A 109406-nucleotide genomic window follows, 5' to 3' on the forward strand; every position below is an offset into this window, starting at 1 on the left:
TAAAGACTTTACTAACTTCTGTTGCTGTCATTAATGAAAAAATACTTCTTACTACCTTGGTGATCTCATACTTTACCATAGCTATCATCAAGATTAGTTTTATCCAATTCAAAATATGAATTTATTCTTTTTATTAAACCATTTAAGTTGTAATGATTTCTTAGATTGTATCATAGCTTTAGCAAAATTAATATGTGGATTACAGATGGCATTATAAATGAGTATTATTATCTGAGGATTGTATAGTACCAAAACATCTAAAAGATTTGGGCTGCGCGAGGAGATTTGCTGCGCTGTGGAGCTGCTTACATGTAATAGTTATATCTCGTTCAAATTGTTCATCAACACGGTCATCTCTGCTGGTATTTTCGTCGCTATTAATTCAGTGGGCATGAGCAGTGGGTGTTCTAATTGCATCGCCATGCAGGTCCTTATTGTCCAAAATGCTCAAATGAAATGCAGCATGACATTTGTTGGCTGCCAGCAAAGCCTTGACGCGAAATACTAAAGTCTCAAGTGTTTCACGTAGAATGGGTATATAACTTATAATGGCAGTGTTCTTCATTGTTTTGGAGTGACAGCAGAGATTGTGCAGGAACTTGGTAACATTCTGCAGCTCGTGCAGAAATTTGGTGAGACGTTCGGGACTTCTGCGTACTATAGTTTCCAATATGGTGAGGCCATGTTGCAGCAGCAGCTTTAAATATAACTGTGAGTGCTTTAAAAACAAAGCAAAGTTACGCGGCTGCTCGACTTTTTTTACCACCTCCAGCAGACCATTAAGCAAGCGTATTGTAGACTCCCAGAGCTCAAAGCGATCAGCGGCAAGATCAATTCTTTGCTCGCTGCTAAGCGTAGTAATAAGTATTTCACACAAGCCACGAAATAGCAAAGGAAAGTTGGCTCTAGAAACGTAAATTTGTTATTAAATGAACTCTATTGGTGAGCTTTGCTTACTTTTTAATGTTGGGAAACGAATCCAAGCTCTTGTCCTTTGTGTTTAGCATTACGCACTCTTCGCTTAGACCACGCAATATGTCACGCTGCCGTTCGATGCTAGAGTCCTTGAGAAAACCTTTGACCAGCTCATCCAAATGCAAGTTGCACTGCGCGCCTTTCTCCAGGCAGCCAGTATAATGATACCACTTGCGTCGCAGCATTTTGGTGCAGAATTTACCTAAAGAAAACAATAAACAGCATGAGAAAGCAATGCGAGCTTAGCTGCTTACGTATATCCTCCGCCTGCTGACTGCTGCGCTGGACGGACTTCGTAGTCGAGTTGCTTAACTTGCGCAAGCTGCATAGCAAACGATATAGTTGAACAGCTGTGCTAAGAGTTAGCACTGATTTCTCGTACTGCAGAAAATATTGAAAAGCTTGAGCGGCCAGATTAGTTGCTGATGGTCTAGCCTGTGTGCTCTGCTCAGCAGTTAACAGCACGGCGCGCAGTGATGCTGTAAGATTAATAAAAGTTTAGAGTAAATCAAAGCGTAGCTGATTTTACTTACATTGCAATAGCTCCGCTTGAGTTTTGTCACTCCACTCGCTCCAGGAAAAGTATAAGGCAAACAAATGAATGCATAGACCAAAGCAGGTCTTAACATAATTAATACGATCTTTAAACAAATCCAAATTGCTATGCAAATTATTGACTTTTTCCAATTGTTCATTTATATGTGCCGCGAGTACGTTTAGATGCTTATTCAGCGCTTCCAAAACATTAAACAAGTCGGACATAAAGTACTCCGGCTTGACCACATGCGATCTCAAGGACTCGGCTTCGTTTAGGTTTTGCTCGCCTTTGACTACTGTGCTTAGTTTATGCACCAGATCGGTTAGTATAAAACGCAGCTCCATTAATCCCAAATGCGTGCCCAATTGCTCTGGATCCAGTGGATATTGAGCTGTAAATGGTTCTTCCTTGAGCAGCGCTATAATGCCCACATCCAGCGGTCTATAGCGTTCCAGCGTTCCATATAGCTGCTCAAAATCAATTTTAGTTTTGACAGGCGTCTTGCAGGCGCTCAATTTGATGCTTATATCACCAATTTTAGTTTTATTAATGCTCGATTCGTCTCTCGTAGAGTCATTATGAGTTACTTTAGTTTTGCCTGCCTTTGGCTTTGCACGCGAGCCGTGCTGTACGCTTGTCTGACAGTTCTTTAGGAATTGACATGGCGGTGGCACAAAGCCAATGGGAGCATGTGCCAGCAGTGGCTTCATTCTTTGCTCTACACTTAGCAAATCGGCCAGACGATACAACACACGTTTGCGCGTCGCTTTGCAAGCCTGCGTGGAAAATGCGCCAATGTTGGCACGCATCCAGTTGACGGTATGAAAATAAATGTGTAATATTTTCTTTTGCAGCTCCTCATCATAATTATCAAATATGCTTAAATAGTTGTCATCATCAAAGAATTCGGGCAGTATAATAGCGCAGCCCAGCAAGGCATTAATTTGCTCCAGACTGTGCTGCCAGCGTTGATTGCTAAGCACGCTAACCAGATTGAACAAAGGCGTTAGCTCATAAATTGTATTACAGGCACTGCAAGCATAGAAAAAGGAGCTTAAACAAAACATAAAGCAATAATAAAGTATTATAACTAACCTGCCAGTCGGTGTCAACAGCGTGCCCGATATGTTAATGCCAATATTTAATATTTCGTACTCTGAATTGTCCTTTGTATCTTCCAGTTCATTGATGTTCTTCTGAAACTTTAGCTGTATGCCCCTGCAAGTATTTTTAAATAATATATAAAGCTAATTTAACAAACTCGTTAGACTCACCTTACTGCTCTAAGCTCCTGCTCACTTACAAAACTATCCAGAAAACGCGAGCTCATTAGCTCTGTCATCCATATAAGAAACTTGTTGTCGAGCGTATAATTTGATTCAGTGTTGTAACTACGCACAGCTAGAACGCTGGCCAGCTCATCATAGAATAACGCCATCAGTTCAGGTGAGCTGCCAATAGCTGACTGCGTTAGCACTGTAATTATTATATTAATATTTATGTAACTACCAATATTTGCTGCTACTTACTGATCAGATTGGCTGCATGCTTGCTGCGTCCTTCAGGCAGCGTGGCAATGTTATCAATGCTTGTGTCCAAGTCAACAAGTTCGTTGGCTTTGCTTTCAATTCTGGCCACAGCGTCGATCAGCTGCACGCCTCCAATAATGCCTTGCTTCTTTATATATTCACTGCGATTGATTTGTTGCTTCTTTACAATCATTTCAATTTGTTCTTGCAGCTGTGTGCATTCTGGCAGCTTGGGATCTGGATATGCCACACGACTTAGCAAATCCATAGCCAAGCGTGTTTGTGGCAATGTGAAATCACTTAAACGATCTAGTAATGGCAGCAACAGCGTCGCACAGTTTTGAACATGCTTCGAATTTTTCAGTTGCAGCTCACGCAGCAAAGTTAAAGCCATGCTGGTCACATGCTGCGCAGACTTGTCAAACGTTAACTCCAACAGTTTCTTTAGAATGTTCTTCTGTATGGAGTTGCCAATTTTAAAGAGTATGCTGCAAAGAAAAGAAAATGACTTGATTACAAACTAAAATTGCAGCAGCAACCAACTCACCTATAGGCTAATTTGGCAAAATCAGAAACAATTTGATTCTTTTCGCGTACAAAGTCTTGTAGTATATGCATCAAAGTGCTTATATGCTTTTCCAAAATATGCGGAAATTGTGAGCGCACTTCATCCAATATATCTACAGTTATATGCTCCAGCTTGATGCGGCGGCGCAGCTAGAAGAGTAATGAAAATTGCTGCATCAATTGCAAAAGTTGATTTACTTGTAGCTTACCAGATTCTCAATATACAGCGTATTGTCCTCATTTATATGTATAAGCAGCAACAGCATTATAAAATCGAATGAGCTGTAATTAATGTTTTGTAAGTTATTTAAGCCTAATTGTCAAGCGACTTAGACATACTTGAATTCAGTAGCTGGCAAAGCAGCTAGAACACGTTGCCACATTTGATAAAAACGCTTTGAACGTGTTAGGCCTTGATGCAAGAAGCTAAAAAGCTCCAATTGTAATTCCTTATCATTGGCAGCAGGTGTAAAAATGTGTCCTGGCTCCTCGCTCTGCGATCTATAATGCCAATTGAATATCTCGCGCAGTGTAGAGACCAGCTATAAGTATAATTAATGTAAATTAGTGTTGACTTTAAAATAAGCTATTTATATTATACCTCTCGCACGACTTCATCAGTATCCTGATTGAGACAATTAAGCAGCAGGCGAATAAGATGCGGCAGTATCTATTAAATTAATAGTATTAAGAAATTTGTAAGTCAACTAGTTTATATATATTTACCACATTGGAGCAGCTGCTATCATTTTTAATAAACTCTATAATACGCGCACGTAGTTTGCTTTCAGATTTGGAGCTGAGCGTCAAATTGCTCAACATTTGAACTGTGTTTATTTGAAACAGCTCCTTGCTGCTAGCATAATTTATACTAAAATAAAGGTAGAAAGGTTATGTAATGCTTTGAGTACAATATATTAATTAAAACTTACATGAGCAGCTCGACAAAGTCATCATGTTTCCTGGCATCCAGCACAAATTCAGCGCTATTGATTATATCTAATTTGGCTGACTCTGAAGCATTATTAAATATACGTTCAATATGAGCATAGATTTGTTCACTATGTGATAATGTCAAGTATCTCAGCTGCTCTAGCATTAGTGGAAGCAAGGATAGACCACCAGAAGCACTAAGCGCATCCTCCAATAAGGAAATCTCTTCGATTTTTTTAAAGAGCACGTCCAGGCATGGCTCGCGAAGAAAGTCAATCATAAGAAAGTTAATAAACATGCTATTTTGCGATTGATAGGCCTGATTTTCATCCGCAATGTCAATGGTGCAGCCACTTAGCAGCTTATGTGCTATCTTGGACTTGGGCGCAAGCGCATTATTCAAGCCATTCTTAAAGGTTTCTATGTTTTCTGGATATTTCGGTGAGCGCACAAGTATGTCACGCAGCTTAGACACAATTGCAATATGATCACAGCACAATACAAATGTATCTGGCTGATCCAATTGTACTCCAGCATTCACCAGCACCATCTCAAAGAAACTATTTGGCTGCCTTGCGCTGTTGATCTTTGATGACGACTGTGTCCGGCCAAGTGTTGCAGCTATTGCTATGCTGTGCTGCGACAGAAAACGCAGCGCCTGCTCCTGTGATGCTGGTATCTTCTCCTCCTCGCTTTCATTGGTTGCCATTGGTTGTATAGAAGCATCTATCTTTTCGCCAGGCGCCAAACGCTACAATACAAATATGTGTGCAATTGCTTGTACTCTGCGTAATAAATTTAAAAACTATTTACTCACAGGTATTTTAATCGATGCATTTTCGTCAATAGCATTAAGCGGCTGTGCCTTTTTCTTTAACTTGCGATACATTGTAAATAATTAGCAAAAACCAAAACGGCGGGATCGTGATTCTTTCAAAATATTTTGCTTTTACTTTTTTGGGATGACACAGAGTTGATTTAGGCTAGAGATGTTCCTGTATAAAACTTGTAAGGCAATACGAGTATGATGCTTTTAAATAAAAAATTTAGTTTATAATATACCTGTGTAAACAAATTTTTATATTATAAATGTCTCAATTCATTATTTGAATAAAATTAAAATTATAGCATAGCTATTTGCAGCCTGGTGGCAACCTCAAAATAAGTTCCATTGAACTACTCGTCAAACTGAACGAATGAACTACGTCCACGATTACGCTTAACTTAACGAAGCAGTTATTTTTAAACATAAATAGCTTAAACAATGAGCACAAACTACAAAAATGTTGTGATTTTTCTTGACAACCGTGATTGACGTTAATATATCTGAGAAGCATTAAAAAAACACAAATCTAATCATGAAAAACTTTATTGATTATATTTGCTAAGTCTATTATTGCACGAGTAATTTGTTAATTTTCATTAATTAAATGTGAACGATTTAACGCAAAGCATTTATGCTCTCTATGTAAATTTGATATAAATGTTCAAGTGCAAATATTGCCTTTAACTTGATGTATGATGATATACGTGAGTCCAATGGAAAATTTCCCTTAATACTAACAATATTTTAATGTATATGTATATAAACAAATATGTAAATTTAAAGCCATTTTTACGAGTCGAATAATAAACTTGCTCAGCTTGCTAATTGTCAACTTATGTTAATGGTTTAAAACGGCATATGTGACTTTTAAAATTCTAAAAAACTGTATGTTTTTATCTATATGGTATGGTTTTTCAACAGGAAGTACAAAATGCTAAGTAATTATGTCAGAAATTGACTTAAGTATGCGTGCAGAGGTTAAGAAGAAATTGCTTTTACTTAATCTAGAGAAAAATCACTACTTTGGCTTTGGATAATATTGCTATTAGTTAATATAGAAGGCTCCCACGATGCCTTTTTCTTTTTGGATCACATCAATATGCAGTCAATTATGGATAATATACTCTTCCATGCATTTTCATAAATTGATGATTCGTTGCGTAGCCAGAAGTTTCAGACTATTGTTTTTTCGCCCGTCTACGCTTAAATCCAGTCATTTGCTTCAATAGCTGCGAGTTCTCATCGTCCATATCCAAATGAGGCTCCCAAAGGCGTAGACGCTTGGGTATGTATATCAATCCCAGTAGCGTAATAGCTGGCGAATAAGGTTAGCTAATTAGTAAGAGTAAAAGTATATATAGTAAACTGTATACTTACTGTTCAAAACGCAGGGAAAGATAACATAGAAATTCAAAGTGCTCGAACGAAAGTAGAGAGTTTCCGTAACATAGAAGACCATAGTGAGGGCTAATGAGCAGCCACCCATGCTTACAACGCTATTTGGAAATAAGGTCATTTTCAAATATATATAAATACACAAATAAATTTGTATGGGTATATATGCTTACGGTCGATAGTGTATATAGAGCGTGCAATGGACGAGGGCGATGGCTTTAAGAAGACAGTACATTCCAATAATGCGCGATATAGTATAGTCCCCTGTAAGTTTATAAATAAATTATAAATAATACTTTTAAAGTTCGTGTGTTTCGTGTGTACCTTCAATAAATTGCGTATCACTATGATCGCCTAGAAAACTGCGACGTTCGATGTAGCTGCGGAAAGCAGTGCCCAGATCCATAAAGGCAACAAACGCTATCCAGCCACGGAATGCATAGAGCAAACGCTCGCGGGGCCGAGAAGATGTCATGGCAGCCCTGCAAGTGAGGCAGTAAAATATGCCGGCCGGCTTTTAATTGAAAAGTGCATGCCATAAGAGTTCATGTACGCTTACGCCCAAGCCAGCCCCCACCCACACGCTCCGTAAAGTGCTTTTGCTTGCTTTCCGGGGTGGTAAGGGGGCTTGTCGGGTAAAATCGATATGTGTCCAGCTAGCGTGGAAAACACCGTATTATTTATGCAAGGGCAAATATTTATAAGCTGCACGCAAGCACGTGCTACTAGGAACCGGTCCCGGCTAATTCTATTTATTTGAAGTCAACAATGTCACCCAGGGCAACGGAATTCCTAGTCAAGGCTCTAGAGCATGCAAATTCATAATTATAAACTAGCTGCATTTTTACAGTTGTACATGCTTGCGCTACTTATCTATATTTATCAATTACTTTATGCTTTGTCTATTCGCTTACATTTTAAATAGTTGTAATCACACGGCGTATGCTTGATATGCTTAAATTCACTTCACTTTTATTTATTGCCTTTGGCTACTGGCATATTTTCTTTTATTTTATCAACACATTCTACTTTGCGCTTGGCTATGCTTTGCGCTTCTGTTTGCTGCGACGATTCGCCACAGTTTGACTAAACAGAAGCTTTTTTATGCCACACAGAAGCTTTTATAACCCCAACGGTCAGCTGTTTGTGCTTGTACCGTAAGTTGTAGCCACTTTGGCAATACGATTAGTATATATATTAAACAGTTTTTTTTTTTATTATAAAAAAGGTATAAAAAGTTTAGTTTTAGTTGCAATTAATTTCATTTAATTCTTGCCAATAGTTGCTTCAGTCTTGCGGTATTCAGCATAGTCCACAAAGCCATCGTTATTCATATCCATAGATTTGAGCACGTAGTCTATAGTCTCCTCCAGAGCGCTGTCAGTATAAACAAAGCCACCTTTCTTATGATCATCCTCGTGTTTCTCTGTGCTGTCGGGCGCCTTCTCATCAGCTGTAATAATATTAAAGAAAAAAATTATTTATTTTTTTATATTAATGTTTTATAAAATGTATGTACATATAAGACACAAGACAATTGTTTTATTTTTTTATGAGTTTTATTTACTTAAAAACAGTTCACTTATAATGAATCGAACGCGTCTAAAAAAGTTATTTTCAATTTCTCATAATTTAAGTAATTCTTCCGATTTTTTACTTCCAGCTCTTCTTGTATTAGTTTCGCATTTAATTTAGTTCATGCAATCAGTCTGAATTCTTTCTTTTTGTTGTTGTTGCTGCTTGTAAGTGGCGCTTAAAAATAACTAAACAAAATTATGAAAGAGTTTTACAAAAATAGCTTCAAAAAACTTAGAGATTCGTTTTGTGCTATTCGAATGCATAGGGAGATTTAAATTTTAAATTACAATTTGTTCAAAGTAGTTGCCCGATTGGAATGCTTGCAGCATTTTCAAAAGAAGAGTTCGTTTAGGGAATGCAAATACATTGCAAACTACGCTGGAGTCGCTGGCGCCTTAATTTCAAAAACAAAGAGTACAATGTTGTGAGGCTAAGTTTGTAACAATTAAACTGTGAACTAATGCGCTGGCTGTTGTTGTGTTGGCTGCTGTTGTTGTTGCTGCTGCTGCTTTTCGGCAGCCTTCTGTTGTGCCTTTATGAACTCGGGATAGTCTATGAAACCGTCTTTCGAGGTATCATCCATTTGCAATATGGGATCGATTAGCGCAACGAGCTCCTCATCTGAGAACACTTTCTCCTCAACATGCGGCTTCTCGCCGTTGTGCTGCTCTTTGCTGCCTTGTTCTGGGTTTTGTTGCATTTGTTGTTGTTAAATAGTTTATTATGCGAGAGATGGTTTAGATGATTTTAGCCATAACCACAGACACACACCAAACATAGCAGGAATCAGTCAAAATGTTTATATGCAAATAAAAGTAAAACAATACGCATGAGTTAAATAAATCATATTGAATGCCAAATGACCAAGGACAAGACACAATGTAAACTGTTAACTATGCTTACCGTGCCAATGAATGAGAGATTTGATCAATTCGCAGCCATCCAGCTTATTGTTATTGTCCGAATCGTGCATTTTGAAATAATGAAATTGTAGTTCAGCCTCTGACATTTTACTCGTATCGATTGGCACTTGCATATGCTCTTGGATATGACTGTAAGTTAAACAAAATGACAATTAATTAACAGACAAATAGATAAGAATATCTGATAAGATTATTTGCTGAACATTTAATACTGTTTAAGTCCGCTTTGATTAATTGCGTGGGTCTGATGAGTTTATGGCTGTCGTGGCAACTTACGCGCGTTCTTGCTGAATATTGCCCGTGTTCAAAACCTGTTGTGGCTGTCCATGATGATGGCCAGCAGCTTGCTGCGGGTGATGACCCTGTGGCACATGCTGCTGCTGCGGCACATGCGCTTGGGGTGGATGCATCTGCTGCGGCGGCTGCTGCTGTTGTACAGGAACTTGCTGGTATTGCACTTGTTGTTGCTGTTGCACCGGCACTTGTTCATATTGCTATTAATTATGAAGAGACTTAGTATTCCTGCCAAGACCTTGTCGTCATTACTTACATATTGTTGTGGCGGTACACCGGGTGCTCCATGAACCTGTTGCTGATACTGTGGCGGTGGGGGCTGATGGTGCTGCTGTTGTGCATGCTGCGGTACTTGTTGCTAAAATTTCATAAATTAAATTTACTACAAACGCAATTGACAGCTGCTATAGTTACTCACATAATGCTGGGGATTTACGCCGGGTGCTACACGCTGGGCGCTGGTATAGCCCACAAGGACAAGCAGCAGCGCTGCTGTGAAACCTGTCAGTTGCATTTAGATAGAGAAGCCTTTGCCTGCTTGCGAGGATTTCGAATTTTGTGGCCACAATCACCACGTAGCTAGCTTAACACACACGTACACAAAATGCTCTGCTTCTTTATCTTTTGACAGTTACTTTTGTTGTTTTTGGTTTTTATCAACGCAGAGATGACATTGTGCCGGTTGCCAAGTGACAGCTGATACACACAGGTATACCTTTGACTTAGTGGCAACGCTGTCAACAGACAACCTGTTTGAGTTTTTTCTTTGGTTTATTTATTATTTTCATTTTATTTAATTTGATCAAACTGCAATTCCAATAAAATGGTATGTTTTCAAATATACACTAAACAACACACTTTGGTATATGTATAGCCAAATCTAATTGAATTTGTCAATGCACAAACACTTTCCACTTGACCTGCCCCCATTAAGTAGTTGTTTTTATGCTAATTAGGCAATTTGTTTTCACACAACTTTCTTTTTTAAATTCTAGGCTCGTTATTTTAAAGAACAGGATATTGATGGTAAGTACATTTGTAAATATTCGATGATTTCATACAACAAAATTCTTATCTGCTTTATAGAGTTCCGCGAGTGCTTTTATCTATTTGCGCGTTCAGGCCAAATTAACAACTTGGACGAACTAACTGTACGTATACAATATCTGTGTGAACATACAAGAGCTTAATTATTTTTTAATGAAGGTTATTATGCGTTCATTGGGATTGTCACCCACCATACAAGAACTTGTTTCGTATTTGAAGCAAAAGAATGGCAAAATGAGCTTTGCTGATTTCCTGGACATCATGCATCAGCACTCTTCGGTGGAGAATTTGCCGGACGAGGTGATTGCCGCCTTTAAGGCTGCTGATCCTCATAACAAGGGCACTATATCAGCCAGGCAGCTGCGTAATTTATTACAGAACTGGGGAGAGGGTCTATCTGTGCGTGAGGTGGACAACATTTTCCGGGAGGCGAATGTTAATAACAATAACAGCACAGTGCGTTACGCAGACTTTGTCAAAATAGCCTGTGCACCAGTTCCTGATTATTATTAGATTCCGCACATATGCATTCCAGTAATTTATTTCAAATTAAAACTAGCACCGCTTGCGCACAATGCAAAATAAAGTTCACCATTTGATTAAGAAGAGCTGTTGATTTTTTATTAAAAATGCAAAAACTTTTCAGTATAGCATTGAAAAGGTCATTGGCCGAATCTAGTTGGCAATGGTAACCTCAACCTCTACACCGGGCTCGATGTTGATCGACGTGATCTTCTTGACGATCTCAGATGGAGAGTGCAAATCGATGATGCGCTTGTGGATTCTCATCTGTAATAAAGAAATGTATTGTTCAGCAAAGCGTTTTCTATTAAAGTCTTCAATCCAAAACAGATTCGTTTTTAATTTGTAGAATTCGGAGAGCCAAATTGTGAGGAATACCAACAAAGTGGACTATGAGAATACGTTTAATCTGGGCAAATCGGTTGATACTGTGCAACAGCAGAAAATATATGTTGCACGATATCAGATCTGTCCACCATAACAATCTGAATGTATTTCTTGACGATAACTAACCTGGAAACGATCCCATGTCTTGGAACCCTCACCGCAAGGAGTCTTACGGGTGGTGATGCGGAGAGTCTTGGTTGGCATGCGCACGGGGCCCTGTAAACAAACATATGTATATTAGTCACAGCACTTTTATATGGATAAAGTATCTTGTAGCTTGAATCATATAAAATCTTAACACTGTTTAGATCAGCGAGAAGATTATGTCCAATTAAAGCAATTTCATCTAGCATTTATTAATGACTAGGCTAAGCGGCAAGCGGCACACGAAGCCTCCAGGTAAATGCATATTTCAAGAGCACGTGTCAATTTCATACCTTGACACGCAGATTCTGGTTCTTGGCACCGTTGATCAGGTCACGGCACACATTCTCCAAGGAGCGGACGTTCCTGGAGGTCAGGGTGATACGGATGCGGTGCACAGATGCAGAATCGCCGCCATGGGGCTTCTCAATGTCCTTGGGAGCAGCAGCCTGCAGATATCAACAAACACATATTATTAGAGTGAGGTTATGTTTGCAGATGTACACGTGCAAAAATATTTTTTACGTAAGTCTTCAATTGCACATTGCACAAACATAGCTTAGGCTGTTTTGCCAATGAATATTTACCATTATTAGCAATTTATCTGGTCGAGATATTCAAATCTTTTTATTTTGAGCAGCGCTGAACCAGTTACTTTGCTGGTTTAGAAAAAAAGAGAGGGGATGAGAAAAAAACCGATTATAGATGGACAAACAGCGATGTCGTTGCTTGTAAAATTTCGGAACTATCGATGTTTGGTGCTGCCAACTGTCTATTATAGCAGAATAAGCCAGCCAAAACAGCTAGATTTCGGAATAAATAGCAAAATAAAATAGCTGTTACTTTTTAACAACTATTATTTTCTTTAAATTAAATGTAAGTGCGATAAAAAGCATAATTACATCATCCATTGGGCAATCCGTACACATAGAAAACCACAGCTTACGCTTTCATAGCTCCTTTGGGCTAATTGATTGACAAAGCTATCGAGCGTTGTGCAACTAATTTAAAATAGTACAATTCTTAAACGTTATATTTTTATTTAAGATTTTCTTCGCCAAGGCGACTGGACAGCCAATAACTGATAAATTGATTCAATTTGAAATTATACAAGTGTAAGCACAATATTGTATTTAAATACGTATTAAAATAGCGTTAATTAGTTATTGTACATGAACAATTTTTTTTTATCAAGCATACAAAAGTTTTTCAACTGCACTTGACGGTTCTTAAAAACTAAGTACGCCTCAACAAAATCATAATATATGAGAGTGCAGTTTATGTTGAAAATTATAAAATGATGACAATCATACTATTAAATAAAACCTAAATAAGCAATATGCTAAAAGTTTGTGTCCAAATTTGTTGTGTAGATTACATAAGTCGGAATATTACTTTATGGTTAGATAGTTTAAACGCGCCACATCCAGGACTACTAGATTAGCTCAATTACAGCGTGCTGTCTCACATCGAGTTTGTTTGTTTTTGTGTGTATGGCTAGGCTAATGTACATTAATAATAGACTCGCGTCCCTTGCCAACGCCAACCCAGCGCACAGGTACGCTCAAATGGCTCTCCATAAAGCGGACGTAGCTTTGTGCATTCTCGGGCAACTCCTTAAAGCAGCGTATGTGCTCGGTGGACGTTTGCCAGCCGGGCAGTACTGCGTACTCGACCTCAATGTCAGCTAGCTCGCTAATTGTGCCAGGGAAATGATCCAGCTTCTCGCCATTGCTACGCTTGTAGCCAATACCCACTTTGATCTCAGGGAAGGTATCCAAAATATCCAGCTTTGTTAAGCAAATGCAAGTGTAGCCATTGACCAGCGAAGTATACTTCAGCAGAGAAAGATCCAGCCAGCCACAACGGCGCTTGCGCTTGGTGGTGACGCCGATCTCAAAGCCGCGCGTCTGCAGCAGCTCACCAACTTCCTGTTAAACAAACGAAGGTATTAACAGCTGACTTGAAGGCTCTAATGCAATATGCTAGGCGTGACTTACGTTCAACTGCTCCGTGGGGAATGGACCATCGCCCACGCGCGTCGTGTACGCCTTGACCACGCCAATCACCTCGCCAATTGTCTGTGGCGGCAAGCCCAGACCAGTCAGCACGCCACCAATGCTGCAATTGCTGCTCGTCACATATGGATATGTGCCAAAGTCAATATCCAGCATAGCTGCATTCGCTCCCTCCACCAGAATGGTTTTGCCATTGCGCAACGCCGTATGCAAAAAGCAAATGGTATCCTTGACGTAAGGACGCAGCTTCTCCACATAATCCTTATAGCGTGCCAGCTCTGCATCAACATCAACCTTGATATTTGGGAACAAACGCAAATGGGTGTTCACAATCGATGTAAATCTGTATAGAAGTTGAATGGTTAGTGCACAATTTGAAAAATATAAAGTATAAGCTCACTTCTCTTTAAAAATGTTAAAGTCGCCAAGCAGCTCGCCCACGCGAATGCCGTTACGTGTGGCCTTGCTGGAGTAGGCCGGACCAATGCCCTTCTTGGTGGTGCCCAAGGACTTGCCGCCCTTTTCCGCCTCCTGCATGCCATCCACCAGCTGATGGAAGTCAAACACCAGATGCGCACGATCCGAGATGATCAAACGATGTTCCAGCTGCTGCAGTCCCTTGGCCTCGTTCTTGAGCACCTCATCGAACAGCGAAGGCAAATGTATGACAACGCCATTGCCTATAAAGCGTAGGTACAAACAGTTAATAAGTTTTCTTTACAATTTATAGTTGCTGCTGCTTAAATTAAATTCCAACTCTCAGCTGCAATTTGTACAATTCAATTCAGATATACATATGTTGTACTTGGTACTGAGCTGAACACAATAGCAACAATTTCTCAGTTTAGTCAGATGATCTCATCAGCAACGTGCTTAACTATTTACACTGCATCAATGTTGTTTACACTACAATTTTCTACAGTAAATGTGTGTACCTGTGTGTGTGTGTGTGTGTGTGACTTACACTGCAACTAGGCTCTGGGCTCTTGACAAATTTAAAAGCTTATCAAAAAAGCTGGCAATAAAGGCACGTGTTGAGTGGTCTTACATTTTATCTCAAAAGTATGAGGCATAATATATGTAGATGTATATGTAACGGCTAAAGTGAATCAACTTTTAGAATAAATTAAAGTCTGGTTCGTTTTAGAAAACAAGAAACTCAAGATATCAATACAATATATAGCACAAATTTCTATTTTACTTTGTCTAGTCTGGGCAAACGCAACTCAATTGACAATTACATTTGTATAAGCCCTAGATAATTGCATAATTAACTGTTCATTTGTCAAATATAACATTTTGAGCTTATAAAAGCCAAACATGCGATTCGAAAGCGAAACTTTTTGTTTTTACTGCTGCATAACAATAATAAGTTAATTGTTTAATTAGAATAATTTGGCATATGTACAAGTGTGTGTGTATTTTATCCATAGCTACACACACACATAAAAAGTTTGTTTATACTTCGCTCGTGCTGTAACTGTGTGTGTGTGTGTTTGTTTTTGATTATCTCATAAATTAGTCTTGTGACTAGCGATGACAGGCGACATGCGCCTTGTTGTGACAAGCTCCAACTAGTGGGCAGAACATCGATTAAACTTCAAGCAGTTAAATCAGTGAAATTCGCATGCCTTGAGGCGCGACCTTGTCATGTTGCATCAATAGCAACAAGAATGCCAATTAAGTCTAGTAAAGCAAATGTGCGGCTGTTGACGTCAACATATATACACATGTGTATATATACAGGAATCTTATCTACAAATTTCTATTTTCCAACCGAAATAGAAAAGCCTTTATCGTGGGCATATGTCAAAGCCAAATTGAGCACCAACTGACCGCAAGAGCCAATGTCAATGATGCACTAAAACTTGCCAACAAAATTCCCATTCATACCAGACTATACACATACATATATGTATATACATTATTTAGCTACATTCTACGCCTAATTTGACTTTGCAATAAAAACGAAGCAAAAACTATAAACAAAATAACAAAAACAATTTCTAGCTAACAATACATTCAAAATACAAAATACATATAGTAAATAGCATTTAAAACGAACACAAACATGATATTTGTATACACTATATGCTGTATTTTTCAAAATACGAAAAAAAAGAAACTGAGTGTTTAAAAATATAAACAGAGGATAGAAAAACAAAGTAAAATGCTTACTTTCTATGAAAAACATTCATTTCATTTGATATACAAAAACATTTCTTTTGCATTTTTGCTTGCACTGCCTCTTGATCTTGCCTTGTAGTAATATCCATTATTCCTAGCTGAGATCAGTTCCACTTACCGATGACCGAAATGCATTTCTCATTAACTACGCCGCTGGGCAAAAGATGGAAATCGAATTCGGTGCCATTGGCGACCACCGTGTGTCCAGCGTTATTGCCGCCCTGCAGAAAATAGAGAAAAGCTTAGTATTATATATATGCTATATAGTATATAAGATTACATACGTAGTAGCTACATATGTAGCGCGCACATAACAAAATAAAATGAAAAAAATTAGCAAGTTTGTTTTTGTTTATTAAAACTTGTGTGTGATAAATAAATAAATAATTTTTCATACACTGCGTATTAAATAACAAATGTCAGACACAATGTAGCAAATACACATACATACATGTATCTGTATGTATACAAACTATATCTTTTTTCTTCGTATCAAAGCAGATTAGACATAGCGAAAACGTAATTTGTTTTTATACTATTCGTTGATTTTGGCAACTGTACAAAACATTATTTTTGACATTTCTTATTTGTTATATTCAAGTAAAAATGTAGAGCAAGACAAGATGCTGGAACATTTGTCAGCTTAGCTACTAAAAACTGATAAGTTACTATTACTATTTTAGTTTAGTTTAGTCGCATTCATTTGCGCAATATGTACATACATATAAACAATGTTACATACATACATACATAGTTGGGGAGGCGTGTGCTTTTGACTGTGACTCAGATAATAGAACCACACACACACACACACATGCAGATAATCTAGTATCAAAAGCGTTGGGTACATTACATAAGAATTCAGCACAATGTTGATAACAATTTTGTGTTTTTTTTTATTATTCTGATTGCAAAAAGTGAAACAACATTGTTAGTTGTGGAAGCTCAAGCATTGAACAAAGTTCGGTGCATTGAACTGCTGTCTGTATGAATAATGCTATTAAACGGCATTCAACAAGTTGTTGCAAAAGTAACGGTCAGTTATGAAATTGCGTATTTTTGTACTTTAGACTGCGTGTTCTAAAAACAAATCTCAGCTCAATTGTTTAAGCACTGTATGTGTGTGTGTATGCATATAAAGCAGCTTTTGTTTTGCTTTGAATAATGCGCGGGACATTCGCAAGGGTCCAAAAGATTATGTAAACGTCAGCGTATCGCCAAGCAGGCAGTTTGTTTGTCTGTAAGCCCCCATACACATGTGTGTTTGTATATTTTTCATAGAATAGCGCAACTAACGTTAGAGAGAGTGACGAATTTTGCTGAGGCAGCAGCACTGTTGGCAGACATTCTGACTGAGCGCATGTACATACATAATACATACATCTCTATGTAAAAAGTGTACATACATACACACATACATACATAACCACGCGGCGGCCTACTACGAAAATAATGAAGAAGCAGAAGCATGCGGCCGCCAAGCGCGGCGATAATAGCTGAATCAAAAGAAAAATACAAAAAATAAACTGTATCTACTTGTGAATTGCGCAGATGCTGCTTTAGCAAGTGGACACTGTACTGGCACTGGTAGCTAAAATATGTGACTGTATTAGGCGTCAACGAACCTGCCGCCTTGTTATGCACACATGTGTGTATGTCCTTGACACAAGGATAACACTATCCATGCGCTTTGCGCGGCGCTTATCAGCTGTCGTCACGGTTTGATTTTCACTTTGTCATTTATGGATTGAAAGCTCACCTGACACCTGCAGACAATGTCCACCTCAGAGGCCAGCATGTCCACAACTTTGCCCTTGCCTTCATCGCCCCATTGGGCACCCAGGACAACATCCACCTTGGACTTGTACATATTAGTACGTCCTTGATGCAGCTGCTCGTAGAGATTGCCGTTTACAGCACTTGTCGCCGACATTTCGTCTTATTAAAAGAAAACTCTCGACACCGACAACCGGACTCAATCTGGCGCTGACAACGGAACACGAGGCTATAATGAAAAACAAAAAATAAAAAAAGACCCGCGACGGCAAAACAAATGTGCGAGCGAGATGCAAGTAACGTACAGTAATAATCAGTGTTGCGAACTTTTCAGTGTCAGACAAAGCTAGAAAATGTTCCAAACAGCCAAAAAAAGCTATTAAATTATTTCGTTATTTTTGTTAAATAGATGCTAATAGGCAGTTTAATAACACTTTATATTTTCATTTATAGTTATATCAAAGAAAAAGTTGATTTGCTCAAGGATTTTCTGAAAGCTAATAGAAATATTTCAATTTAGATTGTTCTTCACTCGCTATGCTAAAATTTTCTTGCTTTTGGCAACACTGGTGCAAATAACAAACACAGTATCATCCACTAAAATATTTGAGCGCATGAAAATAAATAAAAAATTTGTTTAAATGACGGAAAGTACGGAAAATTGTCATTTGTAAGTACGCTGAATGCTCAATGGTGTTCAAAAGATAATTAAAAATACTTTTACTTGTAGCTGTCATGAGGTACAATTTAAATACACGTGCCCTAAGTGTAATGCGCTCTACTGCAGTGTCCTGTGCTATAAATCCCAGGAACATCTCAAGTGCTCCGAGGAGTTCTACAAAGCATGTATACAGGATCAGCTGGCTAGTGCGACAACAACGCCAGAGTCGCAGCAGGATATGCGTAAGATATACGATATACTGAAGCGTATGCGAGAAGCTGATGCTGGCTTCAATCCGGAGGACTTCGATGCAGATGGCCTAGATAATCCCTTAGACTCAGATGATGAGGGACAGCTGCCACAAGGAGTTGATGAACATGAGGAGGAGGAGGTAGAGTTCGGGGATGCTACAGAACAAGCAGACGAGGAAGAACAGCTGGTGGATATAGCGGATCGCTTGAAGGGCATCGATATAAACGATGCAGATGAGGTTTGGAGTCGTTTAACCGAAGAGGAACGCCAGGAGTTTCAGAAGCTCATTGCTAATGGTGACATAATGAAACTTATGCCAGACTACAAGCCCTGGTGGAGTAAACCTAAGGATTCCAAAATTGTTGTCATAACGAAGGAGCCAGAAGATAAAAACATCCCTGAAATAAGCCAGAATATACCAAACTTTAACGACATACGCAAGAAGACGCCATCACCCTGCCTTCACTTTAATCTATGGAACATACTCAGCGCCTATTCCTGCATAGTGCGTTTCTTTGCTGGCGAGCAGCACACAAATGCAAGTGAAGCTGTCGCACATTTGGTTAATTTGAGTAGTACGCTCAAGTATGGGACCAACTTTGAGGACGCTGAGGATGCCATAATCTCTGTGCAAATGGAAGCATGCACTACAGGCAATGGACCTGCTGGTGCCGCAACAGTGGGCAGTGCAGGTGCAGGCATGAACTTCCTAGTGGAGAGCAAAGAGCAGCTGCAGCAGGATGCACGCCAGTTAATGTCCACAAGGCATAACAAACTGGCCGCCTTGAGTGATGTCCTGCAATTGCTGCAACAAGCTAAGGCTTTAAGCAAACGTCAAAACTCCGGGGAAGCAGAATTCCAAAAGCTTTTTGCACTAGCCTCTGGCAGCGTTGAAATAAATAGGACTAAGCTGACGCAGTTTATAAAAAAAATTGAGTTTATGCAGTCGTATGTGTCAAGGGAAGAGGTCCTTTGACTTTTCTATCAAATAAATGAAATAGTCGGTTTAAGAACAAATTTTAAAGCGTTTAAATTTTTATGTTTATTATGTGAATGTTCGGAATGGAATTACATGCAAAGGCCATAAATGCTTGCTTACGTATACTGCTTAATACCTGTGAAAAAACTGCGGTTGCTATAAGACATGCCCAACATGTAAGTTAAAAGCAAATAAAAAAAAAATTCAAATAAATTAATTTTTAAACTATCGTAAAGTATCTGTGACTCGTTACACTCGTTGTAACTGCTTTTTGTGTTGGAGCTGTGGATATTTTTAAGATATCGTCATAGATATATCGCATCGCAAAATAATGATATCGATACTTTGATATTTTGTTATAATTATCAACAACCCTACTGAACAACACACACGCAAGCTGTAGTGCTTTTTACGGCTATTTTGTTTTTTTTGGTATGTCTAATATAATCAACAATGCAAACGTTTGTCGCGTGTCCATAACATAGAATATTAAAAGGTGCTAAATCACTTTGTGTGGCAGCTAAAAGACGTTCAGTAATATAAGACGGCCTAGTATAACATGTACATGAATGTTTCTGGGTGCGGATTTGTAGCGGAATTTTGAATGCGTGTATGTGTAATACGCTGTTACACTTGTATATGTGCATTCAACGGTGTGTGTGTGTGAAATGTTCTTCTTCGTTGAACTGCTAAATTAGTGCAAAAAAAAGGAAACAATTTGTGTACGTGCTTGTGTGGGTGTGTTTTTGCGTTGGGCGCACATTAAAGATTTAAACAAAATTATTACTTGATATAGAAGTGTGCTAAAACACTTATGTAAGCTGCTACAGGTGCAAATAAACGTAAAAATTCAATCTTGTACTCAGATAAACGAGTTTCGGGCGTTTAAACGTATATTGCTTATCTATTTGAACTGTTGTGCTCCAAAGTGTGTATATGTGAATATCTATGTATGTGTGATAGTTGCCTTGCGTCTACTACCTTTAAGTTGTGGTTGTTGTTGTTGCGCCTGCTTATCTATAAAGACAAATATGCGAACTATGCGTCAACCTGTTTGTTAACTTTCTGTTTAAAATTTCTACTTCAATGCTGCGACGGGCGTCGCTGACCACGACCATGTTAACAGCAGCAGCAACAACACATCTGCAAGTGCAACGACAGTAATCAAAAAAAAAAAAAAAGATTAATAAATAACTTGAGTGTAAAAAATCAAAGTCGCATAACTTGTACAATGCTAAATAAGTAGTTATGACTATATGACTGCATGTAGCTAAATTTAAACAAAACGCCAATGGAAATAAAACACCGTAAGCAATGCGGGACGTGAGTCGAGCGTGTGTGTGTGTGTATAATGATGATGACGATGTCAATTCGAAGCTCAAACGCCAGTTGATGATTGTCACTGAACTCAACTCACCACAGAGCACGCTCTCTACAGCAAAAACAGCAACAATAACTAATACAAGTGCGCCCTCTGAGTTCCTGATTAAAACCCCCAAATAGCGTAACGAACAAATGCCGGCATTCAATTAGCGAGCGTAACTGTGTAGCTCCATTGATAACAAGAGTCTGTGTCCATATGAATTTGTGTGCGTGTGTGTGTGCGGGTGGAAACCTTTGATTTGTTTACGAACAGCTGATGGCTAGCCTGCGAAACTCCACTGAAAAACAAAGATATTGCGTCAAAAGTGATCACTTCTAATATTATAAACTGATTAATTATTTTATGCAGTTTCGTCATTGCTTATTGTTAGCTTTGCATACCAATTGGCCATTACTCAGTCGCATTGATTGCCTCATCAAGTAACTAACTGATTCAAAATTGTGTTTATTCAATTTGTTAGGAAATGTCCCACCACAGCGATGATCAGCTTCTGCAGGCTGGAAGTGATTCCTTTTGGGAGCCTGGCAATTATAAGCGCACTACCAAACGCATTGAAGATAGCTACAAGTGAGTATTTATTTGTTTTTGTTATTTTGTTGGGGGTCAATGCCAGCAATTAGGCACAAAAACCGGTTCTCTGAAAAATAAATAATTCACACACTCTCTCTCTCACTCTCTCTTAGACTCTGCAATGAACTACAGCAACTGATACAGGAGCGTGCTGATATTGAGAAGGGATATGCAAAAAGTTTGCGCACCTGGTCAAAGAAATGGGGTGAACTCATTGAGAAAGGTAAGCCCAAAAAAAAAGAAGACACAACTACATACATATGTATGTGTGCCTGCGTATGTCTGCGTGTAACCGTGTTATTTGTTTACACATTCATTCACGCCTGTCCAGCGGCTCAGTGGAGCAGCAACAACAACAACAAGAGCTCATGAGCGATGAGCCGCTGCTGGCGTCACTGCTCCAATGCTCATTGGCTGCTGCTCACTGTTCTTCTTATTTGCCATATATTGTGTGTACATTATTTTGCGCATTGTTGTTTCCACTATTGCGCGATAAGTGGCTTAAGCTATTAATGTGCCTTTTTGTTTGCTCTTTTGCTTTACTAACGTCTCTTTACCTGCACACTGACCTCAAATTGCAAATACCTGCAAGCAAGCAATTAATGATTAACCTAAATGAATTGTTTTAAGTAAACATTTTATCACTTTTAGTATAGTTTTAGTATGCCAAATTAATTTCCCAGCTTTAGCTATTTCCTAGCAGTTACCACTGTGCGTGTCAATTTGAAATGTAATCGAGTACAAATTGTAAGCAATGCTCTGCCCACTGCTGCGTTGTTGTTGTTGTTGCTGTCGCTGTCGTTGGGGCCAGCGACACCGCCTTTGCTCTCTCGCTGTCCACTTTCACATTAGGCACAACGGATCTGAGCAATTGCCAATAGCAGCGACAGCGACAGCGCAGCGGCTTCTTCAGCCTGACAATTTCGATGGAATTTGCCCAGTTTCGATCTCTCCTCTCTTCGCTCTTCTCTCTCTCTCCAGCTCTTGCGCTTACAGCTCAGAAATGGTTTCAAAAATCAATGCGACGAGTAAAATAGAACGTGTTTATTTTCTGTGCTAAGTGTCTCAATTTGTAGTTTAATGTACATTTCTATGCATGTGTGTGTCTGTGGGTGTGTGTGTGTGTGGGGTGCCAATTGAAAATAGTTGTGGCCCGTTAGGCAAATGGTCAAACAAGTTTTGTAAATTCCTAATTTGCCATTATTAGGTAGGTGTAGCTAAACTTTTTTATTACAGTTTGGCTCTTTATTGTTAACCAAAAAAAATTTGAAAACACACTCATGTATACACACAATAAACGGCATTGAAGCTGATTAGATAAAGCAGCGACATACCGATGACATCAGCAGCGATTTTCAAATTGTTTATTAATGACACATGAAAAGATTTAATTGCAGTTGATAATAATTGATTTACCTTTACTCATTCCCACACAGGACCCGAATATGGCACCACAGAGGCGGCGTGGAAGGGTGTGCTTACCGAATCGGAGCGATTATCGGATGTGCATATGAAGATCAAGGATAATCTATGCAACGATGTTAATACGCAAATAAAAACCTGGCAAAAGGATAACTACCATCATACGCTTATGCAGATCAAGGAACGCAAAGATATGGAGGATTTGTTCAAGAAGGCGCAAAAGCCTTGGGCCAAGCTGCTGGCCAAAGTGGAAAAGGCCAAGGCTGATTATCATGCGGCCTGCAAAACGGAACGCAGCGCCACCAATCAAGAGCGTAACGCCAATGCGGACAGCTCGCTGTCACCAGATCAGGTTAGCTAACGACATTTTTATGGCTTTACATACGATGTATATATATATTAACGTTTTATATTGCAGGTAAAGAAGATGCATGATCGTGTGCAAAAGACCAAAGATCAAGTGCAAAAGTGTCGTGAAAAGTATGAGCAGAGCATTGGCGAAATAACCAAATATAATTCAGTTTATATTGAGGATATGACATCTGTATTTGAAAAGTGCCAAACTATGGAAAAGACGCGGCTACAGTTCTTTAAAGAAGTGCTCTTCAATGTGCACGCCTGCTTGGATCCAACCAAAGTGCAAAAGTGAGTAACTATATAAACAGTAATTAGCCATGTCTATAACTTTGTTTGTATTCTGTGCAGCCTACCGCAAATCTATGAAGAATTCTATCATACAATCAACAATGCGGACCATCAAAAGGATCTGAAGTGGTGGTCCAACAATCATGGCATTAATATGGCAATGAACTGGCCAGCATTTGTGGTAACTCCTAAAATGACAGCTTAGTTGTTGAACTTATAATCACATGCTTAACTACTTAACAGGAATACACAGAGGAATTCCGTGACATTGCCAAGGGCAACAAATCGAAGGAAGCGCTGCCGGCTGCGCCCATAACGCTTATCAATCAGCGACCTGTAGCTGAAGATGTGCATGTAATTGATTTTAAGCTGCGCTCATAAACTTCATTAATTAATTGTCTTTTCTGATACACAGGAATATCCTTCGACGAATAGTTTAAAGAAGAACGCAAGCGCCAATAGTAGAGCAAGCGGCAAGAGCAGTCAGCTTGAACAGGCAACAAGTCAAACATCTGCCACAACAGTCGAAGCCAGATCAACGGTGTCGTCGTCGACAACAGCAGCCAGTGCTGCTGCGGCAGCAACAGCAACAACAGCAGCAGCAGCAGCAACAGCGGCAGCAAATCGCAACTCGAGCGTAACGTAAGTTAAAATTGTCATAAGCTATTGAATAACAACAAGCTGTTTGTTGCTGCTTAGTCGACTCATTTTCATTGAACTAATTGATTTCAATTTGCATATTGCAGCAATGGCAACGGCAAAGCCGAAGCAAACCCCTTTGACGAGGAGGAGGAGTGGGATGAGGCTGACAATGTGCTGGTCGACAATGGTGAGCCGGGTGTGCCAGTTAAGGCCTTATACGACTACGATGGCGCTGAAAGCGATGAGCTTACGTTTAAACAAGGTATAAAAAACAACAACAACAACTATAAGCTGTAACTTTATTGAAACTAATCGCGCTGCTTTGACTTTGACAGGTGATGTTTTTGAAAAGCTCGAGGATGAGGATGAACAAGGCTGGTGCAAGGGTCGCATGAATGGACGCGTCGGTTTATATCCAGCAAATTATGTGGAGCCTGTGCACTCATAAGCGTATTGAACTATTGTCATATGCTATACATATTGATATAACATTAGCATGGAGAGCATGATAGAATATTGTACTACGCATACAGTAACAGCAGTCGTTGATGAAATTATTAACATATATGTATTAGAAATTGTTATGAGCAATGAGCGCAGACACCATCAGATGAGTTGAGATGTTGGTGTGTGTCGAAAACTTTTTATATTAGGCATTTTGAATTTGTAATTGTATTTTGTGTGGCAAACCAACCTACCTACATACACTACCAACACAACAATTTACAAGAAGAAGAAACAACAAAAATCAGCTCACCTACAGTAAACTTTTGAAATGAACATAAGTAGTAAAGTAAAAGAATATATATTATATATAAAACTTAGTTGAAACGTCAAGCAGAACAATAAATGTAACTGTCAAATGTATGAATTAATGAAGTATGTATTTACACATACATGCATGCATATATATATACACACATACGAATGTATTATGCTATAGCTAAACTAAAATGATTTTTTGTTTGTTTTCCCTCTCGTTGCGAGAGCGCGCATTTTTTATAGCACTGACTGGCTAATAAAAGAATTTTATTTTATCCAGCCAGTCACCGAATTGTGGAACACCCTTAAGCAAATTTGTACGTAGTATTTCAATGAACATTTTCTATTATTTATGTGTGTGTGTATACTTGTGTTATAAAAAGTATACGTATATTATTGTATATGTACATTTTTAAATGACTTAAATTATTGAAATAAAAATACGAATACAAAAACCCCCGGAAATAAATTGGTTTTCTTATTGCACTGACTTGGAAACTAACCAAAGAGAGTTGTGTGCTTGCTAATTTGTTTTTTAATTTATTTAGCAATGTTTACAACGAATAAGCTGCGAAGTTGCTTTAGCGTTGACGTTGGCAGCTAAATACTCTATCTGACTATTGTTGAGACATAAATCTTCAACGAGTTCAAAGCTCAGCCTGCACTAAGTTTCATTGTTTGTTGCTGCACAACCACGACATACCCCTAAGCATTAGCAAATGTGCAAGTGTATAAATAGTTGTGTATGTCACCAAGCCGGACTTGTACAACTCTGATTGTTATATAAACTGCAGGCTTATTTATGAGCTCGCAAGAGTGCTGGCTAGTGATAAAGTCCCATTACTACAATGAGCAGTGATAAGAAACTTTGAAGGCGAGCCCAATTTTATGCATATCGTTTAGAACAATGAGAGTAGCTCCAGTCGCAAGCCGCAGTTTAATTCCAGACGGCGCAGTAATTAGACCTAATATTACATTATATATATTGTAGAGCTAGAGCTATGTACACACTCTTACAACCTGAAAGATTGGGTGAAAATCCGCCCGTGTATAGATTACTCAAAGTGTTTATATTCTTTGCCATATTCATGCTAATTATGTGTTATAATACGCCAGATTTATTCAAGTCCAAAATAGTTACAGTACAAATTAATAATGCGCATCCCAGAGCTTACAAAAGTATTAACAAATTATTAAAGCAAAGTGCAACCAGCGTAGCAATTTGGGAACGCACAACTCCACAGCGTAATTATGAAAGTTGATATTGAACTCTACTTGCACTAAAAGTATCTTTAACTAAATATTGTAGCTGCTGCCAAAGTGTTGCCGCATTATTATGTATTTTCCTCACAATGTCGCATGCCGGCGGTTAATCCTTATACAAAGGATGTGCTCAAGATTTATAAGAAGAAGTCTTACACAAGCTGCGATAAGAGCAAAAGCTTCATAGCTGTCGTCTATGATAGGAGCACGCAAAACTACAGCCTCCATATCAGTGAGAGAAACCTAAAGTGTTGCTACAAGCAAATTAAACGCACTGGGAGCGGCAATAAAGCGGATGAGGAATATAAGTAAGCAAAAGATACTACACTGAAAAATATATTCAATGATCTGCGACAATTTCAAAAAACTACATTTAAGCTCAGTCAGCAGTACAATTTTTGAACGTTAGTCTGCTTAAAATAAAATGGCAGCCTAGCCACGAGTCTTTATAACCCACTCGTCCGATCAGTTCCAAGTCTTCTTCGAGTTGTCTATAACCCACTTTTCTGCTCAGTTTTAAATCCTTTTTAGGTAGTATATAAATCATTATATAAAAGTGCATTAACATATTGATCACTTACACTTTAATTCACAGACTGCTGCCTTGTAAGGAGTTTCCACAGGACTTTGTAGTCCCACGACAAGTGGATGCTATACTAACCGAATGTCGTCGCTCCAAATCCAGAGCCATTGTACAACGAGATGCTTTTAGTTTTGTGCAAGCCAACAGAGTTGTAAATAAAACTGTGCCCAAGCCAAGCAAACGCAGACCCAATGTGCTGCTCTGGGGCATGGACTCCATATCCCGCATGAACTTTGAACGCACCATGCCCATAATGCACAAGTATCTAAAGGATAAGCAGTGGTTTGAGCTGCAGGGCTACAATAAGGTAAGAAAGCATTGGCAAGTTAGTTACAAAAATAATTTATATGCTTTGCTAGATGGCAGACAATACGTTTCCCAATTTAATGGCGCTGCTGACTGGTTTCAATTACTCACGCTCGGAGGATGTTTGCAATCCTTACAAAGTGGGCGCGCTAGATAGCTGTCCGCTGTTATGGAAGGATTATAAGCGTCAAGGTTATATGACTGCCTATGCCGAAGACTGGGGACGCTTCTCTACGTTTAACTACAAGAAGCGTGGATTTCTGAAGCCACCTACGGACTTTTATGCGCATCCGCATGTACTGGCCATAGAGCATGAGCTAAAAATAGTTATAGACACGGGCATACCTTACTGCGTTGGACGCAGACATTATGCCGAATATATTTACGATATGGCGCTGCAGTTTACTGAAGTCTATAAGAATCATTCCACGTTTGGCATGTTCTGGGCAAATTCATTTAGCCACAATAATTTTGCGCTGCCTTCGTCTATGGATAGCAAGATACTGGAGTATATGCAGAAGCTGAATCAAACGGGCACCTTTGACAGCAGCATTGTTATATTCTTTAGTGATCATGGCATGCGCTTTGGACCCTTGCGCAGATTAGAAAGTGGCTTTCTGGAAGAGCGCATGCCCATCATGTACATATGGCTGCCGCTTTGGTTTAGAGCAGAGTATCCAGAATTTGTGCGTGCCCTGAAATTAAATAGAAATCGCTTAACTTCACCTTATGACATACATGCCACATTAAGACACATTTTAGATTTGGAGCAGCCGCTGGCGCAGTTACCTAGACCCGAGGGCTGTCCTGCTTGTCATAGCGTCTTTTATGAAATAACCAAAGAGCGTGATTGTCCCATGGCTGGCATTGATGGCCACTGGTGCACTTGTCTGCACTTTGAGCGGCTGCCAAACGACGACAGCACCTCAAAGATAATTGCAGGACAGCTTGTAGCAGCTATAAATGACTATATAGTGCAACGTAATCTAACAGATATTTGCCACACACTAAATCTAACAAATATTGAGCTAGTGCAGCGCACTAAAAAATTCGGCACACAAAAGTCTGAGGTTTATCTTATACGCTACGAAACGGCGCCGTTTAATTCAATATTTGAAGCTTCGACTGACTGGAGTCCCACAAGTCGAAAGATCTCTATAAATGTGCCAGACATAAGTCGCTTAGATCCATATAGCCAGCTCTCCATGTGTGTTGAGGGTAATGTAGATAAAAAGTTTTGCATTTGCAATGATGTCGAAGAAGTTTCGGCGGGTACGCTGCTATAAGAAATTATATAGATTTAAGATTTTTTATTTTTATATGCCAATTAAATATAGTAATATATTTTATAGACTAAGCTTAGTTAAATTAGTGCACATTAAAATTACAAATATGATAGTCTATAAATAAAGTAAACATACTTAAAATTTCTTTACATAGCGTTAGTTGTATATAAAACAAATTAAATATCAATGCATGTTAATTGCAGATTCCAAATCCAGCACAGCCACTGAGCAAGTTCTACCTGAACTAATTGCAATTTCAATGCCTAACCCAATATGAAAAGTATTGGCCAAGTGTACAAAAGATGCTGTAGGCATCTGCATCTGCGAAACTCCACAAAATAAAAGATTGCCATTAGCTGGTTGTCCAGTCTGTCAGCAATAACTGTAACCCCTATCTTATATCTCGTAGGTACGATCTTATCATAGCTATTGCTTCCGAAAACAATTAAATCGCTTTTGTTGACAATGCCATAACATTTGTTGTTGCTTTTCGTTATTGACAGCTGAAGACCGCAATAATTTGTTGATAAGCTACAACAATTAGGCGTTTTAAACATAAGTAATTATGATAAGTAATCTACATTCATTTCAAGTTTATTTTCTAGTGTGTTTTCATTTCAAGATTGTCCTAATGTTTAATTTAATTGATTTGTTTAAAGCATTTTCAACAGTTCAAGTTCATTTTAATTCAAAATTTTCCAGTTTATAATGCTACGCTTAGATCATTAAATTACTTGATTAAAAGTGGGACGTTGTCTGCGCCCACTTCTAGCTTTATTTCTGTTTAACAAACAGCTTATTTATTCAGCATTGTAATTGTTTATTAAATGCACTGCGCTCAGCTTTTAACATATGTCTAATTCTTTTCTATACTTTCATTTAATATTGTAATTGATACTTTCTGCAAACTCGTTCAGCCCAAATGCAATTTGTGATGGCAACAACAATTACGAGGCAATCAAAACATATTAAAATTTGAGGCTCAACTTGTATTCCCATTGAAAAATGGGCGCAGCATATGAGTTGATGAAAGGGGAGTTAAATGCTTTGTGGTTACACACACACATACATATATATGTATATACGAAAGCAATTGAGATTTAGTTGCCCAGATATAGCGCATTCAAATCGTTTGGAGTATCTCTTTGCTTCAGCAAACAAACAAGAGCTCTCCTCGGTGTGTGTCAACTTCAATTACTTGCGCCTGGGCTAATCACAGGCTGATAAGGGTAGTTTACCTGATAGGCTGTGGCTCTGGCTCGGGCAACGCCTATTAAGCGCCTCGCTGAGTTTCATCTGTAAGCCAAAATGGCCGGCAGGCTGTCTGAGCTCGGCACATCCTTAAATAGGCTGAGGCTGCGCAGAGCTCGCAACAGTTGCCATTTGAACTCAAACGTGCAAGGATCTAACAATATGAGTGACTTTAGCATCGACTATATACTCAATCGTGCCGGGAATAAATACGTGGGCACCAATGCATCCGTCGGGATTTTACAACGCTTACGTCTCAATCTGGCGTTTCATCCTTATGCTCCGCCTACTGCCAAGCAGTCTTCGCCGCCGGCGCCGTCTTTGGCTGAGGATCATCAGCTGCCCTTGTATGACTGGCTGCAATATACGCGCTATCATCCGCCCAAGCTGCCGCGTGCTTTGCGCCAAGGACCTGCTAAGCGCACGCCAGGACGACTGCCACGCATTCCTTTTACTCCCGCACAGCTGCAGGCGCTTGAAAGAGCCTACAAGGACTCCAACTATTTGAGCGCTGAGGATGCAAATAAACTAGCCGAATCCTTGGAGTTGACCAACACCCGAGTTAAGATTTGGTTTCAAAATCGACGCGCGCGCGAGCGAAGAGAGAAGCGTGAAAAGGACGAAAGCTGTGACTCAACCTTCTCATCAAATGCATCCAGCCCAGAGCCGGAGGAAATGTTGGTTATTGTTTAAAATACAATTTGTTGTATTTCACTTTGGTCGTTACTGTGTAACTTGTGATTTGCGCCTGAACTATAGATTTATGTTTATTTTAGTTTTATTTTAAATGTACATATACTATTACTTAGCATAAGAAACCAAGACAATATTTAGCATAAATAAAACCATTTATTAAAATATTATTAAAAGAAATCTATATTTGTTTTATTTCAAACAAAGTAACTTTGGAACTACTTAGCAGATCTCTCTGTAGGATTTTGTAGATATGAGTTTACTAGCATCAATGTAAATTTTAAAAATTATGAACAGAAGCATTTTATTTTTAGTATTTGTTAAGCTTCTTTTCAACAAATATAGCAAATGCTTTCACGTTTATATATCAATAATCAAAGCTTTGTTTGTTTCATGATGGGATTTAAATTATAACCTTATTCAAAAAGTTTAGAGATTGCACGATTATTTTAAAAAGTAATATGCACTTTTTATGTTTGGTTGTTGTTAAAATTTGTTTCTTAATGCAAAAATTGTTTGGAGATTCACATTTTGTCCCAGAAAAATTATTTATTGCTAATTTTTCAAGCAAGCTTCCTTTGGGCAAAATGCATGAATGAATTATGCCCTGATTCTAAATGCAATTATATTACGCAAATAAAAATGTTTGTTCCCATAACAAGTTGAGTAATTTGAGCTCACAGGTATTAGTTTCATAGGAAGAATCGCTGGTTTAATTCTCCTGCCGCAAACAAGATCAAACAACTGTCTCAATCATATGCAAACACTATGGCATAAATATGGGAAGCAAAGGAGCATCAATGAAAATGTGGAAATTCGCGTGCCGGAAAAAAAAACAGCAGCAACCTATGTTGGGAAAACAAAAAAAGGTGGAAGACCTAAGCCGATTTGGTAACTGTTGCTGTTTTTATGGTCAAGTATAATTTGTTTTTCCGCTGCCTTTTGTATGCAAACAACGAAAATATCAAATTACAAAAGCAGCCGACGGGATGGAGGCAAGAGCGGCGTTTGGAAAATTCAGGAGTCCGGATACTTTTTGCAAATGCAAAAGATGATTATAATTTTAACATTGCGGCATTGGAACTGACAAATGAGTTTACGCAAATCCTTGCAATGGTCGCAATACCTAATCTGAGGCTAATCCGATCATATAAGTGTTTGCGAATGGGCCAAGGTTATACCAAAATATATCTAGAATGAACTTGTTATTTACCTAACCACCCATGTTTCTGAAACGGAAGTAAATGCAAGGACATTCATTAGTACTCTAATATAACAAATATGTAGTATGTTAGTTAAACTTTTGAGATTCTATGTTGAAGAAAAAATCTTAGTACCACTTAAGCTACTCATTAGTTGCAGATAATTCGTGTAAATTTGTCAAATCGGCTTATGATTTGCATTCAATGGACGAATGTTTATGTTACTAATCTAGTCCTGTTTGACAAACAATGCGGCAATATTTATTCTAATGGCGTAGAATAACACAGCCATGCGCCGCTTTCTTTCCTAAATGTCCTTTTTCAGACCCATTTTCCAAAATTGTTAAAGTCCGCACATTACTTATGTGGGTCAGATCGGGCGCGCTCGGCTAGACCTCAAGGATTAACCTAATTCCTATTCTTGCCTGGACTAAGGTGGCGTCAGTCTGACTGGCCTTTTTTGCAAATGCAGACATGCTCAGGCTTTTTTGCTTATATCTTTTTACATTGCATATTCGCAAATTAAAACTATCTTCATGTTTTTCTGCAATTAAACATAACTTCAAAGGCATAAATTGAAAAAGTTATTATTGCGCCAAGCTATTTGCTAACACAGGTTCGAAGCTTGGCTAAAGCAGTAGTAATGTGCTTATCTCGCTCACGCTAGCATGAAATTCTGCAACACTGCCTATATCGATACATCGATTTATTTTTAGCTATGCGATTTGACAACTCTGTTTTCTTTCTTTTCGATAGATCCGCATAAAAGTGACAAGGTACGCAAAATTATTTTGCTAAAATAATGAAATTTTAAATGCTTTTTGCTATAAAAATGTGATATATAGTTAGTGTGAGACATTAACAATGTCATACGCATCAAATGCAATATATAACACGGCTAAAACTTGTGAAATGCAATGCCCGAGTTCTACACGTGTTTTTTCCAATACGACAGGCGTACGGCTGTGAATGACAATTTTTACATTGTGTTGTTAAATTTTCAGAGCACATCAATATGCAGCTTTTCGTACGTGGCTTGGAAACAATTGAGGCTTTGGAGGTGTCCCAGGATGCCACCATCGCTGGCGTCAAGGTAAGCGTACCACAACAAAACTTCCCCCTAACCTCATTTTATTAATGACTCGCCCGCCCAGAACCAACTGGCTCAGCTGCATGGCTTCGACACTGAGGAGTTCAGCCTGAACTGCGAGGGTGCAACGCTGACCAATGAGACGCCCGTGACCGCACTGAGCTCTTTCGAGCTTGACATCACCATTCCCATGATTGGTGGTAAAGTGCACGGTTCTTTGGCGCGTGCCGGTAAGGTCAAGGGCCAGACCCCCAAGGTTGAGAAGCAGGAGAAGAAGAAGAAGAAGACCGGCCGTGCAAAGCGCAGGATTCAGTACAACCGCCGCTTTGTCAACATTGTGCAAGGCTTTGGTCGCCGTCGTGGCCCCAACGCCAACTCGGCGTAAGATGGAGAATAAACACAGTTGATGAACAGAAGTCGCGATCTTTTTAATTCAAAATGATGTTCATATAGTAATTTCCAACCATTAAACAACTTATTTTACAAATTTCAAGTTGTAATAACGACGCCTTCCGTGTGTTCTCAATTGGCAAAGACGATGCGCTTGCTCTCTTTCTTTACAACAACAAAACTGTGGTACCAGAACTCAATGCAGGCCACGCAAACGGCCACTACAATGCCCAGGATTAACACCATAAAACAGCCCTGCATATCATCCATGTTGACCTTGTGATTTTGTATCTGCCGCTGCACATTTTTGCCATTACATTTGTCCATCGAGGGCAGATTGGTCTTGTGCCAGCGATCAATGAAGCCCATGCGAAACATGCGTCCTATGTGTAGATTAATCAAATGCAAGTAGGCGCTGCGCATGGGCACAATCAAGGCAATCTGCTCATCCACAAAGTCTTCCTTGCCCAGCGCAAATCTGCATTCCTTATCCAGCTCAAAGTGCTGCTGCACAATCAACTGCAAATTAATGCGCCAATCAATGTTGATGCGCTGGCCATGCTTAACCGCGGCTACATTCTCGCTCTGCGTGCTGTTGTATATCAAAGCTTGCTCCATGAAACGCTTGAAATCATTGCGGCTGGTGGTTTCAGTATATTTCTCAAAGAAGGTGCCATTGCGCAAGCCGTACTGTGTGACTTCCTTGTGGCTAAACAGTTGGCTAAGATAGTCAATGCCTGGTTGGAACTTGGGAAATGTAAGAAAAGCGACCAGATTACCGCAGTAGGTGGTCACCAGCACTATGACAACTATCCACCAGAAGCCCACAACCAATCTGCCGCTGTCCGCGCGTGGCAGATACATGCCACCTGCAATAAAGTAAGCATTACTATAGGTAACTGTGCTGCAGGCCGAACCCACCTTGCTGCAGCAGCGCGCCATAGATGTACCAAAAGCAGCCTTTAATGGTGCAGAGTCCACGTATTTGCAGCTCTTGCAAAGGCACCAAGCGATTTACAACATAAAGCATTGGCGCAGTTAGAGTTATAATGCCAAAGAGACAGCCCCAGGTTTCTAGAGTAAATGGCGCCGTAAACAGGTAAATGCGACTAACCTCATCCGGTTGGCGCAGGATGAATGTGTACTTCTGTACGCTTATGGGCTGCGTATAGTTGAAAGGCTTCTTGTGCGGCTCATCCACAGTGGCAGCTACGGCGGCCATAAAAAATTTGCTATTTTGCACTAGCTCAACTATGCGATAGGGTATGCGGTAGGTCAATGACCCGACTAACTCATCCTATTATAAATAACAATTACTTACTAACTGTTTGCGCTTTGAGCTGCAACTTACGCTCTCATTTAAGTTTTGGTTGTTGTAATTCTCGAACTCTGGACTCGTAACATCATGCAGATTGTAGGAAAAGTTCAAAGCGCGACTGAGTTCCTTTAATATTTCCATAACAATGCCCTTGTGCTCTGTTATTTCGCCACGACTGTTTTTGGTTATAATTTGCCAAGGCGGATTCTGCGAGCAATTTGAACCAATATATATAATGCTTATATTGCTGATTCAAAGACTCACATGCGCGGTGGCAATATCCATGGTAATATTACGAAAATGATGCTCTATATGCGGAAAGGTAAGCTCATGGCAATTGAAACCCAGCAAAGGACTCCAGTAACCGATATTAACAAACTCAAAGTTGCGATTGTTTGAATCGCGCACAGGATCTATTGTAGTATGTAAAACTAAAAGCGTTTAAATAATTAACAAGTTTTTAAATTACCTTTGCGAAACATTTCATTCTCTTGACTCTTGCCCCAGGTAATGGCCGTTTCAATGCGCCAGCGTGAGCAGCTGGCGCATTTGCTGTTTGTTTTGAGGTAATCCTATAAAGCAGCAAGCTCACATAAGCCGTACTATTTATTAAGTATACGCACCTTTATATACTGCAGTATCTCATCTTGTTTCTCCTGCTTGGTAAAGCGTATAGATTCCCATTCTTCATCAGAAATTTCGCCATAAATGGACAGCTCTTCAGTTATCATGCGTGATAGCGATGTTACCAGCGCCATGGAAATCTCAGCTATGGTGCAGTTAAGCGTATCCGCACAATGTGGTATTGTTTCATTTAAGGCAAATGCTATGTTTGCGCCTTCATCGAGGTTCATTGTTACCGCATTGGCATCAAAATCACGACGCACTTCTTCCAGCACAAAGAATATCCATTGATTGTTTACATGAAACATGCTCATAGTCTCTGCTATTTCAATAATATCTTCATGAAACTTGGAAACGACTAAAAACTGCTGACGCTTTAGTTCATGTTTGGTAGGAGCAAATTGAGCTAAAGCATCGCGCAGAGCTTTGCGCTTTTGTTGGCCACGCTGCTTTTCATCAATCGCGTAGAGAATCAGCGAGATTGGTGGTATGTGATTCGTAGTGCTCTCATGTACGATGGACTTGATGAGCATGGGATTATTTTCAACTGCAAGAGCATTTAGTAGATACAGTTATACAATGTTACAAATACTTACGTATGGACTGATCTACGAAAGCTACAACAGACTTCCAGTTTAATATGCCTTGCACCTTAGCATCAAGCAGAAGCTGAGGAAACTCATCGCCTTGGGATACCATGGGAATCTACAAAAAATATTTATAGCTTGAAATTTAGCTTAGACTTAGCTGTGCCTAGCTTACCATTAAAGCCCTGTTTAGTGGCAAGCGTGGGCAATCCGCATCGGTTATAGCTATGAGCAGCACAGAAGTTTCCTGTGTGCTCTTATAAAAGTTCCAGGTGCTTTCACAGTCGGTAACAGTTATGGCCGCCAAGAAGTCTAAAGAGTGAACATTAAGCAGCTGCAACGAAACTTTACTATACTTAAGTTCTTACCCTTTTTTAAACGCACTGGATTCCAGTTAAAGTAGCGCACATTAATGCCGCCGTTTTTTAAATTCTCGCGTACAATATCGCTCAAGATCTTTTCAAAATGCGCCATTATATTCTGCCCATGCATGGCCATATATTCATGATCCACAACCACAGCTTGTAAATTGTAAATTATAATATTTATACATATATATGTATTAATTATTGCTCACCCAGTGAAGCATTTGCGCTTAGAAACGATGAAAAGTCATTGGCACTAACAGCAGCTAGCATATGACCAAGAACTAAACAAAGCCCAAGCTTTAACATCATGTTGCCGGCGTCGTTAAAAGCAAACTGAAAAGTGAAAGCTACTAAAACAGCAGTTTACCTTTTTAGATTCTTATTTGGAGTACAAAACATAAACCCAATTAAATGCGAGGCAATTGAGCTGCGCGCATTGTGAGCACATGAAATATTCAAGGAGTCAGGAGCCTCACCCTGATTGACAGTTTGCGGTTAGGCGTTGACAGCCGACGTCAAAATAACGTGCAGGTGTTTCGATTTATAGAAAAGACCCTTAAAAATTATTGTGTTTGCGGTGTTAACTTCGTTTATTTAATTATATTTATGAAATTGTTCATCAAAATTGCGTGTAAGTTAATTACATTTTACAATCTTATATATCTAAATAGATAAAGGGGTTTGCGAACAGTAAAATGGTTCTGGGGGGCTCTAAAGCTAGAAATTATTACAAATCACTGGGAGCTATTTGCTTAAATACTATGAGCATTAGTTCCAAGGTTTATCTATAAAAATTTTAAACTGTTTATGTAAATTGTTGTTATTGTTTATAATCCCTTCTATTGTATATATATGTAACTATAATTTAGCTAAGTAATGCTTAAGACTAAAGTACAATTCCCAAAATGCTGTCAAGTATATAACTATATAAATGCATACGATTTCGATTGTTAGAAGTACAGAGTGTACTATATATAATATGAAACTGTATTAAGCATAATACCTGTGCATTATATATCAATAAGTATATATAGATTACATATTAGTTAAATAGCTTTCTTGAAATTTACTGTCTGTCTGTCTAATGCTAAATATGACTTCATATAATACTGTGCATTATTTGCTATTGGTGTTACCTTGTCTATTACAACAGATTTGATTGTTTCCCTATTATTTGCCAAAAATGTGGTATGCTCCGTTTTGCAGTAAAGTCTGCTTTTAATTCATCTTTTTGATTCAATGGTCTCTTGACCGCTATTAGACCCATTCATCCTGGGTTTACAATTTTCCTCATTCATTGAGTATTGCACTCAGACGCTCCTCCACAGCGACTTTGCGTGATTTCCACACAAACTCGCACACAGCTATAACACAGGCCACGCCCATGCCGCCCATGAGCACCACAAACACGCCACCCACATTGGCCAGGCCCAGCTCATTGGCAGCTGAAGATGATTTTGAGGTTTCCACACGACACTTGCCGCCGCCGCGTTTCTCCTTCCACCATTTGGTTTTCAGTATGTGCAGCTTACCTTCCTCCTAAAGCAAGAAAATGGTTTAAATTGACAGCATGAGAATTTAAATTAAAGATATACCTGCAGCTTTAATATGACGCTGTTGATGGCAGTGCGATAAGGTGAATCTAAAAATATTAATTTAAGTTAAGCATACATTACTGATATTATAGCAGTTTACTTGGAGGCGTGGCTATCCCATAGCTCTTTGTATCCAGCATGCCGCCCACTTGGGTAAGCTCACAGTTGCGCTCCGTAACATATTCAATCGAAGTGGATTCCATGAGAAAAGCATAAGAGCCTGAAAAGCATAAAAGTGCGTCTAGGTTAACTGCTAAATGGAGTGGACTGCTTACCTTTGCCCTTGGCTACGCGATCGACACCCTCGCCATTGCTTGCTGTAAATACAGAAGGACGCGCTGATTCCATAAAGGACCACATGCGCTGATATGTTGAGATTTTAGAGTCCTGCAAATGAACAAAGGTATTAATAATATTGCTAAGCACTTTAGTTAGCTAACGCACTCTGAAGAAAGCTGCAGTGCTGCCACCTTTAAGTGCGCCATATTTAATTCTAGTTTGCTTGGCCAAATCCTCAGCACTCTCAATGGGTGAGTCCATGCGTTCGACAGTTAGAAATGCAGCCAAGTTGGCAGTATAAGATGAGATCATAATTAAAGTAAAGAACCACCAAATGCCAGCGACCATGCGCGTGGAGAGTGCTCTGAAATTTATGTATGTTTAGTATATTAAGTTCCAACTAAAGTAAAACATAGTTACTTGGGTAAAAAGTCGCAGCCTTGTTGCATAAGCGAACCAATGGCAAACCACATGCAGTTGAGCAAAGTAAACTGACTTTCAACCTTTTCGCCATGTGCATCCGTATAAGCTGGCCATTCATAAGGCGTAAATCTATAAATAGACTATCAATATAAATTGTTTTTACAATTTGAGCATAACAAACTTGGCTAAGATGAACAGCAGCACGGATACACCAAGATAAGCAGTAGCCATATAAATCCAAACGTCCAGCGAAAGCGGCGACAGAAAAGAGAACAAGTTGGGCGGCTGCTTTATGGGCTTGCGATACAGTATGGATACGCCCAGATTCATAAAGGGCGTAGTAAAGTCCACAGCCTGTTCACGCTCAAAGGTGATAGTTAGATCAGCTATGGCCAGATCAGCGCGTTGCTCCAGCAGCTCACGTATCATGCCATTCCATTCACTAAGCAGTTTAAAATATACAATTAAATTTTAATAATAATTAAGTAATTTAATTTCGTTACCCTGTCATTTTGTTAAGACTGCCATAGCTGCCATCAGGCACAAGCTGAATTTTATAATTGAAGCCCAAAGATTTGGAAATTTCGTGTATAAGATCAACGGCATAGCCTTCAAACTGATCATTGCCGGTTAGCGGCATAGCTGACTCCTTGCGCATGCAGTAGGGATTGCTCTGAGAAGTAAAATAAACAACATTAGCTGCCTTAATCCTCTATTATGAATACTCACCAATATAGTTGTCACAACTAAAGTTTTATTTTTCAAATTGGCTTCAATTTCCTGCTGCTTTTGACTGAAAGTGCGCGTAAAGTTAATGCCCTCGGGCAGCGTAGAGTTCCAGGTGCCAATTTTGCGTATGCCCGCTGGTGTTAGCTCCACAATGTCCAGCATAAAGTCAGTGCGAAAGCCTTGATGATCAAACTTGATGACATTGGTTAGACCTTTCATTTCAACAATCTTCATATAGTTAATCAAACTGAAGCCATGCTGCCAAGTGCTTTGACCATCACAGCTGATGGGATGTATGTCAATCTGTTGTGATGTATCCAAGTCATGCAGCGCCTTGGCAAACAAATGCACTGCATCATACATAAGCGCAGTCTCCGAGCGTATAGTGGTTAGATTAGCAGAACGCAGCAGTCCCTTCTCATCAATGCTCCACTGACGCACTACATCCGACACCACTTTATCATTAATCAAACGAAAGCCTGTTATATTGGTGCCGCCATAGCGAAACTCATCCAGATTAACCGTATGTAGATCAAGTGAAGTAACCAAGTAGCTATGATAGTCGCTCATCATGCCGATCTGCTGAGCCTGCTTAAGCACCTCATGTATGCGCTCCGTGGAACAGTCCAGCACAATGTGCGCCTCCGCCGAGTTCTTAATCTGCTTGAGCAGCGGCCTGTTGACAAGCATAAGGAATAATGTACAAGTGTCTGTGCTAGTAATGCAAACTTACCTGTAATCCCCGCCATCGCTAAGCTGACGCACTGTTATGGGAAACGGTGTCATGCCATGAGCCTTGAGCAGCTCTTGCAGCCGCACTATGCCATCGTTGTTCTCATAGATAATGGTGAACGTCTTCCAGCCCCAGTGGCGCACAATATCCACATAAGCCTAAATTTAAATAGACAAAAGTCAACAGTCGCACAGTAACAGACAAACAAAGGCGCACTTACCTTGGAAAGCGTATTAGGATGCGGATAAAGATTCACCAGGCAGCTCTCGCGTCGCAGTCGGTAGTCCCAGCGATTCTCCAAGTGGGGTATCTAAATAAAAGTTTAGGTACAGTTTCGACATTTGTGCTAAAGCGATTGCCCAATTTATTTACCTCCATATTGTCGCATATGCTCTGCACATGGCTCGCAGTGTGGGAGGATTGTGGTCCAAATATGGCGGCCACACCAATGTTGAGCAAGCCGCAGACTGTAAATAAAACACAAGCACAGTATTAATAGCAGCTAACAAAATTGCAAAACTTTTAGTGCATAAATTGTAAAATGTGCTGGCAAACTTTGTGAATTGATTTTCATGCAATGTGCTCCCAATCCTTGCTAGCTTATCTCTAGCCCTATGACTATGCTGCGAAACGAGTCCAAGTAGCGTTAACAGACTGAAGTATGCTTGCCACACATGCAGCAGTTGCAATGTTGCAACTGCACTTTGCAACAAACATAATTTGATTTCGCCTTTTTGGCTTCTCGCATTCATTCCCTCATCGAATTACTACTGTGTGGCACGTGTGGCAACTTTCAGCCGCAGCCTGCATTTATCTACCTTTTGTACTATTTGGGTGGGTGGTGTGTAAACCACACACAGTGGCAATCGCATTCCCTAGGCTTACGTTAAAATTGCACTCTCTTGTATCTGTGTGTGTGTGTGGGTGTCCGTGTGCGTCCTTTTGCAGCTTGTTAGTTTCGTGCTTAAACGTATTTTACTTTGGCTTTCCATAATGTGGCACGAGTCCCAAAAGTCTTACGACTTTTCTGTCTCATTTATCACAATCTTGGACATTCGAGTTCGTTTTACGATGCTGCCGAGTTTCAAATTAAAGCTTGCACATAAAAGAAGCCACTGCTCTCAACAAAATAATATAAAAACGCATCTAAGCATTTTTAAGCATTAAATATTTAGACGTTACTTTTATGTTTTCTTCATATATGCATTGCAGATTTCTCACAACAGATTTGAACAGCAACAAAATGTATAATGAAGGCGATAAATAAGCTGAATAAATCATAACGGTATTATGCTGAATAAAAAATGCGACAGGTGTAATGTCAACTGTAAGTACTTACCCCTTTTGCCGGCATGGAAACTGTCAAAAGGCGAAATGCGTTCAATTTGCGCCATTAACTTGGAGCGTGGCAAAATGGAGCGGTCGGTATTGATGCGTTCAACAGCTTGGCGGAATGCCAGCTCCTGATTGTCGTCCGATGGATGAAAGAGACCACCTGCAATGACAAATCAAATTATTGTTACTTACAGGTAAATAAGTATTTGTTTTTGTAATAAGCTCGGATGCTGGCGCACGCAGCAAAACAAACAAACCACACACACACACTGACAATGTGCTTCATCATATTGACATGTATTCGTATACACACACAGACACTAGCAAACAAACTTTTTATATTTATGTTGATGAGCGCAAAAATCGATACAAGATGAAACACAAGAAAAGCTGCTGAGCATGTCTTCAAGTAAATTTTCCTTTAATATGCCTTAAAATTCATTTAACAGAAATTCTCAACTGTTTTCAAAACTCACCAATTTTTATTATGTCGGGTAACGCCTGTGTAAACGCTACTTGCAGCATCAGAAGCAACAGTAGCTGCAGCCTATTGTACTGTCTTTTATGCATTTTGTTTGTGTTTGTTTAGCACACCAATTAATTTATTTGTATTTAATTTCCAAGCGTTCACTGATAACACAGCACAGCATCTACTATTGTTTGTTTTTAAACGCACATTTTACAAACAATCTTTTCCGCTTTCCCTTTATGTACCGCAATGTGGGCTGCTCGAGATGAAACTGAGCATGGACCACTGATTTTTCGCTCTTTTAAATGCAAAGGGTGGCTGGGTGGTTGGTTGGTTGGTTGATTTTCGAAAAGCCGGGTCCAGCTTTTAAATAGCTAAAAATATATCGTTTGGCGCCTTCGAAAGCGAGGCGATATATTGTTTATTGTGGTGGACAGCAATATGTGTCCGTGGTGGCTGGTCGATAAAGCGGGATTTATTGTTTGCGGCAGCATTTGTACAAAGTGTCACACACAAAATCTGTTTTTATTTTTATAAACAATTTAATTGTATTTATACGTTTCAACTGCAAAATGCCACGTGCAGTAAAGTCAAAAGCTGCGCCGGCTAGAAAGCCCAAGGGCAAGCTGTATGCCATGCCAGAGAAGCTAAAGGAGGGCACTGTACTAACGGATCTAGCCAAAGGGCAATGGCGTATTGGTCCCTCCATAGGCATAGGAGGCTTTGGTGAAATCTATGCAGCCTGTCGCAATGGCGAAAAAAACTATGATGCTGTGATTAAATGCGTAGGTAGCTGCCTAACTCGAAATGTTTATTTTAATGACAGCATTTTGTTTAACAGGAGCCGCATGTAAATGGCCCACTTTTTGTCGAGATGCATTTCTATCTGCGAAATGCGAAATTAGAGGATATTAACCAGTACAAGCACCAGCGCGGCATCAAAACACTGGGAATGCCTCATATGCTGGCCCATGGCTCTGTTGACATAAATGAGCAGAAGCATAGGTTTGTAGTTATGCCGCGTTATGGCAGCGATATATCCAAATTCGTTGAACAGAATGGCAAGCGTTTACCCGAAGCCACTGCCTATCGACTGGCCATACAAATGCTGGATGCATATGAATTTATTCATAACAAGGGCTACGTTCATGCGGATCTCAAGGCAGCCAACATCTTGCTCGGTTTGGGGAAAGGCGGCGGCGCGCAGGCGTACTTGGTGGATTTTGGTTTGGCTTCACATTATATTACAGGCGTCTTTAAACCTGATCCGAAGAAAATGCACAATGGCACCATTGAGTACACATCGCGTGATGCACATCAGGGCGTGGCAACACGGCGTGCAGATTTGGAAATCTTGGGCTATAATCTTATCGAATGGTTAGGCGTGGAGTTGCCTTGGGTTAAGGACAAGCTGCTTACAGTGCCGGCCAAGGTGCAAAAAGCTAAGGAAGCGTTTATGACGGATGTAAGCGCTGCATTAAAACCACTTTTTCCCAAGGGCGTACCAGCAGCCATAGCTGATTTTATAAAGTATGTTGCCAAGCTGGCACATAATGAAGCTCCAGATTACGACAAATGTCGCTGTTACTTTCTCAATGCGCTTAAGCAAATGAAAGTGGCGAACAGCGGTGATTTGGACTTCAAGCTCAAGGCTACCAGCAACAACAATAATAACAGTTCACCTGCCAAGAAAGCAACTCCGCGTGGCAGGGCCAAAACTAATAAACTGTTGAAAGCTGATTCATCAGCGGATGATATCATTATGTCTAGCGAAGACGAGAAGGAGGATGAAGCATTTAAACCAAGCAGAAAGTTATCTGCACGAGCAGTTGCTCAAAGTAGAATTTCACCACGCCTAAATGGTGCGAAAGCTGTTGCTTCGCCCAAAAAACGTGTTGCCCCTGCAACGCCAACGCCAAAGGCAGCAAGTCCCAACAAACGAGCAAGGCTGGAGCCTGATTTAACACCCAAGACACATGGCAGCAGTGCTAAATTGAATAGTCCAGCGCTGTCGCTACGTGCTGCCAGGTCCGGCAAGACCACCATCAATAACGATCTCACTCCACAAGCGCGTCCCCACAAAACCTACGAATTTAATGTTGAACTGGATGTTAGCTTGGATGCAAATGTTATTGTAAATGTCAGGCGCAAGAAGAAAGGTTCAAGCGATAATAAAAATGGCACACCAAGCAACAAAACAACATCAGCAAGTAGCGTTAGAACACCCAATGCTGAAACGCCAACCAGGAACGTTAATGTGCGCAAAGTGGCTAGTGGAAAGTCTGGTAGCTCGCCAGGCTCAGGATCAACGCGTAGTCCTCGAACACCTGCTGTTACCGTGCGCAAGTACAGGCATTAATTTTCTAATTTACTACACACATACATTCGTACATATACCTTTGTTAGTTTACAACACTCATTAAAAAAATAATAAATTATACATTGATGTTTTTTTTTTGATATAAAAATGTGTGTATTGAAAGTTGTTTATGTATAATAGAGTAAGTTGCAGTTTTATTTGGAGCGACGTTTGCTGCCACTGCTGCTTTCATGATGTTTCGAGCTGCTTTTGCTGCTACTCGACTTGGCATGGGAGCTGCGTCTTGAGGAACTGCTGCTGTGCTTCTCGTGTGCACTAACGGCGCTTGGCGGTGCCACAGATTTGCTGGCGCGCTCCTCTTTGTGTGCCTTGCTTGATGCTGAGGATGACTTGTGTCCATGCTTGCTGCTGCTGCTCACGCTTGTCGAACTGGCGGGCTCGGGTTTGTAAAATGGCGAAGAGGAATTGGAGGATGTAGATGAACGTGAAGAGGGCACCGGGACTGCCGCTTTGGTCTTGGTGGCCGGCGGCACAGGCACTGGTTCGTCGGGTATGATAACAGTGGGCAGGGGAACAGTGGCACGACTCGTGGAAGGCTTGCTGCAACAGGCATCGCATTGCCAGATTTGTGATTGTTGCTCATCGGCAGCTTCCTCGTTGGATATAGGCGGCTTGTGGCACTCTTGATGATACAATGCGCCGCATTTGGAGCATTCAATCAGTCGATTGTTGGCTGTAATTACCATGCCGCCACAAACACAGCAATTCAAGTCGCCAAAGTCTCCAGTGTCCGTATTAAGCACAGTGCTCATGGTAAGCGCAGCGCCGCTGCCGTCATCCGAGTCGGCAATGGTGTCTGGCGAATCGGAAGGCACTTTCTCTGGTGAGTTGGTCAGATTGATAATCTCATCGCTGGCCAGCGTTTGTGCAGGCTGCGGTTGCGGTGTAGCGCGTCCTGGAAAGTTGGACTCATCATCCAGCATGCGCTGTGTCATGTTCTTTGACAAAATCTTTTCCGGCCCATAGCGCACCTTTAGCATTTCATCCAGCAACAGGCGTAGCTCAGCCGCAGAGCTCGGATTGCTGGAATGCAATAGTTTCACTGATTTCTTCAATATTGGATCCACTTCTTGGGTAGCAGCAGCTACCGCAACAATATTAGCAGCCATTTGCATAAATAAATACAATATACAATATTTCAAAATGCAAACAAGACGCAACTATCGCACATCGCTAACTAAAACAGCTGATCGGAGCAGGGCTGCATAACAAAAATATACAGTGCTTCTTCTTCTTAAAAGCTGTTGCTGTATTTAGCATTTTGCCCACTCAGCGCAGCGATATCGTGTAAAATTGATTTAAAAACATATTTTCAAAGTACAGTAAAGGTCTCACGAGTGTGAATAACGTAAAGTTGGTTTCTTGCATTACAATGAGTCAGCGCTTGCGGTGTTTGAGTGTTTAATCGTTAGCTGCGTTAAGATAAGAGCGCATGTCTTTTGAAAAATCGAAACGGGCAAAGAGACTTGGCCGGGTCCAAATAAACAATAAACATTAGGCAAAACCAGTCAACGAGCACAGGTGATAAGCGCAAAGCGAATTTTGCAGTCAATGCGCAAAAGTGTTAATCATCGTTAGCTATTAACTGCTAATAAAACAAACAAATAAAGTTATTATATGCATACGGACGCAAAAATGCGAAATTCAAGTAAATGGAGTATTTGTGGCGCCACAACGTCAGCTATATGTCTCATTTTGCTGTTGCTTGTGTGCAATGTGCAGGCTGGAGATGACGCAAATCAGCTGGTGAGTGCAGAAAGTGGTTGCCGCACGAAAAGAAAAATTGGCGGTGGGAGTGGGAGCTGGGGCAGTGGGTTATTATTATTGTTATTGTTTGTAAGCGCTAACAGCGTTTGGCTAACAGCCCTGCGTACTGCGCACTTGTTGCCATTTTAAAAGCTGTTATAAGATAATGGCCAAAAATATAATTTCTTTTGTATATGTATACAACTCTTTGTTGTTTGGCTTCCCGCTTGTTAATGTCTAACAGTGCGCTTAACAGCGCACTTGCCGTTACTTTTTCAAATATGCATGTTTTGCTTACTGATTACAGCGACTGACGTCACAGAATTGTGCGCTAACAGAGCCAGTGTATGGCAATAAGTTTGATTTTGCTGGACTACGCTCGGACTTGGCGCATGTCCTTCATGGGATTTACGAGGATGTGTTTGAATTCAACGTGTGCGGCAACTTAAGCCACACCTGCCATGGCCAGAGCAATGTAGCCGCTTGCCTCAAGCGCAATGGCAAGGAATTTGTATTAGGTAAGCGTTGCTGGGACTTAATGAACTTAATTAAACACTTTTTATGCTTTAGGTCGCCAAGAAGAACTGGTATACGATAATGGGCAAATGTACTTTCATTATACAAACGGCGAAACTTGTGAAAATGGCACCAACAAGGATCAAAAATTTGAGCTAATTGTAAAACTTTCCTGTGACTATACCTTGGATGAGAAGCCAATGCGTGTTATAGCTTACAGCGTAAGCAGATTTATAATAATTATAAACTGTAAACTAATTAGCATTGTTGCTTGCAGTCAGACATTTGTGTATTTTACATTGAGTATGAAACGCAATTGGCCTGTTTGCCCATACCGCCCAAGCTGGAGTCCAATAGCTGCAGCGTGCGCTTTTCGGATGCAGGCGACACTTTTGATTTAATGCCACTCAGCGATGATAACCATATAGTTCCCGATCGTGCAGGCAGCAATTTCATTATAAACATCTGCAAGCCAGTGCTCTATGGTAAAAATGCCATGTGCCCACCTGGCAGCAGCATTTGCCGTCGATTGCAGAATCAAAACGATATAAAGCAGCGGTAGGCATAACAATATTGTAAAAATTACTTTTATTTTAACGAAATGCTTTGCTGTAGTTATCTAAATGTGGGCAATGTGCAGACCAAACCTGTATTTGAGGATGGCAAGCTTTTAATGCGTCACGAGTCCTCGACGCCTTGTGAGCACAATGCGAGCGTCAACTATACAAGTGTTATTAACTTTTACTGCGACAAGTATGTGACGGTAAGTCAGCAATTATAGCTTAGCTTACAAATTGCTAATTGGCGTTTAATATTTTAGAATACACATCCTTCGTACATGGGTCTGGACTCTACTGGCTGCACCTATCAGTTTAATCTATTCACACCGCTGGCCTGCCAGAATATAAAACCTTGCACTGCAATTGTGACTGGCGAAGAGCAGTAAGTGCCCTGCTGTATATATAGAATAATAGCTATAGCATAAACTGCATTTGTTATGTTACAGTCTGGATCTGAGTCCACTTAGCAGCCTTGCGCCCCGCAAATTGACCAAGGGTGGTAAAAATTATACGTTGGCTGTATGTGCTGGAGCTGGTGCGCCCTGCCTGACGAATGGCGGTAAGTCATTTTCTCATTTGTACACTGAAATATAAATGAAGATTTTAAGTGCAGTCAGTTGTAGTCGTCAGGCAGGCAGGCGAAGCCTTCGTTGCCTGCGCCGCTGCGTAATTAAAATTTTATATACAAACCACTCAAGTGTGCGAAAAAGCTGCTGGTGTTAAAGTATAAAGGATAAACAAAAGTTACTTTAAACTTAAAGCAAGGCCAGTCATTTTTTAATTACAACGCTGCTGCTGGGCCATGTTTATTATTTGCGCATGTTAAACGCTCATGATTTATATTTTGCGTTGTGGTCATCATCAACAAATTTACATAGTAATGCGGGCAAATATGTTCAAATATATATATAACCCTCATGATGAGAGTAACGCTCAAACAGCGGCACAGCTGAAAGCCAGCGCTATATAAATATATGCTGCAAATTGAAATTGAAAATAGTTTTGATTGCACGCACAACGAAGTTGGGTTACTCTAAACATTTAGAAAATAGTTAATAATACTACATAGCTCATAAGCTATGAATCTGCAGCACCTTGCGCTTATGTTGTTAACTGGGCTTTGTTTGCAGCTCATACCAAAGGCAGTTAAAATTCTACGAACTTCTTTGTCTCAGTGTATGCCTGTTGGCATAGCAAACGTGCCTGCATATGTATGCATATTACAAAGCAACACACACACACACACACATGCATATGTGGGACAGTCATGTGGCTGCAGTTTTATTTGACTGCAGACGCATATCCGTTTGGCGCGCATCCTTTTTAGCCTGGTTGACTGCTCGCGGCGCATGATAAAAGTGACATAGAAAAGAGCGTCGAGCAGAGGGGGTTGGGGCGGGGTAGGTAGAAATCATGACCACCGCTGTGCCTAAACAAATAAATAAGCTCACTTGCTTTTGGCAACTGGCATTGCTATATACACGCAACAGCAGACAACAGGCAAAAGCATTTGCCGCTGGGGCATAAACTAGAGTTAGGTGTGCGGGGCAGGGCTGGGGCCTGGTAGTACACAAAAATTTCATTTGTTAAGCAAATAGCAGACACGGGACACGCCGTGAACAACGCATGCATTTGTGAGGATGCAAGTTGCGCCTATGCGAGGAGTCGCCACAGCGTCTGCCTGCCACTGACAGGCGCCATATTGGTGACTGTTGCCAACGACAACTGCAACGCACATACGTGAGCTGCATGTTTATTATTTACTTAAAGTTTTTGCGAGCCGTTGCTTATCAAAATTATTTATGGCATTTTATTGCTCATCTCTTGTGCAGGGTAAACTGTTGGGCAGGCTTGAAAAATCTACGCAAAGCAATTTAAAAATTCCATACACAGCATCCGCTTGTTGTAACTTCTATTGCTGCTGCTGCTGCTGCATTGTTTTTTGTTGTTTTGTTGTCTGCTCCACACGCAGAGTTTGCTTTTATTGAATTCCACATTTGCCAAGCTCTGACTGTAAGTTATGGCTGCTCATAAAATGTTGTTAATTGCATAGGCAGCCGCACAGTTGCAGTTGAATTCGCATAGAGAAAACAAAGCGCGTTTATTTTAGTCATTTTCTAATGCATCATTTGCTTTAATATATAACTGATGGCTGTCAATTCTAATGCCAATTGCAGACAATTTGCACATGATTTGCTCGATAGAAACGATTTGTGCTGGCCAACGTTGCGTATGCGTAACAATATATATGTGTGTGTGTTATAAATTTTGTGCAAATTACCTTTGCCTGCAGCAGTAAAGCAGCAGTTCAAAGCTAGTATAAAATAATATGCCAGCTGGACAATGGCAATGGAATAACAACAATTTAAACCCTTTTTTCTCAGCTGTGTGTGTGTGTGTGTTTATTTGCCAAAGGCATTTGCTACGTTGTTTCAATGTTTATAATTTTCAATTTCTGCTTTTGCACAATTTTGTATTTTAGCTCGTTTTTTTTGTATATGCGCAAGCGAGATTGCTGTTGTGGCAAATTCAATTTAGTGCCACGCCCCTTGCGCCTGACACTTGCCGGCAGCTGTTGTTGGCCAGCCAAGCAGCAGCAGCAGCAGCTACTAAATCGTTTAGATTTGTTTTTTTTTCCTTGCTGGTTAGCCTGGCCAGCTTGTAGTCCGTTTTCTTGGCGCTTTCTTGACTGTTTTTCTATTGAAATTCAATTTGTTAGAGTTACGTTACGTTATTTTTTTTGCTTGCACGCTGTCAATTTTTATGCTTGTAACACAAATAACATATCCATGTATATATATAAGCTATCAACACTACAGTCCTTGGCCCTTGTTATAGTTAACCCTTTTATGCAATTTAAACAATTTGCGCAATTTATTGTTTATTTTTTTTAGCCTTGTCTTGTGGTCAGGCACACACACACACATGCACACAGACACAACGAATTTAGATTGCATTGAAATTGAATTTGTGCTTGTTTTTGTGGCACACTCACTCACTCTCTGTACTTGCAACGGTGTGTGGCAACAGATCAATCTCGTTGGCTAATCTCGGCACGGAAATGATTTTCACCCCACAGCCTTACAGCTGTGGTCTCTGTTCGGTTCAATTGCATGTTTCCGCCACACTCACACACGTATATACACACACACCTGCACACCTAGCTAGTCGCACAAGTATTGTCATGCAACAACTGAATTGTCATTTATCAATTTAGTTGGCAGTCGATTTCTTTTCGATACGAAAAAGCCACTTCAATAAAGCTTTGCTTTCCCACTGCTTCTTCTTCTACTCTCTGCTTCTTCTTTTTTTTTTTGGTATGTTTGTAAGCTGACTTTTGTTGCCATGTGGAGCGGCGTGTGTGTTTGCATGTGTGTGCGGCGTTTAATCAAAAAAAAAGTGAGTTTATGCATGCAGCCAGTCTGCTGTGGCATCTGCAATAAAGCACAAATGAAAAGGAGACACAGCTAAAGCAAAAAACAAGCAATAGTGTCAGTCAACTGTAGTTAGAAGTTGTGCTTGGAGCGAGTGAAATTACCATATTCTAGTCAAATTACAAACACACAATGCACTCGATGGCATTCAGTTTAATTCTAGATTAAACTTGTGCATATCGGGTGTAGCGCATATAAATAAAGTGATTTGTGTGACATAATTACAGTTGAGCCAAGCACACATACACACTCAATTAAGCAATAATTATGATTTATTATAGAAGCGATCAACTGACATGTTGCAGGTTCAACTGACACATGCCAAATGAATTGATGCGCATTGCTCATTTGTTCAAAGTGCAAAGTGCCTTTGATCTAAGTAGTTCAGCTGAACGCAAGAGCAAGAGAGAGCGCGCGCTAAGCTGTTGAGCGTAGGCGGCTTGCCTTGTGTTCAGCCTGCGCAATTGTGAGAGTTACAGTTATGTGAGACAAATTTGCTGTAGAGCGTAAGCGGCTTGAGTTAAAGTAGCCTGCGCAACTGAGAGAATTACAGTGGTGAGAGACAAATTTGCTGTTGAGCTGTTGAGCGTATGCGGCTTGGCTTGAGTTAAGGTAGCCTGCGCAATTGTGAGAGTTACAAATTTGCTGTTGAGCTGCTGAGTTAAGTTGGCCTGCGCTACTGTGAGAGTTACAGTTATTTGAGACAATTTTGCTTTGTGTAGTGCTGCACTCAGCAGTTTTCATTTGCGTTTGCGTGTCTACGTGACGAACGGTGTGTAACAAGTTTTTATTTAATATGCGTGTCAGGTTGTGTTTAAGTTTGCATAATATAAACTCTAATTAATATACATATGTATTAATATATGCGTGGAGTGTGCATATTTTATTTACAAAAATTAGTAATGTGCTCTTGTGATTTAAGAAAAGTTAGAGAATGTATTAATTTACATACATACATATGCATTATGCTAAAAGCTAAGCTTAACGCATACAGTTAACAATTAATTAGTGCAATGCAGTTAAGTGTACTAAACAATAATTATGAATTGCATATGATATTCATTGATATTCAATTTGTAGGCATGTGTGAAGCAGCAGCAACGTATGTGTGTGTGTGCAATATTTAGGCAAGAAACTTGCCGACTTGATACAGTTACTTTTTCGCTTTATCAGCAATTTAGTCAGTCGGCATACGAAAGGCAGCAAAGCAAATGAGTGAAGTTGGCGTGAGCTACAGTGAGAGAGTTACAGTTACGAGAACAAAAATTGAGCGACTTTGCTTTCGTTTGCGTAGCCACGAAATTTGCATTTTTACACAAATTGAGTGGTATTAATTTAAATTTACAACGTGCATAACTTATTTGTGCAAATTTAAAGGTTAAATAAAATTATTGTGACTTATATTAATTGCTAAACTCTTTTGTATATTTGCAGGTGCCTGCTATGAGGAGAATGGACAGTCAATTAATTTGGGCGACTTTAATACGCATTTGCGTTTCAATCAAAGCGGCGCGCCTTATTTGTTGTACGAGAACGGCGCCAAGTGCAATGGCAACAGACTGTGGTCAACTAAAATTGAATTTGTTTGCGCCAACAACCACACCAAGGACATTACGGCCGACAATGCGGTGCATGTAATCGAGGATGCCAACTGCCAGCTCATAATACAATATCAGACCAAGTACGCTTGCCAGCAGCAGATCGATTGCCGGCAAAAGGTTTACAATGAGGATTCCATAGAGGAGCTGTTCGATTTGACGCCGTTGATTAATGCCAAAGACAATTACGAGGCACGAGTGGAGCTGCCGGCTGAGCAGCTGAAAGAGCTGCCCAAAGCGACAAAGGTATAGAGAGAGAGAGAGAGACCAGAGCACTAGAATCCACTAATTTGCCAGGCGCTTTTGTAATGCTGCTTTGTTCTCTCTTTTGTTGCAGTTCTTTTTGAATGTGTGTCGTCCATTAGTGCCGAAATACCAATTAGGCTGTGCTGGCGGCTCAAGTGCTTGCATGGCCAAAATGTCGGCGAACGGAGCGCCCGAGGAGGAGCATGTAAGTACCTTGGCAAAAGCGGCTTAAGCGCTTAAGCTCGGAGTGTGTGTGTGTGTGTGTGTGTGTGTGTGTGTGTGATTTTGCACGTAATTGGCGTCAATTTGGTGCTCGCAACTGAACTCTCCAAGCCACATGTGTATATACAAATGTGTGTCTCTGCTTTTATTATGGCTACGTCAAGTCATTTGGGCAAATGCTCCAAAAATTGTGGCGCCAATTCATGCATTAAATATGCAGCAAATTCAATTGCTAAGCTCACAACTTGAACTGAACTGGCGTCTGGCTGACCAGTGGATTGGGTTACTTCATTAAGCCTCAAACACAGGCCGAGTAGAGCTCCCAAGCTGTCTGCTGCTGCTGCTGCTGCTGACAGCTGGCAGAGCTGGCAGAGCCTGCATAGAGTTTAGTGTCTAATGCCAGACAGACAGACAGACAGACAGACGAGACTCTCTGGCTGGACGCTTAAATGCTTAAGCACACAAAAGTAGCTACTGAAATGAGATTTGCGCTTCATGTGCAACCAAATGTTGAAAGAACATTAAACTGCTGCTGCTGCTGCTAAACGACAATGATAATTGCAAATTATTCAATTCGTACGCTCTCGCTTTAAGAGTTGCTTGTGCCACTCTGGGGCTGGGGCTGGGGCAATCATTGCCTGCAACAATGAATAACTGTCATATGCCTGCGGCTTAGCCTGCCAAGGATTGGGGGCTTGGCTGGGCATGCAAAACTTTTATCACATGCACAACAAATTTCCCGAAGCGCTAAAGCTGTTTGAAAAAATAAACACGTACGCGTTGGAAAATTACAGCGAACACAATATATATTTTGGTTGGTCTGGCGGGCTCGTAAGGCGAGGCCAGTGAACGTAATAAAATATAACACATAGCGTAACGTAAGCGCCAACGTAACGTATGCCGCGTCTGCGCTGCGTAGTGGGGACAGGAAGGAAATGCCAAAATGCGGCTACATATGAATAAATGTATGTGTGTGCGTGTGTGTGTGTGTGTGTAAAAGCAGCTTTTAGCGGCCAACAGTCATGAGTGTGTGGCTTGCTACCCCCAAAAAAAAAAAATTCAATGCATGCAACGTGCCCCCGCCTCGAGCAACGTGCGCTCTGCACAACATTTCCTGCTGCCATTGGATATATAAGGGATTGGGGATGGGGTAGGGGGGATTGAGTGCCGTCGGCTTTTGTTTGCATGCCACTGGCAGTGGCCTAGAAATAACATCGCCTCTGCAAGCAATACTATATATATTTTTCTAAAAATTTATATTGCTTTATTTGTTAAACACACATAGAAAGAGAGAGAGAGAGAGAGCAAGCGAAGAAGAAGAGTCTGTGGAGTCTGTAGCTGCTGCTGTTGACATTTGTGCCACGTTTTGCATTTTGAAAATGCTTCGTTTTCAGCGCATTTCGTGTGCGGAAACGGAAATGTGCTTTGCTAGCTGCTGCTGCTGCCGCCGCCTGACGCGCACTTGAACCAGCCTCCAGCTCCAGTCATTGACAGTTGTCGCATGTCACTTTAGCTGCTGCAACTCCGACTGCTGCTGATTTGCACATATTTTAATGTCTGAATGCTAAGCGTTAGCTATCTCTTAGCCATATCCTTGTCGCTGCTGAGCCATGACTTGTGTCAGCAGCAGCAGCTCCTCCTATCGGCAATCGCATTGCGGCAGCTCTCATTGTCAACAAATTTGACTGCATGCCACACACGCAACCTCGAGAGCAGACATTCCAACTGTTAATTTAAACTGCACGTTTATTATGTTTATTACACAATTGAGAGCTGAGAGTGTGTGAGGCAGACTAAGCGACTAGCTGCTTGGCCTTTGTGTCGCCACAGGACATTTCTACACTTGTCCAATTGTCCAGTTCTCATGCTTTGTCTGCTTTGGGGAACTTCCAACTTACAAGAAACGCTGAACTTGCAGAAATCTTTATTGCTTTTCAACTTAAGCTTACGCTTCTTTTTGTTTCTCTGCTAGCAATGAGCGTTTCGTGCTACACTGCAAGAAATAGTTTTGATATATTCAATGCAATTTTATACAATATTTATAGTTTTGCCGCTGTGCAGTCTACAGCTGCTACTTACTTTATTTTGTTGCTTGACTTAATGCTCTGCAACTTGTTACTGTTTTCACGTATCGAGTGCTGCTGGCTGAGACTTTTCAATTAGTAGAAGCTGCAACTGTCATTTGGCTTAAGACAAGCAGCTGGCATTTCCTGTTGCTCAGCACAGTTTGTTGCTTTTGCTTTAACAAACAATTAAGTTACTTTTTTCGTTTGCTTTTGCTTTCAAAAAACTTTGTTAACAAACAAATATATTTATATATAAACAGTGAGAGAGAGAGAGAGAGAGAGTGAACTCTTGCGCTCGCTTGCACAAATGCGATAAGAAAGTTTTTCAATAAATTTTGGTAGCCAAGTTACTCAAAACTTGCCACATGCCCAACTCTCTTGTACGCCCAGAGCTTAAACTAGAGTCGATAAGCTGGCGCCACCCGCACTACTTATGTCCAATGCTAATGAGACACTCGTCTGTCCTGTCCGGTTCGGTTTGGTACGGTTTGGTCCTTTGGCTAACTGTAACTCGAGCTGCTGCTTGTTTGCTGACGCCGCATTAGATTCAGATTTTGAGTTTTCAATGGATTTCCAATGCCACCACCACCACCACAACTAGCTCCTCCTTTATCTCTTTCGTTCCTTCGCTCACGCTTTGGCGCAACGTAAACGTAACGAAACGTAACGGTTAGCAATAAATAATAGAGCAAACTGCTAAAACCTTGCCCTGAGCTGCATACGAAATGAGATTTCGGGTTTGGCCTTTGGCTCCTCGTCCGCCGGCGGATTGCCAGTGGCTAATACGTTTAAGATGAGACGACAACATGTGCAACGGTTTTGCTTTTGGCTCGCGCCAATCGCTGTCGCTGACCCGTCGCATAAATCTTCAGCACCCACTCCCAGCTCGAGCTTCATTGCACTCGAGACCGAACAGCAACTGCTGCTGCTGCTGCTACTTTGGACATTAAGCGCACGTCGCCAAATTGAATGCCCAACTAGCTGCTGCTCTCTGCTGTCTGCCACTTGCCTCTTGCCACTTGATGTCTGACTGGGCTGACAGTGTTTAAGCTTCCGAAGCAGCAGCAGTTGGCATTGCCTGTTGCAATTGTAGCGTCATTGAACAGGCGACAAAAAAGTCGATTATTAAGCAATTTGGGCGCAGCTGATACCGAGCACTAAGGCACAGCTTTCTGGGGCATTTGTTGCTTCGTTGTTGATTCCAAGTTGGGGATTAGCTAAATCTGTTTTCATTGTTTTCTCGAATTTCAGCGCTAGCAGAATCTGTTTTCATTGTTTCTGCTTTTTTATCTCTACAAGAATCTCCTTTCATTGTTTCTGCTTTTTTATCGCTAGTAAAATCTGTTTTTAATACTTTCTTCGATTTCATCACAAGAAAAATCTTTTTTCATTTGTTTTGCGATTTCATCGCTAGAAGAATCTCTTTTTATTCTATGTATTAATTTCATCGCTATAAGAATCTGTTGTCATTGTTTCTGCTTTATCATTTGTTTTAAATACATTATTCGATTTCATCTGTTTTTAATCTTTAGAATCTCATTTCATTGTCTCTTTAATTTCATCGTTAGCAGCATTTGTTTTTACTGTATCTTCGATATCGTCGCTATTTTCTTTTCATCGCTAGAAGAATCAAACTTCAATTTCATCACTTTAGTTACGATAGTTTTGGCGATAGTTGCAGCACTTGCATTGCTTGTCTGCTGACCTTTAAAGTCATCGATGTGCAGCCATTAAATTGTCGCCTTGGCTGCGTGCACACTGTGGTGGGCGGATTAAGGCTAAAGGGGCGGCTGACTGGGCTGGGCTGGGTTGGGGGTATGCAGTGTGTGCATTTGTCGATTTGTTCATACGTTTGCTTGGCGCTTATCGCTTCATCGTTGCATGAGCGTGAGGCCACTCAAAAGGACGCATTTACTGTCCGCTTTGCACCAGCAGCGGCAGCAGCAGCAGCAGCAACAAACACAAATACAATCAGTGAAGTGAAGTGCGACATACGTGCTGCGTGGCTTTTGATAGAGATTTCAAGTATTTGTGGCAATCTCGGTCATAAAGTTGGACATGTGTTTTGGTTGCGCTGGACAACCGACGAATGATTGACATGCCTTTGATAGTTATCGCTCTTTCTCTTTGCAGAGTCTTGGCTTTCCCATGATATCGCTGTCGGTATTTAATCGCACAGATGCGGAGCTGCTGTATCCCAAAGGTGATCCCTGTCCAAGCGACAAGAGTCTGAAGTTAACCTCGAGTATTCACTTCAAATGCAATATGCGTGCAGGTCGCGTAAGTAAAACAACTTTAATTTAAATCAATGCCTATGCTAATTATGTTTTATTTTAAGGGTCAACCTGTGCTGCATGAAATGGATAAATGCTACTATCGCTTCGATTGGGCTACGAGTCTTATATGTCCGCCACACGAGTGCATCTTCCATGAGGACAGCTGCGAGATTGAGCACGATGAGGCAGGCAAGCGTTTTAGCTTCAAGAATGCGCCATTTACTAACAATGGACAGTTGGAGGTGCGTCCGCTCATAACTTCAAGCCTGCCTTTTATACTTACTATATATTTATGCTGCAGATTGATTACAACAACAGCAAGCTGCTCGTAAACATATGTGGACCTTATCGCAAAGCTATTACCGACTATTCGCAGGATTTGGTCAACTTGTATTTCTCGCATAAGCTGCCTGGGTGTGGCAAGGATGGTGAGTTGAGTTGTAGCCTCGTAATTCGATTTCCATATCCTGCGTTCTTACGTTTTTTTCGAGTGTGTCGCTTGTCGGCATCCGTTTCCGCTTCCGCTGGGCGCTTCCGCTAGCGCAACACGCGCATTTCCTGTAGCTAAGCGCCATTTTGTTTGCCCATACGCTATGTTTTTGCTTTGATTTTTCGGTGTCTTTTGCCAAATGACAAAATCGCATTAGAATTGGCGCAGCGCCCAAGGCTCGTACTGAGTCCTTGCAACAATTGCAAGCTTGCAGCAGCACCTTGCACTTTTCTATTTAAAAAAATGTTAAGCGCGCATTCCATTTAAAATGCCTCTAACTGTGACTGCGACTGCGTCTGTTCTGCGCTTTTATCTCATCTCAGCGCACTTGAATTTCTGTTCTGTTTTACTTGTTGTTTTTATATTTGCGCGCTCGTCCTTTTGTGTCCCGCCTACAAAAAGCGCTAAGTACTTGATATTATCTCAGCCAACAAAAAAAAAAAACGACAGCAAGCTGTTAAAAAAACTTTTACCACTATCAAAATTTTATGCGCCGTTTTTTTTAACTCGCAGATAATGCGGCAGACAAAAAAAAATCTCAGTGCAACGTTCAGCGTTTGTCTAAATTTTTTATGCGCTGTTGTTTGGCTGCTGCATGGCAGTCATGAATATTTAAAAAGGACACACACACACACAAATACATAGACAGCAGTTTAGTTTAGTTCGGAGCGTGTTGAGTGCTTTGTGCTTGACAATGATGTTTATGGGCACTAAAAAAGTTTTATGAAATGCTTTTGATTATGACTAATGGCAATAAATTTAATTAGCAGCGGCACAACATAATGTTGAAACTATTGTTTAAACTAGAAAAGTTGTAGCCCTAATCTGACTGCGATCTCGCTTTGCGGTTGAGCCGCACAAATTCCCAAAACAATTGTGGGCAAACAAACAGTTTGAGGATGCGCATTTGTGGCTCAGAGATGCAGCATGTGTGGCTCATATTTGTTGTTCAGCTACAGCTGATGATTATTTTTGGCTTTTATGTGTTAACTTTTGAGGAAACATTTGATAAGGATTCCATTTGTAAAGTAGTTGGCTGCGCTCTCGTTGTGTGGCTTTGGTCAATTTAAATCAAACTTGGCCCTTTTTTATAAAAATATAAATGTCTAGTTAACAAACTTTTATGTTTTCATTGCTTTTTATTTGCAGGCATGATGAATGTGCAGCTGCGACTGATATGCAGCAATCAAACAGAGCCCTCCACGGTTATAACAGAGGTGAGTTTAACTGCTATGATTACTAGCAATTCATTTGTATTTAAGCATTAATTGCTTAAGTTGCAGTTTGTTTAAGTGTGGCATACAAAAAGTGTAGCATACTGCGCTGTTTAAATTATTTATTTGTGCTCTATTTATATTACAATTTATTTATATAGATTCATTAATTTATATATTTATAGCATTAATTGCTTAAGTTGCAGTTTGTAGCATACTTTGCTGCGCTGTTTAAACTATAAATATTATTAATGCTATAACTTTATATTATTACAATTTATTTAAGTGTATACATTCACTTATTTATTTATTTAAAGCATTAATTGCTTAAGTTGCAGTTTAAGTCCTGGCATACAAAAAGTGTAGCATACTTTGCTGCGCTTTTAAGCAAGTGCATTAAGTTTAATATACAAGCAACAACGCCTGGCCGCAAATGCAAAGTGGATTTATAACACACACACACACGCATACACACACACACATGCTTGCTGCTTGCTGCTGTTAAAGTTCTCAGTGTTATTTTCTTTGCGCGTTGTTGTCTGCGTTGTGCAAAAAAAAAAAAACATGCGCTTTGTCTTAGTATGCAGAAAAAAAGCATGCAACACACACACACATACACAGAGGGAGACGCGCCACAAAACTGGGCACAAAACAATGTGGCAGGTGTCCTTTGTTATGTTTACCACTTGGCAAATCCGCTTTGCCTGCCTGTGCCTCAGCAAAAATGTTGCTTCGCTTACGTTGCTGCTTTTTGCGCATTCTCTTGCTTTTTTTTCTTGTTTCTTTTGCTGCCTGTCAGTTGCCTTTTAACATAGTTGTAGTCGCAGCAGTCGCAGTCGCAGTCGTTGGCTTTTGTTTTGGGCTCAGCTCCTTTTGTTGTCTTTAGACAAACGCAGCTGAAAAATGCAGGTACAACATTTGTTGGGGCAAAAGGCTTTGTTTGGTTGGCTGTCGCCTTTGGCCTTTGGCTTGACCTGTAAGGCTTTGTTGCTCAAATATCAAATAATTGTCATAGTTAACAAAAGAGTTGAGGCTAGGGCGGGCTACATTAAAATGCGCTGGCACAAAAGTTTGTTGTATGCTTACAAAATCAATTTGGTAATTGATTCCACTCACACACACACACATTGAAGTTAACCGCATGCAGCTGCAAAATTGTCAATTTGCAACACGTTGTAATTAGTGGTTTGGCTGCGTTGCTGTAGCATCAACTTTATTAGCCTGTGTGCCTTTTCGGCCCAAAATGCAGCAATTAGTGCCTGAGGTTTAACAAACAAACGCACACACACACACACGCACACACACACATGCATACGTCGAACTCCATTACGCACAAATTGCTGTTGGAGTCGCCATAGCCGTCAGCAATTGAAAATATTTGTACATTTCCTAGGCAATTTTTTTCACTTGCGCTGTTTGTTTTGACTAAACAGCGAGTGTGTGCGTGTGTGTGTGTGTGAGCTTAGCTGCATTTAGTTGCACAGTTTGTGGCACAAACCAATTGACCCAAAATTTTGCAAACCAGTTGCACAAACAGCTGCAAGCTTCACGCTGCCGCCGCCACTAGAGCAAAGCAAGCTGTCAGGACAGCAGCAACTCCTAGGGCCATTGAACAACAGCTGCTCGATGTTTGCGCTGATTTGCCATTAATTGCATTAGACAAACTGCAGAGCAGAAGAGAGTGAAAGAGAGAGAGAGAGTGCTGCTGTATTAATTTCATTTTACATAATGTCATTTGTACGTGCATTTTATGCTCAATTTGCTATAAAATTGCTCGTTAGCTTAGCAAGAAAAACAAGCAACAAAACAAGTCATATGCAGCTGATTAGTTTTATAAATAAACAAAAACACACACACACACACACACATATATATATATATATATAGTTGTTGGCAAAATTAGCGATTCAATGAAATGGGATTTTAAATGGCTGCAAACTTTTTAATGCGTCTGCTGTCGTCTGTTGGTCGCTACACTCGGCATGCTCAACATGCTTTAGTTTTTGCTGGCGACATGCAACGCGACCCGCAACGGCGGCGGCAAACTTTTTGGGGAGCGAGTTTTTGCCACTTGCAGTTGCCAGTTGCCGGTTGCCAGGCTGTTGGCAGTTTAGCCCCCAATGCCAATGCTAGTTGCCAGTTGCCAGTTGCAGCCGCCGCAAAAGTTTTTAAATTATGCGCACATTTGCTGCTCCCGCTGCTGCTGCTGCTGCTGCTGTTTTCGTTGCTGCGCTTTACGCTTTTGTGTGTGTTGCTGCTGCAACACGGAAATGGTGTTTGCCCGAAAGTGTTACACGCCGCGTGCAGCTGGACGGACGTACAGCCAGCCAGCCAGACGTACGTCCGACGACCCCAAGAGTTGCTAACAAGTTGCCACCGAGTCAGCGATTGTTGCGCCACATAGCTTTTTATTTAGAATTTATGCATTTAACGGCATATCAATTTACTTATTTTTAATGAAAAAACTTGCTGATTACAACTAATGTGCGTTTTTTATTCCGCAGGGCACACAGTGCAGTTTGTTGCACGTTCAACGTACGCCTAGCATTTGCCAGTTTTTGGGACTCGACGCCGTCACAGCTGATGCCGTTACCACCACCAAGGCCACGCCCACCACTGCGTCCACACATTCTTCAGCGACGGGTAAGCCAAAAGCAGCAACCACAACTGCAGCAACAGCAACAACAACTGTGGGCGCAACTACAACCAAAGCGGCTCAAGCCGCCGCCGCCTCTCAAGTGGCAACTGCTAGCAGCCCAAACGCCTCCGTGGGCAGTAAGTGCAGCTAGCCCAGCTTACCTGCTGCTCAGCCCAGTTTAACGCTCTCTCTCTCTACTCTCTCATTATTTTTACAGCCATACTGGGCATCATTTTGTCCGTAACCTTTTGCGTCACTTGCGTGGGACTCTTTGCCTTTTCGCCAGCGCGACGCAATCGTGTGCGCCGCATTTTCAGACGCAGCTCCTCAGCGGTGCGCTATTCCAGAGTAAGCGCTTATAGCCATAATTGTCTATATAATTCACACTCTTTTTCTCTTCAGGTGCAGTCCAACGAGGAGGCCAATCTGCTGCTGGAGCCCAATGGCGAGTTCACCGAAAGTGATGATGATATGCTGCTTTAGATGCTACATAAGCTGCTCCCTTGCTGTGTGGCTGGCGTGAACTGATTACTATGATTACTACCCAAGAATTATAGCAAAATTATATTTAATGAATACAAAGACAATGGGGGGGCAACTACACCCAGTTTTAGAACGTTCAACACCAAAGACCGAAAATGTAACTGATTGTGAGCTAATAACTAATAATGTAAACATAATATTATTTTTAAACTACGTTAACGAAATATATAAAGCTTCAGTTTCAGTTGGTTCATATATATATACAAAACCCTATTGCAACGAACCAAATAATATATTTTATATACCCTATAATTCAATTGATATGTAAATGATATGCTTAACATTGTACTTATATATATATGTATATATCTACTGGCCGTAGTTATATCCAATGAATTGCAAATGACAATTATAATTTGTAACCAAGCTTGCTATGCGCGCGCTTGTCTGGAAATAACAATAATGTACTTAATTTTTGTTTTACGCTTACTTTGTACACATACAAATAGAGATATACTATACCCGTTGTAAAAAATGTCTTAAATAAAAGCAAAACTATATACAACCCAAACTAATTTTGATTTTTGGCGGGGTGGCGTTTTTTGCAGTTTTTGTTGCATACATACAGGGGCTGTATTTAAGGAGCTGAAAATTAGCTATAAATCGGGCGCATCCTTGCGCATTTGAAAATGATTACGCTCTCGAGATTCGCAGCAGCTTACTCTATCGATCTGCATTCAAGGATTATGGCGCTGTCTACATGAAATTTTTGCTTCCAGCTGGCCTGAAAAAATGTTTAAAAACACAAAATGCTCATTTACTCCGCAACCGCAAGGACTACAAGGATGTACTTTGGCCAACAGATAGTCATTTTGAAGCAGCATCGATTGGCACTAGTTTCGTCCTGATCCTGTGAAGGATACGCGAGATATAGCCTATTTTCTGTATACGAAAAATACGCATTTTCTCAGCTCCTGTAAGGACTTTCGTGCTTTGAGTGGAATATTCTGAAAGGTATCAATGAGCACTACTTGCACACCAAAGCACATCCTTGTAGTCCTTGTAGTTTCCGAGAAATAGCACATTTTGTGTTTTTTGGCCAAATTTTGCGACTGACCCCCCATGAATTTTTTTGCGCAATATTTTTGGTGCGATTTTGCATATGCTGGTATGCAGTTTGATAGATTTGATGCCCAGTAGCTCAAAAATGCATGTCCTTTTTGTATACGAAGGATATGCTGTCAGCAGGATCTAAAAAAGATTAACCTGAAACTGAAAATAAAACACAACGAGCGGGATGTGCTTTAGTCCTGAGTGCTGTAAGGACTCTTATCCTTTGACTGCTATATGCTGTTTGGTACGTGCCAAAGGACAGCAAAATTGAAAGTGTAAATGCAAATTGTATTAAATGATGAATTAATTGAATGCATTGCATTGATTATGCTTTTTAAAATATAATTTATTTATTGTATTCTTGTATATATATACTTACATACACAACTAAATTCAATGATGTATGTCGTTTGTTTGTTTGTATAAGTAAATGAGTGTGTCTGCATAAATTTGTAGGTACCTTAGGCAATACATTGCAAGAGACATGAGACATAGTATATTTTATATCTGTTTGTTCATCATTTAATGCTAATTACATTTATTTAACATACGTATTTATTATTATGTGCTATATGGTATATGGGGGTGTGTGTATGATATTGAGAGAGATGTGAAGAAATGAAGCAATATGCATTAAGTATGGATAAAGTGATGTTTAAATATATATATATTATCTATATGTGTGTAAATGTATCTATAATATGCCGTGAGATTATAGCGTCATTGTAAAGTTTTCTCTAACGAATGAATGATGAGTTTTGTTTAAATATACATAGATATCCAGCTGGGTTGTCTTATATACAAGTTTTGTATTAAATATAGCAAATTGCTGTTAATTAATGTTTTTGTTGTTACACACGGCATCGCTTACGTGCTATCTTTTGGATACGTCATATGTATGTATTGCATGCTGCTTATAACAAATGATAGTTTAAACAAAAATAAAGCTCAGTTTGTTCAGTTGAGATTGCGGCAAAAAAAATTATGAGAAATTGTGAGCTGAACTTAGGCATAAAATTTACAAATAATTACGTATGCTAAGCTTAGACTAAACAGTAATTTTAGTTTGCTGTTCTGTTGCTAAATATTCGAACGAAATCGAACGAAGGCCACACATGAAATATAGAAAATCGAAAATTTTCACAAATGCCGCAAGAGTTGCTGCAACTGCATGTTAAGGACAAACAATTCACTAGGACACATAGAGCGAGAGAGAGAGACTTTAGTGCTTGTTGCTTGTTTGTCTTGGAATTTTTTTACATTCAGCTGCAATTGGAATTGGTCTGTGCGCGTTGCGTTTTCAGTGAAACAAGAGCTCCTCGTCGGGCTCCATGTTATGCCAGTTCTATACGTCGCTCTGCTTGGCATTGGTGTTGATAATGAAGGCGCCGTTGATGTGGCCATTGCCATGATGTGCCTTGCCATGCGGCGCATACAGATTGGACAGCCCGTTCTTGCCATTGGCAATCATAATCGCTGTATGAGGCGTGCCGCCATTAAGCTGCGCCACCAACGGATTCTTGGTGGTTTCACCAGGCGGCGTAGTGAGTGGTGGCGTAACTGGCGAGGGCTTAATCAGTTCCAGCTTATCATCCGTGGAGCCTTTCATGGCGGATTTGATAAGCGCGCCAGTGCCGCCCACTGGTGAGCGATGTGGCATAGCATAGCGCAGCTTATCCCAGAACCAAGGATCACCCCACTTCAGATAGGTGTTCATTTTCAGATAGCCCTTGATTTCATCATCCAGCTGCTCTATGTCGCCAATGTCTGCATATATGATGACAATAACACGCGCGCGTCCTTCATGCAAAGCTGAGCGATGCGCTGCACGAAATTCCATGCGCGCCCAGTCGGACTCTATAAAGTTGGGACTAAGCACAATGATGGTGCGTCTGGAATCCGCTACTGAGCGCATTATATTCTCGGGTATGAAGCCACCCACAAGCCAATCGCGCACATGCACGCAGAGATTGAATTTCTGTGGTCCATGCTCCAGCTGCGGCACCAGATGCTGCTCAATGAAGCTTTGATCTTTATGCGAGTACGAAATGAATGCATCGAATTTCTTGTCCTTGTCCAGCTCCTTTTCGGTAACCCACCAAAGGCATATATTATGCGCATATAGCCATATCTTAATTTCAATTTGATATTTGTAGTATAAAGCGGCAGTGGTGGCTACCAGGCAACCCGCTAGAGCGATAACTACAATAACAAAGATGAGCAAACTCTTGGGATGCGGGCAAATGTCGTTGGTGTTGAGCTCCATTAAACGCGTGGGCAGCTCCGCATCGGCGCAAAACATGTCCGCATGATCCGTAATATGCTCATAGTTGAGTTGAGTGTAGAGCAGCAAATCGCGCGCTTGGCAATTGCAAACCCAAGGATTAAGCGAGAGACTGAGCGAAAGTTTTTGCGAGCTATTGAAGTAGGACAAAGCGCTGGCGTTGAGCTGCTGCAGCTGATTGCGACGCAGGTCCAAATATTTTAAATTTCGAGGCAGCTGCGCAAGCTCCAAATGCGTTAAATTATTGCCCGCGATATACAAACTGGTAACATTAGCATAGCCTGGCGCATCGCTCGCCGGCAGCTTGAGCAGCGTATTGTTTTCAGCATAAAGCTCCAGCTGCTGCAGCGATTCAGGCAAACGCGGCAGCTTGGGCAGCTTAGTCAGCGCTGCATTGGAGCAGTTCACTATCAAAGTGTAATCCACAGTGCGCACTAGACAGTCGCAGTCGCGCGGGCAGCGTCGCTCAGCAGGATCCTCAGCTTGATCGAATTTGCACAGCAGCTCGCGTGGCTGCACTGAAGCAAGCGGGCGACCCTCCAGCGCGCTTGGTCCTTGACAATACAACTGATCCGTATATGTGACCAGCTGCTTGGCATACTCCAGTTCAATATCGCCGCGCACAACTTGCACAAAACGCTGCAACGTGCAGTCGCATAGCAGCGGATTATTATTCAAATCCACCTGCACCGACTTGACGCCATGCACCAGCTTCAGTCCATGTTGACTGCCCGAGAAGCTGCTCTGCTTATACAAATGCACATTGCGTATTTGATTGTGACTCATGTTAACTGAAACATCGAACAGCGACACGAAATCCAAGTCCGAGTAGTCCAAGCGACTAAAGTTGTTGTAGCTTAGATCAATTTCCTGCAGCTGACGCAGCGCGTACTTCCAATCGCTAAACACAATCATAAGCGAATTGTTGCGCAGGTTAAGCGTCGTTAGATTGTGTAGCGGAGCAAAGGGCGAGCCCACATCAGCGGACACGCTGATTGACAGTGCAAATACTTCATGCAAATAATGACGATTGAGTTGGCCAAGATCATGTTGACGCACAGCAGCGATTATCAGATGTCTACCACAAAACGGCTCTTTGTGCGTGCTGATCATGCTTCTCAGCTGACATTGTTGTTCACATTATCAACGCCTGACGCAGACTTATGAGCAGCACATATTACGTGATATCCATTACGAGAACAGTTATTGGCTGTAGAACGAAGATAAAATAGAACAATATAATAAGGGATGTAAGAATGAGAGTCTTGCGTTCCATTCAAGCCTAAACAATAGATTCAATAGCTAATGAACTGCCATTTGTCTTGTATATTTCTTTGTTTTTGCACGCTTCTGGAATGGCACAAACAATTGGCAGCTAAACGATTTAAATTTTCGATTTTGATTCGCCTTTGTTTATAATTCATAATTCGCAGCTGTCAATTGTTATTTGTTTCGGCTACTTAGAAGAGTTTGCAGTTTTGATTTATATATAGTTTGCGATTTGGCACTTGAACGCCTGGAAGGTTAATTGCTGTTAAGCGTCTATTAAACTATTGATTAATTTATGCATAATGCGACTGCGCTTAACGATCAGACATAACATAGCGTGGGCTGTTAAATTACTTGCAATATCGGTCAATCGCAATGCCATGAGGAAGTTAATTTATGCGCAAGATCTAACAATAAGTTATGGTACATTAGTTGCGCTAAAAATAGCAATAAATAGCAAATAAGCTGATTAGAATAAATGCTATTAAATTAACAGACTTAATATAACTAATTAATGAATAACAATAATAATTAATAGCGCAAACAGTTAAGCTTAGTTAATAGCTTAGCTTGACTGCTTGCTTTTAGCACTACATTAAGCATACGCACAGTGTGCTTTTAGTCTTGCACTAAGCTTTCAAGCAAAGCTTAGCTTAGCTTGTGAATCCACCTTAACTGCTTATTTAGCTGCCTTAAAGTATGCAGCTGCTTTAAGCCAAGCTTACATAACAAATTGCAAAAGTTTTTGCGGCATAATTTATGGCAAACAATTTATTTGTTGCTTGCGCAATCGCTGCCAACGCATGAGTTAACAATTTTTGCATGCGTGAGTGACCAGCAGTCCATTTTTTGTTTAAAACTCATTTACATCTGAGTGAACTGCAGCATTTGTCTTACGTGGAGTGACGTCTACACAAATCATCATACGCAATGTTTGAGCTCATAAACGGCTAAGTGCGTTAGCTGTTAACAATGTTGGCTACAAACTGTGCCAAGGGCAATTTCGCTTATGATTGATTTATAAAGAGGCGTTGGCAAGAACTGGGCTTGGCTCAACACATTGCGTATACGTTAAAGCAAATACTGACAGTCACTCGCAATCAGTTCTTAACAAGAGAAAGAGTTTGGCTAACTGCTAAACGATTAAGTCATAATTATAAGTTTGTGGCTTAACAAATTCTTGTGGGTGAGCACTTTGCCGCTGGCGCACAACGTTTAATTAAGCTACAAGAAAAAAATCGCATACTTGCGTATATATAGAAATTTATAGATATTTTTTAAATTTACATTTGCGTGTTTGCGGCGCAGAGCAGACTGCTCAATATTAATTGGCATTGCTGGGGAAATTACACCCGGATGAACGAGAACTTAGCGCTAAGCTAGCGTTTGTCATAGGCGGACTAGCGACTAGTAACTTGGTTAGGCTAATGAAACTTATGTTGACTAAGCGCAGAGCGTGCCAAAACTTTTGACAAACATAACAAAAGCGTGCGGCAAGTCATAAATCAAAGCAAACAGCTGCAGTTGCAACTAAGCAACAACAATGAGCGCACATAAGACACACTTTTAAAACATTAGAGCAGCCGTCAAAGTGCAGCGCTTGGGTCGTGTGCTAGGGCAGACAAGTATATGTCCAGCTGCCAAATCGAAGGTCTCTTGCTGTTAATTAGTAGCAGCCGCAACAGCAGCCCCCGCCCTAGCCCTAGCCCTAAGCAGACTCAAGCATTGCTCAATGCAAGTTGCAATTCTGCTTATACACTCTGCCATTTATATAAGACAAGCGGGTATATTAAAGCTGCGCAGACAATATATTGTTAATATAGCTGCTATTGATTACAATCTTTGTTATCAAAGTGTATACCAAACTCAGCATTCCTTTGCTTTAGCCGCACACTTGTTTAATTTTTTATTATTTCTGTGGCTGTTTCTTGCTATTTTAAGCGTTAACAGCAACACTGTCTCAAGTATATTGACTAAATGACTGATGCACAGCGCTGCTGACAGCTTGTGGGAATTGAGTTAAGACTAAACTTTGTCGCCACTGCCACTGGCGCTTAGCTATATTTATTTATTTACTTTTGGGCCGACGAGAAGTGCACCTTGAGTGCTGCCAAGTATGGAGAACCAGCATTCGCCACTCTGCTGCTCCGGCTGCCTGCCATTTATTTAGACATTATGGATTTATGGTTGCGCCAAGCATAAAATCAAGCAGCAAATCCCCCGTGAGGAATTTCCGCCTGTTGATTTATGGGCGACCCAAAGCTGATTGATTTGACCCCATGCTGGCGGCAGTGGTTTGCCTCAACTCAACTTTAGCTACAGAACAACAACCAAGCAGTTTGCAACTGCTGCTGGGCCTCGCACCTTTGGCGCATCTGCCGGCGCTAATGACCGTCGCCATTTATCATGGACGCGTCAGCTTGGACGCCCCACTGAAGGTCAGGCCTTTTGACTACTAATTGCTGTTTGTTGCTTTATTGTTGAATATTTCGATTTACAAAAGAGAACTTCTCTGTAAGCGGCTTGGGGGAAATACTTTAGGCTAAGGTATTACTAAGAAAGGCAGCACTACGGTTGCGCCCACGTTGCTCCGTCTAGAAGGTAAAGGGTCTGGCGGGCTTATTGTAGTTGTAACCATCGGGACCCAGCGAGCCGGCGTCCGTTGGAATGGGCGCTGGCGGAGGTCCGTAGCCAGGAGTTGGTGCAGGAGGTGCGGGTGGCTGATAGGTTGGTGGTGCAGGAGGCGCTGGAGGGCGTGGCTGGTAAGTTGGTGGAGCAGGAGGTGCAGGTGGCTGATAGGTGGGTGGTGCAGGTGGCGCTGGAGGGCGTGGCTGATAAGTAGGCGGCGCAGGAGGTGCGGGTGGCTGATAAGTTGGTGGTGCAGGTGGAGCTGGTGGGCGTGGCTGATAAGTAGGAGCTGGTGGTGGTCCAGAGGGAGGCAAGTACTCCGGTGCGGGCTGCGTTGGGCGTGGTGCTGGTGGCTGAGGTTGCGGCTGCGTGGGCGGTGGACCATAAGAAGGTTGTGGTGCTGGTGGGCGGGGGCTTGGGGGCTGTGGCTGCGTAGGTGGTGGACCATAAGATGGCTGTGGTTGAGTTGGGCGTGGACTAGGCGGTTGTGGCTGAGTGGGCGGCGGGCCATAAGATGGCTGTGGTGCTGGTGGGCGTGGACTAGGAGGCTGAGGCTGCGTAGGTGGTGGACCATAAGAGTGACGTGTTGGCTGTGTGGGCCCTGGGTGGCGTCGGGCCTTTTTTTTTGAGCGTAGGGGCGTTGGGCTTGGGTGGTTGGCGTTGATCAGGCGCAAGTACTGAGGGGCGGCCACTGTGCACGCGGCTTACAGCGTGGCTAGGCCTTAAATAGTTCCGGCCTCCGTCATTAAGACACCAAAAAGGTAAGGAAAGCGAAACAACCAGAACCGATTTCCTCAACCAAATTGAGTTTTGTAATTTTTTCTTTTTTTTTTGAACAACATACACACAAGCATAACATCTTTAATGGTGTGTGTGATTTTCAAGGCTTGCTAGGGTTTGTTTTGTTTATGTCTATGCATTAGCGATCCCCAACTATTCGAAATTGAATGGACAATAATTTTTTTCAGTGCAAAAGTTGACAATTAAATTTTTTCTCATTTGTATATGTGTGTGTTTTTGTTCATATGCATTAGTGAGTGCCGTAAGCAGCGTTTAAGCACCACTGCTATATATAATAAAACTAATTATTTGTTACTCTGTATAATTTAAATATGTATAAAAAATTAATATATTAAATATAAAATAGAACAGAACTTTTGAGCTAAACGCATATGAATATTTTAAACAAAAATTGCGCGATTTCTTGTATTAAACTTTCATATTTTCTTCACACAGCCTGAAGGCCTTTGTTGCTCTGGCTATAGAATTTAATTCTAGGCTACAATTAAAATAAATAAAATGTACTTCATTTTATAAATAGTTAATTTCATTATGGTTACTTCAACAAATTTAGCTGCTTCCTCTTTTGGGTTCTTATTTCATTGTGTTTTTATTTTTACTCTTCACTCACCTTGATATTTCGGTAAGTTGATTCTCAGCCAAGTTGAGCGTCTCCAGCTTGCTCAAGCGATCGAATATGCCATCGGGTAAACTGCTCAAGCGATTTCTATGCAAATCCAAGTTAATTAAATTCACTTGATGCTGCAGCAGCGTCACAGGCAGCGTCTCCAGCAGATTATACATCAGTGAAATGTCCGTAAGCGCACTCGAGTTGTCAATGAGATCGCCTGGCAGCGAGTTGAGCTCACAGCGCAGATAGAGCGTGCGCAGCTCTGGCAGATTAGCGAACAGACGCGGCGGCAGCGTTGGCAGCGCTGCGCGATTATTTTGCAGCTTAATCTGCTGCAGCTTCTGATTGTGAGCGAAAAGTCCTTCGGGCAGCGAGCTAAAGTTGTTGCCATTGAGATTGATTTCAGTCAGATTGGTGAGCAGCGCAAAGACATCGCCACGTAGCTCGACAATGCCGTTATTATGCAAATCCACATCCTTCACCGAGCTGGCGCCTTCAAAGTCGTGTTTGCTTAAATTGTGCAGCTGATTGCTCCACAAATTCAAATGCAGCAACTTGTGCATATTGTAGAAGAAGCCGCGTGGCAGCTGCCGCAAATTGTTGCTGCCCAGCTCGAGAAACTGCAGATTCTCCATATTGGCCAGCAGACGTGTGGGCAGCTCGCCCAGATTAGCGGCACGCATGTCCAGCCAATTCAACTGACGCATATCATGCAACAAATCCTCGGGTATGTAAGGCAAGCGGCGTGCGGCAAGACGCAAACGCTGCAAATGTTGCAGGCGTTCCATATGCTTGCGTGTGAGATTCATGCCCAAATCATTCGCTTCAAATATGAGCACCTTGGTGTTGGTAATGCCCAAATGATCCATTATACCCGCAATGGGCGTATGAAAGGGCAAAGGGCAACGACGTATCTGCACCATATCTATGCTGCCAATGTTGAGCTGCGGCATTTGCTTGTAGCCTGTGGCATCCGTGATATTGCACTCAATCTGCACTGCCGAACCAGGTCTGATGGTAATCTTAAACTGCGGATGATAACTGTTGCCCGGGCAGTTGAGTTCGTATTCGGAGAGCGAGGGTGCGCATTCGCAGGAGGATATAGTCAAGTCTCTGCATTCATCACGCCCAAACAGCGCCCAGCTGCAGCTGAGCAACTGCAGCAGGCACAACAGCAGCAGCGCGGCTGCTTCAAGGCCACGCATCTTGTTGCTTAAATAACTAACTGCAAGTAGAAAAGAAAAAAATGAAGTTTAGTTGTGAGTGCTAAGCAGCAAATTAAATTAATGTAGAATGTATAGGCTGTTAAGCTAAGTCATAAAATAAACAGAAGCTAACAGCAGCAGTAGCTAAACTGAAACAGCAGCAGCAGCTTTACAGAGGGAGCAGCTTAACAGAAGCAGCAGCTAAAGAGAAGCAGCACCTTAAGAGAAGCAGCAGCAGCTTCACAGCAGTAGCAACTTAACAGACCCAGCAGTTCAAGAGATCAGCAGCTAACACAAGCAGCAGCTTCTTAGCAGTAGCAAACTTAACAACAGCAGCAACTTTACAGAATGAGCAGCTAAACAGAAGTAGATCTTAGCAGAAGCAGCAACCAAACAGAAACCGCAACTTAACGAAGATGAAACTTAACAGATCAGCAGTTTAACAGCAGCAGTAGCTTTACAGACACAGCTGCTTAGCATAGTTTGGAGTGTGAGTTAAACACGAGAAATTGAATAAGAATTGCAAATTAAATAAAGATCGTTTTGCTTTAACTAAGTTTAGCTTATTTTTTTAAATATATTAGGCAAATAAATATTAAATAAAATACGCGCTACAGAAATTAATAAAGACGGCGCTTAAATTAAAAGTAAGGCACAAAAGCAGCAACTGTCATGTGTGTGGCTGTGTGGGCTGTAACTCATTGTTGCATGCAACGTATTCAATTTCGCTCGCACTCTTTACTTTCTTTGTGTGTGTGTGTGGCAGCTGCTTAAGCCTGCAACTGAGCCGCTTAACGCGCTTGCAGCTGCCACACGCTGTGGCATAATTACGGTCAGTTGCGACAGAGAGAAAATTCATCAGTTGTATTTTGTTTAAAGTCTCAGTCAAGTCGCTTGAGCTGACAATTTAATTATGCCCATTAGAAGTATTTTTCTGTATAGAATTCAATTAAAAGTTTTAGCTTTTTACTGTTGTTGTTGTTGTTGTTGTCACTTGGCCATTTTCATTTTGGCAGCCAGCGTCTTCGTCTTGGCCATAAATTTGTGTGTGCCGCTGACAGCTGCTTGGGCTGAATTGAAAATTTTGATAAGGCAATTTAATTATGCGCGCTGCTGTAATTTGATTTTGCCAAATTTTTGCTGCCCCAGGCGGCAAAAATTATAAAGAAAATTTAATTGAGCGCAAGCTATGAATGAAATTTGATATTAAATGCGTATTGAACTATAAAATTGAATGCTAAGCTGCTGAAGCTAAAGCAGCTTATTAGCTTGATACAAATTATTGCATTGCACTAAGCCTAATTCGTAGCTTTAGCACGAATTCGGTGTCTGCTCAATACCCAAATGCAAATCCATTTAAATCTCAACACCTGATTCGTAGCCATGTCTTGTGTTTATTCTAAGCGAACGACTTTGCTGCTGCCAGGCCAACTATTTGTATTGCCAACTTCAATTTCGCATAAAACTTTAAGCACTTGCTGGCATGCAAAGTGGAGCAGGGGCAAGGCACTTCCTGTTGCCGTTGCTGGCTGCTGCTGGCTGCTGCTTAACGGCCACAAAGTTCTGTTTTGGCTTTTAAATTTAGCTCTCTTGGTTTTATCTAAACAAGCTACTGCCTTGCCACAGGCTTCAGAGCTTGATACTCTCAGTTTGCTGCTGCTACTGCTGCTGTGTAAAGATTTTAAACATTTATATTCACTTAAGAAAATTACTTTTAGCTTTTACGCTACGCCGGCTACGCCGTGTAACTAAAAACCTGCAACGAGCCTCCGTACAAACAAATGTTGGCTCGCTGGCTGCTGCTTCTTCTTCTCTTTGCATTGTGCGCTTTTGCAATCTAATTTAAAGCGAACTTCGTGTTGACAACTTTTGCTTGTTTTTGCCGCCTCGTTTCGAGCCCAAGTCGAGCCAATGTCTCTGGCACATATTTAATGAGGCCTTAAGCTACGCAATTTGTGTCTGTGTGTGTGTGTGTGTGTGTGCGGCAGCTGGCCTCTGCCTCATCGGCACCTAATTTTAGCACTGTTGGCAATTAAAAATAACTGTTCATTTTAAATGTTGCACACACACAGACACAGAGACGCAAACACAAATTATAAAGTCATGTGTGTATTTTCTTTAGCTGCTCGCATTTGTCTGTTTTAATTAGACGCTCACTCCTCACCCCCCCCAGCCTAGTCGTTAATAAAGGCTAACAAAGTTCTGCCGACGCGCTGATTTCACACACACATATGTGTGTGTGCGTGTGTGTGTGTGCCTGGCTGAGATTCCATCCCGAGCGCACACAGCGTGCGCATTTTTGCACTCACGTGCTCTTTTCCGGTATGTAACGGTACTAAATTCATTAGGCACACTAAATTACAACCACAAGGCATGTGGCATGATGAGCGGGAGCGACTCCTGTGCATTCCACGCTTGGAAGTCGTAGGCGCCATGAGTTCAGCTTAAGGGAGACTTGTATTTTTTATTGCTGCTTACACACAAAGTGCTTCAATGTATGTGTGTGTGTGTCTGCTATTAAATAGTCGCCGTCGTTGCCGTTGCCGTTTTAGAAAATTGGCTTTCGCATGCCTGCGGTGCGCTTTATTACTGCAAGCGTTGCTGGCAACAACAACAACTAGATGAAGTACAAAAACAATGGCAATATAAACAGGCACGCCATTAAATGCTTAAATTTCTTAATGCCTGACAGTTGGATTAAGGCAAAAGTGTTTTAATGCGCGTATTTTAATGACGTTGACATTTTCAGCAAACTGAACGACGAGCGAGCGCGTCGCGTTTGCTTCGTTGAATTTTCCAATTTCGCTGCCGTGATGTGCAGCAGCCCCCAAAAAAGTATGCTATAAAAAAAGTAAAGTACAGTGGAGCGAGACTAGCAACAAACTAAATGAGTGCGAGGCATTTATATATAATAACAACAAATATTAACAGATTTAGAGCAGCAAACGTTCATAATAGCCAGCACTACTCGTAGCTTGGCTAAACATGCTGTAAACGCATTCATCAATCAACTTGACTAATTACCAGAGCAGAGCAGAGCAGAGCAGCGCATTAGCCTCAGACTGCGACTCTCCTCGTTGATCTCACTCACATATGCGCGCTGCTGGGGCCACATCAAATTCACAACTTTCTTTAATAGTTGCTTATTGAAAAACTTCAACTGCAGTAGTCTTTGCATGTGTGTGTGCTTTGCTTGCTTTTTTATTTTCAAAGTCTTATGTGCATGTTTTTACTTCAATTTCAATACTTGGCAACTTTTGCTAGTTGTAGCGCTTGGTTGTTATTTTTGTTGTTGAGCAAACACATGCCAAACTGCCAGCAATGTTCAAATGTAGGCGTGGCCATGTTGTTTCCCCCCATTGCTGTGGTGCTGTGGTTTTGGTTGCTGTGATCCATAAGCACTTGTCTATATTGTGCTGCTGCTGCTGCAGCTGTTCGGTCCTAAACAAACAAACTGTGGCACTAAACCATATTGAAGTGCATTGGCAAATGCGCATTGATGCAGCGACGCTCTCAACATAGAATATTGGCAAGCAATCTCACACTCACTCACTCACTCACTCACTCGCTTGTTATTGCTTCATTTTGTGTTGTTAGTAAATAAACAAACAAACATTCAGAGAAAGAACAGCAAACAACGCGCTAAGCAATTGCTTCAAACTTAACTCACGCATATGTTGAGCATTAAAGTCAAATGAACAATTAATGCGGCTTTAATTACAGCGAGCAGTCATTAAATCAGCTAGCAGTTGGCCTAAAGCATAGCATTAAGTTCTTGGCTTATCGCTTGGCTGCAAGCAAAGGCAGCTACACTGAGCGAAAGCAATATTAATACTAAATTATAGCAGCAGATATAATAATAAATCATAAATGCAATAAATAGTGCATAAGCAATTGAAATAAATAAGCCTTATCAAATTATTATATTCATTTCTCAGTTCAGTTCAGTTCTTGGCTTATCGCTTGGCTGCAAACAAATCCAATGCACTGAGCAAACAGCAAATTTAAAATATATATTCATAATTAAATTAGTAAATAAATGCATTACATACTTAAAGTAGCCCAAACTATACTACAGACTCCGCTTAATATTAACAGCCTAACGACTCTAGCTATAACATAAACTGTTAAAAGCATAACATAGTATGTAAGTACTATTCACTTCTTGGCTAATTTGCTACATAAAGTGATCGTACTAAAAGTGAACTGCTGCAAGTTTTATTAAACTTAAACCCAAACAAGCTACTTATAAAATAAATAAAAAATAAAATAATGTAAAAATATAATAAAAGTAAAATAAAATAAAAATAAAATAACATATAAATTAAATATAAATAAAATAAAAATGAATCTAATCAAAGCTGTATACTTGCGTCATATCTAAATCATTTCATAATCAAAGTCATAATTGTAATTTCGCATAATTCTTTAACTATTAACACTCGCTTAATGTCATTATCTTGCTGTTAAGCTCTCTAATTTTAACTAAAATATTCATAAGCAATATGCATTGAGCCATTCAACATCAAGTCGAGGCAGGCAGTTGTCGTTTAGTTTAAATTAAGCCAACTAATTGTACGTTAAACTTGTTTTAATGCCTTATTAGTTTAATGCCCGCACATTTTCTTGCTGTGTAGCTCAAGCAACAGCTCTTACTAGCTCCCCACTTCTCCCTCCCACTCTTTCACTTTGTAATCTGAGCGTCTGCAGACCAAAAAACTCGCAACTAAAAATAACTGCAAGCTGCTTACGCTATGACGCCTTCGCGTCCATGCCACAGCAGCCTGCGGTCTTCATCGTTGTTGTTGCTGTTGTTGCCCCAAGGCGTTCAAGTGTAAAGACGATTCGGTTGTGTGGCATGCAATTTTCAACTAAAAATGTTGCAATTTTTATTACTTTATGCACACGAGCTGCAGTTGTTGTTGCTGCAATTGGAGCAGCAGCTGTTAATGAGAACTGCTGCTGCCAAATGAGCTAAAAGACAAAGACAGAGCACAAAGTCAACTTCAAAAGCCAGCGACAAATCCAGACACACATAGATACAAATACAGTCACACTATGTTAATGAGCGCAAGCTGTTGCAAACTAAAAAGAGGCAACAAAGACAGCGAGTTCAAGTTGCAAGTTGCAAAGGGCTTAGCAGCTGATTTGTTGTTTCTTGAGTCGCGCCACATTTGCTGAAAGGCAGCGCATTGTTTGCAGTTGCAAATAGAAAGGCGCTGGCTTTGAGTTTTTTTTTTTTAATTTCATTTTTCTTTGGGCTTTGTGCGCTGCGCTTGGGCTTAGGTAGCAGTTTGCAAAGTGAAAGGCTTTGTAATGTCATTTGTCTGTTAATCATGTTGTCTATAAGTTTTTTTTCTCGTAGCTGAAGAGAGAAACGAAAGCACAAGAACTTGTTGAGCCGTAGCGCAGTTGCCTTTTGAATAGGCTGACACTTTGGCTTTGGCTTGGGTTGGGTGCGTGACGCATTCACGTTTAATGTGCAGGGCTCCATTGTTGTTGCCTCTTCCTCAGCTGCTTAATGGCAACGCAGCTGCTGTTGTTGCTACTGCTGTTGCTGCTGTTGCTGTTGTTATTATTATTGCATGTTATTGTTGTCCGCATTGCGGGCTCACATTGCTGACCAAGGAACGCGCGTTCGCTCCTCACTGTCAGCCCAAGTTGAGTTGTTTACTTGGCTTGCAGCTCTTGCTCTAACCAAAGTCGCTCAAATTTATACAAGCTAACCCCAAGTCTTGACTATATATAACTCTTAGTTGTTGCTTTGTTTAGTTGCTTGTTAGTAGCTGCGCAAATATTTTAAGTAGAAATTGTTTTTGCACTTTTAAGGCGCCGACAGTTGCTTAAGTTTAACTTTGAGTTTAAACAAATAAAATGCAAGTGCTGCAGTTTTATTAATAACTTTGAACTAGCTTTGCTCTCTCAATTGCTTTTGCTAATCATTTCTGTGTCTTGTTTAACTTGCTTTAGTCTGCGCTTGCCACAGCCTGCAGCAGCAACACACGCACACAAATAAACTGCAAAAATAGATTTGAAGTAGCTGCACACGTTCGTCCCTTTATCCAGTTGTAGCTGTAGCTGCAGCTTAGTTTATTATGCAAGTCGTATTGTAAATAATGCAGCATAATATTCAACTGACAGCCACTGTGGGGTACACAAAGTGGGCGTGGTCACTCGTACACTTCAATTACGCGCTGCTTAACGCAGCGTCCAGCGCCCTGCGCTTGTACATGACCAACTTTGGTTAACGCCGCCTTTGGCGTAGCAGCGTCTTCTGCTCTCAGCTCTGGGACTCAAACTGGTTCTACAACTATTTAATGCTCTGTTCTCTCACTTGCTTTTGGTTACGCTTTGCTCATAATTCGCGCTTTTGTTTTATTGCTGTGGCTACTTATTTTTCAAAATTTCAGTCACGTTTAAAGTTGTGCGCGTACCTTAAAAGACTCGCACCATTTATAGCGCTAATTATTTTGTAAGCTACGCTCTAGTCTTGTTCTATTTTAGTTAGTCAATCAAGCTGTCACTTAGGCTTAAAGTCAGTCAGCTTAGGATTTATATTTTGTGCTATTTTTGTGGCCTGTCAATAAAACACAAATATTTATGCATTAAGCTCGCATACACACACACATATACACAAGCTATTGCTTGCGTCTAGCGCTTTGCAATTTATTTTATTTATTGTTGTTTATGCTGCTATATTGAAATTCCATAAATATGCGCATATTGTCTGCTCTGCTCTGCTATTTATATAGATATTAACATTAATCATTAAGCGCTAGCTACTTAAAAATATAAATCGCTGCAACAATTCGACAATAAATAAAGATTAAAATCTCTGAAATCTGAAAATGTGCATTAAAGTGCTGGACTGCACTTCATTTCAATTTATGTGCGTATTTATGGTTACAACAAAAATGTAAAAATATAAGTAAAGCATTGCGCGCGCGTATAAATCAAATAGTGTTGCATTTATATTTTTTATTCAGTGCTTGAACGAAAAATGTCATGTTTCAATTGCAAAATGATGCAAGTTACTGTAGTGAGTAAAAAATCCAAATTACGTATACGCAATGTGGCTCTGCATTGTGATTTTTATGCATGCGCATTCACTTTTTGCTGCTCACACTCTTTTTTTTTTATGGCCATTAAATCAGCAGCAAGTAAATAAAAAAGACGAAATAACCTTCAGTCGTTTGGTTGGCAAGCAAGCAAGTGTTATATAGCCTTTGGGCTGGGTGTTCACTGTACGCGCACACGCACACAAATGAAAAGCACAAATGCCTGTCATAAAAATGCGAAAATTCGCGAACAGCTTTAGCTTCAGTTTCTTTAAATAAAATTCATGCAGTAAAATGTTAAGCAAAGCAGCAAAAAAAAAAGAGAAATGTTAATAAACATTGTGTAATATTTTTACATTATAAAAAATACAGAACAAAGCTGAAAGAAAGCAAAAATGTTAATTAATTAAATTATTATATTAAGTGACTTATAAGACTTGCAAATATTAAAGAAAATACAGAAAAATGTTAAGCAAAAGCAGAAAAAAAAGCAAAAATGTTAAATAAACATTATCGCATTCTATTTTTAGTATTAATATTTGGCTGTATATTTTAAAAAAATTGCATTATATTTTTAGTACTAATATTTATATATATTTTAAAATAATTGCAGCAACAAAACTTCTATCTAATGAAAAGCTGCATTATTTTATTGCTAGTCTCTGTTGATTTTGCTGCCCACATATAAATTTCTTTCATAATTTCATTAAATGCATAATGTTAAGCTTACACAAATGTTAAGCAGAGAAATGTTAATAAACATTGCATTATATTTTTACAAATAATAAATGACTTATAATAAAAATTCTGTAAAAGAATTTCTACTAATGAAAAGTCTGGGCTAATTTTCTGCTCTTATATGAACTATAGAAGGTTCGAACTTTAAGCGCGCTTTAGCTTAATTTAAAGCAAACTTTATGCTAATCAACAATTGTTATAATTATATACGAAAATTCAATAGGCTGTAATGTCGACAACAACAGCTGGCAATTGGCTTTTAATTACATTTTAATATTTAGTTGTAACACAAAAAAGTTACGCATAATTATAACAGCATACAAGCTTAGCACACACACACACACTGACTGTGTGTGTGTGCCGCACAATTCGGTCGTAATTACTTGCCACAAATTGTCGCAGACAGGCGTCAGTTTGCACACGCTGCAGAGCAGCCACAATTTGAATTTATTTTATGTTAAATGCGCATAGCATAGAAAACACAAAATTTTTAGTAATATGCATAATAATAAGCCATAAACAAAATGCAGTGAGTGTGGCTGTGTGTGTGTGTGTGTGTGTGTGTGGGCGTGGCAACTTTGCAATTATTTAATGCATGCAAATTTCATTTTAATGAGCCAAGCGTGTGTATGGCTGTTAATTATGTATCTATAGCGCTGTCTCGCTCGCACTCGCTGTCGCTCTTGTGTTAATTTTTAATTTTAATTGCAGTCGCTTGTTTGTAATTTTTGCATAATTATGCGCGCATGGGCGTATGCCACGCCTACACTTGATTGCACTTGGCGCAAAACTAAACGCGATAAGCAAATTAAAAAATTGTTGTTAATAAATTCTGTCGACAGCTAAAAGCCGCGGCCATTTATTTATGCAATAAATTCGACTCATTTCAAATGAGCAGCGAGCGGCGAGCAGCGCTGCTGCTGCTACTGATGAGCGCTGATGACTACTGAACGCTGGATAATGCATTAATAAATTGCGCTGCAATGTAATTGCAACACACACACACACTAACACATGCGTGTAGGCGCACATTTGTTTGTTTTTAGCGCTGCTCGTGTCTGCGCGCAAATTCAATTAAGTGGGCGTAGCCACGCCCAGCCGCTTGACCGCTGCATGTAAATTGGAGTTTTGCTGTCGCCTTCGCTGCTTTTTTTTTTTTTTGAGAGAGTTTTGTAGTTTTGCTTTGCTCTGTTTGTTACTCTGGCGCCAAAAACCAAATTTAATTAAATTCTTTAGCTCTTTGAGCAGCAACAGCAACAGCAGCAGTTGCAGTTGCATTGCCCACACTTGGCGCATAATTTGTCTAGCACGCTTTATTTTGCTTGCCGAAACTAAACTACGCTACGTATACGTAATATATATGCATGCATAGCATATAAATTGCACAGCTCAAGAGTTTATCTTGCTGTTGCACACAACATAAACAAAAGCAATGCTAAATAAACAAACCACAAGCAAGAACAAAATAAAATAAAATAAAATTGTTTATACTTTTAGTATAAAGCGTGTTGGTTTGCAATTAAAGCTGCTGCTAAAATAAAATATTACGCATACGCATGGAAATAAACAAGTTAAGCAGCAGCGCATATATAACGCATACGCACTTATAATAAACAATAAGCTATTTACATATTTATAACAAATTGTTGCAACTTACCTCGTTTGTCTTCAAATGGCAACTGCTTTGCCTTTTTTAATTGCTTTGTGCTGCTGCTTTGCTCTACAGCCTGCTGTACATTTTTAATTTACAAGTAATTTGCTGTAAATAAAGTAAAAAACAAAGTTAACATGAGTTAAATGCAAAATAGAATAAAACAAGAGGGTTGAGAGTTGAGAGTTGACTTAAGCGCGAAACTTATTAACATTTTAAATGAGCGCATGAAAAAAATGACTCGAGTTTGCACACATGTGTACAAGTGTGCGTGTGTGTTGGTGTGTGTGTGTGTGTTGGTTTTTATTATGGCACTAATTATGTCATACATATGCAAAAGTGGCTAACAAGGCGTCGTCTGCGCTCTCAAGTGACACAAGAGCGTGTAAGCCACTTAAAAATTTTAACGCATTACCCTAATGTCTATGCATGTGTGTGTGTGTATGCACTAAGGGCGCGCATTAGTATGTGTGTGTATGCATTTAATTTAATTAAGCGCCCGCCACGATTTGCAATTCAAGTGCAACTTGTTGAAAAAACCCCAAGCAGCCTTTAGATATTTTTTTTTAATTCCAAGCTTTGATTAGCATATTAATGCCAGTTATGTAAACTTAACTACAAATACTAAAAATGCCAGCTTAGCTTTGTGGCTAGCCGCACACAGAAAAAACAATTTCAACTTGGCAATTTAGTTAGCAAACAACAACAAAATTTGTGCTGCTCTTGCGAGTCCTTTTGGGGTCAAATTGTGTGTATGAGAATTTTGTGATTGCTTCAAAGACAATTACAAGTTTTGTTACGTTTTTGGGCTCAATTTACATACACACATCATAAATATGAAATCAAGCATTGTTTTTCTTTTTAAATAAATAACAAACAAAAGTCTCTGCTTCAGTTTTGTTTAATTGCTTGCTACAAATGCAAATTTGTTTGTTGTTTATTAAAAATTACTTCACAATGCGAATATGCAGCGCTCGGTTTGCATATTTCTTATAACAATTAAATGCGAGTGTGTGTGTGTGTGGCACAAATATTGCACAACAAATAGATATATAGCTATATATATATAAAGCAATTTCTGCTAGTGCATTGTGCTTGCCACATTATGTTGCTGGTTGCAATCAGCCAAGCATGCAGCTCAGCTCAGCTGCATGCAAAAAATTTGACTGGGGGTTGCTTGGGCTGCCTGTCTAGTTCATTCATGTGTGTGTGTGTGTGTTGCATGCATTTTCATATTGAAAATCACTCAAGTGGCAGACCGACAACAAGCGCGTTTTGTCTCTATGTGTGCGTGTGTGTGTGTGTGTGTGTCTGTATTCTATGCCAAGTCAAACAAAAGGCTGCAGCACATGTTAATTTTAATCGACGCACACACACACACACATAGCAACATAATGAGGCGCTGCCACATGCCGCATGCTGCACACTCTTCTAACTGCGTCGCTGTTGCTCGCTGGGCAAGTGTAGCTGCCATTCGTTTGCTTTGTTATTTATTAAATTTCAGCATGTTTTTTAAATTGCCGCACACACACACACACAGACGCGCGTTGCATGCAACAATGCTGGCTGGCTGTCCTGCTGCACACATAATTCCATTCTACACACACACACACACACATACAAGTGCACACTCAGCTGCTGCTGCTGCTGCTGTTGCTGCTTTTGTTTTTTAGTTTAGTTGCTAATTTATTTGAGTATGTGCATTTGGGTTTGTCTTCTATTCATGCAGCTTCCACTCGCTCTGTCTCTTTCTCTCGCTTCTGTCTCTCTCTCTGCGCTTTTGTATGTCATTTAAGCATTTTTTCTATGCTTTTGTGCATTTAGTCCCTTTTTTTGTTTAGCTGTGTTGCATGTTTTTGAGCTTGCATCAAGGCTTGCTGCTTGGCCAAATACTCTGCCACGTTTGCTTAGCAAAGCGTATCAGCTAGTCGAGCATTGCTCACGCGCTCTCACTTCATTGGCAGCAAACATTTAGTTATCAAATGCGTTGCTGTTTAATAAAGCGTATCAGCTAGTTGGGCAGTCAGTCGTTCTGACATAATTTAAGCTTTCTAGTATATGTTTCCATATATGTTCTCACTCTCTGTGGTATTTAGTTATCAAAAGCGTATCTGTTAGTCGCGCATGCTCGCCTCACTCACTTCATTTATTCTTTCTAGTATTACATGCTGTTCGTCTTTCCTTTTTTGTTTAGTTGCTGTTGCTAATGCGTTTCTAATTTCTCAGCAATGCTCATTTACCATTTGCTAAGCAAAGCGTATCAGCTAGTCGGTTATGCTCACTCATTTATCTTTTCTTTCTTCCTCTTTTATTTAGTTGCTGTTGCTTATGCTGTTCTAATTACTTTGCCATGCTTATTAACAGCTGCTTAGCAAAGCGTATCAGCTAGTCGAGCATGCTTACTTGCTCTCACTCCATTTATTCTTTCAAGTAATTCTTTATTTGTGTGCTGTGTGCTGCAACTAGGTCTGCTGCTATTATAAATACTCTCGTCACGTTCTAGTTACATTTACTTAACAAAAGAGTAGCTGCTAGTTGGGCATGTTTGCTCGCTTACTTTATATTTCTTCGAGTATTACATGCTGTTTCTCTTTTCTTACTTAGCTTAGCTGTTGTTGCTAATTCTTTTCTATATACTCAACCCCACTATGTAGCAAAGCGTATCAGCTAGTTGGGCGCTTATGCACTCGCTCAGTTCAGTTACTCTTGCTAGCATTACTTGTGTTTAGCTTTGCTGGCTACTCTGCCACTAACTCTGTTGCATTTACTTAACGCAAGCGTATCAGCTAGTCGTTCTGACATAATTTAAGCTTTCTAGTATATGTTTCCATATATGTTCTCACTCTCTGTGGTATTTAGTTATCAAAAGCGTATCTGTTAGTCGCGCATGCTCGCCTCACTCACTTCATTTATTCTTTCTAGTATTACATGCTGTTCGTCTTTCCTTTTTTGTTTAGTTGCTGTTGCTAATGCGTTTCTAATTTCTCAGCAATGCTCATTTACCATTTGCTAAGCAAAGCGTATCAGCTAGTCGGCGCCTCACTCACTTCATTTATTCTTTCTAGTATTACATGCTGTTCGTCTTTCTTCCTCTTTTATTTAGTTGCTGTTGCTTATGCTGTTCTAATTACTTTGCCATGCTTATTAACAGCTGCTTAGCAAAGCGTATCAGCTAGTCGAGCATGCTTACTTGCTCTCACTCCATTTATTCTTTCAAGTAATTCTTTATTTGTGTGCTGTGTGCTGCAACTAGGTCTGCTGCTATTATAAATACTCTCGTCACGTTCTAGTTACATTTACTTAACAAAAGAGTAGCTGCTAGTTGGGCATGTTTGCTCGCTTACTTTATATTTCTTCGAGTATTACATGCTGTTTCTCTTTTCTTACTTAGCTTAGCTGTTGTTGCTAATTCTTTTCTATATACTCAACCCCACTATGTAGCAAAGCGTATCAGCTAGTTGGGCGCTTATGCACTCGCTCAGTTCAGTTACTCTTGCTAGCATTACTTGTGTTTAGCTTTGCTGGCTACTCTGCCACTAACTCTGTTGCATTTACTTAACGCAAGCGTATCAGCTAGTTGTGCATGCTCATTTATTGCCAGTTCAGTTATTCGTTCTAGCATTGCATTTGTTTAGATGTGTGTGTTACTTTGCTCTGGCCACATTAACTTAGCGCAAGCGTATCTGCTAGTTGGTCATGTTTACACACTGACGCTCCCACTTCATTTATTCTTTCTAGTATTACATGCGCTACTTCTTTACAGTTGCAATGCATTTTGCTGCTTGCATATTTATAAACTGTAAATTTGTAATTACATACGTGCGCCGTTCGTGCCACACACACACATACATAGACACACTGCTATTGTAGCTATATCTTTTACAGACTGCACATAATTTGCGCTTGGCTGCCTTTTGGTTTATGCGGTGCAAACAATGCTAATGAAAGTACACAAAAGCAGCAACGAGTGGTGGCAGCCACCGCAGTTGCTTCTATGCTTTGTTTTTAAGTTGTTGCTGCGGCTTCGATTTGCCATTATGTGGCAAGCAGCAGTAGAGACTGCGCTTTTTTCTAATCAACTTTGCCAACCGCAGGCAGCGGCAGCAGCAACAAACGGTAAAGCAGTTCTAAGCATTCTTTATGTGGCGCTGTTCTCATTCTCATTTCACGTTACTTGCCACATTGTGCGGCGTGTTAATTGCGTCTGTGTCTGAAAGCCAAAAGCTGCACGCATTAGCATAAGCAGCTAACGCTAAACTTTGCTGCCAAAGGAATGTTTATAAATCATTTTTCATTAGCAACACACGCGCGAAAAAACAAAGCATAAGCCAAAAGCGTTGGGCATAGACTTAATTGATATATATGAGTGACCTTAAAAAGGAGCAAGAGCCACGCAAGCTACAACTACAGCTTTGTTGCATGTGCTGCTTCGAACCTTGAAAGATTCGTATTTTATTTTAACCTACTTATATATAAATCGCTGTAAAGCAAGCAAATGGCGGTAAGAACTTTTAGTTTGCTGCTGCTTTTTGCGCGCTGCACGCTTTGTAATCAACAATGTTGGCGCATAAATACTGACCAGGCCAAGTTGCAAAAGAAAATAAAGTCAACAGCTTCGGCGTCGACTGCGTTATACCCTACATAGATTTATATATGCGCTGGTCATACCCCTAACGTATTTTATGGCGCTGAGTATTTCGCTGTGGCGTTGACAAAAGTTGCCGCGTACTCATTACGCTGGGAAGAGAAAAAAAAACAGTGGCAACAACAATGTGTTGGACAGCTGACGCGGAAATTTGCAAGAGCTTTAAATTAACAGCAATTGTTGGGTAGTCATGTCAAGGGAGCGCGCAACTAGGGGGGGCGGCTGGTGGGCGTGGGCGTTGTCAGCTGTCAACGTCTGGACTTTATTTTATGCGCCGACAATTTCTCATTATAAAAATTAAGGCGCCAGCGCCAGCAACAGCAGCAGGACAACAAACAAGGACCTCAATGCGTTTGGCTTGGTAGGTGGAAATAATAACCAAAAGGGGGCGGCAGCTGAGCAGAGCAGAGACAACGGCATGACAAACAAGTTTGCATAAATGTCAACTGTCATGCTTGAGCGAAATTTGTTTCCAGCAAGCTATATATATATATATAGTACTATATAGTGCTGCCAGCTGCAGCAGCAACAAAAACACAAACACTGTCATCAAATTATTAACTTTTAATGGAAAAGTTGTTGCAGCGCTCATTAGCGCCATCTAGCGAGTGTTATTGTCAGTTAGTTGCGCTGCTTGCTGCTGCTTCGCTCTTGAGATAAATCACAGGCGTCGGCTGTCATTAACTTGCGATAAATCTGTCATAAACAATGCCGCCGCCCACACACACACACACACACACACACACACACACAATGGCAAATATGCAAATCAGTTGAATAACGCGTATGAAAATTGCATTGCTCGTTGCTCATTTAATGCGCATTGTGTTGCCAAAGTGTTTGCTTTGTCTCACTCGCTCTTCCCTCCCTCTCTCTCTCACTCTGTGTGTGAAATTTTAGGTGACATGTTTGCAAAGCCAAAAAATTTATGTGCCACGCTGTTTGTGCAACACGCTGCTGCACATTCAATTTTGATAGTTTAAGCCGCGCTTCAAACTTTTGCAATTTAAGCAGCCAAATGAACTTTAAATAGTTTTTTACTCATATCGTGGCTTTAATGACTTAATTTTGGTACGAAAAAAATACAAAACATGCACTTAACAAATTACAACGCAGTAAAAATTACAAACTATAAACAAATTTTGGGGCAAAAGACGTTAGCACAGAGTGAAAGAGCGAGAGAGCGAGTTGAGTTTACACGCTATGTTTTGAGTCTAAGCTAAATATGCAGCGGGCTAACGTGACGTATACGTTATAAGGCTTCAATTACATAGCAGCTGGCAGCTTTAGCTTTGTTGTTGTTTGTTTGCTGGCTGCATTGACATGTAAATGACCTTTAATTGATGGCCTCGTGCATTGATTGAGTGAGTGCTGCATTTGCCGCTAAGAACTTGCCACAAACACAGACATGTGCCAATTTGCATTTTGTTGCAAACCGCAAAACTTTTTTGCGCGCCGCCATTTTGCCATCGATTTGATTGTGTGTGTGCTGCTGATAAAATATTTAAACGCTTGCGTTGTGGCATCAACAGCAACGAGGCCAGCAGCTAGGCCAGGCAAAATGAGAAATTTAGCGCGTATAAAAAGCTAAATCGTCGAGCTACAATTTTAACTCAAGTACACTGAGCGAAAGTAGTAAGCAAAGCTAAGCTAAGGATATGAATGTACATAGTGAAATATATAAATATAAATGTGGCAGCTATAGGAATAGCTAAACGTATTAGGCAGTGTTAAAAAAGAGCGTAAAAAGCAATTAAAAGGAGTTGGCAGAGTAGCTGAGCAATAAACTTATAAATATAAGTATAAGTAAAAGAATATAAGATTAAGTATAAGCATAAATTTAAGTATTAGTATATGACTAAATATAAGTATAAAAATAAATATAAGTTTAAGTATAAGCAAAAGCAAGAAAGCGAATCGTGTCAAATATATAAGAGTGAAGCTCATTTAATTGAAAACAAATTAGAGCTGCTTAGAAGTCAACAAACTAATTTAAAATAATAAACTTAAGTAGAAGTATAAGTAAAATTATAAGTATAAGACTATAAGTATAAGTATAAGCAAAAGCAAGAAAGCAAAGCGTTCATTAGTTGAGAATTAATTAGAGCTGCTTAGCAGCCAACAGACTAATTGAAAAAAAGTAAACTTAAGTAGAAGTCGAATTATAAGTATAAGACAAGTATAAGAAGTATAAGCGAAGCGTTCATTCAGTGTAGTTCATTTAATTGAAAATCAATTAGAACTGCTTATAAGCCAATAATATGTTTATATTATAAACTTAATAATAATAAATTAATAAGTGGCGCTAAATACAAAGCTTATTGTTATTAATCAATTTATAAAGCATTAAATTTTAAAGCATCACATATCGACGCATTTCTGCGAGTGTATCATATGTCGCTTTTTATTGAATTTGAAATGTTGATGCAAACTTCGACTAAAGTCCAACACTTAGCATCTGCATGATATTCATGATATATAGCATGATATTCGCTATAGTTATAAAGCTACAATGATTTAATTCTTTGATTTTGAAATTGCTAAATTGCTATGAATAAATTGCCAAAAGAATTGCATTTAGAATTTGAATTTTAATTTAAAATGCATTTAAAATTTACAACAAATATAGCATTTAATTTTAATTTAATTTTATTTTTTTTTTTGTTTAGGGCTATAACAGAATAAAATTATGAGTAAATTGCTAAATTGCTATAAATAAATTTGCGCAAAGAATTGCATTTAAAATTTAAATTTAATTTAAAATTTACAACAAATATAGCATTTAATTTTTCGCTATGTACAGCTATCAATTCTATAAATTTAAATTAAATATATAAACATTTCTATGCAACAAAAGCACAATAAAACTTTTCTCTAAGTGCAGCTGTGCATGCTTTAGCTTATAAACTAAAATATATAATTATAAGTCTACAACTAAAAGAACTCAAGCCTAACTAATAGCTGCTAATTTAAATGCTGAAGCTAATTTTGCTTTCAATTTTGCGCTGTGTAGTTTGCATACATGTTAATGCTATGCGCGTGTGTATGCGTGTGTTTGCTTGTGTGTGTGTTTGACGCTGTCGCTTCTGCACTTCCGGCAGCCGCCAGCCACAACGGAAGTTTGCATGTTTCTCTATCATTGCAGAGGCATCTAAAGCGCGCTAAAACTCAGAGCGCTTTAAAAAAAAAGAGAGCGAAGAGCTAAAAACGAACCCAAAAGGTTATTGTTGTTTAGTTTATGAGCTAAACAAAAGGCAGTTTGCGTTGTTACGCTAGCGGTTAAACTCACACACACACACCAATACACACACACATGCACACACACACAGAGTCGATAACATGTCATTTGAGCGTCGCTAATGTCTTCATTTATTTTTAGTATGTTGTGCGCGCTGCTCGCCGCGCCTCACTTTGAGTTCCATGTGTGTGTGGCATGTACTAGAGTCATATGGCCCAGCCCTCTGAGACATTAGCTTTACCGTTAGTTTTGGCACGCTGACCTCGCCGCTTGTTTAGACAAGAGATTGGCGCTGGCGCTCTGGCCATTGCGCTTGACCATAATTGGACACGAGTTCGCCGCTTGTTGTTTACACATGCATTTGATGGCTTTGGCTTTGGCTCTGGCTTTTCAGCCTCAATGCGATTTGAGGTTAATGTGCGGCTGGGCCAAGAATTTTCAGCATTCGTGGCACGCATAAAGCAATAAACTGCCATCATTCAAGCTAAAATTTGTCGATTAGGCTTTAACGCAAATATGTTGCCCAAGTTGCATACAATATGCGGTGGCGCCACAAATATGAAGTGCTAGAGCAGCGGCGCAAACTTTGCGCACAAAACTTTATGCCGAAAAACTCGCTCTCAATTGTCACGCACACAAATACACACACACACACTGACTAGCAAAACAATTCGCCCAACCACCCGCCACAGCGAAATGAGCAAATGGACGCAATGCCACACGCAATCTGCACATTCGAGGCTGCCACATAATGAAGCAAGGCCTTTGAGCCGCTTTTAATGCCACACACACATACACAAAAATCCAAATGTCCTAACGCATTCGACTGCCGATGAGTGCTTTGCTCCCCCACCCCCCCACTCGCTGCTTCCTCACTTGCCTAATTTCTCAATCAACGTAGCGGGGCAAGCGTCGAACTGCGACCACCAAAAACGTACTAATTGCAGCCATACACACACACACTAATACACACACACACACACAAGCTCTTTAAGTCCTTGCTGTGCATGTGTGTGTGTGCATTAGTATTTGCCAAGTGCGCTATAAACTGCGCTCATCAAAATTATACAAACTTTTGCTTCAACTCCTACAACAGGTTTTGTCTCTCTCACTCACTCACACTCTAGCGCTCTCTCTGTCTAAGTACTTAAGCATTTGATTAATCCGTAAGACTGGCGCATTAAGTGCTTAAGCATAAGCAAACGCTTTACTGTCGTCTTATGCTTAATTAAACAAGTTTACAAGCTGAAAGCTGCGCGCGCTACCAAACAAAAGCCAAACGCACAAAATTTGATTTAATAAGCTTTAAAATTTTAGCATTTAATGCATTTCATAATAAAAAGTTAGTTTAGTTAACGCTTTGCTGCTTTAGTTTGTTATTTATTAGGTTGCCAAGGCTTAGAGCAAGGCCACAACACATGCGAATCGTTCACATTAAGTAGCAACTGCCACAAAAAGATGCGCGCACCCAAACTCAAGCCACACACATAAAGTAAATTCTGCAGTACACGCCACTGACAGTTCAAAAGGGCAACAAAGTACTAAAAATAGTGCAAATTACCGCAGGATATTCAAATTTTCATATAAAAGGTGCAAGGGGCAACACAGACATGCAAATGTTGCAAGTGGTGCTTGTGGCATGCGAGTTGCGCCATAATAAACCTGCGAATAAAAAAAAGCAAGCACTTTGTATTGAAGTCTCGAGCTTTGTGGTCGAGTAACTCTGTGGCAAGTAGCAAAACAGTTAGCAATTGGCCTTTGGCCTTTGCGACTGAGTTAGCGCGGGTGGGTGTTGCTTGGGTTGGGGTTGGGTATCGAGATAAGCATCGAATACTTTTTGCATTGCATGTTAACACATGCAAATTGAAATGTCTAAATCAAGCGAACACACACACACACACACAGAGACTTAGACACACGTACAAAGCATAACTCAAATGGCGATTTAATTGCTGCGCTGCAGGCGTTCAAGCTATGCCAAAGCTTAGAGGGAAATGGGGTTGAGCGACTACAGTTTGAGTCTAATGTGCTTTGACAAAGCGAAATATCTTTTGTGGCAAACATTTTGTGGCTGCTGTGTGCGTCCACTTGAATTACTTTGAGCGTAGCTCGCTTGGCATGTAAAATGCCGCGTAAATTGAATAAAATACTTGCCACACACACAGACGCACACACACGCACGTAGTTGTAGCTCTACATAATTAATTATTGTCGCAACATCATTTATCAGGCTATGCAAGGACAACTTGTACTACACTCGCATATTTATTTATTTGCCTGGGCTGTCTCTCTCTCTCGTTGTAGTTGCCACATATAGTTGAGTTCTTGCCACAGCTTATGGTCACACTGTGCCGCGCGAGCAAACACTTAAGTGAGCAGCAGCAGCAGCAGCAGCAACGAGTTAACCAACTGACTGACTGATGACTGTCATGTGCATATCCTTGGGTTCTGGCTCTGGCTCTAAGCTGTTCCCTCAACTGGCTCTCACTTTAGCATAGTCATGGGCACTACTACTAGTTATCTCTGCCTGCTTGTGCGTAATGAAAAATGATTATTTTTCTTGCAATACACTTTGCACTATGCTTAGAGTATATCAAAAATGTGAGTTAAGCATAACTTTACATATTTGAGCGCTAGCGTTGCACTAACTTTGCATTTTGGCTAATCAAAGTGTAACGCATGCTCAGCTAAGTATGTCTCTATTGCAATTTTGTCTAATCAAAGTGTATCGCATGGCCAGCTAAGTCTCTATTCTATGTTAGACAATAACTACAGCTTCAGTTGCTTTAATTACTAACCCGAGCTAGCTTTAAACTAACTTTTTCTTTTGCTTAACATTAATTTTACTCAACAAAGTGTATCTCATAGTTCGGCAAGTCTATTTGTTAGCCAAGTATCTACTTTATAGCATAATTATGCTTACTTTTCATGCACTTATTTTAGTTAGCTGCAGAGTTAGCCTTAAACTAGCTTTCTATTTTGCCTAGCACTTTAATCAAAGCGTATCGCATAGTCAGCTAAGTCTATTGCAATTGTAAAACTTTAAAAACAGCTGCACATATTGCAGTTACTATCACAGTTAGCAATAAGCTAAGTTAGCTTTTTGCTTAACATACAATTTTTTCTAAACAAAGCGTATTTCATAGTTGTGTAAGTTTATATCAGTTATGTTAGCCAAGTATCTACTTGATAAGAGAATTAATAGGAAGCCTTGCATTCACTTATTTCAGTTAATATCACAGTTAGCGATAAACTAGCTTTTAATGTTTCAATCAAAGCGTATCACATAGTTAGCTCAGTCTATTGCATTTCCAAATGTAAGACTTTGAAGATAGCTTCACATATTTCAGTTACTATCACAGTTAGCATTAAGCTAAGTTACCTTTTAACTTAGCATTAATTGCTCTAATCAAAGTGTATTTCATAGTTGTGTAAGTTTATATCAATTATGTAAGCCAAGTATCTACATAAAAGCAGCACTTTGCATTGCTTTATATCAGTTACTAGCACAGCTAGCATTAAACTAGCTTCAAATATTTCAATCAAAGCGTATCGCTAGTCAGTCAAAGTTTATTTCAATTGCGTATGTATTTTAGATTATAAGTACAGTTGCAGTTACTGTGCTAGTCTTAAGGTAACTTGTCACTTTTATTGCACACACTGCACTCTAAAGTGTATCTCATAGTCCGCTTGGCGCAATCTTTTAGCTAAGCATCTACTTGATAAGCGCATTAACGTAAAGCTTTGCATTATTTTTAATATACTACGCGCATGCATTAATCCATGCAATCGCATTAGCTTTGTTTATGTTATTTATGTAAATAGAAACGCATGCGTTTCGCTTTTGTTTAAAATAATAACACACGCGCGCTTTAAATGCATTTTTGCATGTGTGTGTGTGTGTATTAAAGGGACTTTGGTTTGATGCATTACACTTAAGCCATATTATGCAGTTAATTAAATCTATTTAAAATTGCGTGTGACATTTTAATGTCACGCTCAATTAAAGCATTAAATGAATTGTTTGCAAAAGCAAAATGCATACTGCGTATTTGGCAATTAATTAAAAAAAAGTGTAAAAACACACTTTCAATTTGAAATAATGATGTTGTCCACTCGCTCTCGAGTGCTTAATTGTTGTTGCATTTTATGGTCACGTCAACTGAAAAATTGTTGCTTAAACGTACATAATTATACACAAAGGAGCTGCCACATGCAGCAGCAGGACACACAGGACATGAAGTACATGCAATTAATTAGGCAGAAATTGTAAAGGGCAGCAGCAGCAGCTTGGACTCTTAAAAATTAATGAAATATTGTGTAAATGATCAAATTTGATACTGAAGTGTAGTAGCTGAACTCATAAATATAATTGCTGTGGGCGCTGTCAACGTGTCAGCAATGGGCGTGTGTGTGTATATGATGTGGTGGGCGTGGCGTATGACGCTGTTAATAGCAATTGTGGGCAAAAATCAATTTCAGTGTTTGACCAAAAGCCAAGCATAAATATTTCATAAAAGAATGAAAAAAAAAAAGAAGGAAAGGAATACCAGACAGAGAATGAAAGACAAACACAACGGACGGCTACTCTACCCTAGACTCTGAAGTGGCTACAGCGCTGCTGCTGCTGCTTGTGTGTGCTCTGCTCTGTGCATTTATTATTAAAAAACATTGACTTGGGCACTGTGCAAGGGAGTGGACGAACGATTGGAAATCAGCGCAAAGTCAAACGAAATGAAAATGAAAATCCATAAAATCAGATTTCAAAATCGACAAACAGTCTGGGGGTAGCAACAAGGAGCAGCAGCAGCAGCATAAATGTCTGTCGCTGCATTACGCCTTATAGCGATTTATCCTTTTTACCAATCGCCTTTTTGGCTTGCACTCATCTTTCATTTCATTTTGCTGCTTCGCATTGCATTTCAAGTTGTTTATCGTTGCAGCAGCAGCAGCAGCAGCCTCAAGCGTCAAACGTAAATCATGCGCCACCTTTCCGACCTACAATCCAAGCAGCAATCGATACAACAATTTATGTGCGTGGCGTTCAATCACGCGCAGTTTTGTACACAAGCGTAATAATAATAATAATAACAATCATAACGGCTTAATGATTGGCTCTGCGTCATAGGCAACTGTCACACAAGGGAGCTTAGCTCAGATAGAAGAAGTTCGCGCTTATAGACAACATTCAGTTGAAGCTGTGGCCGCACTAACAACTTTTTATACACTTTGGCACACAAAAAATGTGTAAAGGGTATGTGGAAGTTGTACAAAGTGTATGTAACAATGAAAAAAATTGAGCAGCAAGGCAAACTGTGTGGTTATAAACAAGTTAGTCAGTTTTCTGTCTGTATGAGCAACAAGAACTCAGCGCCTATAAAAGCTATAGCTATCCAATTTGGTATATAGCTACTTTTACTTTTATGCGCAGCTTATTAGCTTAAAATTTTGTTGAATTTCGTAACCACTGGCCCAAAAAACGTAAGAAAACGCGTCAAAGTGTATTAACTACTAAGCAGCGCCAAATTTGCTGCCTGCTTGTCTGCTATTTGTTGTTATTGTAGCAACTGAAGCTGAAGCTGTTTATTTGCGTGCGGAAATGAACACATGAAATGAACATAACAAATGCCAAGCATAAAAACGCAATTACGCCCACTTCCGAGACAAGCCCTAAACACAAACCCTAGCACCGCGTTGTACACAAATCTTAGTCGCCTTATTAAAGTTGCTTTTTATATATATAGCGCTGATAGCTGATACTGATTTTCTATTTTAATATATGCGTGTGTACGTGTATGAAAAGAAATGTCATAATATATATAATAGATACGTATATAATAAACTGCTAAAGGCGAATGAAAGGGGGTGGGGCACGCTGTAACAGTAAACAATGCGTTAGCAAATGTTTACTTGCGCATTGCGCACATGCTTCAGTCTCTATGTGTGTGTGTGTGTGTGACAATCAAAACAGAAACTCTCTATGTTATGGCTGTGTGTGTATTGCTGGCGCTAATGCTGCTGATGAGCTGCTCAATGACACGTTCAGCCAACGCTGCGTATACGTCATATATAATTTGTTATCGCCTGGCAGGCGTATTACAGCTACAGTCTGTCTCTCTGTCGTCTGTTTAATATTTTCGCGCTTAATGAAAAGTGTAGCGCAGCTGTAGCTTGAGGCTGCCCCTTAAATTTGCTCTCGAGTGCTAAAGCAGCGCATTTAAACCATTTGTCATGGCATTTCACACACACAAACACACACACACACATCAAGGTATTTATATATATAGCGCACATGTGATTATCTTTTATTTTTTTCTCTTCGCTCTCACTGTTTTTGGCAATTTGTTGTGCGCTGATAGCAGATAAGCATTTGATGAGGTTTATTATTAAATTAGAGATTGCTTTTTATAGGCAAGCAGCACAGGCTCTAAGCCAAGCACATACAATAAGCCCTAAGCTGCTTACCAAGCCCACACACTGAACCAAGCAAAAAGCTGCTTATGTTTCACTGCTGCTGTCTGAACTATTTCAAATGCTTTATATAAATTGTTTAACTTAAATTTGTAGATTTTATTTTATGCAGCAGTAATCAAATTTATTGAACTACAAAGCATTTTTGAGTTGCATAACTTTGTTATGTTCAAAAAGAGTTAATGTCATATAAGTTTGACATTTTCAATTGAATATGCTGTTTGACACACACACAAATGTAAAATTCAATGCTGAGACAGATAAGTCGAGCGAGCTAATGTTAGTAATAAATAATAAAAAACATAAACTGGCAAAAAAGCAAACATATTTTTATATTATGTAACGTAATAAGTCCGTTTTAATAATTTAAAATATAAATTGCCACAAGCAAACATGAGATATTTTAACCACAAGCAATTTAAATATTAAATGAGCATGAGAAATATAAAACGCACACATACGCTTATAAAAAAAAATAAAGAGAGAGAGAGAGACAGATTGAGGCTGGGCATATGGGCGCATAAACAAAGCTGGTGCCATATGCACACACACACAAGCATAAAGTCGGCTGCATATTCAACGTTACACAATCTCATTCAGCCTCAAGTTCTTCTTCGTCACTTTCTCTCGCAGTCAGCGTATGTGTGTGCGTGTGTGTGTGTGTGTGTGCACGTCAAGTCAAATAAATTTAATAACGCATATACACACACACACAGCCATATGAAGTTACGCATACGCCGCATGGGGGCTCCCCAAACAGTTGCCAAGTTTTGAGAGTTCTGTTGTTTTCCATTGTTGCGGCTGTTCGCTCGCTCTCTGTCTATCTCTCTCTCTCTCTTTCGCTCTTGCTTGCCCCAAGACGCGTCAGTAACCGCAACAGCGCTGCCGTTTTGATAACAATGCAAATTCACACGAGGCGTATGCGCAATGCGTGCCCCTAAAACTTAGCATACTTTTGTGCGCTGCCGCGCTGTTTACAGTTTTAAGCACTTTGGCAAATTGGTCATAAATATATACAAAACACACACAAACACACACGCACACCTATTGTATTGTTTATTTGTATGTGTAGGTCCAAACGTGTGCATCGATTTTTAAGCTCGTCCCTTTTGCCAATTTTGCCGTTTGTGCCGTTTTAACGAGCCCACGAGCTTTGGCTTTGGCTATAAACTGCCGCACACTGATAGCAGCTATTGGCCATAAACTTAACACACACACACACACAGGCAGACACACACGTATACAACATTTACACATCATTTGACTTGCGAGCTGTTACAAAATTATCAAGTGCACCATTAACCTTTGATAAGTGCAGGATCGAAACGCGAGCGTCTGCTTAACGGCCTTTATGAAAAGATATGCCGCTCTATATCTAATTGAATACAGTTAAAGCAGCGCTTTGACTTAGTTGTGAGCTTAGTTGCAACTAAACTCGCTTTAGGCTGCTGATTGGCATTGATTTTGTGGCATGTTGCCATCATTAATTTACGTCAAGTGTCAAAGCAGCGAACTGACAATCGACGCTGCGGAGAGATAACCAGACAATTCATCAGTTCAGCCATCAATTACAGCCAAGCGCACAAAGATTACTTTGGGAAATTTAAACAACTTGCAGCAGTCAGCGACGACGACGACGACGACGACTGTGTGGCAGCTTAATCATCACATGCTCGTGCTCAATTTGCGTGCTCAAGCTCAAGCTCTAGTTAGTTATGCATGCGCATATAGCCAAAGCCAACAAGGGTACGTATGTCATCATGAATATGCGAATTCGTTGTCTACACTGAGACCAATCAACTGCGGCAGCAGCAATTGTCTCTAGCTTGCAACAATTGTGGGAAAGGTTACAAGCGCCACACAAGTCATGGGAAAAATGTTAACCAAAAATTGTAGCAGTAGAAAACAAAGCACAGGCGGCTTGCCTTTCACTTTGCTATTTATCAGTTGTTTGCCATCGCACAAGCCAAGGCGACATAATCAATAATTAAGCTACACCTGTGCAGGATCAAGATATAGTTGACTATGCATAGCCACGCCCACACGCCCACACACCTATCATGTCATATGAGTTTTTATAGCTGCAACAGTTGCGCAAACAGACGTTGCACATAAATATTTCATTCATGACGCTTGTAAATCTTCTTTTGATTGCACTTAATACTCGTCACAGCAGCACACAGCAAAAAAAAAAACACACACACACACACACATATGCATAACTGTGGCAGCGGTGAAGAAAAAACTGCCAACGTTAGAAGCAAGCAAATTCATAATAATCCAACATGTTTGCATTCAAATTGAGAAATTCTCGTTTTCTGTGGCGCTCGCTCTCTATAGATATTGTAATATATGCATGTGTGTCTGTGTGTGTGTGTGTGTTTGTTTGTGTCTGTGTGCATCTCATTTCATTTGCGCTATTCAGCCTTTGTGCCCAGTTAAAAATCATGTTCTCAGCGCGATTTTAGCTTATCGAGCAAACACATCTCAGCTCTCAAGCCTTAGATATATATCTCTGCTATATACAAAAGATTCAGCATGCATGTCTATATTATAGTCCAAACATTGCACTATGGGAAAAATTACCAGTTTAAGAGGCCAAAATTAATAACACAAAAACGGAGCAAGATAGAAATTTTTAGCTTTGTCACACACACACACACACATACATACAAACATGCTTTATGCATGTTACTCGTTGCCTTGGCAATTCAATGAATTGTCCTTTCCTTAGCTATAACCCATAGACAGCTGCCGCTGCTGCCTTTGCATGCGAGTACACTTCAAAAAATCAAAAGCAATTGTAATTGATATGCTAAAATATCAAAAAAAAATTTAATTAAAATTACAAACTTTTAATGATGCCTTATAAATGATTTATATATACACTTGAAGAAAAGCTATAGCATTTAGTATGCAAAAATATTAATACGTCACTTATTGTTAGTTTAAAAAATTGTAAAAAATATTAAACTGTTGCTAAAGTCTTAAAATTGATTTAAAGCTGCATCAGTTATATATCTTATAGCACACTAATTGCTGAAAAAATATACTAAACTGTTATTGATTAACAAAGTTTGCAACTATATCTAAAAATAACTTATAGCTCACTAGCTAAAATATAGTACATTTTAATAAAATAAGAAAAATATGAATGAAGCCTCAAAAGTATTTAAATTCATATGATAGTTTTTTTCGCAGTGTCTGCAGCCATATGCAAAAATATACATAATAATAAAAATACCAAACTGTTTTTGTTTATAACTCACATAAAAAATTCAAATTAAATAGCAAATTTATTGCTGTTGCCTTAAAATTAATTTTAAGTCAGTTCAAAGTTGTTGCAAAATTATCTTATACTATTTAGTATGCATAAAAATATCACTAATTGTTAAAATAAATAATTTTAATAAAATAACAAACTTAACAAAGATTTAAAATTGCTACACAGTTTTTTCTCAGTGTCAGCAGCTTATGCAAAATTGTCTTATACTATTATGTATGAAAAATATGTCTTCAAACTCACTAATTGCTAAAATAAAATATATAAAAAAATACTAAACAGTCGCCAATGCCTTAAAATTGATTTTTAATCGCATTACAGTTTTCTCTCTGTGTATGCAGCGAGTTGCAAAATTATTTTATGCTATTTAGTAAGCAGAAAACTGTTTTAGCTTACTAAATGCTAAAATAAAAAATTTAAATAAAATACCAAAATTAAAAAAAGAATTGAAATTGCTACAGTTTTTTTTCTGTAGCTTATGCTACATTTTTTTATACCATTAAGTATGCTAAAAATATATTTAAGCTAACCAATTGCTAAAATAAAATGCCAACCTGTTACTGATGCCTTAGAAATGATTTAAAATCATTTGAGAATTTATTTGGGTGCATATGCAAAAATATCTGATAGTTTATTAATTGAAAATATAGCACATTTTAATAAAATAGAATAAAAGTATGATGCTTTAAGCTTAATTTTAAATTCTGTTAAAGTTCTTTTCGCTCAGTGTTTGCAGCCTTGCCTGGCAGGCCTTTCAATTCTGTCGCCAAACATGAATTATAGCTCTTATTGAATGGCTCTGACTGCGACTATGACTGTGTGTCTGTGTGTGTGTGTGTGTTTGTCTTTGTGTGTGTGCAGAGGTGCGTAAAATATGTGTGCGCTCTATGTTTGCTAACTCGATGCTTAACCGAGATTACAATTGTTTGCATCGAATACTTCGAGTCCCAAGCACTTGGCATTGTTGGGGCTAATTCCAAAGTCAGTCGCAAAGTTCTATTAGTCACACCGACAACTGCTGCGTCTTCAGTTGCAGAATCATTGCAAAAAAAAAAATATTCAAAGTATGTGCGTCTCGTGCTTGTTAACAGTCAGTTTTGAGGCAAACTTTTCACATCTACAAATTGGTTTTGCCGCTAACCACAGAAATGTGAGCCCCACTACATGCAAATGCGCTGCTCACTCGCATAACAAAATGAAGCATAACAGGGGCCAAAAATGTGGCTAACAACGCTAATACCCCAAGAAAATCCCAGCATGTCAAGAAAAAAAAGCAGCAGCAAACTCGAAAAATAAAAAGTGCCAGCCAAAGCAAAGCAAAAGCAAAAAAAAACTTTCACAGTCAGTTTGCAACTTCGACCTTCTCAACTGTAACGCGGCTTCATATACTTAACCACCCCCCCCTTTGACTACCCCCCTCGCTCTTGTTGCGACCCTTTTGTATGACAAACAAATCCAACAAGCAACTTTTGTGTAAAACTTTATGCATTTCACTGCTGCTGCTGATGAAAACGCAGAAAAAAAATAAAAAGTCAAGCAGCCAAGTTTAAATGTAAAATCGCTTGCGTGTTGTTGTTGTTTTTTTTAAATCGCTGCTGGTGTGACTTGCGACATGTGTCCTGCCTCCTTGCTACACAACTAGGTGCTGCCTTTATTTTGTTTGTTGTACGCGCTTTTGTTTTTCTTATGTCGCCCAAGGCGCAAACAACAAGCGAAGGGCTACGCGATAAGTTCGCTCAGCCTGTCTGATTGTTAAACAGTTGTCAAGTCATGTCAGAGAATTTTTATTATACAAAAACAATAGAAATAGAAAAATATTTAAAATTGACAGTCTCGCTATGTTTTCATTTCAGCCTTAAATTTTGTAGCTATATAGACAACATTTTGAGGTCGGTTAAACACATACAGTCAAAATTTGTGGCCCGTTATGTAAGCGCAAACGCTTCTCATTCTGTTTGCTATATGGCGCGCATAAAAAATTTATACAAAATTCAATTTGTTTGTGTGTGAATTTCTTGACTCACAAATAAATATAAAAAAAAAGAAAGAACAGAAATCTGCATAAAATGCGCGCCCTTTCCATGGAATCGCAGCAGCGTTCACTTGATTTGTTTGCTTTTTGGGGTCGCGCTCACATTTCCTTTTTTTTATATATATATATTTTTACTTGCTCGCAGCTCCGATTTACCGCCCAAACTGTTTGCCTCTTTGACACTTTTGCTTGGCTGGCGCTGCTGCTTGGCATTGGGGCCAAGTACTTGGCTTCGCTATATAATATAAATAAATAAAATTCTTTGCGGCTGTGCGTCGCTTTTTTGTTTTGCGCGCGTTGGCGTTGGCGTATTTTAATTGAAAATGCTTTTACTTTAAATACATTTCATGCAGCAAAAGCAATTTCAATTATACAAGTCACAATAACGACGAGCAAATAAAAAAGGACAATCAATGGCTTTTGCGTTTGATTGAATCAAATGTGTGCGCAATTAAGGCGAGATCCTTACAATTCTTTCTAGCAGTGTCTCAAGCATTCCTGTCACGATTTTAAGCCATGGCCTACATGTCTATGTATGTGTGTGTTTGTTTACAATCAATTGTAACAAAAAAGTTGTTGCCTCAAATTGCCTGCAGTGCAGTTAGCCGAGCAACATTTAATTTATTTTTCGAATTGGCTGCTCATTAATTTTCTTTCAGCCATTTGAGACTTAACAATGAGCAGCAGCGCACAAAAGAAAATGCTAGTAATTTAGGTCTACTATTTGGGCTTAGACAATTTTTATATGCAGTACACGTTTGGCTAAATAGAATGTCTGGGCAGCATTTTTCAAAAGTAATTTCAATAATCGATTATGGCTTGAGACACGTAAAATTTCAATTTAGTGCAAGTCTGCTGTGAAATTTAGATGAAACAGGCACATAATTATTATGAAATGAATGATAAACTAAATTGATGTCGCAGTATTGTTAAAATTTGCTGTTACTTTCAATAAGCTGCAAAGATAATTCTTATGAAAATAAATGAGCGCTCAAAATTGTTAAAATTTTCTAGCTGATAATTATTATAAAAACAAATGAGCGCTCAAAATTGTTAAAATTTTCTTTTACTGTCAATAAGCTAGAGCGATAATTATTATGAAAATAAATAAGTGCTGAGAATTGTTAAAATTTTCTTTTACCTACAATTATTATAAAAATAAATGAGCGCTCAAAATTGTACCGATAAGCCAGCTACATAATTATTAAGCAGAGTGTTGTGTATTATTAAAAATTTTTCTATTGCTTTTGAGGCACAATTAGAAAAGCTTAAGCGCCTGAGAAATTCTGAGTGTGCGTTTAAAAAAAATACAATGAGAAAAGCATCAAATGAGTGTTCAAACTATTGAAGCGGCTTTAGCTATGTTTACAATTTCAATTGAATTAGAGCCGTGTCATTGTTTGTGTGGAAGCTTCAGCTTGTGAAACAAGCGTAGGCACAATTCTCATGAATATGTTTGGCAGGCAACAAAGTTTGAAGCATGATTTGGGTTTTGGGCTTCAAGTTTCCAAGCAGGATGCGGCAGCATCCTTGGCTATCAAAGCTTACCTTAGAGCTATGTGCGCAGTATAAATTACTAAAGGCAGTTCCAGAGAACTCATTAAACGCTTACCTGCAATGAAAAAATAAATAAAAGCTATTGTTAAGCAGTGCTACAGACTGTGTGTGTGTGTGTGTGTGTGTATAATGAGAGCAGCGTTAATTGCTGTGCTCTTTACTTGCAATGAATGGCGCGTCCTTTGCACAGACAGTTGGCATAATTGATCAATATTTAAGGTGGGGGGTGTGAGTGTCGACAGGCAGGCAAAATGGCAGACATGCAAACAAGTCATCAGCAAGTGTTCAACCCCACACCCCCCCTCTGCTACTTCAATTGCGCTTAATACGCTTAAAAGCGTTCTTTAACTTTTGCAACTATTAAATAAATGCTAAAGTTTATTTCATTTCATAAATTATAGTTGCTTGTCATTTGCTGTTTACAAGTTTTACTTTTTACAAACACAAACAGCAGCAGCCAAGCAGTGTCATTATCTTTTAATTAACTTTGCCAGTATTTGAGCTGCTGCTGTTTTCTTTTGCTGCTTTGTATTTTTCTTAAACAGCTTGTTAACTAATGCTGCAAGTTTTATTTATCTGAAGCAAGCAGCAGCTTAAGTTTTTGTGCGTTCGCTGCTCTAAATTATTAAGACAAGCGCATTATTTTAAATTTCACATTTATTGGTTTTTTAAGCTGCGTCTGTGAGTTTCCCACGTTCTCAGCCGCTTTGATTAACATAATCGAAGGCAGAGTCAGCAGCCCTAAGCGCATTGATTTTTGTTGTTTTGTTATTTTTAAGCAGCTAAAGCGCATTAACTACAAAAGTGAGTAAGCAGTAAGCTAATTGAATTATTACAATGCATGCTGCTTGGCTTTAGCTTTACAGTTAAGCAGCATTTACTCAGAATCTAACAGGTTCATTCAACCTAAGCAGCTATAAATTCTTTTTCTGTTTTGCGCTCATTAAAAAACATGAAATGTCGTTTCATGTTTAGCAGCGATAGCATCTATAGGCTATAACTATTGCCTGCTTAATAATTTATTGCCCAGTGCACGCATAATAACTGTAATTAATGCTAAAAGAAATTTAATATCATTAAACAAAATCAATATTACAGCCCACGCATGTTTATTTTAAAAATACAGCCACGTATTTTGACTGTTAGTGAGAGCGCGGCGTGGGCAAAACCCCAAAGTTAAAACCTCAAGCTAGACAAGCGAGCTCAAAATCAATTTTATGACATTTTTTATACATTTTTATTTTGTGTTGCTGGCAGCTTAGACATATGCTCATTAATTTTTGTAGCTTTTTTGACCGCAGTTCTATGTTATCGATAACGCTTGGAGCTGGGGTCGACCCACTACATAAACTTGTAGCGCTATCTCGCTCTAACTGTTTGCATATATAATTTTCATGGCGTAGCTGCCAAACTGATTACTATATAATTAGCCACTGTGTTTCAGTTCCATTATAAATGCAAATGTGACATTTTCCTTTAGAAATTTCTTTTGCTTTTAAAGCGTCATTAAAATTGGGTATTTTTTGTAATAATTCCCAAGCAGGCAGTACATCAATTATTTAAAGAGGGAGAGAGACCCACTGACCACTCGACTGTTGAGCTGAGAACAACGCTCAGTCGCTATCAGCAAATGGGCATCACTCGTTGCTCGTTGCTCGCTCATCGCTGCACTCATCACACGCAGCACACACACACGCATTACACACACACGCATACATGCAAAGCGACTCTCAGGGGTCGTCGCTTGGCTTATCAGCGGTCTGCATCAGTTATGCACTTGCAGTCTCGCTCTTCCGCTCTCTTGCTCTTCTTTGTGCGCTCTCTCAGGTCTAAAGCGACGCTGCCAAGCATGACAGACAGCCAATGTTCTCACCCACACACACACACGCACACACACACACTTGTGTTATTAATTGATTATACCTTCTTTAAAATCTACTTTTTATTTCTTTTGCGCTTTCCCATAGTTCTTAACCCACGTTTGTGCTTCAAGCGCATTCAAGCAGCTTAAGTTTCTTTTGTATTTATTTCTTATTGATTTAAAATTTTTAATTACGCATTTTATTTTATCTGCTAGCAACGGCTTAAATAATAAACTTTAAATATTTTTTTTTGGGGGTGCGCGCATTTTATTGAAGTAATAAGTCTTGCAACTTGTGCAAACACAAAAGCTTGAGCTTCAGCATTTTATGCTAATGACAAATGCTTTTATCTTTGCACACGCACAAAGCGCAGACGAAGGAGAAAGAGCAGAGCAGATATAGAGAGAGTGGGGAAAAAAATGAGCTAAAATTAAAAGTAAAACTGTTGGCAACCTGCTGCTGATATCCTTCTAATTATACACTATATATAAGAGTTTGCTGACTTTATAAAATTTGTAGTTGGCAGAAATTGAAGCGCGAAGAAAATTAAAAAAAATCTTGATATAGTTTTTTGTATGCTACTATACCTAATATAATATATAATAATAATAAATAATAACACTTGATATAGTTTTTGTATATTACTATAGGTATAAATTGCAAATATGAGTTATAAGTTTAAAAAAAAATGAAGATTTTGGGCTTCATTAAAATAAATTAAAAACGCTTGTTATAGAATTTTCGTATACTACTATAACTATAAATTTGTATACGCTTTTGTTTTATATTCATTTTAACACTTATTTTCTGCTTAAAAAAATGCCAATCAAATATACAAATTATGTTTTAACTATAAAATCAAAATGAATTATTAAAATTGAGTCGATGGTCTTAGTAGCTAGCACTCAACACTTTTAGTTATTATATTAGTTTTAATAATAATTAAGCTTGTAAATAAATAAATCAATTATAAAATTAATATAATTATATAATTATAATGTTTGCATTATTTTTTTTATATTTTTATTTGAAAAGTTATCGCTGATATTTTCTGCATTTCTCATTTTACAATAATTCATTTAATTTGAACTGCTAGCTGCACTTTGAGCTTAACTATAGCGCAAAATTTATTATTAATATACTAGTTAAATTGTTAGTCAGTGTGCTATGAACTTCGACTTGCAAATTAGCTGCCTTGTTATTATTTTTTTTTGTCAGTTTGGTTCACATTTTTCGGCTGCCACGTCGCTGACCCTAATCATTAGGCCTGAGTCTGAGCCAGGGCCAGAGCCAGGCCGCGACGCTAGTGAAAAGCGGCCACAGTGGCAGCAGCGCTGGGAGTTCAAACTAACAGCTTGGGACCATGAAAATTACACGTTTTTAACTTTTGCAGTTACACATGGCCATGACCAGGTGGGGGTGGGGGTGGGTCAGCGGGCTGTTTGAACGTTTTAATTTATGCATATATTTATTTACATTTTTCTCTTCTGCGCTTTAATTAAATTTCTCTGGTTTTCGCTTTTTTTGGGGGGGAGCGCTGTGTATTTTTTTTTTTTTTGGTGGTCGCTAATTTCGACATTTAGGCGCGTCTAATGTTTCTTGTGGTGCCGGCGCTTGTTACTTTATTTAAATGAGAAAATATGCTGGGCAATGGGGTCTGAAATTGTAGGCGGGGTCTCGACTAATTGCCCAGCCAGAGGTTTATTATTTATACATTTTTTGTTGCGCCTTTTTTATTATGCTGTTCATTATACTCATATATTTCATGTCTTATTTACTTTTCGTTCAGGTGACAACAGCTGGCCAGGCGGTTAATTAGGAAATTGATTAAAATTGTGGCTACTAATGAAGTTGGTCTATAAAAAAGTGAAAATGCGACGCTATAAATAGAGACACAAAAGGACAGAGAGAGAGCGAGGGTCAGAGGTCACAGGTGTGCACTGTGTGTCGCTTCAATGCACAGCGCAAAGTTCGTTTACATAAAATGCAGGATAAGCAACATTTTTAAGGGCGAACAACAACAAAAGGCGAAGCAGGTACGCCGACAAATAAAAAAACAGCCAAAAGTCAACTGATAAGCGGGGGAAAGAGAAAGGTGCACGAAAATTAATGAAAATTCCATTTGATGAAGGCATTAAGACGAGACGGCTCAAGAATGTCGCCGCTTGGGTTTTTTTTTTTATCTAGCACAACAGCTTAAAAATAGTATAAATGCATAAATTAATTGAATAGTGCACGTCATAAGTTTATTACAGCCGCGTGTGTAAAATTCTCGACGTCACTGTGCAAAGCTTTGGTTAAGCCCAAAGAGCGAGAGCGCAGCTGAGAGCGCGTCGATCGTTGACTCATCGCCTAATGAGCGCGCAATTACACTGAGAGAAAGTCAGCGCAGCAACATAATTTAAGCGTTTGTTATACATTGCTGCATTTATTGATTTTTAGCAACATTTACGTTTAAATTGTCAAATTATTTGCTTTGTACGTGCGTCGTGCACACACATTAACTAACAAAATAACAACAAATAAACAATAAACAACTGCTAGCGTATGTGAGACGAACAATGAAATAGTCAGAGTGTCGATTGTTGCAAAAATAAACAAACAAACAGACAAAAGCTCGAAACCAAACAACAAAAAGTTGTCATGTCTGTGGCTCTACAAATGATTTTTTGTGCTTTACTTTGGCTACGTTTTAATTTTGCTGACCAACTTTTACTGGCCACAAACTGCAGGCGGGCCAATTATATTGGCCACTTTCTAAGACAGACAGTGGAGCCCTCAGCGCTTAACTAGAGTACGAAAAATCTTGAGCATTTTTGCTTTGTGCTTAGCAGACGGTTAAATGACTTCCGTGCAGAGAAAACTTCAAAAATACACGTGTGTGTATTGGTGTGTGTGTGTGTTGGCGGCTTATTGCCATTGTTGTAACTTGCCTTTGATCTGTTAACATAAAAAAAAAAGCAACTGACCTAAATCTTAAGCAAACCGCAATGAGTCTAAGCGCATAAATCTTAGCAAGCAATTTTACTTTGGTATCCCTAAAAGGGCTTTTATCAAAATTAAAGTTGCCAGTCTGGCCATATATATTAATATTGTTGTATGCTTGTTTTTTATTAAAGTCTGGCAGCTGACATTGATTGATAAACTTTGAACTTGCTTATCGCCAAAATTTAATTTAAAATAATATTAGCGCAGCTTTAGCTTTAAGTTTTCCACTTGGCTTGGGCTGTAATCTGTAGCATGCGCATTTAATTATTTTGATCTTTCGAAGTCAAGTCAAGCTAATGAACCAGCATAGAAATTCCCAGCAGCAAAAGCAAACGGAGCTGCGAAAAAAATAAACAACAATCAAGCGAAGTTTTCAGGTGAAAAAAACCTGTTGAGCGTCGCGCGCTCTTTGAGACACACAGACAGACAGACAGACATAAATCGATATAGTATTTATATTTATATTTTAAACTGGTTCTACGTAAAACAAACAGCAACAAAAAGCTTTTTTTATCTGCGTTGAATTTGATGAGTAGTCCAAAATTTTAACAAAAGATTAAGACTCAAGGCTGGGCTGCAGTTAGTTTTATTATTAGCAAATGAGTGTTGAATTGTTGCGGAAATATTTGTACATGTGTTTTTAACTTTGTTGCGCGCTCTCTCATTAGACAACTGTAAAAAGCAAAGCTTTCAATTGTAACTGTTTGCTATTTGAGTGTAGCTCATGTTAGAGCGAGCTAGCTATACTGATCGCAAGAGCGCAGCTTAGACCGCGGACGACGAACGCAGCGAATAGAGTAATGGCAAATAATCAAGATAGCTGTGTACGCAATGTAAACGCGCACAAAGCGCAATAAACAACAACAACAACAACAACAAGTACGTACATGTATGCAAAGTATGTAAAATAAATGAAACTTACCGTTTGAAAAAGTTTACGCTGTTCGCTTCTCCTTTGCTTCGCTGCTTTAATAATTCCAAATATGTTTTATTATGCAGCGGCGTTTTTTTTTTCTTTTGTGGAGTTTATTTTTGGTCTCACGCACGTCAAAAAAGTGTTAAACAAATGTTGAAAAACACGCATAAACACCGTTGGCTTTCTTTATTTATTTGTTTTGCTTTAAATTTTAAATTACTTCACTACACACACACACTCACTATATATGCAGTAAATCAGCGTTACTGTAATTCATTTGCCAAATATATTTTTTAATTTGTTTTATACAAAAACTTTAAACCACAGCGCACAAGCTAAACGTAACAGAGGCTTAAAAAGTTCCACAAGTCGTTCGTTGTCAAGCGACCGCTGCACGTCCGCACACCTTGGCTGCTAAAAGAGAACTGAAGCTGCTAAGAGCGCAACGCAGCAGCAGCAACGAACGAACGAACGAACGAAACGAAGCGCTGAGCGAGCGAGAGCGCGAGTATGCGTAATGCAAAGAGCGCGCTTAAGCGAGTGCCGTTCGTTTTAAAGAGCGCGCTAGCTAGACAAAGCGCATTAATACAGTTTTTCAAAGCCGATAAGCGACAATTATTGTTATTTAAGTAGCCTAAGTAGATAATTTTAATGCCAGCAAGCTAAATAACTTACATTTTAAATATTTTTGTGTCTAGCTGTAATTTATGCTTTGCTTGTAAGCTTAAGCTGCTTTTAAATATAAAAATATCTAGTTACATGCATATATGTATGTATAAGCAGTTGTATATATTATATGTACTACATATATTAAATTGCTTGCATTTGTTTACAAAACCAAATCAAAACAAAAACACAGCATCAACTTGCATACAATTGCGCTCAAATTTCCGCCTTTCTCTTTAGCGCTGCAGCGCAAAATGTAAGAGCAGCTACAAAAGCAAAGAGTGCAAGATGCGCTGAGTAAGACGCAGCCGACATTATGCAACTCATTTAGCTTGGCTTAGCTGACTGCGCGCACTGTACTAAATTAAAAGACCCTTTTGTGCGCATTGCTGTACAGCGTCTCAAAAATACTGGCAAGAGACGCGCTTGTCTCTGTTAAAACGCAATCGCCGGTGCCGCCGCTCGTTGTTATTATGTTTGTTATGCTAACTGGCAAGTTTGTGCATTTATGTTGAGCTGTTAAGCAAAAGTAAAACTTTGTGCTGCTGCCAAGTCCAGCGGCAAAGTGATAACAGTTATTATGCAATAGTAGTAGCTTAATGCCATAATTTGTAAATGAAATATGCAAAAGTGTTGTCTGGGCAACAATTAATTGCGCTGCCACATGCAATAGGAATAATGGAATAATTACAAATTAAAAAACAAAGCTAACAGATAACAGCGTAAACAAGCATTTAATTTGTTATATACTAAACAAAGCGTTATGAGTAGTTAAGCTGAGGTTAAGATTAAGTTTGTAAATATAAAATATAAAAAAATGTGATTTGAAAAGCGATATTAAAACTAAATTTGTTACAAGTTCTACACAATCGTTATGAGCAGTTAACAAAAAATATAAAATTGCTAAATTAGCAAAGCATTAATAAAAAAACCAAATTTGCTATTAATTTTGATGAGTTTTGAATGCTGAATAATCAAATAAATACGATGCAATTCATGAATACGATTTATTTTCTGTAGCTGGTTCGTCACTTTGCTAACC

At 39.7% G+C, this 109406-nt stretch overlaps 17 protein-coding genes across 22 annotated transcripts; 8 read left to right on the forward strand and 9 right to left on the reverse strand.

Annotated features, from left to right (window-relative positions):
* Positions 1-211: 211 nt before the first annotated feature.
* Positions 212-5431, reverse strand: LOC108603196 (Fanconi anemia group D2 protein). Its single transcript, XM_033294030.1, is given in 15 exon segments — positions 212-231; positions 310-905; positions 958-1177; positions 1230-1454; positions 1509-2545; positions 2609-2731; positions 2788-2989; positions 3043-3530; positions 3590-3759; positions 3819-3891; positions 3949-4151; positions 4211-4279; positions 4336-4480; positions 4542-5293; positions 5360-5431. Coding segments are annotated over 15 exon segments (4395 nt in total).
* A 500-nt stretch (positions 5432-5931) lies between these two features.
* Positions 5932-7832, reverse strand: LOC108603199. The gene is made up of 5 exons (XM_017991781.1): positions 7678-7832; positions 7088-7245; positions 6937-7027; positions 6746-6864; positions 5932-6683 (listed from the first exon to the last, which is right to left on the reverse strand). Coding segments are annotated over exons 1-5 (507 nt in total). The 5' UTR covers positions 7680-7832; the 3' UTR covers positions 5932-6546.
* A 164-nt stretch (positions 7833-7996) lies between these two features.
* On the reverse strand, positions 7997-10184 carry LOC108603198 (nuclear transcription factor Y subunit beta). 2 transcript variants are annotated; one of them, XM_017991780.1, is made up of 5 exons: positions 9977-10184; positions 9815-9916; positions 9541-9758; positions 9245-9393; positions 7997-8216 (listed from the first exon to the last, which is right to left on the reverse strand). In XM_017991780.1, exons 1-5 carry the CDS (start codon positions 10070-10072, stop codon positions 8029-8031), a joined length of 753 nt encoding a protein of 250 aa, XP_017847269.1. In that variant the 5' UTR covers positions 10073-10184; the 3' UTR covers positions 7997-8028. The 2 variants fall into 2 exon arrangements, with proteins under 2 accessions (XP_017847269.1, XP_017847268.1); XM_017991779.1 differs by lacking the exon at positions 7997-8216 and adding an exon at positions 8339-9025 and having other exon boundaries at positions 9977-10181.
* A 118-nt stretch (positions 10185-10302) lies between these two features.
* LOC108603200 (calmodulin-like protein 4) lies at positions 10303-11211 on the forward strand. Its single transcript, XM_017991782.1, has 4 exons — positions 10303-10384; positions 10554-10584; positions 10645-10709; positions 10765-11211. The coding sequence occupies exons 1-4, from the start codon at positions 10382-10384 to the stop codon at positions 11116-11118; spliced, it is 453 nt and encodes a 150-aa protein (XP_017847271.1). The 5' UTR covers positions 10303-10381; the 3' UTR covers positions 11119-11211.
* LOC108603201 (40S ribosomal protein S20) lies at positions 11200-12353 on the reverse strand. The gene is made up of 4 exons (XM_017991783.1): positions 12246-12353; positions 11952-12107; positions 11641-11730; positions 11200-11394 (listed from the first exon to the last, which is right to left on the reverse strand). The coding sequence occupies exons 1-4, from the start codon at positions 12246-12248 to the stop codon at positions 11281-11283; spliced, it is 363 nt and encodes a 120-aa protein (XP_017847272.1). The 5' UTR covers positions 12249-12353; the 3' UTR covers positions 11200-11280.
* A 328-nt stretch (positions 12354-12681) lies between these two features.
* Positions 12682-17873, reverse strand: LOC108603197 (adenylosuccinate synthetase). The gene is made up of 5 exons (XM_017991775.1): positions 17623-17873; positions 15982-16084; positions 14077-14356; positions 13659-14019; positions 12682-13589 (listed from the first exon to the last, which is right to left on the reverse strand). The coding sequence occupies exons 1-5, from the start codon at positions 17794-17796 to the stop codon at positions 13161-13163; spliced, it is 1347 nt and encodes a 448-aa protein (XP_017847264.1). The 5' UTR covers positions 17797-17873; the 3' UTR covers positions 12682-13160.
* A 359-nt stretch (positions 17874-18232) lies between these two features.
* Positions 18233-19560, forward strand: LOC108604384 (zinc finger HIT domain-containing protein 2). Its single transcript, XM_017993840.1, has 2 exons — positions 18233-18309; positions 18370-19560. Exons 1-2 carry the CDS (start codon positions 18281-18283, stop codon positions 19526-19528), a joined length of 1188 nt encoding a protein of 395 aa, XP_017849329.1. The 5' UTR covers positions 18233-18280; the 3' UTR covers positions 19529-19560.
* Positions 19561-19562: 2 nt separating this feature from the next.
* Positions 19563-25350, forward strand: LOC108604383 (protein kinase C and casein kinase substrate in neurons protein 1). 2 transcript variants are annotated; one of them, XM_017993838.1, is made up of 10 exons: positions 19563-19707; positions 21376-21482; positions 21599-21708; positions 22922-23259; positions 23326-23552; positions 23613-23733; positions 23796-23906; positions 23968-24194; positions 24299-24456; positions 24530-25350. In XM_017993838.1, the coding sequence occupies exons 1-10, from the start codon at positions 19606-19608 to the stop codon at positions 24640-24642; spliced, it is 1614 nt and encodes a 537-aa protein (XP_017849327.1). In that variant the 5' UTR covers positions 19563-19605; the 3' UTR covers positions 24643-25350. The 2 variants fall into 2 exon arrangements, with proteins under 2 accessions (XP_017849327.1, XP_017849328.1); XM_017993839.1 differs by lacking the exon at positions 19563-19707 and adding an exon at positions 19947-19963.
* A 725-nt stretch (positions 25351-26075) lies between these two features.
* Positions 26076-28422, forward strand: LOC108601445. Its single transcript, XM_017989342.2, has 4 exons — positions 26076-26201; positions 26266-26527; positions 26815-27109; positions 27162-28422. Exons 2-4 carry the CDS (start codon positions 26316-26318, stop codon positions 28392-28394), a joined length of 1740 nt encoding a protein of 579 aa, XP_017844831.2. The 5' UTR covers positions 26076-26201; positions 26266-26315; the 3' UTR covers positions 28395-28422.
* A 1385-nt stretch (positions 28423-29807) lies between these two features.
* Positions 29808-30338, forward strand: LOC108601446 (homeobox protein EMX1). Its single transcript, XM_017989344.1, has one exon. The coding sequence runs from the start codon at positions 29808-29810 to the stop codon at positions 30336-30338; it is 531 nt and encodes a 176-aa protein (XP_017844833.1).
* A 1893-nt stretch (positions 30339-32231) lies between these two features.
* Positions 32232-33046, forward strand: LOC108602275. The gene is made up of 3 exons (XM_017990332.2): positions 32232-32316; positions 32545-32633; positions 32695-33046. The coding sequence occupies exons 2-3, from the start codon at positions 32556-32558 to the stop codon at positions 33013-33015; spliced, it is 399 nt and encodes a 132-aa protein (XP_017845821.1). The 5' UTR covers positions 32232-32316; positions 32545-32555; the 3' UTR covers positions 33016-33046.
* Positions 33047-33152: 106 nt separating this feature from the next.
* Positions 33153-36187, reverse strand: LOC108601447 (ionotropic receptor 93a). Its single transcript, XM_017989345.1, has 10 exons — positions 36127-36187; positions 35918-36070; positions 35725-35861; positions 35559-35667; positions 34962-35509; positions 34808-34910; positions 34603-34751; positions 34372-34545; positions 33942-34317; positions 33153-33889 (listed from the first exon to the last, which is right to left on the reverse strand). The coding sequence occupies exons 1-10, from the start codon at positions 36185-36187 to the stop codon at positions 33153-33155; spliced, it is 2547 nt and encodes an 848-aa protein (XP_017844834.1).
* Positions 36188-36976: 789 nt separating this feature from the next.
* LOC108601654 (glutamate receptor ionotropic, kainate 2) lies at positions 36977-41737 on the reverse strand. Of its 2 annotated transcripts, XM_017989554.1 has the most exons (14): positions 41488-41737; positions 41016-41171; positions 40049-40143; positions 39897-39986; positions 39677-39834; positions 38944-39619; positions 38718-38887; positions 38396-38656; positions 38212-38343; positions 37957-38155; positions 37788-37899; positions 37613-37732; positions 37513-37559; positions 36977-37456 (listed from the first exon to the last, which is right to left on the reverse strand). In XM_017989554.1, exons 1-14 carry the CDS (start codon positions 41579-41581, stop codon positions 37208-37210), a joined length of 2559 nt encoding a protein of 852 aa, XP_017845043.1. In that variant the 5' UTR covers positions 41582-41737; the 3' UTR covers positions 36977-37207. The 2 variants fall into 2 exon arrangements, with proteins under 2 accessions (XP_017845043.1, XP_033149898.1); XM_033294007.1 differs by lacking the exons at positions 41016-41171; positions 41488-41737 and adding an exon at positions 40332-40341.
* A 241-nt stretch (positions 41738-41978) lies between these two features.
* LOC108601991 (nucleosomal histone kinase 1) lies at positions 41979-43891 on the forward strand. Its single transcript, XM_017989988.1, has 2 exons — positions 41979-42265; positions 42322-43891. Exons 1-2 carry the CDS (start codon positions 42053-42055, stop codon positions 43837-43839), a joined length of 1731 nt encoding a protein of 576 aa, XP_017845477.1. The 5' UTR covers positions 41979-42052; the 3' UTR covers positions 43840-43891.
* A 65-nt stretch (positions 43892-43956) lies between these two features.
* Positions 43957-44993, reverse strand: LOC108602435 (integrator complex subunit 12). The gene has a single exon (XM_017990556.1). The coding sequence runs from the start codon at positions 44973-44975 to the stop codon at positions 43995-43997; it is 981 nt and encodes a 326-aa protein (XP_017846045.1). The 5' UTR covers positions 44976-44993; the 3' UTR covers positions 43957-43994.
* A 121-nt stretch (positions 44994-45114) lies between these two features.
* On the forward strand, positions 45115-61910 carry LOC108604486 (cation-independent mannose-6-phosphate receptor). Of its 3 annotated transcripts, none has more exons than XM_017993975.1 (16): positions 45115-45606; positions 45914-46124; positions 46177-46343; positions 46400-46680; positions 46738-46885; positions 46943-47064; positions 47129-47241; positions 51551-51960; positions 52052-52165; positions 56382-56528; positions 56587-56766; positions 56826-56952; positions 58164-58231; positions 60733-61003; positions 61084-61214; positions 61269-61910. In XM_017993975.1, the coding sequence occupies exons 1-16, from the start codon at positions 45478-45480 to the stop codon at positions 61347-61349; spliced, it is 2700 nt and encodes an 899-aa protein (XP_017849464.1). In that variant the 5' UTR covers positions 45115-45477; the 3' UTR covers positions 61350-61910. The 3 variants fall into 3 exon arrangements, with proteins under 3 accessions (XP_017849464.1, XP_017849465.1, XP_017849466.1); XM_017993976.1 differs by having other exon boundaries at positions 60733-60871; XM_017993977.1 differs by lacking the exons at positions 45115-45606; positions 45914-46124; positions 46177-46343; ... (2 more) ...; positions 46943-47064; positions 47129-47241 and adding an exon at positions 51315-51352 and having other exon boundaries at positions 61269-61628.
* Positions 61911-62809: 899 nt separating this feature from the next.
* LOC108604201 (protein toll) lies at positions 62810-108104 on the reverse strand. The gene is made up of 5 exons (XM_033294031.1): positions 107705-108104; positions 80713-80814; positions 70055-71279; positions 68651-68932; positions 62810-65860 (listed from the first exon to the last, which is right to left on the reverse strand). Exons 3-5 carry the CDS (start codon positions 71257-71259, stop codon positions 63808-63810), a joined length of 3540 nt encoding a protein of 1179 aa, XP_033149922.1. The 5' UTR covers positions 71260-71279; positions 80713-80814; positions 107705-108104; the 3' UTR covers positions 62810-63807.
* Positions 108105-109406: the final 1302 nt, after the last annotated feature.

This window comes from Drosophila busckii, chromosome 3R (genome assembly GCF_011750605.1).
Source record: "Drosophila busckii strain San Diego stock center, stock number 13000-0081.31 chromosome 3R, ASM1175060v1, whole genome shotgun sequence".
Classification (NCBI taxonomy): Eukaryota; Metazoa; Arthropoda; class Insecta; order Diptera; family Drosophilidae; genus Drosophila; species Drosophila busckii.

Bases quoted from the DNA above. Each gene is read 5' to 3' on its own strand.
- LOC108604201 (XM_033294031.1), bottom strand. From the start codon at position 71,259: ATGCGTGGCCTTGAAGCAGCCGCGCTGCTGCTGTTGTGCCTGCTGCAG. The intron at 68,933-70,054 runs GTGAGTGAAGAG...GACCACCACCAG, and splicing joins CAACTTACCGAAATATCAAG to CTCCTACTTATCAGCCACGC. The intron at 65,861-68,650 runs GTTACAACTACA...TCAGCTGAGAAG, and splicing joins CGGCTCGCTGGGTCCCGATG to CATGATCAGCACGCACAAAG.
- LOC108603199 (XM_017991781.1), bottom strand. The intron at 6,865-6,936 runs GTAAGCATATAT...ATTTCCAAATAG, and splicing joins CTCTATATACACTATCGACC to CGTTGTAAGCATGGGTGGCT. The intron at 6,684-6,745 runs GTAAGTATACAG...CTTATTCGCCAG, and splicing joins CTTTCCCTGCGTTTTGAACA to CTATTACGCTACTGGGATTG.
- LOC108602275 (XM_017990332.2), top strand. From the start codon at position 32,556: ATGCAGCTTTTCGTACGTGGCTTGGAAACAATTGAGGCTTTGGAGGTG. The intron at 32,634-32,694 runs GTAAGCGTACCA...TCGCCCGCCCAG, and splicing joins CCACCATCGCTGGCGTCAAG to AACCAACTGGCTCAGCTGCA.
- LOC108603200 (XM_017991782.1), top strand. The intron at 10,585-10,644 runs GTAAGTACATTT...TCTGCTTTATAG, and splicing joins TAAAGAACAGGATATTGATG to AGTTCCGCGAGTGCTTTTAT. The intron at 10,710-10,764 runs GTACGTATACAA...TTTTTAATGAAG, and splicing joins ACAACTTGGACGAACTAACT to GTTATTATGCGTTCATTGGG.
- LOC108604384 (XM_017993840.1), top strand. From the start codon at position 18,281: ATGACGGAAAGTACGGAAAATTGTCATTT. The intron at 18,310-18,369 runs GTAAGTACGCTG...TTTTACTTGTAG, and splicing joins AGTACGGAAAATTGTCATTT to CTGTCATGAGGTACAATTTA.
- LOC108601654 (XM_017989554.1), bottom strand. From the start codon at position 41,581: ATGCATAAAAGACAGTACAATAGGCTGCAGCTACTGTTGCTTCTGATG. The intron at 40,144-41,015 runs GTAAGTACTTAC...TTTTATTTACAG, and splicing joins TTTCCATGCCGGCAAAAGGG to TCTGCGGCTTGCTCAACATT. The intron at 39,835-39,896 runs GTAAGTGCGCCT...ATTTAAATTTAG, and splicing joins ATCCTAATACGCTTTCCAAG to GCTTATGTGGATATTGTGCG.
- LOC108603201 (XM_017991783.1), bottom strand. The intron at 11,731-11,951 runs GTATGAAATTGA...GTTTGTTTACAG, and splicing joins ACCAGAATCTGCGTGTCAAG to GGCCCCGTGCGCATGCCAAC. The intron at 11,395-11,640 runs GTTAGTTATCGT...TCTTTATTACAG, and splicing joins AGACATGGGATCGTTTCCAG to ATGAGAATCCACAAGCGCAT.
- LOC108603197 (XM_017991775.1), bottom strand. From the start codon at position 17,796: ATGTCGGCGACAAGTGCTGTAAACGGCAATCTCTACGAGCAGCTGCAT. The intron at 16,085-17,622 runs GTGAGCTTTCAA...TATTTTCTGCAG, and splicing joins ACATTGTCTGCAGGTGTCAG to GGCGGCAATAACGCTGGACA. The intron at 14,020-14,076 runs GTGAGCTTATAC...ACTTCTATACAG, and splicing joins TTTAACATTTTTAAAGAGAA to ATTTACATCGATTGTGAACA.
- LOC108601446 (XM_017989344.1), top strand. From the start codon at position 29,808: ATGAGTGACTTTAGCATCGACTATATACTCAATCGTGCCGGGAATAAA.
- LOC108601447 (XM_017989345.1), bottom strand. From the start codon at position 36,187: ATGCTAGCTGCTGTTAGTGCCAATGACTTTTCATCGTTTCTAAGCGCA. The intron at 35,862-35,917 runs GTAAGAACTTAA...TTCACTCTTTAG, and splicing joins TCCAGTGCGTTTAAAAAAGG to ACTTCTTGGCGGCCATAACT. The intron at 34,752-34,807 runs GTAATTTAAAAA...ATACTACAATAG, and splicing joins GAATGAAATGTTTCGCAAAG to ATCCTGTGCGCGATTCAAAC.
- LOC108601445 (XM_017989342.2), top strand. From the start codon at position 26,316: ATGCCGGCGGTTAATCCTTATACAAAGGATGTGCTCAAGATTTATAAG. The intron at 26,528-26,814 runs GTAAGCAAAAGA...TTTAATTCACAG, and splicing joins AAAGCGGATGAGGAATATAA to ACTGCTGCCTTGTAAGGAGT. The intron at 27,110-27,161 runs GTAAGAAAGCAT...ATGCTTTGCTAG, and splicing joins AGCTGCAGGGCTACAATAAG to ATGGCAGACAATACGTTTCC.
- LOC108602435 (XM_017990556.1), bottom strand. From the start codon at position 44,975: ATGCAAATGGCTGCTAATATTGTTGCGGTAGCTGCTGCTACCCAAGAA.
- LOC108604383 (XM_017993838.1), top strand. From the start codon at position 19,606: ATGTTCGGAATGGAATTACATGCAAAGGCCATAAATGCTTGCTTACGT. The intron at 24,195-24,298 runs GTAAGTTAAAAT...TGCATATTGCAG, and splicing joins AATCGCAACTCGAGCGTAAC to CAATGGCAACGGCAAAGCCG. The intron at 24,457-24,529 runs GTATAAAAAACA...TGACTTTGACAG, and splicing joins TGAGCTTACGTTTAAACAAG to GTGATGTTTTTGAAAAGCTC.
- LOC108603198 (XM_017991779.1), bottom strand. From the start codon at position 10,072: ATGCAACTGACAGGTTTCACAGCAGCGCTGCTGCTTGTCCTTGTGGGC. The intron at 9,394-9,540 runs GTAAGTTGCCAC...TTTAACTTACAG, and splicing joins AATATTCAGCAAGAACGCGC to TCATATCCAAGAGCATATGC. The intron at 9,026-9,244 runs GTAAGCATAGTT...AACAAAACCCAG, and splicing joins ATCTCTCATTCATTGGCACG to AACAAGGCAGCAAAGAGCAG.
- LOC108601991 (XM_017989988.1), top strand. From the start codon at position 42,053: ATGCCACGTGCAGTAAAGTCAAAAGCTGCGCCGGCTAGAAAGCCCAAG. The intron at 42,266-42,321 runs GTAGGTAGCTGC...TTTGTTTAACAG, and splicing joins ATGATGCTGTGATTAAATGC to GAGCCGCATGTAAATGGCCC.
- LOC108604486 (XM_017993975.1), top strand. From the start codon at position 45,478: ATGCATACGGACGCAAAAATGCGAAATTCAAGTAAATGGAGTATTTGT. The intron at 56,953-58,163 runs GTGAGTTGAGTT...TTTTATTTGCAG, and splicing joins GCCTGGGTGTGGCAAGGATG to GCATGATGAATGTGCAGCTG. The intron at 61,215-61,268 runs GTAAGCGCTTAT...TTTTCTCTTCAG, and splicing joins CAGCGGTGCGCTATTCCAGA to GTGCAGTCCAACGAGGAGGC.